The sequence below is a fragment of the Myotis nattereri genome (genome assembly GCF_964212035.1).
Source record: "Myotis nattereri genome assembly, chromosome: 3".
NCBI classification, from domain to species: Eukaryota; Metazoa; Chordata; class Mammalia; order Chiroptera; family Vespertilionidae; genus Myotis; species Myotis nattereri.
In genome coordinates, this window is record NC_138077.1 from 23909892 (window position 1) to 24054070 (window position 144179).

At 44.1% G+C, this 144179-nt stretch overlaps 1 protein-coding gene across 5 annotated transcripts; it reads left to right on the forward strand.

The window, feature by feature from the left end:
* Positions 1–2735: 2735 nt before the first annotated feature.
* Positions 2736–118227, forward strand: SCHIP1 (schwannomin interacting protein 1; the record flags this gene model as incomplete). Of its 5 annotated transcripts, none has more annotated exons than XM_081086765.1 (7): positions 2736–3440; positions 89293–89411; positions 105898–106015; positions 108181–108378; positions 109262–109385; positions 112177–112270; positions 116899–118227. In XM_081086765.1, 7 exons carry the CDS (start codon positions 2751–2753, stop codon positions 116948–116950), a joined length of 1395 nt encoding a protein of 464 aa, XP_080942891.1. In that variant the 3' UTR covers positions 116951–118227. The 5 variants fall into 5 exon arrangements, with proteins under 5 accessions (XP_080942891.1, XP_080942893.1, XP_080942895.1 ...); XM_081086767.1 differs by lacking the exon at positions 2736–3440 and adding an exon at positions 64224–64878; XM_081086769.1 differs by lacking the exon at positions 2736–3440 and adding an exon at positions 64786–64878 and having other exon boundaries at positions 89293–89415.
* Between the last annotated feature and the right edge of the window lie 25952 nt (positions 118228–144179).

Below are 144179 nucleotides of genomic sequence, written 5' to 3' on the forward strand. Positions count from 1 at the left end.
TTGCTGGCCTAGGAGTTGGCAGGCCTTCCTGTTCCAAAGTGGGATGGTTCTTGGCAGGCGATGGAAAGCTGGAAACAGAATGGAGACGGGGCTAGCCAGGCACCTTGCATGAAGGGAAAAGAAGAAAGGAAACCTGGTAGTTTCCCATCTGATTCAGAATATCTGGTCAAAAAATAACTTAAAAGGACAGGTAATTCAAAGATGTTCAAAGTTGGCTTCAAAATGCCATGCATTTTTGGCAGTGAGTTTACCTTGCCAAAAGTTTTCTTAAGGCCTTATTTCTCATTCCCCAAACACAGACCATCTGGGCAGCAGAGGGACGAGCTGAAACCCAGAAGACTGGGTGAATGGCTGAGGAGATCCCAATGTCTGAAAATTGCACGGAGGCCACAAGTCTCTCTTATTGCCACCGTCAATCAATACGTCTCTGTCTACCTGTGTCCTGCCACCGAGCAGGGAGCTTGTTCTGACCTAAGCCTTGCCAAGTGACATGGTGACTTGAAAAGCAGCTATCTGGTTCCCAGCACAAAATGCTTTCTATCCGCATCTCTGAACACTCCTAGGGCCACCTCCATCCCACAGCGGGCAGCCAGCCGACCCAGGGCTCTGCAGCAAACCATATTTGGAGCACCAGGCAGGCTCTTTACAGATCTTACCGTAAAAGACATTCTAAGTTATAATCGGTCCTGTAAAGAGCTCCAGAACACAAGGCCCCCTTTCCTGTTATTCATAAGATTGCTGTTTCCAGAAAAGTCTGAAGATTAGCTTATCTTCCCTGGCTCAGGCCTACCTAGGAGAGGAAAGAGTCTCACTTAAACACAGGGTCTCTGCCCCCAGGCCCTATTAGGACCCGGAAGAAATGGCAGCCACTCCCTACTGAAGAGTCCTAAGCATGCCCCTGGTCCTCTGCCTGGCATCTGGACTGTGCCAAGCCAGGGCAGTGGCCTGGTCCAGGCTACAAGTCACTGGGGATAATGAGCAGCAGGACCAAATCTGGAAGTTTAAGGAAACTAACTGGTTTTCCTCAATCCATTGTGAAATTAAGTGCTGTTTCTCTTTTTAACCCCCACCCCCATAACATTGTAAGATATTTAAAGTGTACACCATGGTGATGTGTATGTACGTGTACACGGTGAAAGGATCCCCCCTTCATCTAGGTGAAAACCCCAGCATAGTGTTCTTGGAGTCAGTTTCCTAAAAATTGAAAGAAGCAAACCATCAAATGTGCCAGAAGCAGGTCACTGGATATCCTCTCTTCTCCTCCTTTAATGCCCCCTTGATTGGAGGTGGCCAAAGGGGGCTTTGGAGGCTCACCCGAACAGATTCCCCACCTCCGTGCGGGGTCTCAGTCCCATCTCACACTGACGCCCGTATTCCCCATACACACACCTCTCCGAGGTCGTCATCCTCAGCGTGCAGCCTGGAGGGAAGGAAACTAAGCTAAAGCAACAGGTCCCACCCACAGTCTGAACTTGGAAGGGGAGGCGGCTGGGCGACTGGAGGAGCTGAGTGGTGGAGAGGAAGCGTGTAGGAAGGTGGGAGGGAAATGATGGTGCCTGACCACCGCTCACACGTCACTCGGGCTCCCACACGGGCTTGTGTATGTGCGCGAGTGGGGGAGGGAGGTCCTTCGCGGGGTCCCTCGGGGGACTTCCGCGTGGGTTAGGAGGCGTCGAGCCCGCGCTTCGGGGGGTCTCCGGAGGCTTAGGCGGGGTAACCAGCCCCGCAGAGAGAGCTTGGGACGCGCCCAGGAAACGCGGGAGTGTCTGGGGGTTAAAATTCACCACCCTTTCCAGGGCGCCGCCCCTTCTAATGGGCCGGCTCTGCGCCCCCAATACCCCGGGTCCCCTTCCTTCGGCCTTTGCCCGGCCTCTCCAACCCCATCCCCAACCGGCCTCCCGCTCGTCTGCCGCCGCGAAAACCGGGAGAGCGGACTGCGCCGCGCCCGGCATCCTCTGGGCATGCTCGGTCGGCGGGACCGGCTCGCCGCCGGGAGGGCGCGTCCTTCCTCCCAGGGCGGCGGCGGCGGCGGCGCCTGCAGCGACGGCGGCCGCGCCCCGGCCGGCACACCCTAGGGGGCGGTGGGAGCCGCCCGGTTCGGCTGGAGCCCAGAGCGCCCACCTACCCCCCGAGTCTTCCGGCGAGCGGAGGAGGGGCCAGCCGGGGAGGCGGGGAGGTGCGGAGGCGGGAGTCAGACCTCCGAGCTGCCGCGGCTCCTTAGAAAGTAAAGCTCAGCCGGAGCGCGGAGTCAGGTCCCCCACCGCCCAGCGGGGCGGGGCGGGGCCGGGTGGGCGGGGGCCTCCGCCCGGAGAGCGAGGTGCGAATTTAGTATCCGCCCACCTCCTTCTCAGTCCCCACCCCCAGGGAATTCTAATTCTCTGGGAAAGTGTCTGCTTCCCCGAGAATCCTCGGGGCGGGGTGCCGGGGCGCGCCTGGCGCAAAATGGTTAAAACAAAGTCCACGCGCCCCCCGCGGCCCCTCTTACGGAAAGTGTGCGCGCCGGTGGCTGGGCACCCCCTTTGCTGATCGGAGGGTTAGTTCCCCGGAGGAAGTCCGGCTGTGTCAGGGGAGGGATGCCGCAGGCTGGTGCCGGCTCCCGCCCCCAGGCCTCCGGCGGGGCGCACCTCCCGCCAGACGGGCGCAGCGCGCCGGGCCGGGGCGTCTGCGGCGGGCGGCGGGCGGCCGGAGCGCGCTCGACCCGGCAGCTCACTCTCTCTGCCTCCTCCCCCCAGGATTACCGAGAGGATGGGATGGATCTAGGCAGTGACGCCGGCAGCAGCAGCAGCAGCAGCAGCCGCGCCAGTTCGCAGTCCAACTCCACCAAAGTGACCCCTTGCTCCGAGTGCAAATCCTCGTCGTCGCCGGGGGGCAGCCTGGACTTGGTGTCTGCCCTGGAGGACTATGAGGAGCCCTTCCCGGGTTACCAGAAGAAGGTGATTGATGAGTGGGCGCCGGAGGAGGACGGGGAGGAGGAGGAAGAGGAGGACGAGCGCGACGGACGAGGGTACCGGGATGACCGCTGTCCCGCCCGGGAGCCGGGGGACGTGAGCGCCAGGACCCGCAGCGGCGGCGGCGGCGGCGGCGGGGGGAAAGGAGCCACCACCGCCATGCCGCCCCCCCTGCCCAACGGCAACCTCCACCCGCACGACCCCCAGGACCTCAGGCACAATGGCAACGTGGTGCTGCCCGGCTGGCCCAGCGGCGCTCGAGTCCCCCGCCGGGCGGTCCAGAAGCCCCAGCTGGCGGGGGGCCTGCGCGGCGGCCGGGGCCCGGCGGCGGGGGGCGTCTGCCTTCAGCCCACGGACAGCGGAACGTGCGTCCCAGAGGAGCCCCCGATGCCCCCAATGGACTGGGAGGCGCTGGAGAAGCATCTGGCTGGACTGCAGTTCCGGGAGCAGGAGGTGCGGAACCAGGGCCAGGGGAGGACCAACTCAACCTCAGTAAGTTGGCCGGGGTGCGTGCCCAGGCGCGCACACGGCCCGCACGCGCCCTCCCGCCAGCCGGCGGCCCCATTCATCCCTCCCCGAGGCTGGGGGCCCGGGCGGGAGAGCCTGACCTCTGCTCCCCTGGGGTACCGTGGCTCAGTCTGCGAACCGTTTGGGTTTGCTGGATGGGCGGAGTGGAGGGAGGGGCAGGCGGAGAGCAGCGGAAAGTCGCGTTAGTGGAACCGGCGACTCATTTTAATGGAATTACTTAGGGAGACGAGGTCGTGAGTCACTTGTCTGAAAATAAATCCGGGGAGATTTGGGCACCGCAGCCGGTGCCTGCGGGTGATATTTGAAGTCGTAATCGCCGTGGCTTTGTCAACCGTGGTGGGTCGCCCTGCGTGGCCACTGATGTCTCGCCCATAGGCAGGCAGGCTGTCCCTGTGCTCACGCACACGCGCGCCTGCCCACACCTCTGGTCTGGCGGCGCGGTGGGTTCCATCTCGCGTTTAAGCGGATGCTCCAGTATTTGAAAGGGTGGCCGCCCTCCTCCAAGACGCTCCCTTTCTGAAACCCCGGCCTGTTGTTGACCTGGGGGAGCCGGGTGAATTGATCTGCTAGGATGCGGGAGGCGTTTGAGCCTCTGTCCCCTGACTCTGATGAATTCTCCTTGCTTTAATAAGGAGCCCCTTGCACTTCCTCACCGGAGGTCACTGCCTCCAAGCTGGAAATCCAGAGGGGGAGGGGTGCTGGAGTGGGGCAGAGGGAGGGAAGGCAGGAGGGCAGGAGGGCTGCATCTAGAAGACGCTCTGGCAGGTTCGGACTTGCCTCAACATCTTTTGTGCCCCTGAGAGGAGAGCAGATACATGATGTAAAAGAAAGCATTATGAATGTAGCTCCCCTATTCATCACTGTTTGGAGAGACAGCAACAGTTGTAATTTGAAATCATTAATGATGTCCCTAAGTGGGGCTGAAGGGCACCGTTGAAATGAGCTGCTTTCTGTGCGTGGCAGCTGTGCGGCAGTGTGGGAAAAGTGCTGGCTTGCAGGTGTAATTTTCCGGCTCCAGGGCCCTGGGGCTACTGGAAATTGGGTGCATGCACTTCTGACTTCAGGGGTGAGGATGGTAACTGCGTTTCACAGAGAAATTGGCTCGGTTTCCATCAGAGAGAGCCCTTCGCTGACAGAGCCCACTGGTTAGTATCCCCTGAGAAATTACCTATTAAATTAACACACTCGTTTTAATCCCAGGTTTACCCTGGCCACTAGCAGATGTGGAATCTTTCTATTATAGCCGGTGTAGCTCCTTGTACCTTGCAATAGAAAACAACCTTTTCCTGCTTGGTGCTTGAGAAAAAAATACCTCATTAAGCTCTCTGGACTTAAACAATGACTTGAAGATAAATAAGTTTTCTTTAGTATTGCGTGACGTTTATATATTCCAGGAGAATGTGATAACTGGGTATACGTGTGAAGTTAGGATTCGATGGTGACAATGAGCTCCATTATTCAAAAGTTATTAGACAACATGTTATTGAGCACCCCTTGTGTTATGTACTAAATTTGAAGTATGATTCTCAGGGCTACAGTTACACATCTGTCCACGTGGAACTGGGATTGTGGTGAAGGGAGGCAGCCAAGCCTCTGGGCACTTACAATTTAATGGCTTGCTGACAGCTTCCCCTCTACCAGCACACACACACACACACACACACACACACACACACACACAAAGTTTCTGTGAAGACTTTGTGAATCTTTCCTTCTTGGGCAATCTTGCAAGCCAAAGGTTATGTCCTCACCTAATGAACAGTTTGTATATTGGGGATCCTCTCCTTCCCCCCCCCCCCACCTTCCAACCCTCCTAAAAAATGTCCCTTCTGGGTTTTTTCTCCACAAGTCACAGAGAAATTTGGGTTCCATTGCCTTAAAGCAAGTATGGGTACAGAAGTAAGGGGGAGGGGAGGTGGCCTTTGAGGTTGTTCAATATTGAAATTTTCATGTTCCTGTTTGTCTTTGAACAAAATTACTAGCTAATGTTAGTTTAGCATAGTGTTTTTCAAAGTGTGAATTACCTTTGAAGTCACCTTATTTATCACTTAAGAAAAATGAAATATAATAGAATGTACAATAATGCCTTGCTCATGGTTAGCTTGGCTTTTTAAAACTTTCGTTTCATTTTTATGTATACATTGGGTCACAGTGTGGGATTTCCTTCTTACTATGCATCGTTACCATGACACTGATTTAAATCCTATTTACTTCTGCCTGGAAGAAGTGGGAAAATTTATAACCATTAGGATGGAAACTTAGAAATAATGAAGGAGTTAGGGAGAAGAGAATGCCCATCTTGAAGGCGTTGTTCTAATAAATGATATTGTAGCTACTCTTTAAAAAGTTGTGTGTAAATGGAATTTCTCTGTGTTACTGGGTGGAGCGGGTATACATGAGAAAGAGAGTGCAGGTTTCTTTTCACCTGTGAAGAGAACCACATAAGTTTATTGCCCATTCTCTTTTGGAATCAGGTGGCTGGTTCCTTCTCATCATTCCTGACTCTGTTCAACTCTGACCTTCTCGGAGCTGCTGTCCTGACCACACTCCCTAAAGTAAGGCACTCCACCCCCACTCAGGCATGCCTGCTGTATTTTCTTAGAGCTTATCACTGCCTGACATTACCTTATCTAGTTCTCCTTCATTTTTAGTCTCTCTGGAGTCCATTGGAGTGCAGGGGTCTTGCCTATCTGCGACAGTGCCTAGTACGCTCTGAAAGTTCAAAGGAAGGAAGGAAGGAAGGACTTATATGACCCACACACCACACACAGAGCTAAACCACCCGTCTCATTTTACAACTGAGAAAGCTGAGGCCCTTGGAGAAATCACTAGATGACCCTGGGCTCAGTTCTCTCGGGTGTGTAAATGCTCAAGGGCAATTGTCGCCCAGTTAAGGAGTAAAGAAGGTTACTGGGTGTTGGTGCTTTTGCTGTCAGATTTAGAACCAGGGAGGCGAGTTTAAGGGAGTTGGGCTCCCAAATGTTTGTATTCATCCTACATTCTCATCTCCCTGCCTGCTCTGATCCTGGTGGACTGACTTGGATAATCCTGAGGGAAACCAGGACTTTCTCTTACTCCTGCTTCTCCAGGACCTCCATTTGTCACATATCACTCCCTGCTAACTCGGGGCTACTGCACACATCACCAAGTGCTGTGGGGGTGCCCGGTGCCTCCGTGGACTGCTTTTCTTAAATGGAGTACAGTTTCTCCTCTCTCTCCTTGATCTTTCCATGCCGTTTTCTCTCTTTCAGGGTCTGTGGGCCTCCATGTTTAACCTGTTCTGTCTCTGGAAACTCACATTTTTCTCCCCCTCCCCCTCCCCCTCCCCCTCCCCCTCCCCTCCCTCCCCCTCCCCTCCTCTCTACTCAGGTCGAATTGACATACAGTGGGGCCCTGACTTACGAGTGTTCTGACTAACGAGTTTTTCGAGATACGAGTCATCTCTCGGCAGATTTTTTGCTTTGAGTTGCGAACTAAATTCGGGTTACGAGCCAGCTTCAGATACCCCACTGCTAGTTGGCGCAGCGAACGTCACAGTGAACACCACAATGAACACCACAATGTCAGCCCAGCCTCACGTGTCTCACTCATTCACTTTTTGATTTGACATACAAGTAATTTGAGTTACGAGCTCCGTCATGGAACGAATTAAACTCGTAAGTCAAGGCCCCACTATATAATCAACTGCACATATTTGAAGTGTACAATCTGATGAGTTTTGAAATATGTGTATGCCTGTGAAACCATCACTAAAATCAAGATAATGAACATAGTTTCTCACCTCCAAAAGTACCCTTGTGCCCCTTTGTAATTGCCCAGTCCTGTCTCTTGGCAGCCACTGGTCTCATTTCCATCACTATAGATTAGCTTGCATTTTCTAAAGTGAATGTAAGTGGAATCATATAATACATACTAAGTTTTCGTTGGGCTTCTTTCACTCAGTGTGTAATTGTTTTGTGATTCATCCATATTACTGTGCATGTTTATAGCTCACTGCTTTCTGTTGTTAGGTAGTCCTCCGTTTTATGGATATACCCTATTCCTCTGTTGATGGGCATTTGAGTTGTTTCTAGTTTTTGTCTATTACAAATAAAAGTGCTTTGAACATTCACATACAAGTCTTTGTAGAGACATAGTCTTTCCTTTCTCTTGGGTAAATATCTGAGAGTAGAATGGCTGGGTCATATGGTAAGTGTGTATCTAAAGACCACTAGGTCATCACTAGTTCTTCTGGTCACATATGCTAGGTGTGTTTAAGAAGTTGCCTGTTTTCCAAAAAAGTTGCACCATTTCACATCGCCATCACCATGATTCTGAATACAATCGCTCTAACCTTGGCTTTCTCTCCCCCTGGTTGCTGTATTCCATCTGGGTCCCTGGGCCCTGCAGGCCATCGCTTTTCGGGTGACTGCCACCCTCTCTCTTAAAAGAATGAGAAAGCACCTGGACCACGTCTTACATTCAGCCCAAGTCATTACACCTATTGTTCAAAAAGTAAAGGACTCGTTTTTAAATTAGAGAAAAGTTCTAGTTGTAGACCCAACTAACACATTTTAATTCCACTTTTATTATATTTTAGTGCCAGCGACAGGTGCATTTCCCCCTGTTTAATGAGAAAATAAGAAAAATTTTAATTGGCATGTTAATTGAAAGCAAATTCTCCTGATGAAGTTATTTCCAAAGTACTTGAAAATAATTTGTCTTTTTATTTGTTTGTACTATTAACTAGTAGCAAACTTTAAATTACCTACATTTCTTCCTAGAATGGTACTAATTACAGGTTATTTTCAATGTATTATTCTGTGAGAATTACAGCCCACTTACTCCCTCCCCGTCAATGACACCACTACAGAAGCTTGAATGGCTAAGTATTTGTTTCCTCAGTTACTTGGGCTATATTTAAATTCCATGAATTCCCATTTTTATAGACTGAGTTAAGAGGCCTTTATTACTACTACAAAATATAGTAAAGTTTATAACTTTAATAAGTGATGTGATTCGGCAGCCAGGGGCACAGCAGTGAAAACATTCTGTGTGGTGTGCAGTTAACACTTATTTCTGTTGGCTAGAGAGCATTACATGACTGGTAAACTCATTTTGGTTTTTTAACCATGACCAGAAATTACCAGGGCTAAGTGTATTGTGTGCTTTGACCTTTTTCCTTGGAATGTTGAGTGCCATCTTTGCCTGCTTTTCTAATTTACGTTGCTTTTTGTTGAAGAGCTACAAAGGTTGCTGTATCCATTTGCATGTACTCAAGACTTTAAAGAAATATGATTGGGTTTAAAAAATAGGTTGCAGGTAAACCCCAGTTCTGGGGCTGCGTGTGTATTTAAGCTACCATCAGATGACTCACCCTATGGTGGAACAGCCTTTGGAAATGTTGTAGTTAGATTCAATGAAATCTTTGCCTACCAATTGGTGTACACGTAGTGGTCCTTTAAAACATCTTAAGGAAAGTTTTCAGGGTGCATCTCTGAAAAGTGGACATAGATATTCTCATCACATATTCTCTGAGCTCTTTGAACATCTCACCACTGACATTGTTCACCGTCCTCCATGCTTCCTGGCTCTGCCTGCATTTGTAACTCCCGGGCCTTTGACCTGGCACTGCTTCCCTTTTCACTCTGGGGAATTCCCAGCATGAGCCCTTTGCTAAGTTGAAGGTCCAGGCGCTGCTGATACTCCCCATCACACCACCCGGCATTTGCTCCTCCAGAGCCTGCTCTGATGCAGAGCCCCACCTCTTTGGGGAAAGCTGAATCTGATCATCTCCGCCTGAACAACCTCTTCTGAACTTGTGTTCCACTGTGTACCCCTTCCTCACACTTAGGTTTTTAAAAGGCTTCCTAGTTTTGAGTATTTTCATGTTCATTATCACATTTGCTCCTCATGACATCTGGAAATTGAGCAAAGCATTTCCATTTTAGAGATGACAAAACCGAGGCCCAGTGAGGTTCAGGGATTCGCCTGAAGTCTCATTCATGTCTGGCGAGACTCAGCTAAACCTGTCAGCTTCTGGCTCTGGTTCCAGGCTCTTGTAGCGGCATTGTCTTATATTCTTGGTCTCTTATCTACCCTCTTCTCCATAAAGACATACATAATGTAGGCTCAGGTGTTCACTGAGGAATAGACATCGGACGAATACCTGGTTAGTTAACCTATTTTATAACACCCTCTAGTTTTAAAATTTACTAGAAACTGCTACACTCTGAAATTGCTTATTAGTGCTAATAATAGTAATTCTAGGTCCTTTCTTAAAAGCGCATCTGTAGCATTACATTTGCATTTTAAAACAGAAATTTGTTTTTACTCCTGGACCTTTGCCCCTGAAGACATGAATGGTTTTGTTTTCTTACATTTGAAATTCAGTCCTAAGTATTTTAACAAAAAGGGCTTTTGCAAATGCTTTTCTTTAGCTGCTTTATTCCCCTTGAGCTGTTAGGACAGATACTGCTTTATGATGCTTTATACTGCCAGTGGCTGGGAGATGATTTTGCACACAACTTTAATAGAAATTCAAGAGTCAATTATGAAATTGAGCATTTTTAGTAGTAAAGTAATAGGATTTTAAAGATAGGAAGGATCAGAGAGGTGATCTCATCCAACCCTCCTCACCATTTTCAAAGGAGGAGACAGGTCTGTGAAGGTTGAACTTCACCCAACTTTCTCAGCCCAGGCCTGGCCCAGCCTCATGTCCCCTGGCTCACTATTCCCACTTTTCATGAGCTTGCCCCTCTTCAGCTAATGCCACATTTCTTAAAATAAGTGTTTCAAAACTTAATTCGTAGAACAGATCCAGTCTCATTTAAGATTTTCAAATCTAGAAGTGTATTCTAATTTTTATCCCTTGGTAGAGCAGTATTTCAATGTGTTGTTTCTCATTTTCTTTTTTAAACCCATGTTGTCCGGCATTTATAAACTTGCTTTCTCCCATTCAGATGTCAGCCCATCACTGTGTGTATTTTCACCAACAGAACAGTGCTCTCTCCGGGATGGCAGGTTTTCTTTCTGTCTTTGCTCCTTCCCCACCTGTAAACAGCTTTTCCTGGCTGCCCACCCTGCTTTCTAGCTCCGGGCAACGCATAGTCCTCTCCTGACACGGGGCCAAGGGATGACCAGTGATGGCTCTTGAGAACTTTGCAAGGAGCCACCTGAATTGTAGGAGGCAGAGAAGGCAGCAGCGAGGGTTCAGGTACCTCTCTGCACATCACTGCCATTTACAAAGTCTGTCCATTGACTGCCAGGGCCATGCGGGGGTGCTGGATTCAGAAAGATAGAGGAGGAAAGATCTCCCTGTTGTTCACCCTGAAGTGGAAACATATCTAGACAGAATTGCAAGTGAATGTTTTATTATACCCCCAAAACCAAGAAGATTAGAAAGATGAGAAAGGTGTTTGTGGAGTCCAGAAACAGCCCATTCAACAGTCTCCATCGGAACCCCTGGCTTCATTAGTATCTGGGTGAGAACTAGGAACAGAAAATGGGCGTCAGGAAAGGGTGATGCTTTGGGTTTTTATGTTCCCTGAGTGATGTTCCTGAGGTTCCCCAGTGAATCTGCAGAGCTAGGTCATCGCTAGTTCTTCTGGTCACGCCAGGACAGTTGTAGTTCTCACTCTCCTCATCAGATCTGTGAGGACCCTCATTGTTCCAGATGCGCTTTGTTTGTTTCCTTTGTTTTGTTTCGGGCTACTCTTGTGAATAATGTTGTTATTGTCCTTAAATATTTGTTAAATAATTATGTCAAGCATGTTCTGTCACAGCCTTTATCACTTGCCTTTCTCTGTTTTCATTCATGCATAAAATCAACCTAATTTTATTCTTGCCACCGGGCCTATTTTTCAGTATTTGTTGCATCATTTTAGGCTATTCTCATTTTTTCCTACTTTTGTAGCATTTTCTATATAACTCAAAAGGTGGTGTTTTAGGTGAGGAAGTGCCCAGGTAAGAGGAATGGACGTGATTAGTGTTTGTCCGGCCCTGGGATGATGCTTTCCAAAAGTGCTCGTACAATATTTTTAGTTACGTCTAACTGACGTGAGGCTGCATTAATGCAAAGCTTATTGGAAGCTAAAAGAGTGATCTGTTTTCTTTAGTCTGGTTTGTATATCTGATTTCCTAATAATTGCCACTTGTATCTGTACATTTTACAGACACCCCTACAACTCCCCCCAAATATTTTATATTTATTTGTAGTTGAATGTCCTTTTTTGGTAGATCCATCATCGGCAATATCATGTTCTTCCCCCCCCCCCCCAGCCCCTTCCATTCCATAGTCTCTTCTTAGTATTTATGGTTCATGAAAGTGATTGTGAATCTTTCTTCCTTGGAATATTCGCATAGTATACCGAAAAAAGAAAAAGCTTTCATTTTTATGGGTTACAAGAAGCAATGCATTAGTGGGCAGCTGATTTCTACAAATTCATCAATTCCAGAGGGTTTTATTGTCCATGTCCTAATAGAGATGATTGATCCTTCAGACTTCTTCCTTGTAGAAATACATGGCTGAGTTATTCATGGACTTGAGTTTTGTTGTTGTTTTTTTTTAAGTCTTACTAAAAGCTTCTAACAAGAAAGTGTGCGGCGGTTGGGCTTTTGCAGGCGATGCTTCTTGCTTCGTTTGGCAGGTGGAGGGGCTTGTTCGCGGCGCCTGAGGGAGGGCAGCGGACAGAGCACAGCTCCACAGCCACTCAGCCAGGCCTCCAGGCAGCCCACTATCTGTCGGCACCTCCCCTGGCCCACGACCTACCGACAGCTGACCTGATCCTGTGGTTATCCCTTCAGAAGCACACACCCACTGTTTCCTCCTCTAGGATCCCCCCAGCTGTGGTCCTCAGCCTGCCTCAGTTTCCCCTTCTACTCCTATGCAGGTTTACCTATGTGCACAGAGAACCAATTCAGAGTCCATAAGAAAGTGATTCATTAGTATCGGGTACCTCTAGTGGTGAAGGCTCCTTGCCAGGATGCCTCATGGACCATGTGGAGAGGAAGAGAGAGAGAGAGAAAGAGAGAGTGTTAGTTGAGGACAGGAACTCTCCCTGGCCAGCTGGCTGTGTCCAGGATCCACTTGCTCAGAAGCAGGTTGTAGGCATGCCCAGAGCTAAACAACAGGTAAGTTGTGGCAGCTACTAATCTAGTGTAACTTGATTCTGCTTCCTTCTTGGTTTGCCATATAGGGAAAGAACTCTGCTGTCTAAAACAGTTTAAAGCGAATGAGGTAATTTCCTCATCATTCCTAAGATCTTCAGCCGTGTTATAAATTTAGATCTGAGGTTAGAGCATTAAAACGTAAAAACAAAACCAAAAAAAGCTGCTGTGTTATGACATGCTATAGCATTTTTAATGTCAAGTCCAGCAGCATAATAGCTTGTAGCCCCTATTCCCCTGCAGAAAAAGATTAGAATTAAACTTATTTCCAAAATAAGAAGGGCCTGGCCCTTGGGAACCTGGCACAGTGTCTTAGAAAAGAACTCAAAGGCTAATCTCCACTCCTATAAAAAGAACATGTTTTCAAATAGTTTCAAAACCAATTGAGCCTTCTGTTTTTCTCCTCATGGCACCAGGAGCTAAAAATTATGCCACTTATGAAAGTTACAATTTTTTTCTTTGTGAATGTCACACAATTTGGGGTCCATTTTGACCTGATCTGACATTGTATTATGAGCCCTTGCATCTTATGCACTCTCCTTTTTATTTCCACTCTAAAATTGGTTCTGTAAGGGGTAAGAGAGAAGGCCGCTGGGATTTTATTTTTGAATACTTAAATTATGTAACCAGTGATCTCCTGTTAGAGTAGTTATCCAGCCTACAGTGGCTCCACAGTCTGACCCAAATAGCCCTTAAAGAAAGACCTCATTCTAGAAGAACAACGTTAGGCTGCAGCAATTTGAAAACTTTTTGAATACCTACTCTACTGTGGTATGGTGGTTTCAGTATTAGGTTTATTGTTCTTGGGTTTCATATGGAAATGCTCAGCAAAGTAAATATACCATTGTTGTGCTTGTACTAACACATGAATAAGGCCCAAGGCACTGGAAGCATAGTTAAAACCTTCTATTACTGGTAAACAATGACCCTGGGAGTCAGAATATTAGAGCTGGAAGGGTGGCAAGGGTGGCAAAGCCAGATGCATGCAGGGGCCATGTAGGTAACTAATGAGAGCAGTGAGCCAGGTAGGAGTAAGACTGTGGGGACCTGGAGGATGGGTCCAGGGGTGAAGGGCTGCTGTTCTTCCATCTTGGCTGACCTTCTATCCATGTCTGAATATCGTCACAGTCCTCTGATGTAAGACCCAGGCCAGGATTTGATGAGAAATATGAAATTTTGGCAAGTAACTTTAAAGAAACACATAATTTGGGGGCTAACAAACATCTGTAGTGCAAAAGATGGCCTCTGGGCTCCCAGTTTCTCATCGCACACCCAACCCAATCTACTCATTTTACAGAGGAGAACGCTGAGACCCAAAGAGGTTAAGTGACTTCACTGAAGTCTGGGTGAGGGGAGGTGGAGCCAGGGGGGGAGGTGGGGGTGGCTTGCTGAGAGCCTGGTGAGATTTAGAAATGAGAGATGTTAGGGAAGAAAACTCCTAAAGGAGTGTTCATATTTACTGACACCAGAGTAGCTTCCTCCCTCCTTTCAAGTGCTTAAAATAATTTGAAACAATAACATCCAGGGGGAAAAGTAAGTACTACCTTATACAACGTACTCTTATTTCACTTAATTCTTATTTACATCCCATTTCTCCGAATTTACTTGTCTCATCTTCAAAGCAGTTAAAAAACTGAGTTGTTATTTGGATTCAAAGTAATGTCTCAACACTTGTTTTTCATTACTTATGAATAATGAAAAGAAACAGGTTATCTTAATCATAAATACACACACACATGCACTGCATGATATGTGCCCTCAGGTCTTTTATATGCTGGAAACTCACCTGGGAACATTTTACTTCCAAGGGGAGGTGGAGGTTAGTTTGATAACATTTCTTGTTATGTGGCATCCAATGAAACTTCAATATTGCTGATTTGTTTCATTGCTGCTGTTACTACATTAATATTGAGTGGGCCTGCTGAAAGTGTAGAGGTTGGGAAGTTATATTTTTTCCTCTTGAAAATTACTGACTCTAAGTACAAAGTCAGCATCGATTTCAAACGAGCGAGACAAGTTTGGTGTGTTTTTTTTCACTTTCCTTTAAAAAATAGGGAACATTATTCACTTTTAAAAAACACTTTTAGCATAACGTTAGATATACCCAGAAGTTACAAAACACATTACAGAGTTTCCAAATATCATTTACCAGCTTCCCCTAATGTTAACATCTCTTCTAACTGTGGTACATTTGTCAAAACCAAAAAATAAATATTGGCACAGGAGTATTACCTAAACTACGGGCTTTATTTGGATTTATATTTGCTTTTAAAATTAAAATGGTTGTATTAAAACTATAGGTAATAAGTAATGTATCCTCATAGACTGTGGCTTGAAGAGAAAGGTGATGGTTTCTCTGTATGCTCCATCATGTCCCCACGAAGTCATGTAAGCAAACGTAAAATGTAAGCAAAATTTCCACTAGTGAGTTTGCTTTATAAATGCATTCGCATTTTGAAGACCAGTCTCCTTGCCCCTCTTCCAGTCAGACTGCTGTCCCTCGGTCCCTCATATGTAGAAAGTGCAGCTGCCTCTGGGGAGAAAGCAGCTGAAAGAAAGGGCTGAAGAGCCCTGGCCTGTGTGGCTCAGTGGTTGAGTGTCGTGCCATGCGCTGAGAGGTCACCCGTTGGATTCCTGGTCAGGGCACATGCCCTGGTTGTGGACTCGATCCCCAGTAGGGGGCCTGCAGGAGGCAGCCAGTGGATGTTTCTCTCATCTCATTGATATTTCTCCCACTCCCTTCCTCTCTCTCTCAAAATAAAAAAATATATATTTTTTTAAAAAAAAAGGAAGGGGAAGGAAAGGAGGGTGCAACTCCTTTACCAGGAAGACTGGCGTGAGGGGCTGCATTGTGGTCCCCCAATTGTAGAAATAAGCTACGTGCCTGCCCACCCTCTGCTTTCACGGACAGCCACACGTTGTCGCCATCCTTTGGAATGCTGTTTGTTTTTTAACTCAGAAGTAGCTTTTCTGCTTAGGAATTTACTTCTTTCAAGTTAGGTCTTTGGTGGGATTACAAAGGCTCTGATTACATGGCATGAAAACTGCACAGAAGGGAGAAAGTTCCAATTGATTGCAGAGAGCTGTCAGTGGCCTGAGGGCCAAATGCTACTCAAGAAATAAAATGAGCCCCAGCCGGGTGACTTGGTTGGTCGGACCATTGTCCCATACACCAGAAGGTGGCAGTTTGATCCTGGGTCAGGGTGGGTGCGGCAGACCAAGCAACAGATCTCTCTCTCTCTCTCTCTCTCTCTCTCTCTCTCTCTCTCTCTCTCTCTCTCTTCTTCCTCTCTTTCTAAAATCAATAAATATATCCTCAGGTGACAGTATTTATGAAAATGAGTGCTAAGTCAATGAGGGACACATTTGGGAGATTTCACGGATTTGAAATCCTGAGGAAGGAGGTTTGAGATTCTTGCAGGAAAAGGAAAGGGTACTGGCGTATCAGGACCTTCACTATTTGTGGGCTTATTGGGTGACCCAAATTTGAAAAACTCAACTACTAATGGACACCAGGGGCAGTTTTGTCAGCAATGGGAGGATGTCTCTGTCTCGTGACTCGGTGAATTCTCGTAGAGAGGGTTTCCCAGTTACTCATCTCTGCCTTTGTGTGTGGCCTGGTTTGTCTGGCAGGATCCGTGATTTCCTCCTAAGGCTGGTTAAAATTTCCCAGAATTTCCTCACTAATTGCATGTTCAATGTATTGTGGATTATGATACTACTATCTAAATACTTCTTTCAGCAAAACCCATATCATCATATTGAAAACTGTGCTTTCTTGACCAAAATGGTTTTTTTGTTTTTTAAAATATATTTTTGTTGATTTCAGACAGGAAGCAGGGGGGGAGAAAGAGATAGAAATATCAATGATGAGAAAGAATCATTGACCGGCTGCCTCCTACATGCCCCACACTGAGGATCGAGCTTGCAACCTGGGCATGTGCTCTGACTGGGAATCGAACTGTGACCTCCTGGTTCATAGATATATGCTCAACCACTGAGCCACACCGGTTGGGCTAGATTAGACCAAAATGTTTTAAATAGCTGCTTCAGTTTATGTAGTTTCTGGATATTCCTTGGAGGCTGTGCTCGAGAACGGGACACACGGGCATCACTGACCTCTGAACTCTTAGGTTCTTCCTTCTCTGGTGGGTGTCCATGGGTTTTGCACCCAGTGTGAGTTACCTTCCTGATGACTCCAGGTTCCTCCTAGGGCATTACCTTCCCTGCTGTGTGTGATTTGGGTGGGAGGGTAATTATAAGTGGCTGACTCTCGTTCTGGGAACCTCAGCCCTGGATTCTCCCTCCCTTGGCTCTGCCACAGCTGGAGAGCCTTGACCTGCTCCCCCCCCCTCCCCCCCCCCCCCCCCCCCGCCCTGTCCTCCCCACAGGACTTGGAGCCTAGAGCACTCGCTGCAAGGCCCAGGAGCAGTCGGGGGCCTCTCAGAACTCTGTGCCCCGAGCTCCAAGGTTTCCCCTTGTTTCTAGTTACTGTTCCATGTTCATCTCCGGTTGATTCTGTGAGTTTAAAACCAGTGTTGATTTTATTGCTTTCAAATCAGGAACCCTAACTGTTAACAGCAGGCACTCTCTTGACTTGTGACTCAAGTTCAAATGTGACAGTTGTGGGGCCCATATCACTATAAATAGAAGTCTAAAGTGTTTTGAGTCTTTCACAGAATCATTGAGCATCAAAGGTGGGATGGAAAAAGTCCGCAAAGTGATGTCTGCCAAGGATTTCTTTAATGTATGTCATTATTTTTCTTCATAGCTCTGTTGAGTCTGTAAATACCTATTGAGTGCCTGCTGCATGAAGGATAGGGATGAGCAGAGGCTCACGGAGGGCTGCTCGTGTCCCAGAGCCTCCTGCCCTCATGGAGCTTTCGGCCAAGTGCAAGAGCGGACAGAAGGCCCACGAGCGCACATGTAGCAGGTGGTGCTGAAGGGCCATGATGCTGTGAGACGAAACCTGTTTTCACGGTTATATAACAATAACCATTACTTATTGAGTGCCTGCTGTGGGCAGGCGCTGAGCTGGCTGCTTTCCCCTGACTGGGTCTAACGCTCACAGTGGGTGAGGTGGATGCTCTCACTCCCATTTCACAGATGAGGAAACTGAAACTCACGGTGGGATCGCAGAGACGGTGTTTTCCACTTTCAGTTAGAAACTACTACCCCAAATATTTGGAATTTAGCTCCTGACTCATCACACAATAACTGCTTATCTTTGCTAATATCTATGGCCATGTGTGAATACCTGTAATCTCTTGATGTGTAATATCCACTTATACCCCATGCAGTTCTATTGGAGAATTTTTGGTAAATGGAAACTTTTCTTTAATTTATCAGAAACTCACTTGAACATAACTATATGGCTTTAATTTTTCTCTCTGCTTCGAAGGTCCCCACTACCACCACTTCTGTGCTTACTTCTAATAGTCAAACCTGTTCAGTCTCTTAAGTCTTAGTCAGAAACTTGCCCTACAAAAAATTTTTTTAATTAAAATAATAAAATGTACTGACTTTTATCAGTGATGCTAATTTTCATTGGTTTTAACAAAAGTACATATTTATCATTTCTACATGTATTTTTTCTTTTATTCAGTAAATATTTATTGAGAACCTGCAAAAATAAAGAAAAAAAGAAACAAGCCAACTCGCCCTACTTGAAGGGGTTCTAATGATCCTCTGGTTGAGTGGAGGCACAGAGATAAAATCATACATTCACTCTCTCTTGACACCCCATTTCCTTGTACCCAGAGAATCAGGGTACTGTGGGAAATGGCACCTTTTCAAAGGAAGAAGCTATTTGAATTCAGTAGTGAATTAGTGTTAAATTTCTCAGGCTCCAGGAAGGATTCCCTTGACTTAGGCTAGATTCGGTTTTGTCTTATAATGACAATAAAATATAAATTTCTTTTAACCCTTTCAGTGTCTGGATTCTCTGAAGCTGTTTCCCATTGAAGGGGAATGCTTTGGAGAGGCACTATAAATGCCATTTTTAAGTTAATCATGTTTACCTTGGGGGGGAAAAAGAACGATTTGTTCTTTGAAGACTAAAATAACGGTATTTTGGGTTAATTGTCATTTTATTTGTTATATTGCAATAGCCATTGGAGCAAAGCTTGTAGTTATTTTGTCAATTGTTCTCTTGTCATTTTATGCCTCTTTGCTTCCTCATTTACATGACCACTTGATGCTCAACAATTGTTCCAAATAAAATGATGAGCTTGGATTTTGAACAGGTGCATTTAACATGAAATGAGTCTGTTCAAACTATGATGCTTTGAAATTAGGATTTTTCTACTGAACTCAACTTCCATTGACTCCAATTAAAAACAAACAAGAAAAAATACACAGGTAGTATATGAACATTGTAGAAATGCAGATAAATAAAAAGGAAAACTTTCATCAAACTTTGCTGTCTACCCCTTTAGACTTTCTCAGAACACGTTTTATATATACAAACACTTCTTCACCCTGATTACACTGTTTTGTAGTCTCCATCTAAGACTTTTTAAAAATTTAAATGGGGAACATCTTTCCACGGCATATATTTCAGCAACATTAATGTGTGCACTGTATTTAATTGAATGGATTTACCATAAGTTGTTTAGCCTGTTCTTATTATTGGCCATAGTAGTCTAACTAAATCTTAGTACATTTTTATTTTTCTTAGAAGAAATTTACAAATGTGTAAGGTCAAAGGGTGTATGTCATCATTGTGGCTACATAGTTTGTCAGCAGTTTTTCATAGTGCAGTTTACATGCTTACCGCCACTGTCATTGTGATAGGCAAAACCTGGTCTGTTTAAAATTTTCTTTCTTTATTTTTTTTTAATATATTTTATTGATTTTTTACAGAGAGGAAGGGAAAGAGAGATAGAGAGTTAGAAACATCGATGGGAGAGAAACATCGATCAGCCGCCTCCTGCACATCTCCCACTGGGGATGTGCCCGCAACCCAGGTACATGCCCTTGACCGGAATCGAACCTGGGACCTTTCAGTCCGCAGGCCGACGCTCTATCCACTGAGCCAAACCGGTTTCGGCTAAAATTTTCTTTATTAATATTATATTTTGTGAATTACTTCCATTGAGATGCTTATCTTGTTTCTTGCTAATTTGTAAGAATTCTTAATAGGTTACTCTCATGTATTTTGCAGGTAAATTCCCCAGTTTGTAGTTTGCCTGTTAGTGGTACATTTTTTGACATAAGTAAAAAACAACAACTATTTTTATGTAAACATAAAAAATTTCTCAGGCTCCAGGAACTTCTTGAGTATTTTGGTTTAAGGGAGTTGGAGAGTCATGAGTTTTCCTGATCGGGTCTCCCGGATGCCGTAGGCTGGGAATATGTTAACACAGAGGCCCACCCAGCCTTTCCCTAATGAGCTATTGGTGCTTTACATGAAGCGTTAGTACCCTAACCCAGGATGGGGCACAGATGTTGAAATGCCAGGTGCTGGCAGGATGAGGGGCAGAAAGCCAGGCATGCTAATGCCAGCCACTTGCGTACCCTTTCGGGCTTCCTTTCGGAATCCCCGACACCCCTCAGACCAGTCCAAGGAGGTTAGAGAAACGCCTTCCTTCCCCCATCCTAGGTTATGATTGGACCAGAGGCCTAGGTTAGGAGCCAGAGGGTAATTACTCTGTCATTGCAGGACGGATGACTGGAACGGGCTGAGGTAAAGGGTAATTCTCTCCTCTACCCACCCACAATGAAAAGCTGTTGAATGTCAAATGTGGTTTACAGCTTTGGAGTGAATAATGTTTCCTGCCACACGTCATCCAGCTGAGCAAGTCCACACCTGCTCACCTGGAGGTTGGTTAGTGTAAGGAATGAAAGAGAAGAACCATGTGCCTTTGCGCTAAGGCGTTTTCAGTGCTTCATGCTCTGATTTGCTTTCCAGCCTCAAGTTCACCGCAGTCCTCCTTTCATCTTGACCCGGTAAGTAATGCCAGAGCCTTTCCTGTGGACCATTGCAGATCTTGTTAAAATGGTGAGACCTTCTCCAGCTCAGGTGATCAGCTTGGTAGGAGAGCCATTTGCTATTCGAGAAACGCAAACTGTTTTTGTTGGGTTGGAGCCTAAGACTCCCTGTCCGGTGGGTGTCTCCCATCAATTTCTACTATTTTCTTTTTTTATATATATTTTTATTGATTTCAGAGACAAAGGGAGAGGGATAGAAAGATAGAAACATCAATGATGAGAGAGAGTCATTGATCAGCTGCCTCCTGCACACCCCACACTGGCAATCAAGCCTGCAACCCGGGCATGTGCCCTGACTGGCAATTGAATCGAGATCTCCTGGTTCATAGGTCAATGTTCAACCATTGAGCCACGCACCCTGTTCGGGCAATTGCTGTTTTCTTTTGACTGATGGCTGGGGCAGAGAAATTACTTATAAATCTCTAACAGCAGCAAAACTTCGAAGTAAACATTTTGAAACAGTCAAAACACCAATTGGAATTTTCTCCTTAGTATGGCTACTTTGCTATGTAACCTAGAGAGTGAACTAGGGCTGGAGATTATGAAATAGACAAGATGTTTTTTCTCTAAACGCCCTTCTCCATTTAACAAAAAAAAAAAAAAAAAAAAAGGGAAAAAAAGCTTTAGGGTGAACCCAAAGGTTTGTAATACTTAAAAAATTATGGTGATGTATTATTCCTTTTTTATACCTACCAATGACAGTGCATTTAAAATGCTATATCAGAACAGTGGTGTAATCTCTCAATTTGATAGCTTTTCTTAAAAAGCATAAGTGTGCTTCCATAAATGTAATGAAAGCTTTTCATTTTTTAAGCCATGTTATCGGGATATGGAATGTTTCCTGCACCCTACACAACTGCACCGTGATTAAATATTGACAAAGAGCCAGGAGCTGACAACCAGCGGCCTCACCCTGGTAAACTCTGAGGTGTGAGGCGGAATGTAAATACAGAGCCATCCCCGCAGGGCCATGGTTTTCTGTTGGGAAGAGGGATTGCACAAGTCCTGAGTTGTCCATGAGCTGTCAGGTTTGAGAGCCACAATAGAAGAATGTAATCTGAAACAGGAATTTCTTAAAAAGCAACCCAACTCTGTGGGAAGAAAAAAACATATTTTCCCAACCAATCTGAATGATAAAGAGGATGCGATAAAGTTCTAACAGCACATCCAGGGGGCCCACTCAGGCTGCTGCTCCCATCCACAAAAGAGCCATCTGTCCCTGGGGCCGTGTCGTCTCTCGAAGACAGTGGTTTATGTGAAACAAACGAGTTGAAATCATCATATTTGTTTCTGTGATACTCATGTGCTTGGGAAGTTTCAATGCATCTTCTATAGTTATGTGTGTATCTTTTGTTGTTGTTGTTGTAAACAGTCTGACCATTTAAAATACAGAATTAGCCCAGCCGTTGTGGTTCAGTGGTTGAGCATCGACCTAGGAACCAGTAGGTCACTGTTTGCTTCCTGGTCAGGACTGTGGACTCCATCCCCAATGTGGGGGTGTGCAGGAGGCAGCCGATCAATGATTCTCTCTCATCATTGATGTTTCTATCTCTCTCTCTCTCTCCCTCTCCTTTCCTTTCTGAAATCAATAAAAATATAAAAAGTAAATAATATAAAATACATAATTAGTTATTTCTCCCTCAAAGGGAGAAAAATGGAATTTTTTTTTTTTTTTGCTTAGTTTCTGGAAGAAAATAGTTTTCATTCCATTTTTCCCTGTTAAGAAGGTTCATTATAGATCTAAATGTTTTTGTACTAAGATCTTTAAACTGCAGCAAATCCTTGGAATTTGTTTCAAAAAATAGCTCCTATCTGGGTTGACGGTAATGAGCCCCTGCTTAGCCTCTAACCCTTCATGTTTGCTTTGTTTGGGGTGTTGATAGTTTTGTAAACACTAGAAGTTGCTGAGGCACCTTGTCTAACTTTCCAGCCCCTCTTTACCCACACACCCTCTCACACACTTAGCTCAGGCTTGTGTTCAGACCCCAGAAGATAAGTGACTGTTAGTGTTGACCTGGCCTGCCCCAGGGTCTACCCTGTGCTAACACTTAGTGAGCTGAACAGATTTATAGTGAGATGGCAAATCCCTTTCCTCAAAAAAAGAAAAAAAAAGAAAGCTTTTTTCAAGTGAATAGAGAGCAAATTCAACAATAAATTCTTAGTGCTTTACTCCTCCCCCGGAATACCTCTGTGGTTTCCCTGGGCTTTCTAAGATTCCACCTCAGACTGACGGCTGTGTTGAAGAGGAATCTGTCAGCCCTGAGCCCCCCTTTCTGCCCGCCTCTGCCTACCTCCTGCTTTGGGCCAGCTCCCTCCGCCAGCCTGGATCAGTCAGCCAGGCTGAGCATCTGGCCTGGTTTTGATGAGACTGGACTTGGGCTTTGGTAGGGGGAATGGAGAAGGTTAGCTGAGGAATGTTTACCTTTTCCGGTTTCATGTGGCTGATAAAATTACCATCAGAGAGGAGTCAGATTGGCTAATCAAGATGACTTTTGACTTGTGTCAGGACAATCCCTTCAGCCTGGAGGCTCAGCCCTGCCTTTGTCCTTCATCAGCTGCCCCCACTCAGTGTCCACCCTGGAAGTGAAGGGGTGTGTCCTTGTCCCCGAATTCTGTTCCCCTCTCTCAAGAAAGCACATCCTTTAATCTTCTGTCCCTAAGCACCCCTTTGAGATACTTTATACAGACAATATTTTGAGACTGTCTTCAATTTCATGCTTTTGAGAAAAACAGTGTACTGATAAGGATCAACTCTGAAAGCGTGCTCTACATACGAGACATAACAGGAACGACATGAGCAGTGACTGCGCTCATGGCATTTAAACAGCGGGTCCAGTGGTAGAGCAACCCTTAAGAAAGACCTGCTGAGTGCTGGGTATTCTTTCACTTGTAAGAAATTAACCTCAGAACCAGCAAACACAATTCCTGGTTGTGACTTCCTGTTGGTTTTATCTCTACTCTCTGGAAGATTCCTGAGGAGTGGTTTATTGCTCACAGGAATTTAGTGGAGGCGATCCCCCGGGTTGACTGTTTTCAAGGCTCTCCTCTCAGGGCCAGCCAAATGATCCACTTCCCTTTCTCAGTGAGTTCCACGCATTCATCAGAGAGAGTCTACTGTGTGCTAAGTACTGAGCACATAGTATTGAAAAAAACAGGTAGAATTCTAGTCCCAGTGTAGATACAGCATTAGCCCTATGAACTCCCCGTATTACTCAGGGTTCTCCAGAGAAACAAAACCGTGAGTGTGTGTGTGTGTGTGTGTGTGTGTGTGTGTGTGTGTATCTGTATATCTATCTATCTGTCTATCGAGAGAGAGAGAGAGAGAGAGAGAGAGAGAGAGAGAGAGAGAAAGAAAAAGGGATGTATTTTAAGGAATTGGCTCTTGTCGGGATTGGCAGGTCTGAAATCGAGAGGGCAGGCTGGAAATCTGGGAAGAGTTGGTGCTGCAGTCTTGAGCCCAAAGGCAGTGTGGAAGCATCAGAACCCCCAGGGTTGCTTGCTAATACAGAATGCTGGCCTCCACACCCTTGATTCAGAAGGTCTGGAGTTGGGCCCAACAATCTGTAGGCCTAAGTCCCAGGTAGCCAGCTGTTGCTGATCCAGGGACCCCACTTTGAGAACCACTGGTCTGTGCAATCCAGGGTCTGCCCCTTAGCCTCCTGGCTCAGGAACTGATGTTGTGATCATAAGCAAGATAATGCTATTTCTCAGGGTGGGTCCAAATAAATCAAGATTACCAAATTGATGTGTAAAATATCAATGCTAATGTATTGATTTATAAGAAGAACTAAACAACCACAGGGAGCAGAATAACCGTATCAGCATGGGAGCGGTAGTCCCTCCCAGGCAGCTCCATGGACCACTGAGCAATAAGCATGCGGAGCTGAGGAGGCAGAGCCGAGGAAAGGGATGATTGACAGCTGCATCCACCCCACCACAGGACAGTCATGTTCTCAGGTCCACTGGCCAAGGCCCTCTCTCCCTGGACTTGGATGTGGAGTCACACAGAGCCATTGTTTGGGGGATGGATGCTTTAAGTGGGAAGCTTCGCTTTTTACTGCAGTAAAAGAATGCTTCTGCCTGCAAACTGCACTCAGCCATGGGGCTCAGAGTCCACAGAGATTGGAAATACTTTTAGTGAATCATTAAAAATTTAGTTTTTATAGTAACTTTTCATTAGATGTAACATATACAGTTTTTATGAGAGAGGAACCTGGGCTGCATTAGAATTTGTTAATGCGAGCCCTTTATACAATGGGTTTCCTCTCTTGGTTGTAATTTGAGTGAAGTTACAATCTCCCTTTAAAAGAGTATTTTCCATCTTTCTTTGAACATTAAGGGGACTTGACTTTGAAAAAACACTTATACGTTTCACTAATTGAAATGTATTTCAGAATGTTCCACGTCCACGTAGAAGCCATTTTTCCCAAGCTTGGGCTTTCGGCCTCTATTGTGCTAATTTTAGATTTTACAGTAAGAATGGGATTCCTTCCTTAACAAAGACCTTTGAACCAAATTGCGTTGCAAAAAACGTTATGTTTATATTACTTGTTTTAGTGTTCTTCTTTGAGAATCCTAAAGTTGCATTCCTCAACATGAAGAATTTGGCCTTTGAATAAGGATAGACCCTTAAAACTGGTTCTGAGGAATCAGAATGTGGGTGGAGTCGGCAAACCCCTCACATCTTGCCTGCTTGACCTTCTTATGAAAGACAATGGAGTAAATTGTCTGGTGGCTCTAGAACTGCCTCTGGGCGGTTGTAAGTGGTCCTCAGTGTGGATGAGAAGTACATCCACACCAGGCTCAGCGACATCCCACGAGGCAGGTTCATTCTCGCATTTAACCTTCCAGTTTCATTGCTGTATTCGTTCAGGGTTCAGTCAACAAACAGAAACCATGCTACAATTTCAGGGAGTAGATTCAATACAGAGAATTGGTTATACAAGTGAAGGAGGGTTGAAAGAGCAAAAAATGGACACCAAGTTAACACAGAAACTAGTAACAAAAGAGAAGAGATGGGGTTACCAGAGTCTGAGAGATGCCTCATGTGGCTGGGTTCAGGGCATGGCGGTGGGGACCATAGTTGTGCTTGGGGAGCACCCTTGGGGACATGTGGCAGCCACAGTCAGTTCGCAGAAGGGTTGCCCTGGGATTGGGGTCTCTGCAGCTGCTGGAGGAATGACCTCGTGAAGCGCATACCCCTGTCCTCTTAGTGGCTACCTCCCCCTGGTGCCACCCATGGGCAGGATCTAACAGAGGCAGGTGGCAAAGGAGTCTGGGATATACAGTTTGCAGAGTGTCAGCCCCAGCATCATAGAGCAGACGCCTGTGGCTTTCCTCACTTCTCTCCCTTCCTGTGTTGGTCTTTACTATGAATTTTGTGCATTTAGTCTATAATAAATTTAGTGATAAAGAAATCTTACTTGTAAGGAACAAGGAAGGGAATCTTTTCATCTATTTAGATTATCCGGCAGATTGTTTGCCCATTGTTATTAGGAAATACTTTTATATTAATGAAGGAAACAAGAATCTCAGTGTATTTTTAATATCACATTTAAGTGTCCCAGAGACTAGAATGGTGTGGCAGATTCTCAGTTCACTTTCACGATTTCATTTGAAGTCATGTTCACATTTGGGTGTAAAAGCGCTTCCTTATAATAACCATTCTTATCTGTGTGAGTCTGTCTTGTGTCCAGAAAAAAATGACTCATTTTCTCCTAAAGATTAGAATTCTATGGGCATCTCTTTTTGCAACAATTCCTTTGTTCACTTCTAGGGATGATAGAATTTATAATGATAATGCCTTCCTTGTATCAGATTCAGCTCAAATCAACAACCCTGTCAAATGTCTCCTCTTTGGGCCTAGGACAGAGTTGGCTTTGATTTCCACCTCCACCACTGAAGTTTCTTAACCCCTCAGTCAGTTTCTTCATCTGATGTGAGGATAAACATCAGTGTTACAGGGTTGTTAAAGGGTTATATATGGTAAAGCATTTGACATCATCTGGGACATAGTAAGTGTTCCAACAATGAATGGTAACATGCTGTTATTGTTTTGATAATCATTTATAGTTTGAGTAGGCCTTTTTAGACATTAGTAATTTTTTAAGTCTTTCTGTTTATTGTTCCACAAATTTGCAATATGTGCTGCATCTAGAGACATTAATGGAGCCCTTCAAGAATGCAAATTTTCATTTTCAAAAGAAAAACTATCAGTGGGTTTAGATTTTTTGTCAAGTTTTATATCAGTTTCTTAACTTATATGTGATTGGTAATAATCTATGTCTTTGTGTTATTTTTAAATTTTTCTTTTTCTTTAAATATATTTTTATTGATTTCAGAGAGGAAAAGGGAGGGAGAGAGAGATAGAAACATCAATGATGAGAGTGAATCATTGATCGGCTGCCTCCTGCACGCCCCACACTGGGGATCAAGCAAACAACTCAGGCATGTGCTCTGACTGGGAATCGAACTGTGACCTCCTGGTTCATAGGTCAATGCTCAATCACTGAACCATCCCAGCTGGGCCACAGTGTTTTTCTTGTAGATGATGTAAATGTACTTAGAACAAAGACTTAAATGAGAAACTACTGAATTACCCATTTTTCTGTGACTACCTGGTTTTTCCTGTTGTGTTTGGTCTTTGGCTTTCTGCTGCTCAGGTAGTCCATAACTACTTGTTCAGCCTCAGACCCTTCAAAATTATTGACATGGAGAGCTACTTTTTACAGTCCTTCAAATTGGTGGGAGGCAATGGTACCACTCTTTTCTGGAGGATGGTATTGATAAGCTGATGAGGTATTCAGCAGGCCATTGCAAAATTTGATTTTATTAGCTGTCCTTACATTTCACTTAGGTTAAAACGTGTAAGACCTGCATCACTGTTTTCTAAGGATCTTCTGTTTTTTTTCCTCTTCCGTTGTTATCTTAAAAGATGTGTGTGTGTGTGTGTGTGTGTGTGTGTTACAAAGTTTCTTATTGCAGGCAATACATTTATAAGCTACAAATTGGTATTGAAATGTTGTTTGACTAACTCTGTACTACATTTTTCTAAAAAATATACATCTATTAGGAAGTATCATGTACAGTAGTACTACACAAACTAGAAAGTTGGCCTTGGATAGTGGGTAAGAACAGGTTTTGGAGCCAACTGGGCTGGGTTCTAATACTTTTGTCCCTTCTAGCTAGGTGACTTGAGCAAAGTACTTGACCTACCTGTGCCTCGACTTCTACATCTGTAAATGGGGGTGTTAATAGTGCCTACTTTACAGGCTTGTTAGAGGATTCAATGGCAATGTGTATACCTGACTCATAATTAATGTTATTTTTCTTTATCCTCAGCATCATCCTTTTTTCCATTTTCTAACAACCAAACAAGGCTCATTTTCCCAGAGGCCTCCTGCAGTTTTCCATACCTGTGTGGCTCTTAAACTAATGAATCTGAACTTTCCAATTAGAATGATTGTGAGCTAAAACAGAAAGTGATTTTAAAAGCCTTCCCTTGATTTCTTGAGCTTTTGTTTTTAATGATAGTTACACAGCTCCTGGAATTTTCCACTTAGTTATCTTTCACTTGTGGCCTCACACATGCAATGGGAAGAGTTGGGTGATAGAGGGAGACGCTGGCCCGGGCAATTTGTTTGACCTACATTCCTTTCCTCTGGTGTTCAGGAGGCTGTATTCATACTTGTGTAAGCAGGCTTGAGTAACCACCAAGAATTCCATCTCCTCAGGCATTCTTTCTTCCTGAGGTAATAGGCAAACACCATCAAGGGCGCCCAGACACAGGTATGTGGCCTGGGTTGCTCTCGCGGAAGAGGAAGGCTCGGGCACCACATGGCCCAGTGGAAAGAGAGCAGACTCTGGGATGCACTGACTCGAATCGTATCCTAACCCAGGGTCAATGACTTCACCTCCCTGGACCTCAGCTTTCTCAGCTATGAGGTCATGAAATGGAAGATTACAAAGAGCCTGGCCCTGAACCTGGCACAAAATAAAACCAGTTTATCCAGTAAAAGAGTCCTCACTGCCGCCTCTGTGCCAGGCCCTCCTGAGTCGGGTGCCAGGGACACAGGTGACCAAGGTGACAAGACGGACAAGCCTGCCAGTGTTGACGGGCCAGCGGGCACAGTGTGGCAGGTGTCACAGGGGCACAGCAAGCACAGTGAGGAATAAAGGGCAGTGATGAGAACACGGGCAAGACCTAGGCTGAGACCTCGTGGATGAGTTAGGAGTTTGCCACCCATTCTGGTGGGCGATGGGAAGGAGGGGTGTGCAGGACAGTGTGGGGCATTTAGAGGCGTTCAGTGAGGCTGGCCAGGGCAGGAGGGATTGATTGGAGCCTCGTGAAAAAATTTGGATTTTATCCTAAGAATAATGAGAAACCTTTTGCAGCATTTTAAGTGGAGATGTGGTTGAGGGGAGAGGTGATATACTGAGGCCTGGGGTTCGATTTAGTTGGGAGGCAGTTGAAGTTTCCCAGTTGAGAGATGATGGAGGCCTGGTCACGGGAAGAGGAGGCTTCTCGGAAGAAAAAGCAGTGTTATCATCCATTCATTCACTCCTTGCACATTAATTGAGCATCAGTTGTGTGTCGTGTACTGTTCTAGCTGCCCAGGGTACAGTCGTGAACAAAGTCTCTACCTCGTGGAGCTACACTCCACATGTGACACAAATGAATAGGCAATGCTCTGATTGTATGACCGCGTTGATGCTCACCTCCCAGATTCTAATTCTAGAAGGAGAGGTCAAACCCAGTGGGCAGGCTTAGCCCAGGCCAGCCTGCCCACTGCACAGGGTCAGTGCATATCTCTGACCACAGTACTGGTAAAGGCTTGCCCGAGTCTCGGGAGCCCTTCTTGCAGCTGTCCCCTCCCCGACTGACAGGGACAAGAAAGGGATGATTCAAAGCTACTCAAAGCCAGGGTCACAAACTCAAACATGCAGAGGGACAGAATATTGTTATCAGCTTTATGCTACACGGATGGTATCTGGAGCTAAAAGGTGAATTTTGCCGAGACCACTGTCCTGAGGGCCACCAACTTCCAAGGGTGACTGTTCCCTGGTGGCTGTGAGGCCATGATGCTCCAGGTGTGGTTTTCCATGACTGGGCCCCAGTGACAGAAGGAGAATTGACCTCCTTTTATTTTGATAGGCGCATCGTCTGCGGTTGCAGGCCTTTTACGCAGGGCAGAGGTGTGTGTGTGCAAACTCAGACACCTTAAATTCATACATTCAAATCTGTATGCCTTAGATACAGGTCAGCACATCTCTAAATAAGGGAAGCCCCTGGCAGTGGGGAGAGATTGTAGACTTAAACCAAGGGGATCTAGAAGGCACTGTGTGTGGCCAACAGAGTGTGGCTGTGCTGAATTGCAGGGTGTGGAATTTTTATGTTAAATGTTGGCAACTAAGTCCTTTTATTTTTAGAGAAGTGTCATTTGTAATCATGTGTGTGTGTGTGTGTGTGTGTGTGTGCGTGTGCGCACAAATATGGCAATAACATTTTTTTTAGTAGCTCCTTTGCACACTAGGACCTACCTGAAAAATTACATCCTTAATGAATCACTAACTCCAGACCTGCAATTATGTACTTGCAGAAACTTGCAACTTCCATTGAAGGTCTGAGCAACCTGACAAGGGGACACGGATTTTGAAGTTCTTGTGACCTGCTCTCACCAGCACACTCACACCCAGAGCATCTTGTCATGGGTGGGAAGCAGACACTATATTCATTGGGAAGAATGTTAGGGAACTGGCTGCTTTTCTGTCATAGTGCTCTTTTACCCCAAGGATATTGAAATAATAATCCTAACAGCTATTTTTTGAACGCCAAACTCATTACATATGTTATTACACTTAAACTTGAGAACAACTGTGGAAGATAGGCTTATTCATTCTCATTTTACATGGAAGCTCAGCCAAAAAGGAAGTGGCTGAGATTTGAACTTAGGTCTGATGGACTCTGAAATTTATACTCTTTTTATAAAAACATATATTTTTATTGCTTTCAGAGAGGAAGGGTGAGGGAGAGAGAGATAGTAACATCAATGATGAGAAAGAATCACTGATTGGCTGCCTCCTGCATGTCCCACACTGGGGATCAAGCCCACATGTGGCCTGACCTCCTGGTTCATAGGTTGATGTCAACCTCTGAGCGACACTGGCAGGGCTGAAATCCATACTGTTTATCATCATAGCCTCTCATCTGTAAAAACTATGAGAAGGTGTAAGGATCCCGTCAGTGTTTTTATATACTAGCCTTAGGAGAATAGACCTGGAGTTATATGAGGGCTCCCGGGACCCTCTCACTGGTTCTTTACTGAACTAATGAACTGTTGGTGAAACCATACAATGAACTGTAGGAAATGCCAAGGTATTCGTGCTGTGAGGATGTAGACTGCTTAGGGCTGAGCAAGCGAGGGAGGTCAGTTACAAAGAACTGAAGCCCTGTGCTCTCCCTAGTTTGTTGTTTTTCATAGATATGCTTTCGCCACTCTGCTGGTGTTTTCTGTTTGTTTGTTTTGTTTTGTTTTTGCAGTCACCTTCATCTTGTAGCTGTCCCTACACACCTGGTGGTTGCCAGATGACTGTCTCTACCTCTAGGGCTTTGGGTTGTTTCATCTTCATGGAGGAAGGGGGAAGGAAAGGGAGAAAGAGAGAGAGAGAGGGAGATATTGTCATAAGAAAAGCTCTCCAAGAAAAGCAAGGAAACTACTTTCCCAGTCATCCTCAGCAAATTTCTCCTCAATCTCTATAGGTCCAAATAGGTTCATGTGTTTGTCCCTGAACCAATACGCAGAGGCAGGGGGTGGGAGAACGCAAATTAACTTAGGCTGAGCCACAAATCCTATCCCCAGATCAGCATCCCCCAAGCACCTGCACTTTCTTTGGGTACCCTCTTAGCTGAGGGTACCCAAATAAGTTAAGGTTGTACTAAAAGAATGGGAGGAGTTGGGGAAAGTAGCCAGAGTGTCTATCAGACGCTTCCTATTGTGAGACTCAGCCCCGCCCTGCTCCTAGCAGCACCCCAGAACTAGGGTTCTTGTCTGGGCTCACGACTTTTGAAAGGCTGCTGACCCCTAGTGTTTGGAGTACAGAATTGGACGGAGAATCCGGAGACTTGGGTTAACCATTGAAATGAAAATCACAAGAGCTGTGTCACCCCCTCACACACAAGGAAAGTGTGAGCAAAATGAAACTTCAAGAAGTGCTTTAATGGTCCCGGCCAGTGTTGCTCAGTGGTTGAAATGTAGGCTTGCCCATTGAAGGGTTCAATTCCTGGGAAGGTCACGTGCCTGGGTTGCAGGTTCCATCCCAGGCCCTGGTTGGGGCTCTTGCAGGAGGCAACCAGTCTCTCTCACATCGACATTCTTCTCCCTCCATACCTCTTTCCCTCCTTTCCTCCCTCCACTCTCTCTAAAAAGCAATGAGGAAAAATCCTTGGATGAGGATTTAAAAAGAAAAAAAAAACAGAAGTGCTTTAATGAATACACAATTTAATTAGAAACCTTTCAAAGACCCTTGGAGATCCCGTACACAGGCCTTCCCTGACCTTGCAGGACAGTGCCCTCAGAGTGATCCTGTAATCCTTGGCACACCTGCAAATAGTCATCCAAAGTGTGTCTTCCTCCTTGGACAGAGGGTGTGCTCTGAGGGCCTGGCCTGTGTGCAAAGCCCCAGCCCCAGCACCTGAGCTCCTGGATGCTTAGTGGATATTTGTAAGAGTAAAGGAAGAGCCCATATGTTGCTCAGCTTTCCTGTCTCCTTCCCTAGCCACTACTTTCCCTTATAAATATCAACTATATCAGCCTAGTTCAGTGGTCGGCAAACTGCGGCTCGCAAGCCACATGAGGCTCTTTGGCCCCTTGAGTGTGGCTCTTCCACAAAATACCGGCTCTTCCACAAAATACCGACTTCTGTGCATGGGCCACGAAGTTTCAATCGCACTGTATGTGCGCCCGTACATGGTTTTTTGTGGAAGAGCCAACCACAGGCCTAGTTGTACTCACAGTAAAAACACAAACAAACAAACAAAAACTATTGTGTTTGGAAAATGTGCATATATATGGTGTCCTAAAATGTGTATGCACACTTTGAATAATTATAAAGGCAGTGTTTACTAAAATACATTTTATTTAAAAAATTGAGATGTTATCTGTGAAAGTATATATACATTTTGGGGGACACCCTAAATATATATATGAAACTAGAGACCCAGTGCACGAATTGGTGCATGGGTGGGTTCTGGCCAGCTTGCCATCGAGGCCAATCAGTCTGGCCTGCGAGGGGGGTGGTGGGGCTGCAGGTGGTTGGCAGGCTAGCCCCGCCCCCTGGTCGAACTCCTGTTCAAACTCCCTGTTGAGAGGACAATTTGCATATTAGCCTTTTATTATATAGGATGACTCCACCAAACCCAAATACAGGTTTTGTGATGCAGAATAGCCACCAGGTGGTGGGACAGCAGAGCAGCACTCGTAGGACAGGGCATTTTGTTATAACCGAGTCAGCCGCACTGCTTCACTGAGCTCTGCTGTGAGTTGTGGGCGAAGCTGTGTTCCAGGGGGCCCTTCTTGGTCTGCGCGTTTGGGGCAACAGGACTTTCCCTGTGTTTCATGCTTGGGGTGGAGAGGAAAGGCAGGAGCATGGTAACTATCATAAAGGATGACTCTCAAGAAAATAGAGAATAAGGTATCTGTTATTTTGCTTTTACTTGACTTCTAACTCAAGTGTAAAGGTGAGAGCTCGCAGGATGAGAGATTTTGCACAAACCCCTAGCAGAAATGCACTGCCATTCTCTGTGGAGGGCATCGAAGGACAGATAGGGTTTCTCAATCTGTCTGGGGAAGAGTTCTGGGAAACGGTGGCAGCCCCAGCTGCAGAAGTCCCCACAGCTGTTCGTTTTGGCAGGCTGAACTGCTGCTCACCAGAGAGGGAGCCAGGAGAGCCGCTTCCCCCTCCCCCACTCCCCCACACCCTAGGGCCCTCGGGACAAGACACTGAGGTTCTTCTCCAGAAATGGGTTGCTCTCTATTTTCTCGTCCCCTTTTCTCAGGGAGGTGGATATCATACTATATTGGTCAGATAGGTCATGGGATGTGACAGAATTAAATCCCTGCTACAGAGTGACTGGAAAACCCAACTGTATCATTGTACCCTAAAGCGTTGCATCGGTTTTCCCAGCCTGCCCTTGTCTCTTAAGGAAAGGAAATGCTGTTTATTTTCTTTAAGTTGTCTATTTATTGTAAAATGCTGTTTACTATCATCATTAATACAATGTTGGTATTTTGCAGATAAGGAAGAGAGACACGGAATAGTTCTTCTAGCGTTCAGTTGACACATTACCCAATTCTGCTTTGGATTCATCCCTTTCATTTGAGATCCATAGTGTTCTTATAGAAATACAGGTCTTATTCCGTCAGTGTTTAACTGAGATTTTAGAAGCTACTAAAGTTGCAAACCAATCCCAATCAGCCAGTCTCCTATTTTAAGCCGTGTTTGTGCTTCGGGAAGAAAGTGCAAGAAGAGGCCCCAGGTGGCTTCATCGAACTGATTTATGAATGATGGGCAAGTAATGGATGACCTGGGGGGTTCGTACCGACAGGTCCACCTGTGCACCTGCTTTCACAAGTACTTGCCCCAACCCCCACCTTTTTAAAATGTGCCGAGTACATACATTCTGTTGGTGTGTTTTTCTGAATGCTCTCTGATTCTGTAAAAGAAGAATGAGCTCTTAGGAAGGTTACAACATTGGGTACCAAAATAAAGGCACTTTGAGAGGTTTGTTCTCCAGAGGTTAACGTTTATCTTCAGTGTGATTTCTTCTGTTTTGCTTTGTTTGCTCCTCCCCTCCCACCCCCCCACCCCCCACCCCCCAGTTTATAATTTGTGTGTGTGTGTGTGTGTGTGTGTTGAATGGATGATATCTAATTAGGAATTCTCCTGAGAAAAGTCTCAACTTGAGCAGTAGGGGGGAACCATGGCTTGAGAACTCTGAGACAGCTGCTTAATTTTGGCAAGAAAAAAATAATAGGATTTCTCCTTCTTCGTTGGTGTCTGAGGCATCTCGGGCCACTCTGCAGTGTGACTGATGAGGGAGGGACGCTCGTTGCAGTTTAGTGCTTTACACCTGCTGTCTTACTAAGTTCTCCCAAATAAGCTTTTGAAGCAGGTATTATTCTCCTTGTACAGGTGAGAAAATTGAGTCTTAGGTAAGTTAAGGATTTTGTCCAAGGCATAGTTACCAAACGGTGAGGCCAGGTTTTGAATCCAGACAGTTCCAAACTCAAGGACCCTTTCTACTGTGCTGACTGGCTCAGCTCTCAAGTTTTTGTCTTAGAAATAAAAATACGAAGAATGAACATTTGTTCAGTTTAGTGTTTCTTAACGGAGTAGTAGACAGTCTCTCTGGAACCCTTATGTTTCATTTCGATAAGAAACCATTAATAATGAGTGTACTCTGGATCATCTGGATTATCACTTGATAACTGAGTACTCCTCTGCTGGTTCTATTTGTGTTCACACTGACACCAAGAAGTATTTCTCCACTGCAGAGATTGCTAGCTGCTCTACTCATCCACTCTTCCTTTCTTCCTTATTAGCAGGACAGTTATTTGACTGCAGGTAGTAGTATTCCTACATTTCCCAGACTCCCTTGAAGTTAAGAGTGGTCATGTGACACTGTTGTAGCCAATGATTTATAAGAGAGTTATTAGGTGGGGCTTCCCAAAAAGATCCTTAAAGGCAGCTGACTTAGCAGGCTGAAGCCTTTTGCACTCTCTGTTCTCCCTTTTCTAGCCTTGAGGCAAAAACACTTGACTGAAGATGGAAAGAGTCTGGTTCCCTAATAACTACAAAAAGCATCATAACAGCCCTGGACTTGGCTATCTATAGATGTCTCATTATATGGGAACAACTAGATGGCCGGTGCACGAAATTCATGCATGGGGGAGGGAGGGTCCCTCAGTCCAGCCTGCACCCTCTCCAATCCGGGACCCCTCAAGGGATGTCCAACTGCCTCTCGCAATCCGCGGACCACTGGCTCCTAACTGCTCGCCTGCCTGCCTGATAGCCCCTAACCCAGGGGTGGGCAAACTTTTTGACTCGAGGGCCACAATGGGTTCTTAAACTGGACCGGAGGGCCGGAACAAAAGCATGGATGGAGTGTTTGTGTGAACTAATATAAATTCAAAGTAAACATCATTACATAAAAGGGTACGGTCTTTTTTTTTTTTAGTTTTATTCATTTCAAACGGGCCGGATCCAGCCCGCAGGCCGTAGTTTGCCCACGGCTGCCCTAACCCCTCTGCCTGCCTGCCTGATCACCCCTAACCACTTCTGCCTGCCAGATCGCCCCTAACCACCTTTGCCTGCCTGCTTGTTCGCCCCTAACTGCCTCTGCCTTGCTCCGGGACCCGGGACCCAGGATTCCCTCCTCCAGCCGGTCGCAGGCCACAGCTGCAGGGGACCATGGGCAGGCGGCTTAGCCCAGGCTGCAGCTGCAGGCTCCCGGGACTGCAGGGCGGGCAGCTTTTCCCTCTCCCCCCTCTCCTGGGCTACAGGCACAGCCCCAGCTGCTGGCACCCTGGACCACGGGGTGAGCGACTTGTCCCTCTCCCAGGCCGCAGCCCCAGCCACTGGTGCCTGGGACCATGGGACAGGCGGCTTGTCCCTCTCCCGGGTCGCAGCCTGGCTGGTCCCCATTCCTCTCTCCCCAGTGTTGAGTGTCTGAACCGTTAAGACATGATGGTGTGAGGGCATGACAACCATTTGCATATTAGCTCTTTATTATATAGGATAAGCTCCCTAACTGTTAAAATAGCTTTATTGAGATATAGTTCACCTTTTCTTAAAATTCACCTGTTTTAAGTGTACAATTCAACGATTTTTTTAGTAAGTTTTCAGAGTTGTGCAAACATCACCACAATGCAAATTTAGAAAATTTTCATCACCCTCAAAAGATCCCACCTGCCCATTGACAGTCAATTCCCATCTCCACTCCCAACCCTAGGCAACTATGATCTACTTTATGCCCCTATAAATTTGCCTTTCCTGGGCATTTCATATAAGTGGGATCATACAATATTTAATCTTTCGCACCTGGCCTTTTTACTTGGCTTATTGTTAGGTTCATTGAGGTTGTAGCATGGATCCTTATTGCTGAATAATATTCCATTTTATGGGTATCCGTGTTTTGTTTATCCGTTCACCAGTTGATGGACATGTGGAGTATTTCCACTATTTTTGATATAAATAATGCTGCTATGAACACATATACATCTTTGTTAGGCATGTGTTTTCACTTCTCATGGGTAAATACTTTGGAGTGGAGTTGCAGGATCATATGGTAAATTTAGGTTTAATTTTTCTTTTTTTTAGGAAACTGCCATGCTGTTTTTCAAGTGGCTGTACCATCTTACGTTCCCATCAGCAATGCATGAGGGTAACAGTTTTTCCATGTTCTCACCAATAATTATTTTGTCTTTTTTATTATACCCATTCTAGTAGAAATAATAATATCTGATTGTTCTTTTAATGGGCATTTCCTTAATGATTAATGATGCTCAACATCTTTTCATGAGCTTATTAGCCCATTTTATTTTTTAAACATTTTTCTTTTTTTAATCTGTATTTTTATTGATTTCAGAGAGGAAGGGAGAGGGAGAGATAGAAACATTAATGATGAGAGAGAATCATTGATTGGCTGCCTCCTGCACGCCCCTTACTAGAGATGAAGTCCGCAACCCGGGCATGTGCCCTTGATCGGAATCAAACCCAGGACCCTTGAGGCTGGAGGGGGGTGCTCTACCCACTGAGAAAAACTGGCTAGGGCTATTAGCCCATTTTACAATTAATTTATCTTATAAGAGACCTTTATATATTCTGAATATAAGCCCATTATCAGAAATAATATTTGCACGTATTTTCTCCCAGACTGTGGTTTATCTTTTCATTTTATTATTGGTGATGTTTAAAGTATAAAAGGTTTAATTTTTATGAAGTCTGTTTTTTAGTTTTTTTTCCTTTGGTGGATCATGCTTTTGATATTGTGTTCAATAACTCTGTCTAACCTAAGGCCAAAAGTTCTATATTTTCTTCTAGAATTTTTACAGTTTTAGCCCTGACATTATCTTGAGTCCATTTTTATATGATATGAGTTAAGTATATAAATTCATCTTTTTACAGGTACCCAGCACCCTTGTAGAAAAGACTGTCCTTTCCCCTGTCAAATTATCTTGGCTCCTTTATTAAAAAAAAAAAAATCAATGGACTATAAATGTAAGGGTTTATTTCTGGATTCTCAATTCGATTCCATTTATCTATATGTCTATCCATATGCCAGTACCACACTCTCTTGATTAATATATCTTCATAGCATGCTTTGGGAAGTGTTAGTTCTTCAACTTTGTTCTTTTTCCAGGTTGTTTTGGCTGTTCTGTGTCCTTTGCATTTTCATATAAAGTTTAAGATCAGCTTGCCAATTTCTGCCAATAGAATTTTGATAGGAATTGTGTTGAATCTGTAGATCAATTTGATGAGAATTGCCATCTTAATAATACTGAGTCTTCCAATCCATGGATATAGCATGTCTCTCCATTTATGCAGATCTTATTTAATTTCTCTCAGCAATATTTTATCATTTTCATGGTATAAGTCTTATACTTCTTTTCTTCCTTAATTTTTGAGGTTACTGTTTTATGGACTTTCTACTAAATTAACATTGTGATATATATTCTAATCGGCACATAAAAAATGTAAAGTTAAAGGAAAGAAGTGTATTTAAGATACATCAATGATATTTTTATGTGAAGTTCAAATGATGTCATGGTGAATTGTATAAATGATCAATTTCATATGGAGAAAATGGAGACAAGGGTTGAAAAAACAGAATTATTGCATAGCACACAGAATATAGGCATATCCAAACCAAATGAACCTTTGCTCTACAGTTAGTACCATATGTATAAAAGCCAAAAAACCAACATCATCTATTACAATAACCCAAGTTTTGTCCATTGAAATTGATGGTATATCATATTTATTTATAAAACTGTTTATGTTTTATATAAGTATTAACAGCATAAAGAATGTATACCTAGTTTTACATTTACCGGCCCAATACTTTTCCTGTTGAATGGGGTGTCTAGTACTCAACATTGAAAAACATTGGTTTTAGTTTATTAGTTTACAAAGCATTTTCAGTTCACCATCTTACTGTTCTCACAGCAACCCTGTAGCTTGGATAAAATAAGGATTTTTATTATTCCCACATTATAAATGACGAAACTAAGATTTGTAGAAATTAAGTGATGTATATAACTTTATCCATTTATATGTGATAATTCTAGGATTTAAAATTAGGATTTCAGGCTCCAAATCCCATACTTTTTTCACTACATATATTATTGATTACTTTCCTATAGCCTGTGGATACAAGAGAAATATAAAACTTGGGGGGGGGGGGGGCTTTGCAATCAAGGTAAGGAGATAAAACCCATGAACCATGCTAAAAGTAAAGTTAGTATAATAAAGCCACTGCACAGACACTCAATTCTGTTGGCATCTGCAGGATGCAGACAAGCGAATGGACCTGAGTGATGGAGTAGGAAGCATGACCTGAACTACGTGGAAGAAGGACACTCACTGCCCGCAGCCCACCCCTGTGACACCACCCATCCCCACTTCAGAAGTAAAGTACTCATTCCCCCCCAGATGCTGGGAGTGTTTGCAGCTGACATTTCTCCTCTGAGACCCACTCTAGGGATGGCCCAAGGTCATGCCCCCTTCTAGGCGCAGCCTATATCCAATGTCTGGCCTGGCGCCTTTCTCCCAGCTGGGGTCAGCTCTGAAAGACCAGCCCAGCTTCAGAGCTCCCTTCCGGGATCTGTGAGGCCTTTGCTGTAGCAGCTTCAGAATTCAGCTTCTCCCTCTGCCCTCAAAGGGATCCCCAGAGCACTTGCCAGTGAGTTCCTGCTGGTAACCGCTGCCTGAGGGACCAGTCTGCACCAAATGATCTCTAAGGTTTCCAGGCAGCAGAAACAGCATGAACAAAGGCCTAGGGGCCAGAATTCCTCTCAAGGGTGTAGCATAGAATAAACAAAGTAGAGTTGTTTTTAAAAGCTTAGAAATAATGGGCTGATAGCAGTGTACTCTGAAAGACAGGGTGAGATATCGGCTTGAAAGAACTCCCTGCTGACCCACATACTGCAGTTGTTGCCCAGCAAGAATATTGGGGCTGAGCCTGACATGCCCTGTGAAGTGAATGTGTGACCCAGATCTGTCAGCCCTGACCTTTGTCACACACTGACCTGTCCATCAGTGATCCTGTGAATTGGCCCCGAAGCTGGAAAGGGAAGATCTGGATTTAAGATCTCCCTCGCCCTGCTGCCTGCGTGATTTTAGAGCTTCTATTCCTTATTTAGAAAGAGAATATATTTTGAGGACTAAAATATTCCTAATTTCAGTGGCATTTCATTGATGTCATGTGGTAGGAGAATTCCAGCACCAAAATAACTCTGGATGATATGGGGCTAAACTCAGTTAAATGGATGTCTTTACTGTAGGATTTCTCAGTCTTTAATACGCTGCTGTGCTTTGATCTCAGAGAGGGGGATATAATCAAAATCGTCTTACCTTAATGCATCAGGAAGACCTTTCCTCACTCCTGACACCTTCCAGGGAGTATCTAATAGGCTTGTGTCCTGCTGAAGTCATATCACCTAGTAGGCAGTTAATAAATGATGAACTGGGTTCTATGGCCCACCCTGTCTTGACCTCGAACTAAGTTGAAAATCTCTCAGAAATATGTTGACTTCCCAATGACTCTGGTCCTCAAGATCTATGTGGTCTTGCTTACTTAAACTTGGTAAGGTATAATTCACTTCAAGGATATCTCCCAATCATGACATGTGTCTTATAAAGAAGGAAACTCACTCAAGCCTTTAGGGGGAAACATGCCTGCGCTCTCCATTGGACTGGTGGTGCCGCCGTGGTGTGCGAAATATATGCTGGCTGCCTTGTGTGGACAGAGCAATGTGTTAAGAAGGATGCAGAAGCTAGGTCTGGGCTGTAGCAAGCATGCTTTAATAGATTAGTGATGTTGTCTACTAACACAGCATTTGCTACCTTTATTTTAGACCAGAGTTAAATTGAACTTACATATTTCTTTACTTTTTTGAAGACAATGGGAGAATAAATAAATTAATTATGGAAATAAATTATATAATCCAACTCAAGTGCAGCATATTCAAAACGAACTCATTGTCATCTTCTCCTCTAACTGAAGTCTATGCCAGTACCTTCATCTCAGATAACAGCAGTGGCTTCCACCAACATTCATGTGACTCCTCCTCACTCTTCATTTCCTGGAACCAATCAGTCACCAAGTCTTGCTAATTTTACCTTTCAAGTGTGTCTCAAATTAGTCCTCCTCCTTATTGCAGCTACCGCCCCAGTTCTACAAATCTTTTCATTCTCACCCCAACCGCTATAGCTTTTCTCACCTGGCCCTTCTGCCTCCAGTCCTGCACCCTTTAAGTTTCTCCCCCAGTTGACCTATCTGTTCAGGTGGGTCTCCTTCTTAAACCCTTTAATGACTTTCTCGGGGTATAGCCTAAACTCCTAAATTTGGCATTAGAGGACTCCCACATCTCGGTCCCACTTAAGACTTGTCTCATTTCTTGCTATTCCCTATGCTCTAGCAAAACCAATCTGCTGAACTGCCTAGTTCACACTAATTCTAGTTCCCCTGCCTTTGATGTTGCTGTATTCTTGGCTTGAAATGTTTTCTCCACCCTGCCCACTCTTGTCCTTTACCTGCCCAGTTAATGCGTCCTCATCACTGAAGCTCAACTCAGCCGTCACCTGCTCCAGAAATCTTTCCTGACCCCTCTCTCCTCCAGACTTGGTTAGTGCTCTAACCAATGTTATAATTATCTCTCTATATAAAAGCCTAAGTGACTGTTACAACCGGTTGACCGAATGACCTGTCAACTGGTCACTATGACATGCACTGACTACCAAGGGGCAGACACCCAATGCAGGAGCTGTCCCCTGGTGGCCAGTACGCTCCCACAGCCAACCCCCACAGCCAGCCAACCTCCAGTGGTCCCTCCCCTTGGCAAGATGGCCCCAATCAGCCCGATCACCGGCCAGGCCAAGGGACCCCACCATGCACGAATTTGTGCACCAGGCCTTTAGTGTTATATATAAATACTATACATCTGTAATGCATCGTATAATTGCCTGTTTATGTGTCTGTCTGCACCTTGAGAGTGGGGATATGTCTTATTTCATTCCTATTCCTTGCACCTACTAACATGCTTGCTTTATCTTAAGCATTCAATGGATATATGTGGGCTAATGGATATGGATAGCTCACTTGGTTGGAGTGTCATCCTGTATACCAAAAGGTTGTGGGTTCAATTCCCAGTCAGGGCACATACCTAGGTTTCAGGTTCAATCCCCGGTTTGGGTGCATAAGAGAGACAGCTGACCAATGTCTCTCTCTCACTCTCATTCTCTCCCCCTTCTTCTCTCTCTAAAATCAATAAACATATCCTCAGGGGAGGGTAAAAAATAATTTTAAAAAATACCTATGATGAATAAAACTAGGCTAACAACAGTCCAAGCACACCAAGAATATAACTCATGCTCAGGTAAAGAATTTTCTTTGCGGATTAAGAATGATTGCCACGCATGGCTGGTGAGGTCTGAAAGGGGAACGCATGCAGCGGGGTATCGTTGGTGAGAGCAGCACCGAGCAGATTCTAATAACCTGCAGTGTCAGACAAAGCAGTGTGGACACTGATCGCGTCTGGTTTCTAGGGAAAGAAAATCACTCTAAGAAGTGCTTAGCTGGGAGTAAAGTGATTTTCCCACTTTTGTGTGGCCATTCTGGGTGTTTGCCCATACCGGTACCTCTCTGGCTGACTTTTTTTAATGCCTACAATTTGGCTTGTTTTCCTCATGGATTACTATAAAAAGAACCTTCTTACTACCGATTAGATCAGATTTAAGTTAACCCATGTGACCCTATGGTGAAGTGCCCACTGGATTAATACAGCTTTTCAACTAAAGCTTTTCTGTGACAACAGAGGAGGCATTGAGTGTGACCTGTCACCTTCCAGTTGAAGTCTTCATGGTCCTTTGTCACTGTACTAGTATTGTTACTGTGTGCAGGACTCCAGCCAGTCACAGCCTCCAAGCCTTGGTTTCGAATGTCCTCAGAAATACAGTCTTCCAGGCTCTCTCTAGTGCCTTCATTGTTTTGATTTTCCTGTTTATACACAGCACCCACAATGTGCTACAGTCTGAGAACCCCATTTTAAAATAAAGGTGCAGTCCCCTCTTGCTCTTCTGGTGGTGAGATCTTTAACTGTAGTCTACTGAAGCCTAGAGATACACCCTAAAGTCAGACAACCCACTCAGTAGTAATCAGCAAAAGAGCATTTAAGAAGTCCATGTACATTACCCTCAAGTGGGACAGGAGTGTGCATAAAGGAGTAAGCTGCAGTTGTGTGGAAATTTCACTCATTTATACTAATAAAAGGGTAATGTGCTAATTAGACCGGGTCTACCGGCCATCTTTCAGACATCCGACTTCCTTCCGGACAAAGCCATCTTGGTGGGGGTTGAGGCAGAGGCCATTAGGGGTGATCAGGCCAGCAGGGGAGGGCAGTTAGCAGCAATAAGGCAGGCAGAGGCAGTTAGGGGCAATCACATTGGCAGGGGAGGGTTGTTGGGGGCCAGATCAGGCTAGCAGGGGAGGGCAGTTGGGGCGAGACCAGGCCTGCAGGGGAGGACAGTTAGGGGCAATGAGGCAGACAGAGGCAGTTAGGGGTGATCAGGCTGGCAGGGGAGGGCAGTTAGGGGTGAGATCAGGCCGGCAGGGGAGGGCTGTTGGGGATGAGATCAGGCCGGCAGGAGAGGGCAGTTGGGAGCAATCAGGTCGGCAGGGGAGCAGTTAGGCATTGATCAGGCTGGCAGTAGAGTGGTTAGGGGGTGATCAGGCTGGCAGGCAGAAGTGGTTAGGGGCAATTAGGCAGGCAGGCAGGCGAGTGGTTGGGAGCCAGCAGTCCTGGATTGTGAGAGGGATGTCTGACTGCCAGTTTAGGCCTGATTCCTGTGGGACATCCCCTGAGGGGTCCCAGATTGGAGAGGGTGCAGGCTGGGCTGAGGGACACTCCCCCCCCCCCCAAATTTTGTGCACTGGGGCTCTAGTCCTCAAATAATGCTACATGAAGAAAGCATCATATACCAAGGCTGTCCCTTCAATGCTCTTACCTTGAAGCCCCCAATCAAAGTGCCCTGTCTAACACAAAAGTTCTAGAAATAACAAGCAGTTGAAAAGCTGTAAACCGTAGCTGTAAAGTGGAAATGGTAGCAGTCTGAGATTCCAAAACAAAGTGGAAAAGAATGTTCACGTAGTGTGGCAAGTCCGGTCACTTATAAACCCGAACGTCACATCATCAGCTTCCCTTATTTCCCAATTACAGAAGCTTCGTACCCTCTTCCCCAGGAAGGGGCAGTGTTGCACCGGGGCCAGAGCATGGTTTGGGAGTCTGCAGGGCCTTTGAATCTCAGTAGGGCAGCCTGAGGTGGGGAGTCACTGCCACTGACATCAGCCTTCTCAGTGCCAGGAACAAGACGTTGCCAAGGGCTTGGCTCTCATGATCTTATGCAGCCCCTGTAACACACTGTGAGGGTATGTGTGTGTGTGGGGGGGGGGGGGTGCGGGGGGCACTGAGGCTTGTCCTGCCCAAGGTCACAGAGTGAGGGTTAGGGGTGGCCACCTAGAGACCCTGCCCTAAACATAATAGGCACCTTTCCTTTCTGGCAACTTAGGACTCTTTTACATTAATAAAATTATGTATTTCATGTAAATCAATAAGTTTAACTGCGTGGTCCTTATACCCTCTATCTTAGTTACCAATTACTATGTAACGTCTTACTATATAACTTAACAGCTTAAAACAATACTCATTTATTATCTCACAGTTTCTGGTGGTCAGGATTCTGGGAGCTGCTTAGCTGAGTGGTCTGGCTAAGGGTCTCTCAGGAGGTTCAGTGAGAATGTCCATTGGGGCTGCAGTCATCCAAAGGCTCAAGTGGGGCCGGAGAGTCTTCTTCCAAGATGGGTCATTCATGGGCTGGAGAGGCCTCAGTTCCTGACCACAGGGCCCTCTCCATAGGCTGCTTGAGTTCTTGTAATTTGGTGGCTAACTTCCCCCAGTGCAAGTGACTGCGGGGAGAGAGAGTTTTTTTTATTAACCTAGTCTCCAAAGTAGCCATTGTGTCACTTCTCTTTTTTTCTCTATTCTGTAGAAGAAAGTTACTAAGTTCAGCCTGCACTTAAGGAGAAGAGAATTAGGCTCCACCTCTTCCTGGGAAGAGTATCGAAGAATTTGTGGATGTATTCTAAAACCACTTACTGTCTCTAACCCATATCCATGTAAACAAAACAAAACAGGGGAAAAAACCTACCATCACCAAACTGCTTTGCTCTTCCTCTGTGTGACTGTCACTTTCATGTTCTGGCCACCCAGTGGCTCCAGTGAAGAAAACATTTCCCCATCCCTGAACTGTTTCCTAAGGAAATGGTTGCTTGTATTACAGAGAAATCTTTACTTTTCCAAGGAATGTACAGGGACTAGAAAATGTAGAGATAATATACTTTGTCTTCTTGATTAAGCCCTGATTTTGGACCAGGTAATCAGTGTATCTCGAATCTGCCTCCTGCTCTTTGTCTTGTAGGCCAGTGGCATAAAGGAGGCCACCAGGAGGCTGAGATGGTGCCTGGGTCACCCCCTAGATCTCTCCCCACATGCTTTTCTCTTGCTGTCTCCTAGGTGGAGCCTGGGCCACAGGGTGTGGCGTAGCCCCCACCTAGTAGCCCCAACCTCGGGGCCAACGCTCCGGTGATCAGGTCCTGGGAGCTATCTCTCCCTGGGCCAGGTGGTCTGGTCCAGAGATTGGTCAGTTATTTCCAGGTTTGAATGAAGGTTGTAACCAATGTTAAACACCTGGCAACCTGAAGACCTCTACTGGTGGCCTCTCCCAGCTCGCTGACCAGATTCCAGATGGACATTATAGAAAGATTTCTAGGGCTCCAGGGGGGCAACCCTGAGGGGAATTCTATAATGTAAAGTGATTTCCTCAGAATAATTAATCAGTTTTAGAATCATGGTGTTTTTACTTTTTCCTCTACACCTACCTTAATCAGTAGGTATTAGGAACTTCTGCCACTTGAAGATAAATCAGACACCAATAGTAAATACTTGAAATTATGATTTTTTTTCCTGTGAGAGGAATGATTAAAATTCCTAAAAATTATAATTACAGATAAGTTATTTTTAAAGAAAAATATATATGTATAAATTTTCAAATGAGTTTATCAGTATAGAATATTTAAAAGCCTTTAGCTTTCATTCTGTCTGAAATTAAATGAATTTTACCATCAAGAGCTGGAGGTAGTTACTAGAGCAAAGTAACTGAAACCTGAAGAAAAGTAAGAAAAGAAGGAAAACATGCATCTCTGATCATTCGTTCAAGAAATGTTTATTGAGGTGAGTGCTGTGTCTTAGTTTGGTAGATGCTGGAGGCAGCTGAAAACAAAATACAGCCCCTGACATCCTAAAGCTGATATGATACTGGAAGGTAAGCCATAAACAAAAAGTATATATGTAGTATTTTTTTTTAGTTTATTTTTCAATTATAGTTGAAATTATTTTTATTAGTTTCAGGAATATTGCACAGTGGTTAAATAATCATATACAGACAGTACTTTACAAAGGGGTCCCCCCGATATTTCCAGTACCCACCCATCTGTAATAATAACAGTGTAATATGCTAATTAGACCAGACAGCTGGACAACCTTCCAGATGAAGCCAGGGCTGCGAGGGCCGAGGCAAGCTGCCGCAGCTGCAAGGGTCGAGCCCCTTGCACTAATTTTGTGCATCGGGTCCCTATTAATATTATAATATTTTTGACCATATCCCCTATGCTGTACTTTACATTCCTGGGACTATTTTGTATCTACCAATCTGTAGTTCTTAACCTTCACCTTTTTCACCCAGCCCTCCACCCATCTCTTGTCTGGCAACCTTCAGTTTTCTGTATCTTTGAGTCTCTTTCTATGTTGTTTGTTCATTTATTTTGTTCTTTAGATTCCACATATAAGTGAAATTGTATGTCATTTGTCTTTCTCTGACTTTTTTCACTTAGCATAATACCCTTTAGGTCCATCCATGCTATTGCCAATGGTAAGATTTCATCATTTTTTATGGCTGAGTAATATTTCATTATAGATATACACCACAGCTTTGTTATCCACCTGTGTATTGATGGGCATTTGGGTTGCTTCCATATGTTGGCAATTATAAATAACACTGCAATGAACATAGGGATGCATACATCCTTTCTAATTAATGTTTTGGGTTTCCTTGGATAAATAGCCAAAAGTGGAATCACTGGGTCACAAGGCAGCTCCATTTTCAATTTTTTGAAGAACTTTCTTACTGATTTTCATAGTGGCTGCACCAATCTGCATTCCCACCAACAGTGCACGAGGATTCTCTTTTTTCCACATCCTCACCAATAGTTTTTGTTTGTTGATTTATTGATGGTAGCCATTCTGACAGGTGTGAAGTGATATCTCCTTGTGGTTTTGATTTGCATTTCTCTGATGATTAGTGATGTTGAGCATCTTTTCATATTTCTGTTGGCCATCTGTATGCCCTCTTTGGAGAACTGTCTATTCATATCCTCTTCTCATTTTTTAATTGAATTGTGGGGTATTTTTTTCGTGTTGAGTTGTGTGAGTTCTTTATAAAATTTATGTATTAGGTGAGTGGGGGTAAAGGAGGCCAAATATATGGTGATGGAAGATGATTTGGCTTTGGGTGGTTGGCACACAATACAATATACAGATCATTTATCATAGAGGTGTATATAATCTTGAAACCAAATATCTTATTAACCAATATCATCCAAATAAATTTAATTTTAAAAAATTGGATATTTACCACTTATTGGGTGTATCATTGGAGAATATCTTCTTCCATTCAGTAGGTTGTCTTTTTGTTTTGTTGTTGGTTTTATTTGCTGTGCAAAAACATTTTAGTTTGATGTAGTTCCCTTTATTTTTTCTGGTTGTCTTTACTCAAGGAGATATGTCAGAAAAAATATTACAAAGGTAAATGTCAGAGATTTTACTGTCTATGTTTTCTTATAGGAGTTTTATGATTTCGAGTATTATATTTAAGTCTGTAATCCATTTTGGAGTTTTTTTCTTTATTTTGTTTTGTTTGTTTGTTTGTTTTTGTTAATCCTCACCCAATGATACTTTTTCCATTGATTTTTAGACTAAAAGGGAGGAAGGACAGAGGGGGAGAAAGCAGGGAGAGAAACATCGATGTGAGAGAGACACATCGATTGCTTGCCTCCCACTGCATGCTCCCAACCAGGCCAGTGATAAAATCTGCAAATCAGGTACATGCCCTTGACCAGGAATCAAACCTGAGACCCTTCAGTGTACAGGCTGGCACTCCAGCTACTGAGCAACACTGGCCAGAGCTGAATGTTATTCTTTTTTTTTTTTTTTTTTTTTTTTTTAAATATATTTTATTGATTTTTTACAGAGAGGAAGGGAGAGAGATAGAGAGCTAGAAACATCGATGGGAGAGAAACATCGATCAGTCGCCTCCTGCACATCTCCTACTGGGGATGTGCCCGCAACCCAGGTACATGCCCTTGACCGGAATCGAACCTGGGACCTTTCAGTCCGCAGGCCAACGCTCTATCCACTGGGCCAAACCGGTTTCGGCATGAATGTTATTCTTAACTGCAAATGAAGCATGACATCAGTCTTGCTAAACAGAGCATTGACTCCTTCCTCAAGAGCATTCCCTACCTGCTTGTAGGAACTCTCGTGTTGTCTTTGCAGGAGCCACCCACTTCCTGTAGTGTGTACATCCAAGAGCGGTAGCCATGGGGTAGAAGGGACCACACGGGCAGGACAGGGCAGGGATGCATTCCAGACTGAATCGTCATCCATCTGGGGATAGATGGCATACCTGCCTCACGCGACCCATGGTGTAGGAGAAGCAAAGTCCCTGCAGAGATTAACTATCAAACCCGGATTACGTGGCTGGTGCTAAATGAGGCATCCTCGTGGGCTTTCCGGATTCAGCAGTGTCAGACCTCTACCCTGTGCGCTTGACCCAGGTTCAGGATTAATTAATTTATCATGGAAACAGGGCAAGTGAGAACTGAAACTTCAGTAATTCTCTTACTGTGGAAATATAATCAGTGAGGATGCTATATTATAGAACAGCAAATGGTTTCTACAGAGAGGAGCACTTGGATTAGAGACTCAAAGTCACATCCAGCATTTCTTCTTCAAACATGAGGATACTTTTTGGAAAGCCACAGCCTAAATTGTAGGTCGGTGGTTGGTTCTAGCTGTCATTTTCATTTGCTTGATTTCCTCTGTCTAAGAGAGAAAACATGCTAAATTTTTCCTTTTTTTTTTTTTTTTTTCCTAGCCTAAACCTCCAGGGTAGGCAGGCAAATTTAAAAGCATGTCTCAAACCCCACTCACCTTTCTACCAGTTATTTTGCATCCTATTCTTTTGATTAGAAAATAAGGTGGAACACTTGATCATCCCTTAAATATAAGAATTCTGACTTTGCGTACTTACCAATATCCTCTTTTATGGAGTGCACGAGTTGACAGTATCAAATTGTTTTCTCTTTTGCCAGGCTAGCCTCTGGACCAACAGTCTATCTCACAAGGTAGCAAATTGAGAAGGGGAAACAAACACTGGGCTGTTTTTTTCTTTTTAATTAATTTTGTATGCAGTTGGGGGCAGTGGTCTAGTGGACGCAGGTTAGAAAGGGCTAAGTGTCCATGGGGAGCTGTAAATGAGTGCTTGGCCCTCAGGTTCAGCTGGCACAGCTGGTCATGCCCCGGGGAAGTCTGGGGGGACAGGGGCCCCTCTGAGCCTGCCAACACACAGTTCATTGCGAGGAGGGAGATAAAGCCCGAGGCCTCGCTACCTGGCTCACCAGCCGGCATTCAGCCTCCCAGGGGTCCAGGTGAGGCTTCCCCGCTGTCTTGAGGTGAGGATATCTCACTTGGCCAATTTGGCCGCGGTGGTGAATTGAACTAACAACAGCTGGCTGTGGGCACACTCCTGCTCTGGATCCCAAGGCCCTGATGTTAGAAAACTTCATGATTTCATTCATTTATTTAAATATTTACTCAACACCTACTCTATGCTCAGCACCAGGCTAGATGCTGGACAGACAACGGTAGACATGTCAGATATGGCCCTTGCTCTCTCATGGAGTGTACAGCCTCATGGAACAAACTGCTGCTTAACTGGCCCGGCCAGAGTGACTCAGTTGGTTGAGTGTTCCTTGAACTGCCAGTAAAGGCTGCCAGTTCAACTCCTGGTCAGGGCACATGCCCAGGTTGTGGGCTCTATCCTGGGTGGGGGACCTACAAGGAGGCAGTCAATCAGTGTTTCTCATGTCTATGTCTCTCTCTCTCTCTCTCTCTCTCTCTCTCTCTCTCTCTCTCTCTCTCTCTCTCTCTCTCTCCTTTCCTCTTCCTTTCTCTCTAAAATCAATATTAAAAAACCACAAATTAACTGATAGTTACAAATTGTGCTAAGTATTAAGAAGACACTGTGTGTGCTAAGTGGATTTGAGGCAGGACATTATTTAGACTGCAGGTTAAGGAAAGGGCTGTAAACACGGTAATTTACTGGGCAGAAAAGGGAGGGACGTTCTGATTGAGAACCAACTCATGTGAAGGCCCAGAGGAGGGGCAGGCTTGGCCTTTCTAGGAATCTGATCGGCAGCCAGTGCGCCCAGAGCTAAGTGAGCAAGAATTTTCAAGGAGCAAAAGAAGCCTGGAGGGTAGAGCAGGGCCTGTGGGGATTTAGGATTTTATCCTAAATGTTGTGGGAAACCAGCAAGGAGTCTTAAACCAAGATCTGACATAGTCTGATTTATGATTTCAGTAGACGTATTTCTCACTCACAAAGAATAACTAAGGCTGCAAGTGCTTAATTTTTTTGGCAACAGTTTGGGAAGTAATTAAAGGAGCATGCAACTACCCAAACTATCAAATCAGGGGCGGCTGGGTGAGTGAATGAGTCTAAAATTCGTTTTAAATGATGTTTTATAAATTTATGCCATCCAAAGTTAGGGCCGGAGGCCTGATTGCCTCAGCTGCAGCGACAACTCTGCTGAAATAATCACTTCTGTCCTTTGGAAATTTGATTTTAAAAACCTCAAAACAAAACACAAGTAGTTTACCCATCATTGTAGGTTCCCACTGCTGCCTGCAGAGCAGATGTGTGCCCTTTCCGCTGGCTACCATTCCTCCCAGTCACGCCGCCGGGGGTCAGGCCGTGAGCGCAAGAGTGGGAGCATTGGCGCAGAGGCAAAACGGATCGGGTTTACTTTTCTAGTTTTTTCTTTTACTTTGAATGTCAGGAATGGAAACAAGCCAGGTCTGCGATCCCTTATCGTCATCTCTGATGCGGAGAGAGGCGAGGTGCTAGGAGGTGCTCTGCAAGGTGCAAGACCTCAAAGGGACTGCTGATTTCCGTCTCCACTTCTCAATAAATGATGATTAAAAGTCTGAGCACTTACAATAAATGAACACTTTGTTGGCCCAGCTTGTGTCTGAAAGAGGCTGTCTTTGCCCTTCACCGAGGAAAACTGGTTCGTTACGGGGTTTTTAGAAGAGTTGCTATTAACCTGCAGATTAATGTTACTGCTCATGAATTATCCGTAACCGATTTTAACCCTCCCCTCTGAGAATGAGTGCACCTGTTAGGAGTAGAGTCACTTCCTAGCCTGTGGCTTTACATTCTGAAAGAATTCATTTTTAAAAGGCGAGAAGCTTTCTTGACTCAATAGCTTTAAGATCAAGGGAGTTAAGGAAATTTTTTAAGGATAGGCTGGCATTTTTATTACACTTCAGAAAACCTTTTATTAAACCAGTGTTTGCTTTCCTACCCTTCAGCAACTAAAATCATTGGACACCTCTTTTGAGGCTGAGAACGAGAAAGATTATAAAATCGTCCAGGAAAAGCTGGTTTGAGAATCTACCTGAGAAAGCTCTTAAGTACTAAATCCCATTATAACTAATAGCATTTCAACACTACTCTTATATTGAGGGTGGGAAAAAAGATTTAAGGACCACTAAAGAATTTTAATAGTTTCTTAGAGATTATGTTGAGTTGTTAGAGATTATGTTGAGTTGAGTCATAAATTATTCTGCCTTGTCCAGAGTTCAGTGGTGAACTAGGAAAATACATGAGTTGATGAGCAGATAGTTTTCAGAAGAAATGGACTACATAGATTATTACGCATCCCTTCTTTTCATTATTATTTTGTTTTATTCTGTAAATAAATCTGTCAAAAATAGTAGCTATTTTATAATAAAATTAGCTTTCATGATAAACTGGTGATCCAGTGGGTTTAGTTTTGGAAACATATTTTTTCACAGTCAATATAAAAAGAAAGGAAATCAGTACCTTTACATTCATATGTTTATGTCAGGAAGACCTTAAATGGAAATCTAATCATTTTTTGCTGACTCACTCAGTGGCAGTATGTGATGGTATTGATTTTCCTTGTTTTGTTTTCTTTTGGTTGTTGTTGCTTATTTGGAAAACTTATATAAAATAAACCTGATTTAAAAAATTTTTAAAAAATCAACAGCATGAAAAAAGGGGGTAGGGAAGCACAGGAAGATGGCTGTCTATGAGTCAGCCCATTTTTTAGATAAGGAAGTACAGGCTCTGAGATATGAAGTTGCCCAATGCACCTAGTAAGAGGCACAGTCCAGCCCAGAATCCAGATCTGGGACTTCTGGTCCACGGCTCTATCACCTTCAGAACCATCAAAGATGGCCTAGGTTATAATGTTGGATGTGTTAGCGTTAGAGGAACCTTTATACTCTTTTTTAAATGTAACTTAAGACATATATTTATATTTATAACTGATATTAAAATATCATTGTCCTATGCGTAGTTTGAACTGGTTGAAAAACACAGTTGTCCACTAGAGGTCACCTTCCTTCAAGATGAGGGTCAGTCTCCTTTCCTAATTCTCTCTTGATCTGGTTTTATTTAAATTAAGCCATCACCACCTCAGAGAAATGAACATAATTTTTTTGTCGTCAGAGATTCCAAATATTGCTTGAGCTAAATGCCCTCATATTGTAGGTAAGGCTACCTGAGCTACTAAAAAGCTGGGAGGGATGGAGGGATGAAGGGAAGGTCTGCCCCCTTCTTTACACACACACACACACACACACACACACACACACACACACTTTGTGCTAGTTCTAGCTTCGCCTCTCTTGACAAATAAACTTATTTTTATTTGGAAAGACTTGTGTTCACCCTGGCAGGTTGTACTACCCTCACTTTTTCTGCCATTTCTCTCTGTGACTCCAAAGTCAGAACTAAATGTAGACTAAAAGAAATGATCTTTAAACATTGACATAAATTTGAGGTGAAACCATGTAGACGTGACCCAAGCTTATCTTTGAGTCAGTTACTATTTTTCCACAGTGTGCGCATTTCAGTCAGCATTGGCCAGAAAATACTATGGGGAGAGGACTAGGACGGTGTCCAATAAACAAGCACTTTGGCAGATTCTATTGAAATATAAACCATCTCATTATTCTAGAGGGAGAGGGAGGCTGCCCGCTATAGCACTGCCTGACACATCAGGTTTCAAACTGTGTCTGCAGAAACCCAGGGTTGCGGGGCGGTAATTTTAGAGGCTCATTTTCACCTATTTATATGAACTGCTAAACATCTCGGCCCCAACCCCCACCCCCCAAAATCAAATTGGAAATCAAAATCAAAAGTTCTGAGACGTGAAAATCATTGAGAACAGAGATATCATTGAGATTGTCTGGGCTTTTGGAGAAACGTTGTCCTGCCAAGCTGTGGTAAGAAGATACCACTTCAGTCCAATTTGTAGTGATGTCGTCCCTCATATCCAGGCAGAGTATTTTTCTTCACACCCCGCCCCCGCCCCCCCCACTCCCTTGATATCAGCCTATTAATTTGCCAGGTTAAGAAGTTTTTTACAGTCTTCAAAATTGAGCTTGTGAATGTGTCATGGGCCATGAGAGCTCTGTAGTGGTCTTGCTGAAAACTCTTGCATGTCCAAGCAGGAAGAATTATTTGAGTGGTCCAAGAACCCCAGCTTGGCGCCATGGCAGGTTAGGGTAGTGCACATCTGTTTGGCAAATTCTCTCATCAAGCCAAATAGGTGAGTGGTGCAATGACTAACAAATGCCCAATATATCAAATGAAAACGTCTGGTCCGAGGTTGATGACCTGTTATGGGTTGGGCTACTCTGTCTTAATCTTGTTGACAATAAGAAATGTGAGCAACTGATGTGTAATGTTAGTACGTCAGTTTTGAAATAAATGTCTTATTACTTTGTTTTCAAGCTTCTGGATATAGTTAATGAAGAATATCCAGAGATTGCCACATGAGCTATTAAAAAGGACTATTACCATTTCCAAACTACTTACCTGTGTGAAACAGAATTCTCTTGATGTGGCACAAATAAAATAAAGAAAGAAAGGTAAAAATACAGCTGGAATAAGGCTAGAATAGACTTCGAGTTCTATTTTTAACTGTTTGTGTTTAACAAAACAGCCTAATGTTCTCATTGGAGGATATATAATCTACATATATAAAAGCCTAATATGCAAAGTGTCCCCTTGGGAATTTGACCGACCGAGAGTTCGATTGCTCGCTATGACATTGCACTGACCACCAGGGGGCAGGATGGAATGAAGGGAGGCCCCAGCTGGCAGCCGGCACCTGCTAGGGACCCTACCTGTGCACAAATTTCGTGCGCTGGGCCTCTAGTAAGTAAATAATATAAAATTGAACTAACAATAATTTTATCTTCATTAAAAACACTTTGATTGTTTTGCATATTGGTTTTCATTTTCAAAGCAGATTCTAATACTTAAAGAAAAATAAAAGAAAGATAACCATTGATTCACACTAATAATTTGCTTCAGAAACTATTTTTTAATATCTGAATTAATAAACATAAATGTAGCCAGGATTAGAATAGTCAATTTACATAATTTACAAGACTCTCAGATAAGTTTCTTATTTACAATTATTAAGATAAAATATTACAACTTCTCTTATTTTTATCTTTCTCTCACTTCCCATTTTTTGGGCTCAGAGTATGTGGGAAGAAGTTGTGGGAATATCATGACACCAAGCATCATTTGCTGTGGGAAATGACCTTGATGCAATAATGAAACCAAAATGTGCGGTGTTGAGTTCGAGATCATTGTCTCGTGAAATCGAAGAATGAAGTCGCGGACAAAAATGGTTAAGGGAGGCAAAGTTTATTGAGAGAAGCCAGTCCTGGAAAAGGTGCGCCTGGGGTTCCAGAAGCAGGCCAGTGTCCAGGGCTTCCTTTCCATGTTGCAGCTGGGTGTTAAAGTCTACAAGACCGCATGTAGAGCCCTACATGGCCATAAGCCACATGGGTGCAGGGGAGCTTATCTCCTGCCATAGGAGCGCCCAGTGCACTGAGGGGAGAGAGAGAAGAGGAAGCACACCGCTTTTTTGTATATATATGCTTGGTAGTCCCTGATTGGTCCTTCCAAAGAATTTTGCCTTAGCAACATCCTTGGGATTGGTTTATACGCCTTACTATCTTGTGATTGGTTATCTGCAAGCTGCCTGTCTTAGCAACATTCATACATTTTAAAGTTCATGTCTCCAATAGTCACCCTTTCCTTCCCCGCCCAGTTGGAGTACCTTAGTAACTACGCCAGCCAGTTGGGTTCCCCGTTTCATTCTTTCCTCCCTTCCCCTTCCTCACCCCCCTCCACCCCTTCCCCCACCCCCCCACCCCACCCCCAACCCCACCAAAGGTCCCAGTCCCTGTCTATCTAGTTTCCCTCTGTCTCCACAATAGTAGCTTCCAAGTTCACTGCCAGGCACTCTCCCAGAAGTCTCAGACCAGATTAAGATGCTCAAATCATAGTTCATTAAATCAGTGCATATCAAGCAGCAAGGGCTCCAGATGGAATGAGCTGATATACTTAGTGTGATATTCTGATTTGGTCTTCATCCCCATTCTGGCACTGAGCTCCTAAAACCCTTGGAATTTCCTAAGTGAAGGTATCTCTTGTTATGTTAACGAGGTGGCTTTTAGAAGGCACCACAGTTTGGGGACTGATTGCCAGGGGCTGCCAACCACAGGATCAGAGGATGGGAACTTTCATTCCCCACCCTGAGGCCCCTGGGGAGGGGAGAGGGCCTGCAGATGGCGTCTATCACCAATGGCCAGTGATTTAATCAACAGTGCCTATAAAATGAAGTCTCCATAAAAACTCTAAACAGTGGGGTTCAGAAAGCATCTGGGTGGGTAAACATGTGGAGATTTGGGAAGGGTGGCATGCAGGGAGAGAAAGGTATGCCCTTTCCCCCATACCTTGCCCTACACATCTCTTACATCTGGCTTTTCCTGAGTTGCAGAAGCGCAGGTGACAACCTGGACTTGCAATTGGCATCTAAAATGGGGAGGAAGGGCAGTCATATGGACTAAACCCTTAACCAGGTAGATAGTGTCAGAAATGAGTTGAATTGGAGGACACGCAGCTAGTGTCCAAGAGTTGCTTGGTGGTGTAGGAAAACCCGCACCTCCTCATGAATTGGAGTTGGTCCCAGTGTCACCGGGCCAGTTCCATGCCCGGGGATGGCCCTACCCCAGCACGGTCCAGACCAGGGGTCCTCAAACTTTTTAAACAGGGAGCCAGTTCACTGTCCCTCAGACCACTGGAGGGCTGGACTATAGTTAAAAAAAAAAAAAAAACTATGAACAAATTCCTATGCACACTGCACATATCTTATTTTGAAGTAAAAAAAACATTAACGGGAACAAATACAATATTTGTATTTGCATGTGGCCTGCGGGCCGTAGTTTGAGGACCCCTGGTCCAGACCTTTCGCATGTCACCCAGCCTCCAGACTCTTGACTCGTGTGAGTAAAAGTGAGAATGAGAGCAAGTTTTATTCAGGTAGAGAAAAAGAGGCCAGGACACACATGCGCCTGAAAGAAGTGGAGGTACATCTCCAAATGGACTCGGGCCAGTGTGAGTGGATTGCACACTGTGGTTAGTAGTTGGGATTTTATGTGTTTCTGAGGGTGGGATGTTTCTAAGCTTTGTGGTGCCAAATTCTGACTGCACCTTCTGGTTGAGAGGGGACCTTATTCCTAACATGATCCATTCTGGAAATGTCATGGTATCCGCCCCCCTGGACTCTACTTATGTCAGTTTTCATGATAATGATGGTATGATGAGCTTTGGAGTTGCTCTCTGGTCCGTTTTTCCTCCATCTTGGAATGATCTGGTTTTAGCCTTGTGGTTGTGACTTCTGTGACCACTGCAGGGGTGTCCTGCCACAACCTGTTTCCCTCTGATCATGTGTGGGGGTGGGAGCTCAGGTGAGAGGACCTAGCACCTTAGGGTCCTGTGATGTGGACTCCTGCTTCTTTGTTCCACTTGTTGGGATTTTTCCCTAACTTCTTCCTCACCAGAATCATACTGAGGATATGATGCAGGAGTGTGGAAGGACCACACTACCTGAATCTTGGGTCATGCAGTATTTGTATGCCCAGCCTTTCCGCCACAGCCACCTTCCCTGTTGACAATATGGTTACAAACCAGAGTTGAGGTTTGAGAAAGGAGGCCCAATTAGACAGAAGGTGTCTGCTAATGACACACAACTTGCTTTAGCAGAGACACGGGGGCGAGTCCCCTGGCTCCCTCTGCAGCTTGCCCCCTCACCTGATGAGCAGCTGTAGATTGTATTATTTGGGCAAATGACACAGAGGACCAGAATGGGTGTCTCAAATGGGCAGCCGCTGTACCGTCCAATGAATATTGAGTGCCTCGTGTGCTTCGGGTTATTTAGTGTGCCGTGAATATTAGAGGATTCTTCAGTCTTTCTATCACTTTCTGTGCTCTATGCTCGGCAGACATGCTCGATCTAGTCTAAGACATCCAGCATCCAGGTGACTAACTTTGCAATACTTAGTACATCTCATGAATTCTGCCTCTGTGTACTTGCTTATTCGTTGTCTAAATCTAACACAGTTACCCATTTTACCTCTGTGTGACAAGCTACTACATATTCATTACCTATACTTAACACATCTTATAAGCTTTATCCATTCCATTTGTTTATCTTGTTCTCCTATAGCATTAGTTGAATATTCTCAAATAATACAGCAACATCCCCTACAACATCTCTTGGGAAAGCTGGTCCAGCCTCTCTGGTCCCACCACCCTAGCCAGCCTCCCTGTCCTTGCAGTTTATAGCATCGCTGTTCCTTGAAAGACCCAATCAAGGGTACTTACCCATCCGTGCTCCTGCGTCTTCCCCATCTCCCCTGCAACCTCCTCCTTCCTTAACATTGGTGGGTAACTTTACTCACCATATCCTCAGTTCCAAGGCTGAATGAACTCCTGTCATGTGCTCCTGATCTCACTCTGCCAGGACCTGGCCCTTTCAGTTATCATCCACTTACCATGGTCGGTTTCTCGCTACTCCTTGGCTCCCTCCCTTCTGCCCACCTATATGTTTAGATCTCCCCCGTCTTAAAAATCAGCCATAATGACAAACTCTCTAATTCTATTACATACTCAAGCTACTACCCTAAAGCTCTAATTCAGTGGTTCTCAACCTTCCTAATGCCATGACCCTTTAATACAGTTCCTCATGTTGTGGTGATCACCAACCATAAAATTATTTTCGTTGCTACTTCATAACTGTAATTTTGCTACTGTTATGAATTGTAATGTAAATATCTGATAGGCAGGATGTATTTTCATTGTTACAAATTGAACATAATTAAAGCATAGTGATTAATCACAAAAACAATATGTAATTATATATGTGTTTGCCGATGGTCTTAGGCGACCCCTGTGAAAGGGTCGTTCGACCCCCAAAGGGGTCGTGACCCACAGGTTGGCGACCCACAGGTTGAGAACCGCTGCTCTAATTTATCCACAAACTTTACAAACTACTCTCTACTCAGTCCCGCAACTTCTTAACCACTTATAGCCTGGCATCCACCCCTAAAACACTACTACCAAAATTATTCTTTTAAGGGAAACTGATGACTTTCCAATAGTCAAAACTAATGGCTTTCGGTTGGGTTTCCCATTTAACTATTAGTCTTTTCAGTTTCCCAGCAGAATTTGAAACCGTTGAGCTCTGTCAGCCTCCTCTCCCTCTCCTTGACCTCTCATTACATTGCCTTGCCTTTCCTGTCTTCTATAGGCCTCTCACATTCATTGGCTTATGCTCTCTTCCTCTGTCTTCAAAGCCAACCAACCCTAGTGTTTCCTACACTGCCATCTCTCTGGTTCTTCCTCTTCTGCCTCCTCCTTTTACCTTATCAGGATTCTTGTGATACATTGGACCAGTCAGAATAACTCAGGATAATGTCTCCATCTCAAGGTCAGTTGATTAACAACCTTGATTGCCCTTTCCCAGGTGGGGATTAGGATATAGATATTTGGGGGTGTCCTTATTTTGTTTACCATGGAGATGTCATTGTTTCTCATTAGTTCTTTGTAATCGCTTCCTTAATCTAATCCATTTCTATAGCTTCAACTATTCTCTCCTTGAAAAAGACCCCCAAATTCTATCTGTTGGCCTGACTTCTCTTGTGAGCCTCCTGCACCTCCAACTCATAACTTTATGGTGAAAAATAAAAGACCTCATTACTGCAACCCAATCCCTCAGAATTAGTTCCTTCTTCTAACTTCCTTATATCTTTTCACAGCACCAGTGTTACTTGTCAGCGGTCTCAGAACCTTATGATGCCTTGTCTTGTTTACTCCCCCATGTCTCATCATTGCCTAGGTGCCTACAGATCATTTTTCATGGTGTTTCAGGGAATGCATCCCCCCTGTCTTTTCCTTCCCATTCCCACTATCACCTCCATCCTTCAGGCCTCCCTTTATTCCTTGGACTGTTGTTGTTGCCTTTAATTAGGAGAGGACAAAAAAATCTATTTCTGATCCTTTCCCGAGCAACTAAGGGCTATTTTACATGTTATTCTCATAGAAATGAAGAAACTGAGGCTAAGAACAATGAGGTAACTTTCTGAAGGTCATACTCATTCATTCATTCAAAAATATTTATCAAGAGCCTATTATATTCAAGGTACTAGTTTAGATTCTGAGGATAAGAACACTGAATAAACCAAGACCCAAGTGCTGAGGAAATTGACATTAATCTAGAAATAGACATTTAAGAAGAGAATAATCAAACAAACAAGATTATTGCCGACTCCTGGTTTGCCCTAGCTAAGAATTTTCTTCCTCTTCTGAATTCTACTGAGTAAACAACAAAATTTCTTTGGATGCACTTAATTCATTCACTCATCATTATATGCAGCTATTTGTGTATAACCTTATTTCTCTTACCAAAGTCTTTGAGGGCAGAAACACTTCTTCACATGGCACATAAAAGAAATTTGTTTCAACTACAGGGTTGTATGAATCAAGGGAGACATTGGGAAAAGAACTTTGTAAACTGCAAAGCCATTTTCTCGGCTTCGTTGTCTCGGGTGATGCCAGCTGTATTCTTCTTTGGGTGGCTCACTCAAAGACCTGTTTCTCTCTGAAGTGAACAGGATTAATTTCTCCTACCATTCCTTTTCTTCCATTGCCCTATAAAAAAGCAAAACTTAAAAGCTATATAAAATTTCTTCCTGCCTTTCCAAAATTTCTAAGGAAAGTTTAAAAGGTTAATACTGAGAACAATGACTTTCTTTTTCATCTTCTGTAGCCCGCAGTAACTTATTTTTCCCCCCAACATTTCTTTAATAGTATTTTCAAACTGAAAAATGTTTAGGTGAATACCCATTTATGCACCATTCAGACTGAAGAATTCATCTTTTACTAAACTTGCTTTGTCACAGCTTTCCGTCAATCCATCCCTCCATCCATCAGTTCATCTCATTTATTTGATTAGTTTCAAAGTAAGTTACAGACATCAGTAAGTCTCCACCTACATACTTCAGTCTGCATATCATTAAGTAGTTGAAATTTGTTAACAGAACCTTTTTTATTATTTTAAGATACGTTTTATATACAATGAAACGCACAAATCTTAAATATACTATTCAGTATGTTTTTGACAAATGTATACCTGAGTAAGCCAAGTCTTTATCAAGTCATACAGCTTGTGCCAGAAAGTTCCCTGTGTCCCTTCCAGGTCAGTCCATAACCCCAATAATTCACTTTTGAAACTGTAGGCCCAGATGACCTGTGGGTGTGACTTTTTATCACTATATTTACTGTCAAAAAAAAACAAACCCTCATTCTGTTGCTATTAATTGTTCTGATTAAAAAATATTTTTTGGATTTAATTACACAATAGTTTGCTTGGTGGCAGAAATAGGAATAATGGTAATTTTTTCCCTTTTAAAACATAACTTGGGTTGAGATTTAAGTAGTACTACACTGCAACCTCACTTTTACTTGATGATAAATTTTTATTTCAAGGCCAGACTACATTGGCTCAGTCAACGGGGGTTCATTTCTCCAAATCTACTCTACTGAGTCCTTTTTAAAAAAATTGATTTTAAGGAGAAAGAAGAGGGGGAGAGAGAAACATCAATTTGTTGTTCCACTTATTTATGCATTTAATGGTTGATTCTTGTATGTGCCTGACCAGGGATCAAACCTGGAACCTTGGTGTATTGAGACCACACTCTAACCAACTGAGCTACCCAGCCAGGACTCCTGCATCCTCATTTAGCATTGTTTCATTTGAACACACTCATAAGGTATAAACCAGAATATCTGGGCTTTTTTCCCCCTCTTATTTCGGTACCTTTTTGTTGTTGAAGGAGGATTTATAGTCTTGAACCACTTTCTTAGGCCTACTTAGAAAGTAACAGCGTATCTCTTGAAGTCCTGCCTAAATTTGAAACCCAATACTTCTTATGGGAAGGAAAGTTGTGAGGACTTGGGAAAAAGAACTGAATCTCTTTGTTATATAACCCGTACTTAAACAGTTCATCAATATTTTTAGTTCAAAAATAACAAACATTACTGTAGTTCGATAAATTATTCTAGCTTAAATGTTCTTGGAACAGCTGGTTTCTGTTTAAAGATTTTTGTACAAGCAAATCATAATTTAAATTGTAACATAAAGTCCTTTCCAGTGAATGACTACAAAGGGAAACTGGCTTAATATATTTCTTTCTTTTTTTCTTTTTCAACTTGTTTATGCGACTTGAGAGGTTTTTTGTGGGTTTTTTTTTGGTCAGGATTTGGGATACAATTGTCAGAAATCTGTTCTGCCCAGAGCCACCTCTGAGTCACTTCCACTATTTATGGAATAGCAACTGTGAAGAGTGGGATCATGTTTAGGTTTTTTTTTTTTTTTTTTTTTTTTTTTTTAACAACAGATGATAAATGTCTTCAGGAGCTTATGTAATATGTCGCAGAGCTTCCAGTTTTCAGAAGAGAACAGAGTCCAGGAAGTGGCCTGGTACAGCTTTGGAAAGCATGTTCCCGAGTCTTAAGGTCACAGACTGTCAAAGTAGTAACTTGAGTCAAGCCTTTGAAGTTAAAACTGTTCTGTCTTGGGAAGTTGGGATTATGCCTTTTACTGTAGGCTTAAGATTTCCATTTCATCTTATTTGCTACCTTGCAAAAGAAGCCTTTGCCTTGGCCTGCTTGTCCTTGCACATACCTGGGATTCCAGAGCCTGCATCTAGGTGGTTGTGTAACAAACACGGCACTCCACACAGACGGCCGTCTCTGCCCCTCTCTGTCCTGCGTGGAGTGCTCAGTAGGAAAGCATGGAGGTTGGGGTGGGGGTATGCTGCACACTGTTTCCTTTCCCTGAAAAGTTTCTGTCCTCTTTTCTTCGTCTGAGAAGACTCACAATCTAGTTCAGGCTTCTGCTTCATCGTGCCACCTGCCAACCAGGAGGCCTAAAACGTCCTGCACGTGTTACGTGCCCTGTCTTTCTGCTGTGTTCCAGGGAGAGGAGCTGTGAGGGTGCGTCTCCAGAATACTTTCCTTTAACCCATGAACCCAGTGCTGAAATGTGAGCCTGTGCGATCGCCATGTGGGCCCTCCCTGCCACCTTTTCACTCCCCTGACCCGGAAGGCTGAAGCCATGCATGTGAGTGTGTCAGTGGCCTTGAATTGAGGTAGCCAACTTTTCTCCTGTTTGAATCTCAAAAAGCAAAAATGAAGAATATTTCAAAAAATGGGTTTTTCTCTTTCCAGGTAACAGAGATGTTTGTTATACAATTAAAAATATGTCACCAGCTATTCCATGTGGAAACTCTCACCATTCCTTAAGATAGAGCGTGATATGAACACTTATCAAACATGTTGATTTCATTCCTTGGGCAAAAAGTACTTGTTTTTCTTTCTCAGCAGCACAATGAAGGCTGCAGTTATTAATAAGAGTTTTGGGGAAGATAAATTGATAGATAGATATTAAATATAATATCCCTATTGATTTTTTTTTAATCGATGGTTTAAATTCAGTCAAGTTTTTATTGAGTACTGTTATGTGCTCAGGGCCATTTTATTAGGAAACAACAAAACAAATTTCCTATGGCAACTGAGGAAAATAGATAAGAAAATTTTTATTTATTGTGTTTCTTTTCTTAATCTTCCATCATTAAACTAGCTTCAAAAATTTACAGGCCTGGGTGATCCTTTTTATAAATCCTAAAATCCTAGAAAGGCCCTGAAGCAGGTCAGAAATTGGATCCTTTGATCCCTAGAGACATGTATGGTCCAACTTGTATTTCCTTTGCTTACCATCTGCAAGTGCAGACTTCTTTGCATTGCTGCCTGTTAAGCACAATGGTTGGTTTTGTTAAGTACTCAGAGGCCTGGTGCATGAATTCGTGCATGGGTGGGGTCTGGCCAGCCTGCCCTGATCAGGCCAATCAGCTGGGCTGGCTGGGCGGAAGGGCCTCAGGCGGTTGGCCCGCCAGCCTGCCCCCTGGTCGAACTCCTGATGGAGGGGACAATTTGCATATAACCTTTTATTATATAGGATTGGAGATGTCTACATAGTCGAGTCACAGCATTGGATCTATATAAAGATAGATAGGTAGATAGATAGATAGATAGATAGATAGATAGATAGATAGATGGATGGATGATAGGTAAACACGCACACAAAGCCTATAAAAAACTTGCAATTTAGGTTCATTTTTATGAAATGAATTAAACTGACTTTAATAAGCTCTGTCCCTAAAAAACAAGCAAACCAAAACTATAGGAATAATTATTTCACCTGATTTCTGGTGGACTTAAAAAGCAGGTGAGAGCCAAAAATCAGTGGGGTATCAAAAGAATTACAAAACAATATTTTTTTTAAAGAACGAAGATCCTTCATTTCGTGATAAAGTTGACACACACTTCATAAACTCAGCGCAGAAAACATCCTTTCCGTGTCTGTGTTCAGAGGGGGTCGGTTTCCCTCTCGCACGTTAAAAGTTCTGAACTGAGCCCTCAGGCCTCTCTGTCTATAAGCACCATCCAGGCAGCCTCTGTGGGAAGGCAGGGTGATGCCGGCGGGGAGGGAGGTGGGGTGATGGGGATGGGGGGAGCGGGGCGGGGGGAGAAATCTAGTTCAGCTGCAGCCTTGATTTGCGCCCATCTCTCTCCCTCGCGGGCCTTTCCCCTTTAATGAGGACTAGAATGTTTCCACGCCCGTTAACCGCCTGCCTACAGCCCGTTAACCGCCTGCCCACAGCACCAGAAGGTCACCCCAGCCCCAGCCCCAGCCCCAGCCTGATCCCTTTCTTTGTGCCGCTAATATAATTGGCTGATTGTGCCAGTGATGAGCGCCCCCTCCCCCAGCCCGGTCCTCGCTCCCTGTTTGTGAGCCTCACTGCTGGTTTCCGCGGAGAGAGGAGAGCAGCTCCGCTCGGCTCAGCTCAGCTCGGCTCAGCCCAGCTCGCTGCGCGCCTCCCGCACAGGCGGTGCCACTGCGCAGGTTGATCGGGAAACAGCATCCATTTTCCTCTGCGGGGAGCCCTGCCTGCCCAGGGCGTGCTCTCCGCCGCGGGTGCCCCGCGCGCTCCCGCAGCCTCGCAGAGCCGTCCTGCTTGGGGTCTGCGCCCTAGGATGCACTGAGATGGTGCATCAGGAGAACTGTTCGTACCAGGTAAGATTTACAGCCTGGCTGCGAGGCCGGCATCCTCTGGGAGGGGAGGCCTTCCTCTCGACAAGCAGCAGGTTGCCTCTCCGGATTTTCCAAGGGTTTGCCATCCTCCACTCCTGGCCTCCATCGCATCCAGTATCTGAATTGTAATTAGGTTTTCTGGGACTAATGGGGCAGAAAACACTGTTTCCTTGGCCTTGAAGGCATATGTGAAATCCACCGAGGTGATCTGTGCTTTGCGTGTTCTGTATGCCTGCGAATAAGAGGAACTATTTCAACTGTAATTGAATTTAAGGGGCTTGGGGTGGGGGGGGGTCTAGTCCGGAGAATATGGTGTTTGCTCATTGCATAGGATGTGAGTTGCTTCACGTCCAGTTTTTAGGATTGTCTTTAAGGAAATGATGTAAATAGGAAGTAATCGATGATCTTAGAAATTTTCAAAGATCAGCCAGCGTATCTGTGATATTTAAAGTTGCACTTGTGTTTCCAAACTTATTTTTACAAATAGATTGTTTTTACGTGGTTAGTGAATAAGAATGAAGGTACCAACCCGCATGCATAAAAAACTCCCAAGTAGAAAATGTTTTACAATGCATATTCATCTATGTGCTAATTTGCTGTCTGGAGTTTATGAATTAAACACTTAGATGCCTTCCAAAGACCAGTTCTAGAGTGTTAATAACTCCTTCCTGTGTGGAGACAACATGGCAAGTATCCTCCTTGTAAACAGACAGCGAGAATGTCCTCAGAGAAATTGCTCTTTGCACCTCTGGCATGGCTCATCTAAGTCCTGGATAGGTAATATCGGGCTTTACTCAGCTGACCGAGTTTAGAAGCTCTGAGAGACCAGCTCTCTCACTCAACAATGCCTCTTCCTTGTGTGAGGTAGGTTACCTGAGACGAGCAGGTGTTTCTCCCCAGGTCAGATTTCACAGGGGTAAATGTATGCAGGCGGAATAGGACATTTCACAAGACTTCAGGCAGTGGTTTCTCGGGTAAGTAAAGTGTGCCTGTAGAATATATTTATCCACCTCTTTCTCTGCTTCATAATTGCAATTTTGTAATTATAGTAGAGTATTTCCCTTTATGGTACATTTAGGTCCATATAGAGCCTACGTATCAAGATGTGTGCTTCACAGAAATTCTTCCCAAGAGAAAGGGGTCAAGATGCTGAGGAAACAACAAAGTCCTCATTCGCACATGAGACAGAGCTCGGGAGTGGAGAGTGTCAACATCTCTGCAGACCCGGCCTACTTCTGGCACGGCTCCAGATGATTAAATGACTATCATAATTAAGATAATTTTTCTCCTCTCTTTTTAGAGAAACTCTGTAATTTAATTTTTGAAAGGCAAGCTACTCCAGGATGATTCCCTATATCTTTTCATTAGGTTGAACACGAAATCACTGTTTTTCTAGGTCAAACATTGGTCAAATGTCAGCAGTTTCATCTGGAAAGGAGGGATGTTGTTAGCCTACTGCCTTTTCCAGAGGAGGACAAACTGACTTTATTCTATATGATCTACAACATGTAACACTGTCATTGTGTGTTTGATAGTTTTGAAGTGTTTATGGCTCGTTTTCACAATGCAGTTAAGGGTATCAGGCACATAGTCATAGTCGATAGATCTTGCACCTCCATGGATTCTCTGGTAGAACCACCTTCATTTGTTTGTTCTTTTGAAACCCCTCCCTTTATCCGTAGCTCAGCAAAGACAAAAACGGTAAGCTGGAAGCAAAGTCTCGATCCCACTTAGACACCTGAATCTTAGAACCCAGCTGGCACCGCTGAGATTGGATTCAGAAAGGGCGGTTTCTCCAAGTCCTTGGCCTGATGTTATCACAGTCACTCGTGATGCCAATATCGACAGTCTGATGTGTTTCAGAAACTTCCCCCCTTGGGGATGATGGCGTATTCAGTTATTTATCTTTAAGAATGATAATGTCGTGGGTTAAAGCAACTTCCTGAGCTTAGCATTGCTACTGACTAGATAGAATTTATTTCTAGGACTGATTCCTTTCCTACCATAAATGTATACCAATGTTTCTTAATGGAGAGTTCATGAATGCGGCTTCAGGGGCCATCCCCTCCCCTCCCCCCAAATTCCATGCTCATTTTGGTGCCTATGTCTAGATGTATATTATCATTATATTATCATCGTCGTCATTATCATTGCAGCAGTAATGGCCTCCTAACTGTTCTTGCTGCTCCTGCCTTGAATGATCTTTTAAAACCTAAGTCAGAGCATGTCACCCCTCTCAAAATCCTGCTCAGAATAAAACTCTGGGCCACCCAGGGCCCTGTTTCCTCTTAGAGTCCCCTCCCACATTCCCCCTTCCCATCATCCCCCCCTCCCTCCTACCTGGCATATGCTGCTCCACTTAGGGCTGCCAGATTTAGCAAATCTCCTACAGTGTTTGAGACATGCGTATTCTAAAAAAAATCGTTCACTGTTTATGAGGAATTCATATTCAGCTGGCCATCCTGTGTTTTTCCTGTCAGTATCCCCCATAGCTTATTCAGGTCTTTGCTCAAATGTTACCTTCTCTAGACTTATTATGTCAGCTTCCAACTTTCCAAATCTATCCCAACATCTCTGTTACACTTATGTAACTTATTTGTATACTTGGCATTCATTACCATCTATCAGAGTACATATTGATTTGTGTATTTTCTGTCTCCCTCACACCATGTAAGCTCCATGAGGGCAGGGATTTTCATATTTGTATCCATATGCTTTCCCAGTGCTTAGAACAAGCCCTCAAGTAATATGGATGGATATGCCTACTATATATAAAGTACCATAGCATCATGGTTTCTTTTTATAAAATTTCCTTTATTGACGAGAGAGAGACAGAGAGAGAGAGAGAGAGAGAGAGAGAGAGAGAGAGAGAGAGAGAGAGAGAAGAACATAGATTTGCAGCTCCAACCATTGATGCAGTCACTGGTTGATTCTTGTGTGTCCCCCAACCGGAGATGGAACCGGAAACCTTGGTGTATCAGGCGGATGCTCTAATGAACTGAGCTACCAGGCCAGGATATATAGCACCCTGGTTTCTTATGTTTTGATATTGTCCTCCCTCCCCCAACACCTGCCGTTAACCTGAAAGTTCTCATTGAGGGTGAAATGATCCCCATAGTTCCTGTTGCTTTTCTCACCTGGGAAATGGGATTTTTCCTACTTATCACCCTGGCATGGAAGTTGGCAGGTCCCCTGTGGGAGGCCACCTTTCTGCATAACCAGGTCTGTTACCAGAAATTAAGAGCGCGCTCCTTCTCTGGTGCACAGCAGGGACCCCGTGAAGGCTGGGAAGCAGCCAGGGAGAACCATGCCCCACTCCCGCTCTCAGTTGTTTGTTGCTAATATAGGAATCTGTAATTGATTCTCGTATATTGCTTTTCCAAGTAGATGATTGCTTTGAAAGAGAGTTTCACTGCTACCAGGAGCCCGAAAACCTCGGTTGCAGGCGTTTTACAAGCACTGTGCATAGAGCAACTTCGCCCAAGGAGGGACCATCAGAGAGAAACGCTGGGGCGGGATTTTCTGTGGTGGTTGTGTTTCTAAAGGCTCTCACGTCATCGCCATGTACTTTTCTCCCTCTGATTTACATTAGCGAAGAGGTTGCGGAGGCATGTGTTGTCATTTTCCGTAGTAGCCGTGTTTAGATGAAGCTGTGGAGCTCCATCTTCCAGACTTGGGAGGAAGCCAGCCTCTTCAGGAAAGAGCCTCGCCCACAGCTCCGGGCCTGGCAGCCTTCTTAGGCCACATTCTTCTAAACAGCCCCTGGTAGAAAGCCTAGCGATATTGTTAATATGACAGCTCAAGTTGGGGTCAGAGGGCCCGTTTTGCTTCAAAGCTCCCAAATATTTTCTCCTCTTTCCCAGCAGTTGGTTTTTGGGGACTTGTGTGTGTATATATACAAACAATGACGTGCTTTCATCCCTTTCCTTCCATCGCCCCAATTGTCCTGGACCACCTCAGATACAGATCATGCCCTCACATTCTTTGCTACTGTGGGAATCTAGCCTTGAAAGAAAAGAAAGTAAGGTGATATGTCAATGACTCTCATCTCCTTTCTCCCTGGAGAGCTTAAAGAGGCTCTTCCTCAAACACACGCCTGGTCTTGAGGAAGCCCGGTAGAAACCTAGAATGCCTCCCCATTTTCCGTGGGATTCAGCCCACACCCTTTTGCGTGGCCTTTAAGGCCTAACCATGACCTGAACCCCCAGCTGGACACACACAGTCCTCCCTCCAGATCCCACCCTCCTGCCCCTCATTGCCATCACTGCTTTGCTTTGGTTCCTCAGCCTGGTACAGTGGTCGGCAGACTGCGGCTCGGCAAACCGCGGCTCGCGAGGCACATGCGGCTCCTTGGCCCCTTGAGTGTGGCTCTTCCACAAAATACCGACTTCTGCACATGGGCCACGAAGTTTCAATCGCACTGTACATGCACGCCCGCACATGGTATTTTGTGGAAGAGCCACACTCAAGGGGCCAAAGAGCCGCATGTGCCTCGCGAGCCGCGGTTTGCCAACCACAGGCCTGGTATGTCTCCTGCTCACACTGCACCTGCTTCGACCTGTTGTAGGCTGATGCAACTGTCAAGGCTCAAAGGGCACCTTCCCCTCGGGTCCCCAGACAGAAGTTCTCAGTGCACTTTGGTTTTACCTCTGAGAATCCATTTGCAGCTAGTGACATATAAGTCTGTCTCCCCCATTAGACAGCAGTCTTCTTGGGGGCCAGAGCCTTATTTTCCTTTCCTGCCCTACACCCAGAGTGTGTGTTCGATGCATGTCTGTTGGGTTGAATTGCATTTTCTGCGGTTGGTGATGTTCTGAGTTCTCAGGATCAGGATTTCCCATCACAATACCAGGGAGAAGCTCGGATCTCCGCATTGCAACAGGGAGTTGGTGAAGCTGACCCCAGCAGTCCAGGCACCTGGCTTGTGAGCCTCTTGGCCAGTTGCCAGCATTTCTGACATCCCATCTGCCAAAATGGGGGGCAGGGGAAGACAAAATGAATGAGACAAACATCCCAGCATTCCCAGAGGCAATGCATTAAGAATATACCTCCGTACCTACCAATCCTTCACCCATGAATTTTCCCAAGGTGAACCTCATGGTCTGTCCCAAGCGCTTTTTCAAAACACCTGTGATAGGTTGAGGCAAGCACTCATATCCAAGCTGCCTTTCTTAATATGTTGAATTTTGCAAAGTTATAATAAATATTTTTACCATATGGAGGGATAACTTAACTGCCTCCTGTTAAACACCAAATTTTTCTTGGGCAAAATGTTTCGGCCCAGTGAAAGTGCTATACCCAGCACATAAAATAAAAGATTACCTATATTGGTCTGAAATGATAAAGCTAGGGAGTATATCAGTTTAAGTAGTACACCCAGATGTGAAAATTCTTACTAGAGAGAGTAATAAACAGCCTTCACACTCAAATTCTAGTGGGTTATTTAATGGTTAACAAAGGAAAGGAAATATATTCTATCCCTACTGACACCAGGCCAAGCGAGGGTTCATTTCCCAATCCCTTGTTCCTGTGAATGAGAAAACAAAGGTATCAGATTTGAATTCATTTAAGATTCCACCCAATTTAAGCCTGTTTCATCCACAGCAGGGAAAAATATATTGACCTAATGGAAAAGGGAATTTCAAAGCATTGTAGTGCACTATTTGATGCAGGCGTTTACAGCTAAGTTCATTGGAACAGTTTTCTGTCTGATTCTATAAATGTTTTTACTGGAAACATTTTCCCTATAGTCAATGGTGTTGGATAATACTTTGTTTTCATTGTTTTGCCTGGGTATAGTTGTGTTTTGCCTTGCTGAGATACAGTGTGTTTTTCTGAGGAGGCAGTAACATATCTATCACCTTAGAAATTAAGAATTCTGGATATATAATTCTGCACTTGTTTTTAGCCAAGAAAGATATCTGAAAATCTAGTTTATATGTCTTAACACAGAGGGAACAAAACAATAAGTGTCCAAATGAAAACAAACAAAAAAATCACCTCAACAGAGCTACATTACACACCTGATCTGAAATAGAAATTTAGTAGAACCTCAGACATTGCCATTTAAAATAGCACTTGGTGCCTCAAACATCAGGATTCAGACATCCAGTGATTTTAAGAAATGAACATGCAACACCTATTTAAGCCAAACATCTAGTATTTTCTCTTGGAAAGAGGGTGGTGATGGGGGAGGACAGGAAATGGGAACATCTCTCTGGTACATGTCAGCGCATTCATCATTTTTGAAGAGTAGAGACCCCATGTCCACACACACACACACACACACACACACACACACAACCTTGGGTAACTAACTACAACTTCACATGAAGAAGCTCAGCATTAATACAGCCATCTCCTATTATTTATTTATATCCACTCTGCCAAGGGAAGATTTGAAATCTTGGTGCACTTAGTATTCTCCTTTGCACTATCTAAAAGCATCAGAAATTACCAAGCTTCCTGAAATAGAAACCACTTTGACAGAACTGCTTGAATTCAGAAGAAAACAACTCTCAGAAAGGCATGCTGACAGCATAGGAGAGCCAGTAATGGGGAAAGAATGCTCACAACACAGAGAAACGTAATGAGGACATGAATCCTGGTTCCGTTTGGACGCCGTGCTGTGGCCCACAGAGCGACCGCAGCTGAGTTCCTTGTGCTCAGGTTTTCAGTTGGGCACAGAGATTTATGTCTGTGGTCCTCAGCATTTTAATGCAGGTGACTGTTTGGCACTCTCTGTACTCCCAACACCTCCCAACACCTCCTCTGCCCCACACTCCCAATGCCATTATTTTAATTTTGGAACATACACTGAAAAGTCCATTTAAAAATTTCCCTGCATATTTTCATGGCTCATCTAGCTATCAGAGTGCCTTAATTGAAAAGCAAAGCAAAGGAGGTGGGTAGGTGGGTGGAAAGAGATCAACCAAAGAACTCATATGCATATATGCATAACCCATGGACACAGACAATAGGGTAGGGAGAGCCTGGGTGGGGGGTGGGAGCAGGATAGAAGGAGTCAATGGGGGGAAGAGGATCTATGTAATACTTCCAACAGCAAAGATTTAAAGCAAAGCAAATTTAAATGAACTTTGCACAGAAGAAAAACAAATAATTTGAAAAAAAGATGACAACTCAAGTATCACTTTGTATAGCAGGTGGAATTTGGATGTTCAGGCTGAAGGGCAGGCAGTGGATGCTGCAGGCTTAGTCGGGATGAATTAGAGTTCCCATCTGTGAACTGGAAAATCTTTTGGCAATGCCTAAGTGATTTCCCAGTAATGTGGTCAGTGTTCTCAGAGTCAATAATTTCCACCAGGGCCCGATAATGATCATTTAAAAGCATTAGCTCACGTGATCAATGCACCTTGCAGTCGAGGGCATGGCTTGACAGGAAACTGAAGCTCTCCGGTCCAGTCCTTGAATTTCAGGGCAGGGGAGGGGGTGAGAAAAAAGCCCTTTAAACCTCAGGGATTGTCAGTGGCTGTGTGTATGTTTTCTAAGGGATAGCGTCAGTGTCTGGGCCCGTGTTAAGCCAGCACCGTTCATTTTGGAGAAGGTGGCAGTGGAGAAGGAACTAGAGAAAAGTCTCTGTAGAAGGGACACGAGAGGCTTTATCCCCTTGTTTGCATAACTACTGCAAAACCACCACGCATTGCATACGGCTCATCTCCCAGTGAAGTGGTTTGTTTTTTCCTTTCCTGTATTCATTTGGACCTCTTGGGAGTGAAATTAATTACAGTGTTGACCCCAAACATCTAAAGTCAGAGTCTTGCCACCAAGCACAGAAATATGATCTAACGTAAAAGAATAATGGCTGTATAATAAATTTTTGCAGGGTCTGGATCTAGGCTTCTAAAATGTAAGATGCATTCACAAATCCAAGAGCTCTTTTTAAAAATGTGTTTTCTGATTCAGTAGGTCTGGGTTTGGACCTCAGAGTGTTCATTTCCAGTCAGCTCCCAGGAAATGTCAGAGGACACACTTTGAGTAGCAAAGCTGTAGAATACATCACAGGTCAGTCCACATGATAGGGAATCACCAGATATTTTAAGCTGATACAAGCCACCCAGACAGCGGTGGTACAGCTCCTTCTGTGAGCGTGTCTGTGCTGAGCACCTTCTGGGGGAGGGTGCAGAGAAAATTCATCACCACCGGGGGCCACCCTGCAAGCTCTTGCATCGTGTTTCAGGAGGGATGTTCTGTCGCTTGCTGCTGGGTAGTGCTTATTAGAGAGTCACTTATGGCCTGAAAAGGCGTAGTGGGTGGAGGAGCAGAATGGTGTTCATCCTTCACTTAGTGCAAATCCTCGTTGCTGTTGTTTGGCTGGGAAATTTCATCTTGGATTTTGAGGTGCCTTCTCCAAAAGAGAATATATTATTTGTGTGTGTGTGTGTGTGTGTGTGTATAGTCAGTATATTATTACTGTATATTAATTTGAATATGTATATACATATACATAGTTAATAATGAGTTCAAGAGTTCGGTCATTTTAACTGTATATTTAAGCCCACCCTGTTAAAATGAAAGGAAAACGACATCAGTGATGAGGCTTATAGTGTTATGTATCTTACTGAGTCTTACAGTCTCTACATTTTTATAATTTCATCCATGTTAGCTCTTGGTTGTCGACTGCTAAGTGGACTAGGATGCTAACCAAGATCAGAGACTGAAGTTCATGGTAGCCCCCCTCTTTCAACCAAAGCAGACCCATATTTAACTTTGAACATATGTGGTTTCCACAGACAATCTCGGTTGAAAAGCAGTAATGTGAACTATTAATATTTCCTACCATGGACAGCATTTAGAGGAAACATTTTAAGCAACACTTACATTTCTCCTGCGTTCGTCTATTTATGCAACAGCTCTTCACTGTTCCCTTAACATGTGTGAGGCCGTGTCTGGGTGCTGTGGGGGAAATAAGGTGAATTAGCACGCCCTGTCCCCTTAGAAGCAGCCTTGAAACCCTGTGGCTGACGGGAAGGAGCCGAAGTGGCACCAGAAGCACCGTGTTGAACCGGAAAAGATCCACTCTACCGCGTGTTAGGTCACGGTCCTCAGTGGAGGCGCTCTCACTTTATTTCTTGAGGTCTAATTGGCAGGGGATAGTGGTGATACGTCCTGGGTGTTCCTGAAGTGCGATTGATAGTCAATATGTGATATTGTTATAGAAGTGCTGCCGGAATCCTCTCTGTACTGAATCTTAGCTTTTAAAAGCTGTGCCTGATTATTTTAGTGTGGGCATTTGTTTCTTACCAAGTCAGTCAGTGGGAGGCGGTCTGGCACGCCCACTTAGAATGTGGGCCACAAAAGCAGAGGGCCCAGGTTCACCCTCTGGCCTGCCCATTCACAAGCAGCCTCACTGTGGGCAGGTTACTTCCCTCACTGAGCTCTCACTCAGCTATAAAATGCAAATGATAATAGCATCTACTCCATAGTGTGACTGTGAGGATCGAAGATGTGTAAGACACACATGGAAAGTGCCTGGCCCATAGAAACCCCTCAGGAAAGGTAACTATTGTTATGTTAATGTATGTCCTGTAATAAGATGCATGCTTCCTTCATTTCAGGTGACCTCCTTTGACAGGATTTAATATACACAGATCCTTTACGTTTCAGATTCTTCATTGTAACCCCAAAGCCTTAGCCTTGACAAATGCTCCGGTGTTGGGAACATGCACATTGGGGCAGCACCCAGCATTGCCTCACAGCCCTGGGAGGTGTTTTGGGGCCCTTGTGTGCAGATAGCGGGAGCCTTGTTTGGCATGAGGGTCCTGGGGTCTGGAAGAGAATAAGACATGGGAGGTCTCTGCTAGGGAGAAGCCCTGCCCAAATGCAAGTGGGGCTCCTGAGACACGTGCAGGTCACTCTCTTGGGGACTGAGGGGCGGGGGCCCGAGGGTGGAGTGCAGGGAGGATTTGGATTTGGGTCAGGGGCTGCAGAGGAAGGTATTTGCTTTGCAAAAGTTGGACTACACTCAACTACATCGAGACACATCCATGCCACCAGTCTTGAGCAAACAGAATTTTTAAAAATTTGTGGAAATAGACAATAGAATTCCAGCATTTCAGCAGAGGATCAGATGCCAAAAGGCTACCTTATGGCATTTTTTGGTTGATTAGGGTGTTCTTCACAGCATGGAACTTGGTCAAGAATTCATCTTGGAAAAGGTATGAGCTAGTACATCTGCTGCTTTCTGTCTACACTTGTCAGAGGAGATGGTGTTGTTAGAAGGAGCTTGCCCTTGGAGCTCTTTGGCCCACTTCTGCAAACAGTAACGTCGTGTTTGGTTTTTTTTAATGAGCAGTGGGTATATATTTTAGTCTCTGGCGCTAGTCATTCAGCATTGATGAATGTGTGTGTGTGTGTGTGTGTGTGTTGTTTGTCTGCCTCTTGCACCCAAACATCCTCCAGCTGTGGGTCTTTTCCTTCTCTGTATGTAAAGCCAGTAAACGAAACCAAAAGCCCTGGGGAAAGGGTGCGGAGAGCAACAGAAAGGAACCTTCTCTTTTGTGAAAAAGCCCGCCAATGGCTGAATCTTAACGAAAAGCTGATGGCCCTTTTTCTCTTGACCGTGTTGATAGAGCAAAGTGCCGATCCTCGGGCGGAGAGGTCCTTCTCGGGGTTGGAAATAAGTTTCATCTTTGTGCTGGGGCTGCTGCCACAAGATGAGACATTTACATCTGACGCTAAGAAATGATTGGTTGTGGGGAAAAGAAAAAAGGAAAAAGCAAACATCTGTCTTACAGGTTAGCCTTTAAATTATACTGTTTTCGTTCTGTCATGGGACACCCGGCTTTTAACTCGCTGGTGAAGTCTGCGAGGCTGGGTTGTTTGCATCTATTTTTATCTCATCCACTCTGCCCCGGGTTCAGAATAAGGTTGCTGGTTTCCTCCCAGAGCTCCCAGCCACAGCCAGCCCTGACCTGGGCAGCCGGGGAGTGGAGTCAGCTTCTGCTTGGCTGGGAAGAGGAAAGGTGCTGTGGAGAGGAGCCCAGCCGGGATCATCCAGGGGAAGGCCACGGCAGATGGTGGGAAGACTGGGCTTTCCGCAGGCCGAGCGTCGGTGCCGGGGGAGCCTCAGAAAACGGCAGCTGCCCCTGTGCCAGCGCACAGGGCAGGCCAGGCCGGGCGGGCGGTGTCTCCGAGCCAGCGCAGGACAAGGACACGCACAGCCAGGCACAGACTCTTAGCTGGCTCCCCACGTCAGCATGAGCAGTGAGCAGGGTCCTGAGCAATTGGCACATCCGCCTATCAGAATTCAGGAGAGGTTCTTTCTCAAGTAAAATTCTAAAGAGTCAAAGGATGAATTTGGACAGTGATGGAATGGATGACATCATCAGTCAAGAATCCCCATTGGATATGGAGGGGAATTATAAAAAGGTAAGGGGGGCGGGGAGAGTTCTTTTGTTTGTGAACAATTGGACCATTTTTCTAACTGGGAGAAAGATCACCCTTGAGAAGTGGCCAAATTCCACAGTCAGTGGCCATGGCCATAATATATTCAGGAAAGCTGAAATGCACAGAATTGAATACATTAAACTGGGAAAGCCCTTCTTTCTGCTTTTCCCAGCTTGTATTCATTACTATATTTTAGCAGTAACTGGAATACACATGTTCTTATTCTGAAGTTGAAAAATTTACATTATACATTTAGTTGCTAGGCAGGCTTTTTATATAAAGGAAGAATTTTTAAAATCACTGACATGTTAAAAATTCACCTGCAATTAAAAATTACTAGAATGTTTAACCTATCTTTCTAATTTTGGCCTTTTTTTAAATATTAAGTTTTACTAAGAGAAGATGTGGGGTTTTCAAAATTTGATATGGTATCTACTAATTCTTTGCTTGCCTTTTCTTTTGAAAGCCGGTGAATATATTTTTGGAATGTTTTATATGGTAATTGTCTGGTAGTAAGAGGCCCAAGTAAAAATAGCTTTAGTTATATGGGCGAGGCCATGAAATTAAACTACAAGTGTGTGCTTGTCCGTCCACAGAAGGCTAAACACATGCTCCGTCCTTCTCCCTTATTATTTTCCCTAAGTCAGATGTAGGTCATGGCATAGCACAGGATGAAAGAGAAGGGCCCTCCCATCATGGAACTAACACAGGAAGACTTGCTGCTAAACTTCTAATTTGATCAAGTATGTCACGAACTTTTTTCCCCAGAGTGAGAGACAGAAAGAAGCTTCTGTCTTGATAATAATGCAAAATATGGCAGTTTGCATCTTATATGCATAATTGTGTGTGAGAATAGGGGCTGTTTTGAGTATATGCTTTCTTTCTTAGAGCAGCCCAGAATAATTTATGCTCTTTCTCCAGAAGCTGAAACTTAAATATGTGAGAGAGATTTAAATGACCTGCCAGGTTGCCCTGCGTGGGTTTTGTCCCTTGCGATCCCCAAGGAGGGAATGAATGCCCGAGGTGGTAAGTGCACAGAGTCCTGAAATCCTAACACCTCTCAGCGTCCCCTCCTGCCGGAAGTGGGTGCAGCAATCAGAGTCCGTCACTTACCCAGCCCAGGAGAGCGAGTGCACGCCTCTCACCCTGCCTCTCACGTTCAGGGCCAAAAGACGGCTCTCGGTTTTCTTTGTTAAAACGTCTCAGATAGAAAAGTGTAGGTCAGTTTGCACTTAGGAAAACATGAAAAACATGCCATTGCTCACGCAATAACAATACAAGAATGGCCCCTGTAGTTCCATGCTCCTTAGAACCTGAGAGCCCAGATGCCTGGGATGAGTGAGCGATGATAGGAGGCAACCTGATACAGCACGGACTAAAGCCACAAGCTTGAAAGGCTCGAGTCGCTTTAAAATAACAACAACAATACAGAGTTGCAGTGTGAAGCCCATTGTCTAACTGAGGCGGTGGGATGCCACGTGAGCTTGCAGGAGACCTGGTGTCTGATAGGTCAAGTACGAAGCACCCCTAGATGAAACCCCTCGATGAGGAGGATGCCAGAGGTCAGGCGATGTTGTTCTGGACCCTAAACATGAGAGTTGTTCTCTTGTCGGTTCAGCTTTCTAACTGCCTTGCTCAGGCAAATGCTTTCAAATTTATGCATATCGTGTTTACTATGAAGGCTTCATTATGCTAAAAAAAAACACCTAGTCTTAATTTCATTAAGAACGTCTAGCAAAACAAGGCAACATATGTTTTCTTTAAAATACAAAGAGCAGGAAAAGAATTAGGTAGTATAAAAGTCACTTTTCCTAATTGGAATCTTCTTTTTCTAAGTTTTCCCCCCAAAATGTTTTGTTTTTGCTGTTTGGTTGACTAAGTAGAAAATTAAATTAGGTGCCATAAAGCAGGGGTCTGCAGGTTTTTTTGACCTTGTACCCATCAGTAAAATGTTTTTGAGCCCATGCCTCTAATATACATATATTTTATTCATAAGTTACATGCACATATCGTTGTAAAAATATATTACGTACATATAAAACATACACAAATAGATATTTTTAAATAAATGTTTAAATATAAATTCAAGTTTTCATAATTTCTCTTTTCCCTCCTGTGACTATGAGGTCAGTTGTCAAAAACAGTTGGAAAATTGATATACCCCGGCCTAGATATGACAGAACTTCCTATACCAGTTGCACTAATAAATACCACATGGGTACAGGGATTATTTTACAAGATTGTAATAAAGTCAGGCAAACAGCCTTCAGGGGGAAAGGTCACTTTCCGATACTAAAATTAGATTCCACCAGGCGGGGGAAGGAAGAGAGTAGGCATCTGTTCCCTTTCCTGGGGGAAGGTCCGGCGGTAAGCAAGATGTCTCGTTAGGATCTCTGGTTTGCTCAGTAGCGGTGAAGCTGTACTCAGCAGAACACAGATCTCAGTATTTAGGAAGAAGGCCTGCACCCTGGCAGAATCCAAGGTGTGTATGTTCAGTCGTCATTGCCCTGCCTTGCTCTGCGCAACCCCCCACCCCCACCCCCACCCCCCAGCCCTCTGGTAAAGCCCATACAGCTGATTGTCTTTAGGAGCAAGCACGGAGCAAGTGGAAGGCCAGGATCACAGAAGAGAGAATGGGCTTTCCCTCAAGGAGTTTACAGTGTGTGTGGGGGGGGGGGGGGGGGAGGGGGGTGCGGGGGCGGAAGGAGGGAGCACACAAACAAGCTGATGTGGATGATGCTGCCTGGATGTTCGGATAGCTAGTGTGGACCGAAAAAACACGCAGCTTGTGTCCTCTCAGAGCCTGGAAAGATCCAAGTTACACTGACGGAGAGAGAGGGAATCAAGAAAATGTAACATAGACGGCAGAAGGCTGGCTCCCACTGTGTCCGGGAGCAGAGCAGACCCAGGGAAGCCGTCCGGCCTTCTGCCCGCAGGCTGCCCCTCGCAGAGAGGAGCGGGACAGGCCTGTGCAGTCGAGGACAGGACGGGGAGGCCTGCTCGCCCCGCTTTGTTCCTACGAGGAGCCGTCTCTAGTGTTGTGCATCCAATTACAGTGAAAGATTAGGGAGGAGCCCGTGAAAACATTAAGAGGCTGGAAGGAACAATATTTAAAGTGAAGCCACAGCTGCGCCTCATGTTTTTTTTAAAAGGTGAATGGGAATGACTGCTGGAGATAAACTGCAATAAACAGGAACACAGGATGCCAGCTGCCATCCCAGACAAGAGCTCTGCCCTCCCCACTCAATTACGGAGGAAAAGCAGCCGTCGACCCCCATTAACCCTCCCGTCTTCCTGTCTGCGAGGGCTGAATGCGCTGGAAGGACTGCTCAGTTGCTGAACCCGGAGCCTGGGCCCACCTCGCCACCTGGGGACAATCGCTCCCGCTCTCTGAGCCAGGGTCTCCCTTCCTTTGAAGGGAGGAACTGGCCTGGAGGGTCTTAGATGATGTAAATATGAGGCCTCGGCTCCTACTTCAGGGTTCTTCCCCGGATATCACCCTGTTCACCAGCATCGTCAGGGAACGGTTGTTTCAAGTAACTAGATTTTCTGGGCATGTGGTATGTGAATTATAGCTCAATAAAATTAATAAACCACACACATGTAACAAAAACAATGAGTATGGTTTATTTTTCAATTGAGGTATAATTTATATACCATAATGTATGAGGCACAACTCACATACCATTTCAAATTTTGATGGGTTTTAATATATTTATAAGGTTATGCAAACCACTAGTGTCTAATTCCAGAATAATTTCACCACCCACAAAGAAACACTGTATCCATCTGCAATTACTCCCAATTCTTTCCTCCCCATACATTAATCTGTTTGCTGTCTTTTTATTTTAATTTATTTATTTTAGAGAGACAGGGAGAGAGAGAGAAACATCAATGATGAGAATCATTGATCAGCTGCCTCCTGTATGCCCCCTACTGGGGATTGAGCCCACAATCTGGGCTTATGCCCTTGACCAGAATCAAACCTGGGACCTTTTAGTCTGCAGGCTGACACTCTACCCACTTAGCCAACCGGCTAGGGCTGTTTGCTGTCTTTGTGGATTTGTCTGTTCTGGCTATTTCTGGCTCTCTTTAGTCCCTTCTTTATATATATGTGTGTGTGTGTGTGTGTGTGTGTGTGTATATATATATATATATATATATATATATATATATATATTTCTGATAGTACTACAGATGTCTCCCATTTTCCCCCCTTTTACCACTTCCTCCCAGCCCCTACTCCCCCCCACACAGGTCTTTACTACCTTATTGCCTGTGTCCATGGGCTGTGCATATAAGTATATAAGTTCTTTGGTTTATCTCTTTTCGTCCCCCCAACCCCACATTGAGGTATGGCAGTCTGTTCATCTCTCCCTTTAATATTCACAGCTACCATTTAATATGTTTCTCTCTGGGCCAGGCACCATGCCAACTACTTTCTATATAGCATTTCATTTGATCCTTAACACAGCCTAAAAGATAGTAGTATTATCTCTTTTTTTCAGAAAAAGAAATGGGGCTTAAAGAGTTTCTGTAATCTGCACTAGGAGGTGTCAGAGTCAAGATGTGAACTTGGGTCTTCTTGACCCCAGCTTCCCTGCCCTGGCCTCCTGCTCTCCTTCCTGGTCACGTGCCTGTGTCTGGCTCCCCCAGACCCTGAGTCCACCGTGAGGTGGGGAATTGGGGACACTGGCTTCCTGGCAGCTGTTTCATAACCATCCAGTAGGTGTTTCAGACTGTTGTGTCCTGACAGTGACACTGAATGACTGCGATGGGTTTGCAGGCCTCTGAAATGCACCTGATAAAAATAGAGCTCCCAGATAACAGTGTGCTCGGTCATCTGAGGACCAGAAAGAGCCCAGGATGCTCCCAGCAGCTCATGTTTGGGACACGCTGCTCATAAGGGAGGAAAACTTGAGTTTTCAGCGGCGTCCCCCTAGGGCTGAACGTGGAAACACTTGTACTACAGCAGTCAACTTTGTGGGCTGCGTCTTGGGCTCCGAAGTTCCCATTCAGCCAGTGAGTGGCTCCTGAAACTTCAGCCCTAGATTAGATGTTTGTTAAGTCCCTTTGCTCTGGTCCTTAACAGTGAGAGTATTCAGGTCTTCGGGAGTCTGTACAACAGCACCTCTATCTGCCTGCCTCTGTGTATGCCATCCCTGTAGCGTGGGGACAAGCAGTGCAGTCAACAGGCAACACCGTCCTCGGGGCTAACAAGTAATTGCAAGCATCTCCGTTCTGCACTGGCTCCCAGCACTATGGTTGCCTGCCCGTTCTCAGGTAAAGCATGTCCTGGAGTCCTTCCCCGTGGGTGCCCTCCTGGACTTTGGGTGTCCCAGGCCAGGTCCCAGCACTGACCAGCAGTCCAGCCTGACACCTCATCCAGAGGTGCAAAGTTAAAAGATTTCAATAGCCTTTCAGGAAACCTTTCTGGACTGTTTAGTGTAAGTGTCAAATGGAAACCATGAGAAATGCAAACTGAAAAGAAAGTGTCCAGACTTAGTATCCATTCAGCCCCACCCCAGATCTTCTGAATCAGAAAAATAGTCCATGTTTTTGTACAAGCCCTCCAGGGATTCTCATGAAGATCCTAGGGTTATTCGACTTACGTTTCCACTAGTCATCAGAATCTTCCCCGGGGATAAAACAAGGCGCAAGAACTTGACATAACCCACAGAGTGCAAATAATAATGCATGTGCCATTTAAAAGTGTAAGATGTATTTTCTCATTAAATGCTCTTTTTATATTTTGATCTTGTGACAAAACCCATGGTTGTTTCAGAGAGAAAATAATTAGGAAATGCCACCAGTATATTTGGGTGTTTGTTTGTGTGGTTGTTGTTTTTTTAGTTTCTATTTTAAAGAAAATCTGCCTAATGAACAAATAAGTTGTGTACCTCTGCTTCCTAATGTTTAAAAGGACTCCACACTGCAGTGCTGCCCCTACATGTTAGAGGAAAGCCGCCCTTCTTAACGAGCTGTGGAGAGAAGAGTGACTGTCATTTTTTCTAAAGGAAGAGCACTTCTCCACGGGGGGCTCCGGAATAGAATCCCAGTGCATTCCCAGCGGGATGCTGCTAATGGCGATGATGCCAGATATCACTAGGCAATGGATTGCACTGAAGCCAGGGGATCATTAATTGCTTCAGAACAGGCATCCTGGCAAGGCCTGGGCAGGGGCCAGACGGCCACAAATGAGATCCACCTGGATGCAGAGCCTGGCCATTCCTCATGGAACAGATTCGTGCTCAGATAAAGAAGGACCAACCCTGTTTCATCCAGCTACTTGATCTGTTCCATTGGTGGAAGCCGTGGTTCTCAAAGTGTCTGGACTAGCAGCATGAGCAGCATCTGGGACTTGTTTGAAATGCGCTCTCTCAGCTCCACCCCAGATCTCCTGAATCAGAAAAATTGTCTGTTTGTACAAGCCCTCCAGTGATTCTCACGCATAACCAAGTTGGAGAACTACTGGTATAAGAAATGTGTGACAGGCAGAGGGCCACCTGTGTCACAGCCACCTCCTGGCATCCTGGGTTCCTTGATGGGCTGTGGACGACCAGGGTATTCATCAACTTCTGGCACAATGCAGCCCAGTCCTGAGGAAGATTTTCCTTAATGGCGCATTGTTTTCCTCTTCCCCTTGGTGGACAGTGTTGCCCTGGTCATTTATATGCACCCTGATGTGTGAGAAGCACTGACCAGATAACAGTTATGCAATGCAGAAAGGAGGACTCTAGAGGCGGTATCTTCCAGGGCCAGTAGTGAATTGAGTACTGTCGGCATTATAGAGCAAGCACACCCAATAACCAGTAAAAGTAAGAAACCTATCAAGCTGGAAAGGAGGGGAAGATCAACCCAGGGAGGGGATGGGAGACAGGGCATTTGGGGGAAACCGTTCCTGTACACCTCTCCCCTTTCCCACCACCGAGTCCCGTGTGGGAGTGTTGTGGCTCCAAAGCTTCCACCCGCCGTTAGTCCCACAGCACCCCTGTGCCATTTGCATCAGTCGGGTCCCCCAGTGATTCTCCAGACCAATCATCTTCACGCATCTTCCTCCTTTGGGGAGTTTAAGGACCTCCTTCCTCCTGGTCAGACGGGCCCTTTCTGGCTACGCGGGCTTCATCATCTGCACAAGGAGCCAGAAGGAAGCAGCTGTTGGCAGCTCCTGAGCACCAGCTGGCTTTAGTTTAGGGTTAGGATGTTATTTCCTAAAGTGTGTTCCTGAGAACCCCAGTGGCCCTGCAGCTGTCCCCACAAATATACTGTTTGTCCATTAAGTAAAATTTAGAATGCAGAAGATACTCAATATTTCGCCTGTAAATGTCTGTGCAGATTAGCAGGTGAAAGCCTAGGTGGCTCTGCCCCAGAGACCAGCGGCACCAGATACTGCTGGTGAGGTGGGCTGGGCCAGAGGGATGAAGGCAGGACCGGAGGAGGGGACTTGGGACGGTACACACCACATCCTGAAGAAAGAATGGAAGGGACTTGGGGACGAACTAGATGTGGGGACCGACGATATCTACCCAGGCAGAACCCCCTGTGCCTGGGCAGAACCAAACACCTCTCTTGGTTCTTGTCAAGTTTGGGGGAATCGCCGCGGAAGAATGATGCCATGGGAAAGGCTGAGCAGCACCCTGCGGGGGTCTGAACGGGCTCCCCAGTCTGTGTTCTGAGATAGTGGCTCACAGGGCGCCCCCGAAAGCTATTGTGAGCCTTATCTGCCCAGGCACAGGGGGTGGCAGGAGGGAATTCAGCGACAGGCGAAGACAAAAAGTGCCTTTCCAAGCACATTGTTGCTCTCATCTTGGTCTTGAATAGCTTTTCTGTCTCCTAGTGATGAACCACTATTCCTCAGTTGCCCTTGCGCTTTTGCCGGCAATATCAATTTTAGATGTTTTACTTTTGTTTAATGTGGGTGTTTCCCAAGGCCGTTTTAGGAGTGGATGGGGGCTCCCCTTGTCATACACACAAACTGTAGTTTTGAGTCAGCCTCTCCCGTTCCTGTACACCTCGCTACTCTTCCTCTGGGGTATCTTTGGGCTTTGGGAGGAGGGGGTTGGAGGACATACTTGCTCTGCAGGTGTAATTCCTTAGAAAACAAAAGGGCTTTGAGACCACACACACACACACACACACACACACACACACACTTTGCACATATGGGCAACCAAAAGGAAATTGAGTTCCAGTGTGTGAATTTTAAAAGAAAAAGTATTTGCTAGTCAGTTGCATCATAATTACTTGAAACATTGGGAATCACATTTGTTCCCAAAGGGAGAGTGAGCAGTGATGTCAAGGAGACTGGCTCTGATGAGAGGGTGTTTGTGTTGTAAATATCTGTGGTTGTGATTAGGCCTTGGTATATGCTTTGCAGCCCAGGGCTTTCTCCTTCCCTGAGAAAGCATCACATCCATCTCAGGAAAGTCGTGGATCTCTAGCTCTTTAATTCTCACCTTGTGTCCCCAGCGCAGTGTCCAGCTGGGCGCCTTACTCATCAGTGTGAAGGAGCAGAAAGACGGAGCGCTGGGAGGATGGGCTGGAGTCCTAACTCCTGGATATCAGTGGGTAACCTTCCACCCCCTCCTTTCCTCACCTTCACAGCAGGAATTGTTGGAGGATTAGCCACAACAGCTACCATTGATGGTAAATTTACATGAGCAGGGACCAGGTATAGCTGCTAAAGAGGTTACTCAAATTCTCTCATTTAATCCTCCAATGTCAAGTGAGATCCTTTACCTCTGGACTGGGAAGGGCTGTGCGAGCACAAAGACATCAAAGACAGGACAGAGGAAGCAAGCTATAGACTTAAACTGCAGAGTAGTTAGACTTAAAATTCAAAAGGACGAAGACCCTTGATATAAAAATTTCAATACTCTCAGATCTTTATAGAAAAATAAGCAAAGCTAGGAGTAAATAAATTCAGAGGAAAGCAAGTACTATAACTAAAAATATTTAAATATTTAATCTCACTGGTAAAGAAATTAAAATAAAAAGAATGCCTTTGACCGACCTATCAAATTTAAAGTGACAGCAGTTTTTTAAGCGAAAATCCTCAGTGTTAGCCAGGATGTAAGAGAAAGCTGTACCCTCTGCGTGGCTTGTGGGCATGTAAATTGGAGCAGCTTTCTGTGTAGTCATGTGGCAGAATGTGTCCAGAGCCTCAACAAATGTTCACACCGAGCTGATCTGGTAATTCCACTTCCAGGAATTTATCCGGAGGGAATAATCCGACATGTGCGCAGCGTTTATGTAAAAATGCTAACTTAGGTTGCTTTTCATTGGATGTAGCCTAAATGGTTAACATAGGGTAGAGCGATGGACAGCCCTTAAAAAAATTGTTTTTAAAGAATTTTAAATGAAATGAGGGACATTCTCAAAATACAATAAACACCATAACCTCAATTTTATAAGAAGAAGAAAAAATGCACACATTAAGATTTAAAAACTACAGAGAAATATACTGAAATGTTAGCAGTGGTCTGTGTCTAAGTGGTGGGATTGTGCGTGACATTTATATTCTTTATGCTTTTCTTGATTTGTTGGATCCAGAGAGAGAGAAGGGGGGAAAGATGGTGTATTATGGAACAGTCCCCTTCACACTGTTAATGAAGTATTTGGGTAGAGAGAATTGTAATTCGTGTAAATAGAATTCGTTTTAAGGCCTTCTCCTGCATCTATAGCTCAAGTAGATCAGAAAAGGCAGACATGGAATCTAGGGCACGTTCACACATTCACACCTGGAGCAGGTGTCCTCTTCAAATAAACCTCTTCCAGACCCCAGGCTAAAGCTGGACGCCAGCGAGTTGTTGAGCATAAGATGTTAGGAGCTGTTGCTATCTACTGTTTTTGTGTTTGGGTACTCAGTTCCATTCAACAGTTGTCTGATTAGAGGTCATTGAGTGAGACTCTCTTTTGTCTATTGTATGGACTGAGAAACAGGCTCACTGACTACAGTCAATCTTCATGGCAGATTTGGGGATTTGGAAATGAATTTATTTTAAATAACGATTGATAGGGTTCTATTTTGGCAGGGCCATCACCAGTTCCAGCCCTGCTTGTTTGGAAGGGCGGGTTTCTTTAGTTAAGGCTCCCAGCAGTGCACTCACAAGTATTTATGAAATTAAAGGCATTCTGGCTTCCCTTACAACCTCGTGGCTATTTTCTCGGAGCTCAGTGCTGTGCTAGCCCAATAAACCACATGAAATCAGCTGTAACTGTGTAAAAGCAGACTTTTGCTTTGTGGCTGTATTATACACTAAATTAGGGTTCCCAGACCCAATTCCAACGTGGGGGAATTCCCTGCACCCACACCAACAAATGGTTCTGGACACCAGCAGGGTGCCCAAGAATTCAACTAAATTATGACGCTGTCTGCCCAGAGGGTTCAGTCCCAGAAGACTGCCTGCCCCCTGACACAGACACACTTGAGATGCCAGTTGCAAGTCAAAGATTCCCACAACCCCCTCTTTGGGTTCAATTAATTTCTAGAATGGCTCACAGGACTCAGAGGATCATGTCACCTACCAGAACACTGGGTTACTAGAAAAGGCTATGACTCAGGATCAGCCAGATGAAGAGAGACATGGGGCAAGGAGTGTGGGAAGGGGCACAGAGCTTCAGTGCCCTGTCCACGTGCCCCACTCTCCCCACATCTCCATGTGTTCACTAAGTTCTTCAAACCCCGTCCCCAGAGGTGGGGAGAGAGGCAGAGACTGCAAGTTCCAACACTCTAGTCACATGGTGGGTTCTCCTGACAACCAGCCTCCACCTTAGGTACTTTCCAAAAGTCACCTCATTCACATAACAAGACACCTGTGTCCTCATCACTTAGGAAATTGCAAGAGTTTTAGGAGCTGTGGGTCAGGGGTATGGGCAAAGTCCACATATATGTATCATATACATGATAAGATGTCTCTCCCTGCTTCTCTCTCTCCTTCTCCTCCCTCCTCCTCCTCCTCCTCCTCCTCCTCCTCCTTCTTCTTCTTCTTCTTTTTCTTCTCTCTCTCTCTCTCCCTCCCTCTCTCTCACACACACACAGTATCTACTGACACACTTCCCTTAGTATATGCCAAAATGGGGGGATGGATGGATAGATAGATAGATATGCCATTGATAACTATGATAGTTGAAAGAATGCTTACAGTGTCCAAGAACTTAAAAATGTTAGAGGAAAGGAGAATAGAGATGAGCTTTCCTTGAATTAGAAGCTCTCAAATCTGTTGAAACAAAATATCTGGTCCTAGAACCGAGGGAATGTATATTTTACACATGATCTTAGCCAAAAGGCTGAGAAGCACTGGGAATGTCTAAAGTCTCTACAGGAAATTCTGACGCAGCTGTTCAAGTACTGGCTCAGCGGTACTGCTCTGACATATATTTATTCTGTGCTGTCCACCTGTGGCTATGGAGTTCTTCAAATGCAGCTCATAAAATAAAAATGGAACTTTTATTTTAATCAATTTTAATTAGAATGTAAACAGCCACGTGTGAAGAATTTCTACCATGTGAGAGCAGCCTTGACCTAGGTGCACTGCCCTCCACTTGTGGGTGAAATGAAGCCATTTTCAGCCCATCCTTCCAGCAGGTGTGCGTTTCGTCACAGTGATGCTCAGATGATGGCTCAGACCTTTCACGGTTAACTTCTGGGTTCTGGTGGCAGCAGATGTGGCTCCAGAACCTCCTACTGGAAGGATCAAGGGGCCACTGTGCCTTCTGTAGCCACCCCCAGACACGTGAGCTGGGTTTTGTAATCTAGTTTGCTCAGCACAGTCTTTAGCCTCCTTGCTCAGAACGTACAGCGATGCTGCTCACAGCCTTCATCATCCCACAGAACAAAACCAGGGCCTCTTTCTCACCCAGGATTTCTAACTCATGATGTTCGTTTTCGTAGTTGTTTTATTTTTAACTAAGGAAATCATTCCTAATCTTCTCTCCTGTTGTTTAAAGGGTTTAAAAGTTCAGCATGGTGAGTTTTTATGGGACTTTGATGGGAAGCCGAGTGTTGTAAACATACCCAAATTATCTCCGTAGTGCCGTTTGCCAGATCCTTTCCTGTGCACACCGGCCTGACTTCCCTTCAAAATATGAACCAGATGGGTTCAGTTAGAATTCTCCAGCTCTTCCACACAGTATGTTAGGGCATCTCATATTCTGAGCCTGGTGAGATCAGGATGAGTCTTGAACAGAAACGAGACAGAGCGTGGTGGCAGCAGAGGCTGTGTCCACCCATCCAGGACCCTGTCCCTGCACCAGAGTGTGGCACCCCCTTCTCATAGAGGTTCAGTGCATCCTGGTTGAATGAATGAGTGAAAATGTTCTTGCTGTAGACAAAGTGGGCTGAAGGGATGATCAAAGGAAGAGAGAAGACAGGAATCAGGGAGAGGCCCCGTTTGGGATAAAAGCAATTTGATTTAGGACGAAATGCTTGCCCTCCACAGCGTTACTCTGTGGAGGTAAGAAGAAAGATCACAGCTCCAGGAAATCTAGCTCAATGCTGGTGAAGATCTTTAGCGCCACAATGGTGATTCCCTAGACCAGTGGTCCTCAACCTTCCTAATGCTGCGACCCTTTAATACAGTTCCTCATGTTGTGGTGACCCCCAATTTCATTGTTACAAATTGAACATAATTAAAGCATAGTGATTAATCACAAAAACAATATGTAATGATATATGTGTTTTCCGATGGTCTTAGGCGACCCCTGTGAAAGGGTCGTTCGACCCCCAAAGGGGTTGCGACCCACAGGTTGAGAACCGCTACCCTAGACTAACGATCGGAAAGGCTCCAAAGAACTGAAATTGCTCGCAGAGGTGGAACCAGGAGAGGCTGGTTTAATTCCAACTCTTAATAATTCAAATGCTCTTGGCTGTGGCCTATGTATTTATTTTTCATCTACTGTTACAGTTCTAAGAAACTTAGCAGTTAGACCGCCTATGGTTGTGATGTATCTGCCCGCTTATCGGCATTTTTTATTTTCCTGAAATTTTAGGCACAGAAAAATGAGAGAGAATCTATCCGACAGAAGTTGGCACTTGGGAGCTTCTTTGATGATGGCCCAGGAATTTATACCAGCTGCAGCAAAAGTGGGAAGCCAAGCCTTTCCTCTCGGTGAGTGTTCCTTTGAATTGATTCTCTGATATGTGTACCTAATGGGTTTTGTCATCTGACCACTTGTCTAATAAAAGATATCCTTTAAGTCCTTGAGTATTTTTTTTCATAATACTATCAACTTTATTTGGATTCTGGACAGACTTCTCCCATTTGTTGGGTTTGTTTATTGGGGTTTCGTTTTGGGGCTTTTTTTTTTGGCCAGTTTGCCAAGCCACCTGAGGTCAGATTTCTATATTTCTTTTTTTTTTTTTCAAGACACAGTACTGTTTTTGCACTGTGATGGGGGAATCAGGGCACACTCCAAAGCAGCTGATGCATGGCAGATCACCAGATTTCCCATTAAGCAGTCCCAAAGCACCCAGCATTGCGCCCCTCTTCCATTTGATTGTAGTAAATACCATAGCTGAGAAATACAGTTCCCACTGTGAGCATTTGATGTTTATTACAGAGCTTAGCTTGTCCTCCAGGCGGTTTTATATATATATATATATATTTAATTGATTTCAGAGAGGAAGGGAGAGGGAGAGACAGAAACATCAGTGATGAGAGAGAATCATTGATTGGCTGCCTCCTGCATGCCCCACACTGGGGATCGAGCCTGTAACCTGGGTATGTGCCCCTACCGGGATTCGAACCATAACCTGATTCATAGGTTGACATCCAACCACTGAACTACACCAGCCAGGCCAGGCAGTTTTTGTTGATCTTAATTTATTTCAAGATATCATTGCTTATTTATCACAATTTCAGGATATCTTTGATTATTTGCATAGCTTCCAACTCCAATTAAAATTATAATTTTACCTGGAACATAAGGCTATCTGCCAGAACTTCTCAAACTGTAATGTGCATGTGAAAACCCTGGGGATTTTGTTAAATTCTGAGTCACTCGGTCTGAGTGGGGCTCAAGATGCTGTATTTCTAACAAGCTCCCAGCTGATGTCCAGATTGTCCATCCACCAGTGACACTTTGCTATGCGAGGATATAGACAATTTCAAAAATTAACTGTTATAAATATGGTATTCCAAGTGGTTAAAACACATAGAACTTTGTTTTAATAAAGGTGATAGTAACTGAAGACCCATCAGTGTTCTCTTGATGACTCCTCAAATGGCTATTTCTGGTTGGAATGCCTGCGTCTTCCTCTGGGCTCTCTAAGAGTAAATACTCCCCGGATAAATACTAGCTAATTTCGCCATGTTAGGCCAGGGGTGGGAGACACATGATGGCATTTACACTCTCATTCAGCCAATAGATGTCCACTCTGTCCTTCATCTGAAGCCTGGAATTAGGCACCTTCATATCTATTTACATTTCTCTGGCTCTCATTACTCCTTGTACTTCAGTCTGATCCTTAGACTCATCTAAATCAGCAAGAATCAGAAAGCACACGCATGCTCACATATATGCATGTTTAGGGTCACTGCAGGTGAGTTAGCCTGTGCAGAGCTGAGGCACCTCTTCCTCATTCCCACGCTTTTCATGTGCCATTTCAGAGCTGGGGGGTCAGCCTTCCCTTTGCTGCAGAGCCACCTGTTCCCCCCACAGTGGGGTGCGGCAGGAAGAGCTCAAGCCTGGGCACCTGGGCACCTGAGGATTAGTCTTAGTTGAGCTTCTAATTTTGAAACTTGGTGTTATCACACCTTAGTTTCATTTTCGTAAAATGAGGGGGTTGGACCATAAGTTTTCATAGATTTCTGCTACTGCCCTCTAATGTTCCCCAAAATGCCAAAAAGTTTTCTTCTAGAAACTTTATTTCTCTGCTCAGCAATGTCAGATCTATCGGGTCCAAATGGAAGATTCTTGTTTTTTAAATGAAAGTTAGTTCAATAGATATAGATATAGATATAGATATAGATATAGATATAGATATAGATATAGATATATACATGCACACACATGCATACATATATATGGCTGTGAAAGTGAAGTAGAATCAATGAAAACTGCAAGGCATATAATAACACAAAATAAAAATAACAGCCTTCTCTATCCTTATTCCCTCTCCAGAAACTTTTAACTCTTCGTTTTTCTGGTATTTGCCTGCATATCTCTAAGTAAAATGCTTATCTTCTTAGTGATTGCTTTTAAATAACCATCTTTTGACCACCTTCTGTGGAAATTTGGGATTTAACTCTCTTTTACTGCCCCCTCACAGATATATCTATAGTATATTCCAAACTCTGTTCTCTTCATGGCCATTTCACAACTTGAGGTCAAATAACTATTCAATGTTGACTATATTAAGCTCCTGTATTATTCATATGAGCCATATGCTAATCTATGATTACTTGAGAAATTATGTTGTTTGTCCTGAATTTAAAATTGTCCCGTTTTTCTTTTTGCTGGTCTGTGATTTTGATTTCTATATCATATTCCACTGTGTGAATATAATCAGTTTCTTCTGCCACTTTTGTGATGATGGGCATCGGGTTGTTGCAAAGGTTTCGCTCTTGTAAACAGTGCTGCTTATAAACGTGCTTGTACGTGTCTTTTCCTCTCTGTGTGCAAGAGCTTCTCTTTGGTGTATACCTAAGGGTGGAATTGCTAGGAAACTGCATGAATGCTCACATTTAGAGGATAATGCCGATCTGATTTCCAAAATGGTTGCAACAAGTTTCATGCCTACCAGCAATGTCTCAGAGGTCCTGTGGACCCATAACTTTTCTAACACTTGATATTGCCAATGTCTTTTAAACTTTTGTTAATTCAATGGATATAATACGGTGTTTCATTGTGTTTATTAGACATCCTGTTTCCTCTTCTGCAAAGTTTCTATTCGGGTCTTACCGGATTCTCTGTGGTTTTTAAAGTTAATTTATCAAAGTTGTGTAGTCATAATACTAATCCTTAATACGTTGTCGGTATTGCAAGAATATCCTCCCAGCTTGTAGCTTATTTTTTCAATTCTTCAATGTATCTTTTATGACCACAAGTTCTTAATTTCAATACAGTAAATTTTTATCAAACTTTTCTTGTAGAGTCAAGCTTTTCTGTGTCTAAAATAAAAAAAAATTTTCTTCTATACCAGTGTCCAAAAGTCACTAACCTAGATGTCAATCCAAGAGTTGAAAGTGTTGATTTTTTAAAAAGCCTTTAGTAAATTAGGAGTTGGTTTCTGAATATGGTACAAACAGAGCAAGGTGAGGGTCTAGGTCTGGGGTCCTCAAACTTTTTAAACGGGGGGCCAGTTCACTGTCCCTCAGACCGTTGGAGAACTGGACTATAGTTTTTTAAAAAAAAAAAAACTATGAACAAATTCCTATGCACACTGCACATATCTTATTTTGAAGTAGAAAAACAAAACGGGAACAAATACGATATTTGTATTTGCATGTGGCCCGCGGGCCGTAGTTTGAGGACCTCTGGTCTAGGTAGCCCCATCAGGTGTTGTCAGATACCTCTCATCCATCTACATTTTATCTCCCAAATTTTTTCAAACTCTTTTGTGTGCTATTATCAACTCTTCCGTTTTCTTTGTGTAGGTTTACATCTTTTTTCTTCCTTTATCATTATAGTAGTAGGGTTTCAGAGGAGAGATTCAATAGCTGTGTTCAGTATGCCATGTTTAAATAGAAGTCTCATGAAGGTTTTTATTTTATTTTTTAACTATGGTTTATATTCAGTATTATCAATATTATTCTGCATCAGTTTCAGATGTACAGCATAGTGGTTAGTCAATCCTATACTTTACAGAGTGGTCCCCCAAAATATTTCCAGTACCCACCTAATCCCACACATAATTATATGATATGATTTACTATATTCCCTATGCTGTGGTTTACATCTTTGTGACTATTCTGTAACTACCAATTTGTACTTCTTAATTCCTTCACCTTTTTCACCCAGTCTCCCAGCCCTCCTTCCTTCTGTCAACTGTCAGTCTGTTCTCTGTATCTCTTGAGTCTGTTTCTATTTTATTTTCTTTAGATTCCGCATATAAGTGAAATGATAAAAGAAATATCTTCTCCAATAAAACCCTGCGCAGAAACCCTGTGTGTAAAACAAAGCAGTCCTCCTCTGGCTCAGGAGGACTGAAGGAGAGGGACTGGAGAACCCAGCCCGGAAGGTGCCCCACCCCCCCATCCTTTCCCTTCAATGCCCCCCCCCCCCCGCCCCTGCAATCCCCCAGAGCCCACCTGAAACCCTTCTGGCAGAGCAAACCTTGGAAATCACTGAGTCATCTACCCCCTTTGGAGACACAGATATCGAAACACATGTATTTCACAGCAGCTCAGAACAAGCTACACTTGTTGACTCGCCATAAGGAAGATTATTTTTATCCTGTTCTTTAGATGTTTTTATCTGCACACGCTGGGATGAGCTCATCCTCTGTGAGAACAGGATGACTTCTTGGATACCCCTTAGGATGATGATTAATAATGACACTTAATGTTTCTAAGAAATATCTCTTTATTGCTGTAAGTTTAAAGTCTGCAAAGACTGACTGTCATTCCCCCTCATCGGTAATAATGTAGGAGAAAAGCCGTAGGAAATGTTCGGTTGCATTTGTGTAACCCATATTCCCCATCCCTGTTAGAATTAATTTTTTCCTAATGTATTGCAGTCCCCGAAGTTCTTCATTGAGCTAGAAATACCTCACCTCTTACTTAACAAGAGTACTTGAGGGATGTTAGACCTTTGAGGTCACCGGAGTGCTCACATGTGTTGAGTTGGTTAAATAATCAGAGCTAGGTAAACCTTATATGAATGTACTACTCTGAAGAGCTCAGAACTCAATTTTAAATGAGGCTGAGGACTAAAAATTAATTGGCCAAACAATTAAAAAATGCTGCACTTACTTTTAAGGCGGGGACTGGCTACCCAAATATGTGGGATATCTGGCAGAGTAATAGAGTACTGTCTATTTTAAAAGATGTGCACTTACCTGTAAAAATTAACTTTGTACACACATTATGTGAGCAATTATGAAGTAGCTTGAGGTCTTCCGGGAAGGTGTGTTTAAGCTGCTCCTGTGAGGATAAGTCCTTCTCAGTTGTCCCCACTGAATTTTTCTAATTGGTGTATCTCCTAAAGCACTTTTTTAAAGAGTGACACGCTGTTAGATGTAAGCTTGGCTTGCAGTAATCCCATAAAGATATTTCATGCCTAATACTGTAGCAAAAGAATTTTTTATACTGATTCATAACTCAACTAATTAAATTTGACTTATACTGAAATGTGACAAATATAGGAAGCGCCATTTTTTTCTTCAAAATTTGCTCATCCACACATAATCAGCCTTTCACACTGAGACTGTCTGACCTTTGTCATTTTTTTTCTATTTAAAAATGTTCCAGCAAAAAGCTTTTAAAAGCTTAAAAGGAATGAAAAAAATGAATTACCTATTTTGGGAAAAAAAAAAACGGTTTCTAAGAAATATTAGGTATAATTATGTTCTTAAAAATAAATATTCTTTTTATTAGGAGTATAATAATGTCCTATAAAATATTTTTATTGACCACATTAATCTTGATCAGCATTGTAATTTGGATTCTGAGTTTATCAAGCTCCGTGTTATAAAAGGAATGGAACCTGGCTTGGCTGCTGGGGGACACAAGGCAGAGTGGTCGTTAGTGGTAGACGTCCAGGAGATCCTTCATTGTTCAGGCATTACAACCTGATCGACATTGTGGAGGAAACTCTCCGCCTTCCTCCTGCTCCTTTTCTCAGAGGAGCTGCACAGTAACCTGGCTCCCCCCTCTCTTCTTACCTTACCCCAAGATAGGTTTCATTTACATGCATATAAACATAAATGCAATCTCGCACAGTCTTTTTCATAAAGCATATGGTGTGGCCTAGAATAGGTCATACTCTTCGCTGCAAATATTGTGAATGTTGTGAAAAGCAGAAATTCCCCAGAGAGCTTTTGAGCAGCTGGTTTGAATAATGATTACTGTTTCTTTATTTCAGCCATTCCAACGTCCCCAAATCAAAATGCATTCCATTCCTGTTGTTACAGGTTTATTGGTGAATGGCTGAGACAAGACCAGCAGTAGATACCCACCATCTCCTTTGGTGTTTGGATTAGGGGATGGGGTGGGGGGTGGGGGCGGGGAAGGGCACCATAGCCTAGGGAGTGGTATCCATTGGACAGGTAGCATTGATCTAGAGAGCCTTTAAGGAAATTAGATTCACAGGAGCCTTGACTATGAGGAACTGGGAATCTGTATAATCTGCCACGGAATCACAGGTCGAACCAGCATCATTTTGCCAGGAAAGCGAATCATCCTTCTGTCTCAAATGGTAATAATGTTTGCATAGCTTCCTGGAAGAAGTGAGCAGAATGGTCATACATACCCAACATGGGTGAGGAAAGAGGTTGTCCTCTTTCATGGCAATGACATTTGCTTTCTGTGACATGCAGTAATAAGTGCATACTATGGCAACCTATTTACTACATGCAGCCTATGTTTTAAATTTCCTATTGATCTCATACATATGTACTAATAATTAGCTCAGAAACCCTTTGTGTTAGTAATTCCAAGGTATGCATCTTTGCAAATGGAAGTTTATAAATTCTTAAATATTATTTGAAAAGTCATCGGGTAATCTACAGAAAGCCTGTCATTTTTTTATGTCCTCCTCTAAGTATTACCTCTAGTATTTTAAAATGTTACAGTTTTATAAGTGAAGCAAGATTTGAAGTGGATCTTTTGAAAATCAGTAAGATTAAAATGGCAAAACAAATTTAATTATGTCAGCAATTCTTCTCTTTCACAAACCTGAAAGAAAAGCAAATTGGTATTTGAGAAATTTTCTTTGTCTAATAAATAGCCTCGCTTTATAATAATGCCAATGACCCCAGTTTAATTAGGTGCAATTAATTTTGTGCAAGCGAAATTTGACATCTTGCTAGAGGCACAACCAGCTGTACCCTGTCTTATGAATTTTTTTTTTTTTTTGATCACCAATGAGAAGTCACTGTCGGAGCTATTGCGAAAGGGTGGGAAGCAGGAAGAAAAAGGCCACAGGGCTGGGGTTTATATTTAAAAATGGCTCCAGCGGACAGCCAAACGTTTAATTAAAAGAGCTTCTGGGGATAATTTTTCATTGGTGCATCAACTTTGACAAGTTGTCACGACTTTATTACTGCAGTTCACGCTCCCCTTGGACACGTGTCGGGACACACGCTGCTCATGTGAAGCTTGGGCTCCTTTGAGAGCTTCCAAGAGCATTCACTGCCACTAGAAAACACTCTCACTGCCTTAGGGTGAGCGGTCCTCCAGGGGTTGAACACAATCTCTTTGTTCGACCCTATCGAATGTTCTGTGCCCCTCAGATTACTCTCATTCAGATTGTCACAGGCATTAAAGACCCATGGAAGCTATTTCAGAAAACCACTGCCAATTAAATGATGACATGCCTCCTCACACTTAGAATTTTTATTTTAGTTGTTGCAAGAGTCCTTTCAGGCTTATTTGGGTATACGCTTCTATCACACATGTCTTTGTGCATGCAAAAAGAAAAAAAGAAGAAAAAGTGAAATCTGTTGGTTGGGTTTTTCCATAACCCTTTTCATATTCAGAGTCCAATTGTCTGTGTAAGCACGTTCCCTCCGAGTTGTCCGCCTTTGCCTCTCGCCTGGCTGTCACCTGTGGTGGTGAGGACGCTGCGCATCACCTTCTGAGCCACTGTCCCCGGTCGGCAGGTTGTGGTGCTGGGTCTTTGTTGTTCTCATCAGAGGACAGGACTGGTCAACTCCCAGGGCCGCCTCCGCCTCACTGGTCCTTAACTGGCTTGTTGGCCGACGGGGTTACAGTTCAGTCGAGCAGAACTGCCACCAGCTGCCTGGGTGGCCAAGATCGTGAGGCGCATTCTGATTTTAAAGATGGCAAGATGCACATAGCCACGCTTCACAGAGCCCAGCTGGTTCAGCACATCTACTGCATTCTGTGCCATGACTGCATAGAATCCGAATGACCATGAATTAAATCATGAAAGAGAACGCCTATGAGATAAAGCTTACTGTGCAACCAAGCCTAAATGGCAGCCCCAACACTTTCTTAAACGTGAACATAAAAAGTGGTGAAGGCAGGCAGTGATTCAGCATTCACCAGATTAAGAGACTTGGCCATTTTCACAAAATCCAGGCGCTGACTCTCCAGCTGCCATAATGTTGCTCCAACCACAGGAATGTTACCCAGGTCTGGAAGGGGGGAGCAGCTGAAAGTCAGCAGCAGGTCAGGAAGATACAAGTTTAAACTCTGTCTGGGTCTGGGCTGAGCGGGATAAATAGGCAGGCTGGCTTTCACAATACAGATGGCTCAATGCATGTCTATTGTTCTAGAGCAGTGGTTCTGAACCTTCCTAATGCCACGACCCTTTAATACAGTTCCTCATGTTGTGGTGACCCCCAATTTCATTGTTACAAATTGAACATAATTAAAGCATAGTGATTAATCACAAAAACAATATGTAATTATATATGTGTTTTCCGATGGTCTTAGGCGACCCCTGTGAAAGGGTCATTCAACCCCCAAAGGGGTCGCGACCCACAGGTTGAGAACCACTGCTCTAGAGGCTGTTATCTACTGCGGGTCCAAGGAGAGAATGGGGTTGAGACTGGTTAAATCAAAGAGCCCATCCTTCCTCCAAGATGATCTCCTACCACCCAGCACACTGTCGAAAACAACATCCCAGCCTGACTCATCTGTGAGTCATGGTCCCTGCAAAGGCACTGTCTGAGTCAGACTCCCTGCCATCCTCTCCCAGCTGTCAAACATTTAATCCCACTCACCTTTTCTCCAACACATAAGCGCTAATCAACTTGCCCATTTTCTCTCCTTTTCCTTTTTTAATTCCTGCGAAATGCCCACATGGCAACTCAGAAGCACTCAAAAGAGAAAAACATAAAGTCAGTTCAATTACTCTGACCAAAAAATGCCTAGGTATATTTACTTTTTGGTGCATATATCTCCATATTTTTGTTTACAAGGTTGAAATCCTACTATACCTACTGTTTAGGCTGTTTTTCAATATATCATGAACATTTGCCCATATTCACAACTTTCTATCATATAGATTTCATCAAAATATACTTAATTCATCTCTTAGACATTGGAGTTGGTTTCAGTTTTTTGTTTCATTTTCATTTTGCTTTATTGTTTCATCTTCTCGTTTTTCCTTCCATTCGTGAATTTATTCTATTCTTCTTGAAGTGACCCTGTATGATTTAACCTCTGGGCCTAAGTTTTCTCGTATGTAAAATGGAGGTCAGAATACTTACTTTATGTATGTCTGAGGATCAGCGGTAACTCTAAAATACCTAGCACGCAGTAGATGCTCAAAAATGGTCACTCTTTTTGTTTCGAATGCAGATTGCTTAGGAGTCATTAGGCTTTCATTAGGATGAGAGAAGACCACATTTAGTGCCTAGGAGAAGCCTCGTTCTGCGTCTTCAGCCAATGCTAAAGAACAGTTGTGGTGAATTGCATTTTCCTAGCATTAAGATCCTGTAATTCCGAATTTATTCACGTGGAAGTGGGCATTAGTGAAGGCACCAGACACTGGTGTGGAATCAGGTCCCGCAGCTGCCTGAGAAATGCGGTATTTATAGTTCTCTGGAGAACAGGTTAGGGGCGGGTGCTCCACCAGAAAAGCCAGGGACACCCGGAGAGGGCCTTTCACACGTCCGCACCTTTGCAGCTGCTCTCAGCTTCTGCTGAGGAAGCCTGGGCCCTGTAAGATGTGGGTCAGGACAGGCCACAAAGAGGGAAACGTTCCCCTTCCCCCCAGTCCTCTTTAGCACATGGTTTGAAACTACCCTTCATATCTCTGGGCTCATAACTGCTGGAGGGTCGGCTTTCCATCCCTCCCCTGCATTTAACCCCTCCAACCCCCTTCACCAGGCCCTCCTTTCTTCTGCACTTTCCTGCTTGCTCACTCTTCTTGGTTAACAACTTATTAATGCATTCCAGGTTACTAAAGTATGTTTTTTTCTCATATATAAGACTAGAGGCCCTAGTCTCGGCCTGCGGGAATCGAGTGAAACTGGCCCGGTACACGGATTTGTGTACCAGTGGGGTCCCTTGGCCTGGCCTGTGGGGATCGGGCTGAAACCGGCTCTCCAACATCCTCCACAGGGTCCCAGATTGCAAGAGGGCGCAGACCAAGCTGAGGGACCCCACCCGTGCACAATCGGGGCGGGGAGGGACCGCAGGAGGGCTCCAGGGCATGTCCACCCAGTCTCTCCAAGTCCCCATCCATCGGCCAGACCCCAGCAGCAAGCTAATCTACCAGTCAGAGAGTCTGCCCCCTGGTGGTCAGTGCATGTCATATCGACAACGAACAAATGGTCGGACACTTAGCATATTAGGCTTTTATATGTATAGATAGGGTTTGGTTTTTTGTTGTTTTTAGTCCTCTTCCAATGCCCTGTATATTCCACACTTGCAGTTGTACATCATGATGTAATGATCCAACCACCAGTACCTGTTAGAAGACCTAGTTTCTATTGTTCAACTACTACTGTACATGCACTTACTATAGGGGTCGTGAACTATAAAATGCCTTCAGGGGCCAGCAATAAATATAAATGAGTTGAGTAGCCTAGACAAAAGGCCATGGGTGGGACTGGAGCAAACTAGGAAGTGTATGTGTGCCCTGGGCAAAAGGGACAGCAGCTATGCTATGCTATTGGCACCATGGCGCTTGCAGAGCTGTCATTACCTGATCATCAAATGAATGAGTGGATGAACAGTTAAACACCCCTTTCTCTCTAACATAGTTATAAAAAATCACTGACAGGCCTTTTGTGTAAGATGGTATGTGTTGGACCAGCAATATTCTCACCGGTTATATGAGTACCATTCCTTTTCTAAAAGTCATAGTATCATCTTATGCATCACACAGTCTGTAGCAAAGAAAGTTCACACAATCCCACTAAAGTAAAATAAGAAATACTGTATTTTGACAATAACAAATGTCAGGAAGCAAAATCTTTGCTTTTTTTTAAAGAAATAGTAGTAGGTATGTCTATTACTGTAATGATAAAAAATCAACATGGAACAGTCAGTAGAGAAAAGAAGAGGAAGATGCAGGGTTTGGGGGATGGGAAAAGTATTTTATAATTTATCAACCCACCTCAGCACAGTCCACAAAGATACCATCACACGTGGTACATCCAGAACTTGTCCAGAGCTCAATTGTTCTCACGTTCTTTCTTCACAAATCCTTAGAAAAATGAAATGTGTTGCCGAACCGGTTTGGCTCAGTGGATAGAGCATCGGCCTGCGGACTCAGGGGTCCCAGGTTCGATTCCGGTCAAGGGCATGTACCTTGGTTGCGGGCACATCCCCACTGGGGGGCGTGCAGGAGGCAGCTGATCGATCTCTCTCATCGATGTTTCTGGCTCTCTATCCCTCTCCCTTCTTCTCTGTAAAAAAACAAAATATATTTAAAAAAAATGAAATGTGTTTACAGCTACCCTTGGGTAATTACAACCTACATTTTATGTGCCTTCCCTTTTGAAATTCTCATCAAAGAGAGAAAGATAGGGTATTATAATAATATGGGTGATTATTCATTATGGGTAAAGTCTTTGAATAATGCATCAGAGATCCATTAAACTAAATGGAAATAATATATTTTAACTGCCCATCCACAAACCAGTTGAGGATATTGAGTAATGGATGGCACAGCAGGGCCCGTGGTTCTTAGTCACTCTGGTTGTCGACAGATAATGAGCAAGGCATGTTTGAGATCCATAGGCACATGGGAAGTTCCCTCTCACTCTGTTCTTAAGGAAACTGTACAATTGCCTTAAAAGTATTAGCAACTACAGGAGGTATCTGCCCTTTAAAATTATATGGCCATCACAGTCAGGATCTAATAAATCCAAACCTAAGGTCAAGTGTAGTATGGAGGAAAGGACATTGGATTCCAAAACCAGAGATCCAGCCTGTAGTCTCTTGCTTTGTGACCTTGTACCAGTTATCTGTTGCCACAGCCATGGTGTGTAATAAACCACCCACATCAGTGGCTTGCAACAGTAAGCATTGGTTTCGGCTTGGGAGCCTGTGTAGGTCAGCTGAGCAGCTCGTATGTCTGCGGAGACTGTGGGTTGGTGAGGTGCCTCTACTGCTCTTAGCTGAGCTCTGTCATGTGTCCCCAGGCTCAGTTGTGACAGCTGCTGATTGAACTCTGTGCTGCAAAATCACTCATCTACCAGCAGGCTAGCCTGGACGTGGGGCAGGGTCCCCTGAGAAGGGAGGCTTGGACCCGTAATGAAGTCCCTTCCTCTGCATTCTGTGGGCCAACACAAGTCAGGAGGCCAGCCTGGAGGGAGCCGCAGAGTCCTATTACAGAGGGGAGGAATGGGGACCATGTTTATAATCAGGCTGTCACGGTTCCAGGGCAGGTAGTTTGACTTCTCTGAGCAGGTGTTACCTTGTCTGTAATCCACAGGTGGTTGGTTGTCCAGTTAACAAAGAAGTGGTGTAGGGGGTAAAGCCAATGAATTTTAAATATATGAAAATGCTGGTGGCCGTGCTGGTCCTGGGAGATTCCTATTTCTAAAATCAGAAAACACCAAATAGTTCTGGGGTTCAGAGCTGCCTGCAGACGCCCAGTCCTAATCACCACACCCAAGGGCAGGGACTGAGGCCCCATTCAGGAGACTTTAGGACCATTCATTGTATTGTTTGTTGCAGGAAATAAATCGGTCTTGTCTTTGCATTTTGAGGAAAAGGTATCATCTTTATTCCAGTGACCACTGACTAAGTTTTTGAAGCATTCTCTTCTCATCTCTACCACCCTCTCAGTTTTGTGCATATTTTTGTAATATCCCTGGTAGCAGTGGTTGGAAGTCAGCACAAGCGTTTTCCAAGTAGCCATCTTCCTCTCTGGAACTGCCAAGCAGACGTGGGTGCTGAACATCCTCTCCACTAAATAAATGCCTTCGCGCTCCTGGCCGATAGGCACGGTTGCTCGGAAAGCCACTTCTGCGCACAGTCTTTATCTCTTCGTCTTTGAGAGCATTCCCCGTCCAGAACACCCTCTCTCCAGATGCTCTCGGCTCCCTGTCAGCAGCTCTGGTCAGCGGTGTGGCTTTCCGTTGCCTCGTGGTGCATAAGGAGAAGAGGTTTCTGGGAGAACCAGGACGCAGACCCTTCAGGAGGAAAATCCACAGGCGAGGCAGAAATCAGGCAGCCCTTGCAGGCACTGCTCTGCCAAGTGCCACTCGAAACATCAAGCAGCCTTGGCGTGGATACCTTAAATCATATCCCTAACTAACAGGATGAGCGGTGTGTTTTGTTCCCACCGCAGACTGTGCTTGGGAGATCGACAGGTTAGACCCCTCGCAGCTTGGATTTTGAAGACTGTGTAGCCTGGTTGTGAGTGAGGCTGGATGGATGCCCTGCAGTGTGAGGGATGGAGACCGGGCCAGCAGGGGCCAGGACGGGTTACCTAACTTGACCCTGGACACAGAGGCCTTCAGCAGCACCGGGTGGCCCTGCTCACCCACAGCCAGGCCGCTGCTTGGGACTGTGGGTGAATTTCCTCCAAACCACCTCCATCTTAAAACCTGCTTAAAGGCTAAAGGCAAACAAATCCTTTTTGAAACTTGAGTCCGTTTTAAGACATCTTTACAAAAATCCCCTCTGAACCATTAGCTGTTATGTCACATAATTTCCTTTTCCTGAGAGGAACATTCCTGGTGATTACCGCTATGAGGAATTATAAGTCTCACCCTGTAAGAAGCTCTGTTCGGTTTCCCACGGAGATAATGTGGGACTAAGGCGATTTTCTGAATTTCTACCTGAGGTGCTTTTTCATTTTGCTCTGACTGCTAAATCCTTTCCCCTCCCCCTCCCCGTTCTCCCGTGCCTTTCTTGAGTTAGAAATGCGGTGTGGGATGGTTGATTTAGGACTGAGTTGATCCTAGCACAAAGTTCAGTTTGGGGCAGAACAATAGACTTTACAATCAACTTTTCTTCAGAATATATATCTTTAGATGTTTTCAATATTATTTTGTAATTGTATCCTGGGTTATTTTATATTGTTATAATCTGTGTATCCCGTGGCCAGCTGCTTCTTTTCAAAACTTTAGCTATTCAATAAATACAAAGTGTTACCTAATCTTAGATTCTCATTAGGTTTAATTTAAAATGCCTTTTTATTTTTAAATGTTTGTTTTTAATTTGCAATTTTATTTCCCATTATCTTCCAATCCATACGTCTTGGGTTTTATTATTAAAAATGGGTTGATATTTGGGTGTGTGTTTTGCTTGTTTTTTACCAACTACAGACAATAAATTTTAAAACTTAATTTATATGGGATCCAAGGGTAACCTGTACATATCAGATTTCTCCAGAAAAAAAAAAATTTTTTTCTAGAAGAAAGTTAAAGGAGACAAATTCCAGGCCCATAGAAGTGCAGCTGCCTAACAGCTGCGTGTCCACAAGGGAACTGCTGTGACCGGGCGAGGGCCCTTTGCAAAGTCACCCCACTTTTAAAATTCTGTGTTCCTCTGGGCTTTCAGACAGAACAGAAAGGAGGGTAGTTAACATGCACAGAGCGCCTGCCTTGTGCCCGGCTCTCAGCTAACTCATGTCATTCTTCCTACAAAACACTGACTTACCCCATTTTACAGATGAGGAAACCGAGGGTCATAGAGTAATCTGCCTAGGCATAGAAGTGAGGAATCAGAACCCAAGTCCAACAGAACCCAAGCACCCTGAGCTGATCACACAGCACCTGCCAGCTCCTGGGCCCAGCCCTGGGCCTGGCTCTCCTTGCAGCACATGAGGGCAGGGAGGGAACAGACCCCGCCTACTGGGGAAATAAGCTGGGACTTTCACTAATGATGGCAGCGAACAGTAGGTGGCAGTATATACACATAACAAGGGCGGTGCCGAGTTAAACCAGTAGATTTCTTTTTCTGGATCCTGTATCATTTTCAAAGAAGCGCTTTAGAGAGTCATCTGAGCAGTTTGGACTAAGCATCTCTACCCATTGGAGTTTTTTAAAAATCAAATACAAATGTCCACCGTCAGGCCGGTGGTTCTTTGCCTTGTCCCTGTGAACCAGTGATGCTGGTTTAGACAAGCCTGCGATCCTGGCAACCCAGGGCCCCGTTTGCCTTTTCTTTCTCTTCTCTTACACACAGTCCTGGCTACTAGGGATGCTAAGAAAATTACTTCTTTAAAAACTCCCCATCGCCAGACAGCAGTGAAATGTGTTCCACTTCGAGAGAGGTTAGGACGAAGGACTGGATTCCCTGTCTGGCCTGGTGGGCAGCAGACCCACAGCTGGGTGACCCTCTGTGACCCCACCTCCAGCACCATCACGCCTGGAGCCCAGGAGCTCCCGAAAGCGCCCCCTGCGGCACTGACTGGACGAGGCAGGCGGCTGCGGAGCCCACTGGGTCACAGTTGTGCTTCTGCCTGGGTTGGGGGTTTCCTTGCATTCCTCTAGGCCAGCGGTTCTCAACCTGTGGGTCGCGACCCCTTTGGGGGTCGAACGACCCTTTCACAGGGGTCGCCTAAGACGAATCGGAATTCAAAGTAAACAACATTACACGTATATCGGAATCGGAAAACACGTATATCATTACATATTGTTTTTGTGATTAATCACTATGCTTTAATTATGTTCAATTTATAATAATGAAAATACATCCTGCATATATGATATCTACATTACGATTCATAACAGTAGCAACATTACAGTTATGAAGTAGCAACGAAAACAATTTTATGGTTGGGGGTCACCACAACATGAGGAACTGTATTAAAGGGTCGCGGCATCAGGAAGGTTGAGAACCACTGCTCTAGGGTGAACCGTGGTGGGTGAGGTTTTTTGTTTTTGTTTTTTAAATCTTTATTGCTAAAAGTATTACATAGGTCCTCCTTTTCCCCCATTGACCTCTAGGGGGAACTGCGGTGTGTGTTTTTCTTAATGACAGAAGTGAGCTCCCTTGGTTGGCTTTTGGCAACTGCCTTAACTAAAACTTTCCTTCAGTTGACCCTATTCTGTCTGTTTGAGGGAGAAAGGAGTCTTCAGAGAACTGTGGCCGGGGTACTGGCTCAGAGAGCGTCCTTGGACTGTCCCCAGGAGATGGGACACTAGACTACACCATGCGGCTTCATTTGGCCGAGGACCCCCCATCGTCTTCGTCGACAGGAATATAAACTCAGTGACTCACACATTTTTATTGGGCACCAACTGCTGTGTGTTTGACATTGTGCTGGGGGCAAAATATGTGGCCTAAATTATTTTTCACCTAATGGGAAATGAGTGTGGAAAAAAGTAATACAACATTAGTAAAAGTTGTGATGTTATCACCAAGTTATCAAGTGATCATTAGTATCCTCTGGTATGTTACTGCTGATGAATTAGGAGTCATATTGGTCACCCACTTCTCCATGTGAAGAATACATAAAACTGCTTTTTATTAGCAAAGCCAGACAGTTCTATTGGGTGCGCCCAGATCTCAAATAGCTGAGTGGATTGGTGTCCTGTCTGCTTCTGCCCAGCCTGCAGAGTGGGATGAACCTGCAGATCTGCTTTGTCAACGACAGCGGCAGTGACAAGGACAGCGATGCGGATGACAGCAAGACGGAAACCAGCCTGGACACCCCCTTGTCGCCCATGGTGAGTCAAAGCTGCCGCCGACGCTCAGTGGGTGTGCTTTGCTGGCCATGCAGCCTCTTTGCATTTCCTGACGTGGCGTGCTCCTAAGACAGCCGTGGGCAAACTACGGCCCACGGGCCGGATCCGGCCCATTTGAAATGAATAAAACTAAAAAAAAAAAAAAAGACCGTACCCTTTTATGTAATGTTGTTTACTTTGAATTTATATTAGTTCACACAAACACTCCATCCATGCTTTTGTTCCAGCCCTCCGGTCCAGTTTAAGAACCCATTGTGGCCCTCTAGTCAAAAAGTTTGCCCACCCCTGTCCTAAGATGTGACAATGATTGGAAACCCAAACCTGTGACACAGCAGTGCTACATAAGCTCTGTTAAAGTTAGCAACTACTTTCATATTAGACCATAAGAGAAATTGCACGTGTCCTAAAAAATTTTTAAGGACCATATGCTACACACCAATCCTTCCCTACTGGGTGTAGAAATATGAGTACAGACCAGCAGTAGGACACGTTTTAAAAGGATGGGCGGCAGGGCTCAGGGGAAAGCTCATGCACAGAGGTGATGTTCAGGGAAACCAGCAGGATGAAGTGCGTATAGTATTTCTTACTCATTCCTTGCCCACATGCTATAACAGACTGCCTTCTGATCATGGGAGCCTGTTGCCGGAATTCTTACCACTCAGTGAGGTCTGTTCATCTCTTTTCTCACCAACCAATCGTGTTTTCTTACCAAGGATCCCATGTTGGTCACTGGGTACCTTAGGTCCTGTCCACTCCAGAGAGCAACACACTGCCTTAGCTCTGGGTTAAATACGTTGTTGTGTCTTTTGAGACCAAATCAAAGAAATGTCTCAAGTGTGTCATAAATCTGTTTCTCCTATTATTTATTTACTTAGAGGCCCAGTGCACAAAAATTTGTGCACTTAAGGGGGGGGTCCCTCAGCCCGGCCTGTGCCCTCTTGCAGTCTGGGACCCCTCAGAGGATTTCCACCTACTGGCTTAGGCCCGCTCCCCCGGGGATTGAGCCTAAGCTGGCAGACAGACATCCCTCTGGCAGCCCAGCAGCCCTCGGGGGATGTCCACTTGCCAGTGGGGAGCAGGCCTAAGCTGCAGTCGGACATCCTTAGTACTCTGAGGAGGCGGGAGAGGCTCCCGCCACCACCACTGTGCTGGCAGCCGTCAGCCTGGTTTGTGAGCAGGCTCCCTGTGGGAGCACACTGACCACCAGGGGGCATCTCCTGCATTGAGCGTCTGCCCCTGGTGGTCAGTGTGTGTCATAATGACCAGTCATTCCCAGTCATTCTGCTGTTAGGGTCAATTTGCACATTACCCTTTTATTATACAGGATAGAGGCCTGGTGCATGGGTGGGGGCCGGCTGGTTTGCCCTGAAGAGTGTCCCAGATCAGGGTAGGGGTCCTTCTGGGGTGCCTGGCCAGCCTGGCTGAGAGGCTGATGGCTGTTTGCAGGCTGGTCACACCCCCTTCAGGGTGGGGGTCCCCGCTGGGGTGCCTAGCCAGCCTGGGTGAGGGGCTGATGGCTGTTTGCAGTTGGTCACACCCCCTTCAGGGTGGGGGTCCCCACTGGGGTGCCTGGCTAGCCTGGGTGAGGGACTGATGGCTGTTTGCAAGCTGGCCACAGCCCCTTCAGGGTGAGGGTTGAGGGGTCCCACTGGGGTGCCTGGCCAGCCTGGGTGAGGGGCTGATGGCCGTTTTCAGGCTGGACACAGCAGCGGGCTGGAAGCAGGTATCTGGGATTTATTTATCTTCTATAATTGAAACTTTGTATCCTTGAGCAGAGCTCAGGGCCAGCCAGGGCAGGCGGGAAGCTTGGCTTCCTCCGTCGCCGGGGCAACCAAACCTCCTGCTGGCTCCAGCTCTGTGGCCGCCACCATCTTTGTGACAGAGTGATGGAGTGAGGGTGTGACGGTTAATTTGCATATTACTCTTTTATTAGCTAGGATTCTGCTACTCTTTATGCTAAAAATCACAGTCTGGTATTGACACTGAGCCAATAAACTACCTTTTTAGTTGAGAGTGGTACAGATAACATTATGCAGCGAGCTGAGTGGACAGAAGGGAGTCTCAGGAGGGCTCGGGGATGCTCTGGCCCCTCTCCCCAGATGCTACCCGGCATGCAATGCTCAAGGCTGCTCTTTTTCCCTTCGCAGAGCAAACAGAGCTCTTCCTATTCTGATAGAGACACTACTGAAGAGGAATCTGAATCCCTAGATGATATGGATTTCCTCACCAGGCAAAAGAAATTGCAAGCTGAAGCCAAAATGGCCCTCGCCATGGCCAAACCCATGGCCAAAATGCAAGTAGAAGTGGAAAAACAGAACAGGAAAAAGTCTCCCGTCGCTGACCTAGTAAGTAGCAGACACTGAAACGCAAGCGAGTTCCTGGTGGCTGCAAAGGGTTGGCACTGTCCCGCTCCTTTGCCTGAGTTATGCAAACTTGGGTTTCTCCGAGGCAGTTTGTAAGAAATACTGTCATTGAGAAATGTTTGTTTCCTTTTCCTTTCTGCTGCATCACTGAAAGATACATAAGCAGCAGATTTTCACAAAAGTAAACTTTGTTCTTGATTCAGGTCTACTTTGTTTGTTAGGGACAATATTAACTGTCATGGGACTATTTAAATTCCTTTAAAGCAATTTCAGTTTAAGAACCTATTGGTTGTGGCAGACTCACTACTGCTATGCTCTCAGTCCCACCTTCCAACAAAGACAGTGTAGCATAGTGGATAAGAGCCCGGCACTTTGGAGTTTAAATCTGTCTCTGCCACTGCCCTACTGTGGGGCTCTGGTCAGGTTACATAACTCTCAGCTTTCTCATCTATAAAATGGGTATAAACAATAACACCCGTGTCAGAGCACATAGCACAGTGCTTGTAGCGTGCTATGAATTAATACATAGCTGATATTATTAATTTCATCCATGTCATCGATATTATTTGAGCTCACCGGTAATTCATTTATGTATAGAATAATGGACTCACGGTTGTCACAGACTATGTAAGAGCCAGTCTGAAAGCTTTTGGTTTGAGTAGGGTAGCATTTTGATGCTGATAGTGTTCCAGACATTGTAGTACGTAGGGCCTCGCGTTGAGAAAGTTAGACTGGGAAAGCTTTTAAGCCCAGAACTTGAAAGTGGGTGAATGAGAGGGGCGGTCTTTATGGGGGAAACTGGGTCTTGGGTTCAATGTACTTGCTGCTCTGTTCACACGTCCATCCCATCCCTCTGTCTCCGCAGCTGCCACACATGCCTCATATAAGCGAATGCTTGATGAAGAGGAGTTTAAAGCCCGCTGACCTGAGGGACATGACTATTGGGCAGCTACAAGTCATAGTCAATGATCTCCATTCTCAGATAGAAAGTAAGTGTCAGGTGTGCTTGAAAATGGAGTAATAAGTGGGAAATGCAATGGGACAGCACCACTTCCTCAATTTAGACCCTTTGTACAGCATTTCATTGGGCTCCTCCTGTGTGTGTGCCTGCAAGTTCGTTCTCTGTCTCTCTCTCTCTCTCTCTCTCTCTCTCTCTCTCTCTCTCTCTCTCTCCCTCTCCCTCTCCCTCTCCCTTTCCCTCTCCCTCTCCTTAGAAATATTCAGAAACTTTAAGAATTTTTCAAGGTTAGGTCCTTATTATTTATTTTAAATAGCAAGCACTTGGCAAGCATCTGGCTTGCAACACCTGTTTCTAGAATACAATTTAGTAGTTACAGGTCATTTGTTTTACAATGATATCCTCAACTTTACTGGTACATACATTCATTTTGGGTCATCAAATGAAACTCGACTTATTTGTGGTGCTCCAGGTGGTGATAATAGATAGGACCAATATGTGAAAATTACAGGGTGATGAAATGTGGGCCTGTTTCCCCCAGAATAACTGCAGTGGGGAGGGGTAGTGAGTGAGTAGCACTCTCTCGCACTGATTAGAGGTGCAGAGAAGGTCCGTTGCTTGGCCCGATGAAGGAGAGAGCATGCCCACCTGGGCAGAGTGTTTAGGCCAGATGGGCTCACAAATCCTCTGGAACATATGGTGGCACTTACAGATAAAGCCACCTAAGAGATATGCTAACCAAATGCATTCAGACAAACTAACTATAAAAAGCATTTTTAGGAGCTAAGTGGGGAAATTGAACACTGACTAAATGTTTTATTAAATATTTATTTATTCAGATATGATGAAGATATTGTGGTTGTGGTCATTTTTTTTAAAAAGAGCCCCATAATTTTTTAGAAATATATACTGAAGCACCAATAGATGAAATAATATGATGTTTGGAATTTGCTTTAAAATAGTCCACTAGGAGAAAGGGAGAGAGCTGCGTCAAGATTGGCTAGTTGAAGCTAGATGGATGCATGGGGCATTCTTAAACTATGCTCTTTGCTTTTGTATCAGTTTGGAATTTCCCATAATAAAAAGTTAAAAACTTCATATGGGGAAAAAATTCCTATGCACGATGCAGGCACTATACTGGGTACCAGCATAAAAGCCTACCCCAAGAACACATTGGAAAAATTAGAATTGGACATCTTCAGTGTCAAGTTAATATATTCAGTATTGTTTTAAAATCAAGAAGAGATAAAGAATTCTTTCATCTGCAAAATAAGCCAGTCAGAGAAAGACAAATACCATTGATCTCACTAATATGTGGAATCTAATGAACAAATGGAACTGGAAGCATGGATAATAGATACATGGCACAGGCTGGCAGGAGCCAGAGGGGAGGGCGGCAGAGTGGCTGGATAAAGCAGGCGAAGGGATTAGTAAAGAACATATATGCATGCCCCGTGGACAGGGACAATAGTGTGGTGATGGCCAAGGGAGAGGGAGGCTAATAGAGGGGGGTGGAGGCTGAGGGAAGTGAGGGTGGGCAAAGGGGGTGATGGGGGAGTCAGCAATAATGTCAACATAAAAAATTTTTAATCGTAAAAATATTTTTAATAAAATAAAATTGAGAGAAAGAGTTTCACATTTTAATTAAGAAACCATAGATTCGGTGGATTTCTAAAAATTCTGCATTTTAATTTAGTTGAGTAAATTACTGGGAGTGTTACTCTGTCAAGTGCTATTTTACGACTGAAGCATCTTCCTTGGATTTTTAAATACTAATAAGTTGCCATCTCGTCCTTTTCAGGGGCTGATGATGTGTCAGGCCTCTTTGTATGGTTCTTTCCCTCCCTTTCTTTTTAAAATTGGAAACTAGTCTGAACTAAAGGCAGACAAATACATCATTTGAAGTCAGGATCTCTAAAAGCATTTCCCAGGGGGACCTGGCTGAGTACCCACTTCCTTTCTTTGGTTTCCGGGCCCAGGGCTCTCGCTAAACGGGTGTTCTCCCCTTGTGTCCATGTGTCCAGACTCAAAAGCTTTGATTCTTAGCTGAACTGAGGGGAAAACGCAAGAGAGAGCCCTTGCTTGTTCATCCCCTTCAGAGGCAGAAGCCAGATTGACCCGTTCACTGATTTCAGGAAGATGAGAAATGTGTCCTTGCATTTTTTTCCCCAGCATAAGCCCTGAGGAATATTTCCCTTGGCACCTGTTGTCCACAGACTTCGGGGCTGATTTCCTCAGGCCTTACACCCTGGCTTTCCGATCGCTTGAGCTAATACTTTCCCCAGAGCAACCTGCACACGGGGCTGCTCCTTCCTGGGCCGTGGGAAGCCCGGAGCATCCCTGAGGCGCCTGAGTCAGGCCCGGCGGCCCCTCCGACTCTCAGTGTGGCAGGTGCAGTGGAAAACTTAATAAACCCCAGACATTTTTGCTCACATTTTTGTTTTTTGTTTTTCAAACAAAACGCCACTTTTACTAACAAGCTATTTCCCTAATAGTGAACAATTTTTCACACTCTAATGTTAATGTATTTGGAAATCCTTTGTACTTTACTCCTTTCCTTCCAACACTCTTATAATTATGCAGATTAGTCATGTTCTCAAATTGATGGCTTCCCCTGAGCTTATGAGAAGCTCATATAAAAATTCTAAATTTTAACAGAAATGATATAGATAGATGATAGATAGATAGATAGATAGATAGATAGATAGATAGATAGATCTGTGATACATGCACCCAGAAATAGTTACCCATTCTGACCTGGATGCAGTCTTACCTGGATACAGTCCTGCCTGTTTTTAAGTGCTCTCGTCTCTCTGCCCCAGGCTTGAATGAAGAGCTGGTCCAGCTGCTGCTCATCCGAGATGAGCTGCACACGGAACAGGACGCCATGCTGGTAGACATTGAAGACTTGACCAGGTTGGTGATCTTTCGCCCTTTCTAGAGAAGCCCTGGTCTGAAGTTTAAGAGTTAGGGCAAGAGCGAGCTCTGGAGAACTCTCTCCCTCCCTCCCATGGGTTCCTCACCTAATCCCTGCTGGTGTCAGCTGTTAAGATGGAGGGGAAGTGGCCAAAGCTGCTCCTTTCCAAATGCATTGCTTGTCACAGCCATCCTCCTGGTGTGATAGGCGCCAGGGCACTGGACCGTCATAGAGCGCACCCAGGTTGGTCAGCGGTTCTGGCCCAGGAAGACTGCGTGGCCCCGGGGAGTAGGCTCTAAGCCCTTCAAGGCTGGCGAGTTTCCAGCGGATGAGCCGCAACGGGGTGGGTGCCACAAAATGGCACTTGCTGGTTTGTGACCTGACTCTTGATCGCATCTGCTATGCCCAGAAGGCAGGGGCACTGGCATCTTTCCACAGTACCAGTGCCACCAGATTGCTCTCACCGGGTGGGAGACGCTAAGACTTGAGTCTCTAGCCGGGCCTGGCTCCAAGCGCCTCTCTGTGAAGCGGTAACGAGTGCCTCCTTCCCCAGGGGACAAGGAAACAAGGCTAATGCTGGCCAAGGTCTTGCATTTGTTAGTTTTCCTTGTAGAAAAGCTCGTCACCAGAAGTGTAGAAAGTACACAAAATACTGCGAGCATTCCTGGTATCTCACATTTACTTAGGCACCTTTTTCTAGACAGTTTATCTGAAGTCTTTAAGCCAGGAGGCAACGGTTACTATTAATCCCTGAAATGGTATTCAGAGAGCAGAAGGCTCTCTGAGCAAAGAAAGAACATTGCTTGTCACAATAACATCAGGCATTGGCCACGTGACCCACCACCATCCTAAAGGAGTTTGAAAACGTATGTGGTGAAATTGCTCCTGAGGACCCCTTCTCGGTGTGGAACACTGGGAAAAATATTTTTCTAAATGCAGATGTTATAAAGGTAGTCTGGGTGGCAAAATAAATGCCATGGAACTCTGTTTAGGCTTTTTTTTTTTTTTTTAAGACCTATCCAGGGGCAGCACGCTGTTTTGTATGCTTTGAATATTATACTGCCCCATCCCTAACAAAAAGACAAAAACAAAAACCAAAAAAACCAGAAGGCCTTCCCGTACCTTCTTAGCATATTTGCCTGCATCTGAAATAACACTCAAATTGCAGTAACACTCAATAATATTATTGCCATCTACAGATGTATTCAGGCACTGCACCAATAGCTATAAGATACAGCCCTTTTTGTCAATCTAAGAAGTTTGCATGCATGTATTAAGATTATGGGAAACCGCTATTGAAGTATACACCCGGAACCTGCATCTTTGAAAAATATGTGAAGTCTTTGATAAATTTATGATCTGCCTGTGGGAGCAGAGGCTTTTCTCTGCCCCTCAAAGCAGCATTGACCTCCCTCGTTGCAAGGAGGACATTGAGAGGCTCCTCTTCTCTCAATGGGTTAAGTTATTGGGATTGCAGTGTGGTGTTTTGTGTCTACTTTCAGATGGTGCGATCCTGGGAAGCAGGTCAGGCAAAACCAGGGGGTTAAAAGAAGAGCAGCCGCTAATTTAAAGGTGTTGGAGGCATCCTTTAAATTGGAGTCAGTAGGGAGAAGTTTTTATGTCCATTCCCGACTGGTGGGTTTTAACTGTGCTTATGGGGGAAAAGGAGGGTACTTGAACACCCCTCGCGGTAGCAGTCCCAGAGCTTTGCAGCCAGGTCTGAACTGGCGAAGAGCTTGGCTGTGGGGCTTTCAGATTTGGCTGCACACTGGAACCCCAGGGACCGTTATAAAGTGTGGATGCCTGGGTCTGACCCCCAGCGATCCTGATTTAATTATCATGTGCCGTGGCCTGGGCATTAGGAGGTTTTAGAGCTCCCCAGATGATTTCAGTGCACAGCCGAATGAGGACAACTGGTTTGTATGAAGCCTCTTTGGAGACGTGCTCCCTGGCTCCCCGAGACTGGGGTAGGACACTCCCATGTGGAGCCTAATCATCCGTGCTACATAGTCTGCTGTCTGTCCCTGCCTGACTGTAAACCCCCTGAAAGCAGAGATGGTGCCATTCTCATTCATTGCTGCATCCCCATAGCTGAGGACAAGGACTGCCAGGTACATAGTAGGTCCTCAATAACGATTGTTGATAAAAAGGAGTCCTTTAGGGCTTTCCTATAAATAACTGATGAGTACCTTTTAATTGTATGGACTGAAACTCTTTTCCCTCCTTTGTTGAAGATGTTAATGAAATACACCATTTTTAAAACTTATTATTATTATTAAGCATAGTTGTTATACAATCTTATATTGGTTATATTAGTTTCTGTACAATATAGTGATTCGACATTTTTATACCTTACAATGTGATCACTCCACTAATTCTAGTAATCATTTGTCACTGTGCAAACTTATCACAATATTATTGACTATATTCCCCTCCCCCTTTTCACCCATCCACCTAACCCATCCCTTTTGGTAATCATCTCTTTGGTCTCTGTTTCTATGCATCTATTTTTGTTTTATTTATTTGTTTTGTTTTTAGATTCTACATATAAGTGAGACCATATGGTGTTTGTATTTCTCTGTCTGGCTTATTTCACTTAGCCTAATGACCTCTATCAGTGATGGCGAACCTTTTGAGCTCGGCGTGTCAGCATTTTGAAAAACCCTAACTTAACTCTGGTGCCGTGTCACATATAGAAATTTTTTGATATCTGCAACCATAGTAAAACAAAGACTTATATTTTTGATATTTATTTTATATATTTAAATGCCATTTAACAAAGAAAAATCAACCAAAAAAATGAGTTCACATGTCACCTCTGACACGCGTGTCATAGGTTCGTCATCACTGCTCTAGATCCATCCATGTTGTCACAGATGGCAAGATTTTATTCTTTTTTATTGCTGCATAATATTTCTGTGGTGTGTGTGTATGTGTGTGTGTGCCACATCCTTATCCATTCATCTATTGATGGACACCTAGGTTGCTTCCATATCTTGGCTGTTGTAAATAATGCTGCAATGAACATATGGGTGTTCACTGAATTAGTGTTCTCATTTTCCTTGGGGAAGTATTCATAAGTGGAATTGTTGGGTTGTATGGTATATCTGTTTTCAACCTTGTAAATAATACCCAATTTTAAATATTTCCCAAAGCAATATCCTATCTGTTCTTTTCTTCTTTCTCAGAAAAAAACCCTTACTCTGTGTGTGCATATACATGTGTGTGTGCACATGCACTCATAGATACATATTTTAAAACTGCCATAAGAACTAGAATTCAGTTAGCAATAGTGGAATCTTAGCTCACTGTGCATCAAAATATTTCTTGAACTGAATTTGTTAAGGGGGGCCCAGGAGCTACTTTATGAATATGATCAAGATTCTTTTATACATAGAATTAGGGCCATGAGTTGGTTTGTTAAAGAGCATTTTTTTTTTTTTTTTTTTAGGAAAAGAGTGTATCTTTTTCTTGAGTTTCTTTATTCTTAAATGAATATCACCAATTATTTGTGGGCTGTTGACTGTGGCAAGGACTCTATTGTGACTTCCCTGTTTCTGAACGTATTTGTGGTTTCTGTACCATAGATATGAGACATTCTGCATAGAACAGCGAGTTAAACTTGACGTCATTGGCCGCCCAGATGAGGGCAGCACACAAAACTGCCTGATCCTTTGGGTACAGCTGGGAGCCACACCCGGAGATGCTTTTCTCTTGCCAAATTTACAATTTCCTAATATCCTTATCTTTCTTCAAAACATGTGTTTTTTCAGCCTTCAGACCCCACCATTCTCTGAGAAGACGGTTAATTAGCGCCCATGTAAGTGATAGAAGCAGCTTAGCCATTCCTCCCACCGTCTCCACCGACCACACGCCGGGTGGACCACACTTTGGGCTCAAAGGCCTTAGTAGGCCTGGATGAATAAGAAGATTCACCCCATCCTACCCCTACCCTCACTGACACGATCATGCCCTTTGGACTATTTGAGGGGGGAAAAGTATACAAACATGGACATTCTTGACATCTACAAAAGCCTACCATTTGCTAGGAAGACATTAGCTTTGTAAGAATGGCGTTATATTGCTGGCTTCCGATTCCTGTCAGGAGCCTTGCCAATGCGTGTATCTGTGTGCACGTGTTCAGATAAAGTAGTCACGAAGTTACTTTCTGTCACCCCCCCCCCCCCTTGTTTTGACTCTCTGCTTAGCACTTATTTTCTGACTGCTCACTCCTTGTTTGCTACTTGTTCCTTTCTTGTCTCTCTCCTTTGGAATATTCACTCCGTGAGAACAAAGACCTCGTTGTCTACTCACCACCAAACCCCTCATGTCAGCAGCCGTGCCGGGCACATAGGGAACATTTGTTGAATAAATGATCCCAGAGACTTATCTCTCCTCGTTTTTAAACACAGCACTTTAACCGGTCTGAGGTTAATCCAATGGCTCATTAAATAAAAGAACTTGCGCATAGAAAACTGAAGAGGGAAAATCCATTTGAATTAAGATCTCTTTCATGATTTCACTATGAGTAACTAAACCTCAGTTTGGAGGATGTTTTAGTTGTTGATTGGAAAGCAGCTTGGATCTTCCCCCTTCACACTAACCAGTTGATTTATTAATTTTGCAGACATGCCGAAAGTCAGCAAAAGCACATGGCAGAGAAAATGCCTGCGAAGTGAAGAGGAGCCATCCCATCAGAGGACAAGCTAGACGTCTTTTTGCTTCTGTGGTTGTAAAAATGCTGTTGTGCAAGGTGGCGCAGAAACAAACAAACATCAGTGTTAGTCATTGATAATGTCTGAAGCTTCATGTCCAGTGATTGGCCTTTGCTTCTTTTTCTTTCTTTTTTTTTTCCACATTTTACCAGATGAATTTAATTGACATTTTCAGATCATTACACCCCAAAACTGCAGGGCACACGTTCCCCTCAACTCACATGGAACACCCTCTAGGACAGACCACATATTAAGCCACAAAACAAGCTTAAATGAACTTAAAAAGATTTAAATCATTCCACACACCTCCCACCCCACCCCCAGCCACAATGGCATGAAAGTAGAAACCAATTTTAAAAAAAAACCTGAAAAACACACAAACACATGGAGGCTAAATAACACGCTACCAAACAGTGAATGGGCTAACAATGAGACCAAGGAAGAAATCAAAAGATACCTTGATCCCTGGCTGGTGTGGCTCAGTTGAGTGCCGTCCAGTTCAATTCCGGGTGAGGGCACATGCCCGGGTTGTGGGCTCAATCCCCAGTAGAAGGCGTGCAAGAGGCAGCCAATCTATGTTTCTCTCTCATATTGATGTTTCTCTCTCTCTCTCTTTCTTCCTCTCCTTCCTCTCTCTCTAAAATCAATAAAAACATTTTTTTTAAAAAAAAGATACCTCAAGACAAGTAAAATAAGAACACAACCCCAAATCTATGAGACACAGGGAAAGCAGTCCCAAGAGGGAAAGCAGCAACAACACGGGCCCACCTCAAGAAACAAGAAAGTCTCAAATCAGCAATGGAACCTTTCACCAGAAGGCAGGTTTTGAATGAGCCCATTGGATTATTTTAAAATGTGTACCGTGATCTTCATTGGATTGATTGATTGTTATTATGGAAGTATTCTTTTTTTTTAAGTGAGTAAAGTTCACCAAACGTAAAAACTATTTTAAAATGAAAAATCCAGTAGCATTTGATACATTTACAATGTTGTGTGATGATCACTTCTATCTAGTTCCAAAACATTTCATCACCCCAAAAGGCGACCACATACCCATGAAATGGTCATTCCCCATGCCCACCCACAGTCACTGTCAGCCACTTGTCTGATTTCTGTCTCTATGGATTCGCTTATTCTGGAAATTTCATATAAAAGGAATCACACAATAGAAAAGACAAGTTTTCCCTTAAAAACATAATGATAGGCAGACCCCTACTAAAATTGAAGAGTAGGTGGCACACAAAATTAAATTCAGAAAAGGAAAATCAATTTCACAAGAGAGCACTTCATCTTGAAGTCTTCATCATCTGATGTAGGCCAGGAGTTGATTAATTCCAGGTTTGCTGAAAGCCCAGAAACAGCGTCCACAAGCTGGAGTTTTATGCAGCCTGTTCTGCTCCTTAGTCTCCAGAACTCTCATTCGCTGTCCTTGAATTTGTTTTTCCTGATACTTGGATAGATTCCTGTAGACCAAGATTGATACTTTCAGCACACTTTTTAGATCTTCTTCTAAGTTAGTTGGGCTTTGCTTCCCATCTGATCGACTTTTGTGCCTCTATTTAATAAAAATTGAACCATTTGCTCTTTGCTTTCCTTTAGAGTAAGTGAAAGTGGTCCGAGGTCATCCTTGTGTCTTTCTTCCATATTTGCCTTGTGTGAAAGCAGCTCTTCTACTATTGCTGTATTTTGACCAGTGGCAGCACAGTGGAGAGCAGTGTTGCCGTCGATGCCCACTGCATTTGGACCAGCACCATGGTCTAACAGAATAGTTGCCCAGGCCTCTTCCTGGCATCGTATGGCCTTAATCAGAGCTGTTCTGTTTTCATTGTTACGGGGGTGCAACAGGCATTTTCTGTCTGCTAGGAGGGAGAGTAGCCATTCCCAGATGGCCATTGGCGCAGGCCGGATGTAGAGCAGCCCTGTTCTTCTTGTCTCTATCATTCAAGCCACTTCACCTGTTCTGCTCCTTAGTCTCCAGAACTCTCATTCGCTGTCCTTGAATTTGTTTTTCTTGATACTTGGATAGATTCCTGTAGACCAAGATTGATACTTTCAGCACACTTTTTAGGTCTTCTTCATTCTAAGTTAGCTGGTCTTTGCTTTCCATCTGATCGACTTTTGTGCCTCTATTTAATAAAAGTTCCACCATTTGCTCTTTGCTTTCCTTTAGAATCTAAAGGAAATTTGCTCTTTGCTTTCCTTTAGACTCCTTATGTGAAAGTGGTCTGAGGTCATCCTTGTGTCTTTCTTCCATATTTGCCTTGTGTGAAAGCAGCTCTTCTACTATTGCTGTATTTTGACCAGTGGCAGCACAGTGGAGAGCAGTGTTGCCGTCGATGCCCACTGCATTTGGACCAGCACCATGGTCTAACAGAATAGTTGCCCAGGCCTCTTCCTGGCATCGTATGGCCTTAATCAGAGCTGTTCTGTTTTCATTGTTACGGGGGTGCAACAGGCATTTTCTGTCTGCTAGGAGGGAGAGTAGCCATTCCCAGATGGCCATTGGCGCAGGCCGGATGTAGAGCAGCCCTGTTCTTCTTGTCTCTATCATTCAAGCCACTTCACCTGAACAAGAAAATTTTTCACTTTCCATATGTTGCCTGGGCCAGCAGCTTTGTGGATCTTCCCCAGATTTTTGTCTGGAATGTGGTAGCGTGCCCTCTGTCTCCCACGCCACTCCTCCCGGGCTGGCGGAGGAGCCCAAGGGCAACACGTCCAGCCTCCTCCGAAAGGTAAACCTCTCTCTCACACGAGAGCCCACGAGCTTCAGAGAAGCCTCGCCTTCCCTCCGCTTTTCTCGACTCCTGAGCCCAATACTCTCTCCAGATAAGCCGACCACCTCACGCCACAACATTCAAGCAGGGCAGTTTCCTGGCCTTTGCTTCTTAATTTATTTTAATTTTTTTTACTGTGCCACTAAATATCAGGCATTTTAATAAAATATTGTTACAGAAATGTACAGTGCTTACACCATCACAAAATCCAAAAGGGTGGTTTTTATTTGTTTAGAGATTTTCAGTTGAAGCAGTATTTTACCATTGACTACTTTCATTCTTCACTGTAGTTTTAAAGAACTGTAAATGACGGTGCTATACAAGTCAAAAATCCATGCCTGCCTCGTAGTGAAGTTGTAGCTCTCCGTAATATGTATATTTGAATCAGTTTTCAACATTTTGTGAATGTTGACTACCTGAAGTTCATTTTTAGATGTGCTATTAACATTCTGTTGGATTCAGAGGGTTCCTTGAAAGTTTTATGTATAAATATGTAAAATAAAAATTAAAACTTTGTTTCATATGATTATGTCTTTTTGCTCTCTAGCAAGCCCTACCCTGGCTATATTTCTTCCCTTTTCACTCTTCCTCAACCATATTCCCCACCAGGAATTTTTTTGTAGTTTTAACCACTTCTATTGGTCTCATGAAGAAAATTGCCAAGTCTAAAGAAGTAGGTTACAGGTTATTTTATCAGTGAATAAATGAAGTGCTCTCCAGAGGACAAGCAATACAGTGATTTGCCAACAAAATGGGGAAGGGGGGGGGGCTGCGTAAGAGTATGTGAGGGTATGTGTGAATGAGTGTGTGTGAGTGTAAATGTATGTTTGTGAGGGTATGTATGAATCAGAATGTATGTGTGTGTGTGTGGTGCTTCTGTTATTGCTCAGAGTTACTAATCTGGAATTCCAGCACTGCACCATTTCACAGCTGCTGGTCTTGTTAGAGCCCATGACTGCATCAAAACTCCTTTTACCAAATTTGCCACATGAATGCACAATGTTTGCACTCATGCTTTTCTTCAGGCCAACTGTGGTCATTTTTCCAATTTTAATCACTTCCACTGGTCTCATGAAGAAAAATGCCAAGTCTAGCCCAGCGTGGCTCAGTGGTTGAGCGTTGACCTATGAACCAGAAAGTCACGGTTCAATTCCTGGTCAGGCACATATCTGGATTGCAGGCTCAATCCCCAATGTACAGTGTGTAGGAGGCAGCCGATCAATGATTCTCATTGATGTTTCTATCTCTCCCTCTTCCTTTCTGAAATCAATAAAAATATATTTTTTAAAAAGGAAAGAAAAATGCCAAGTCTAATAAGTAGAGAGCTTCAGAAAATCAAAATGATTAGCTAGCATCCATGTAGGTGTTAGGGAACCATAAACTAAAGCAGAGATGAACAATCAACATTCCAGAACCACCCACAGACCACCTGGTTTCACTCGAAGGTCCATGATGTAACCTGAAAATAGTTTAGACAACTGTCTACACTTTCCTTTCTTAAAAATATCCAGCTAGATAGTGCCCTCGATGGTCCTGGATCTGTCTCTTGCTTCAACAGTGTTTGCATGGAACAGACCCCTCTTTTAGCGTCTTAGTCACCACCTTCCGAACCACCTCAGAGACCAGCCAATATGTTTTTTTCCTACCTTAGCTCCTTATTGCCGAACAACGATAAGCTCCCAAATTCGTCAGAATTATTCCAACTGGGTGGAGGCTGCGGTCAACCACCCGGCCAGCCTGCATCTGCGGGCTTCCCACACCTATCTCCCTCTGGACGATGTGGCTCTGTAGGCCTGGGGCCACTTCTTCCTTGAGTTGGTGGAGAAGAAGCATGAGGCCTCCGAAAATATCTTAAAGTTGCAAAACCAGAACGGTGGCTGCATTCATCTGGGTTGATCCCAGCCCTGAGAATCCAGGCCTGGCGGCTGGGTGAGAATATTGGTCAGTAAGCAGTGACTCCCATCTTTAGCTGCACAGGGAATCACCTGGGCAACTTAGCAAGGACCAGGGCCTGGGTTCCACCCCCAAAGGTACTGATTTAATTGGTCCAGCATGTGGCCTGTGTATCAGGATTTTTTTTTAAGGTCCCTAGGTAATACTGATGCTACCTTGGACTTTCTTCCTTTTTAGCTTTTCTTTAAGCAATTTTTTAGTATCTAGTTTTTTCAGTTTTCAATTTATTGGGGTGACATTGGTCAACATGAACATATAGGTTTCAGGTGTGGGTTTCTATGTTACAACATCTGTATATTGCCCCGTGAGCCCATCACCCAAAGACAAATTCTAATTTTTTCTAATTAAAATGTATTACTATTAATTTGGACTCCTGGGGAGAGCCCGTCTGGAAGAGTGTCAGTGCCAACTAAGAGCGGTAGTGTGACCTAAAAACTTCCTTGAGTGACATCCGCAGCCTGGGGTCCTGATGCTGGAACTCAACCCACCAATTCTTGCTAGAATTGCCCATTTTAATAAAAATTTAGAAATGAGTTTTCTCTTTGTCTTAAGCAATGTAAACTCTCTGGCTAGAAATATGTTCTGAAGAAACCCGTGGACTCTAAACTCTCCAGTTGTTTGAAGCCCACAATCATAACTAGAGCCCCCACTTGGAGAAGGAAGAAAGTGAAGTCACATCACCAGGGCCCCTGGAAACACCTCCGGGGTCAAAGCCAGCCAAAAGTAGAAGAGAGTTCTCCCCACACCTGAGACCCTCAAAGGAGATTACACTTGGTGTCCCACTGTTATGGGTTTACTCAGCGAGATAGACCACCGACTCAGAATTTAAATTTAAGAGCCTTTATTGAGCTGGCCAGCTGACTATAGTTACAGCATCCTGCCAAAGCAGAGGCTGAACTGCAGCACTGACTACAAGAGTTAAATTTTATTATTAAATTCTGTGGAGGCCCAGAGAGAAATGTGTCTTTCAAATTCTGGGCCCCCCATATGGAGGAAACTCTCTTTATTTATACTTTTTCCAGTCCTTTGTCTCCCAAATTTGGAATGAGACTTCCGGGCCTTCTGAGAAAGAAGGCCTGCATGCTGGGAAGGGGCCATGAGACCGTATCTCAAGGCCTGGCCTGATGTCAGTGCCTTCCTATCTATGTGTTTTAGGAACAGACAGCACAGCATGACCCGTCTAGCCAAAGCACCAGATATGCAGCCCAGCACACCACGTTCCTTCCACACTTCTCTGCCCCTGGCAGAACTGTCACCACATGACTCACCTCCAAGGGGATTCTTTCAATCTTGAGTCTTTCTATCACTGGACACTTTGGTTGTTTCCATGTCTTGGCCACCGTGAATAATGCTGCAATGAACATAGGGGTGCTAAATTTAATTTTTAATTTTATTTTTTAATTGGGTCTTTCTAGTCCTATTGCTTAGGGCAGTGGTTCTCAACCTTCTGGCCCTTTAAATACAGTTCCTCCTGTTGTGCCCCAACCATAAAATTATTTTCGTTGCTACTTCGTAACTGTAATGTTGCTACTGTTATGAATCGTAATGTAAATATCTGATATGCTGGATGGTCTTAGGCGACCCCTGTGAAAGGGTCGTTCGACCGCCAAAGGGGTTGCGACCCACAGGTTGAGAACCCCTGGCTTAGGGGTTTTTGGAAGGACTGGGATTATTCACAACAGGATTCCCATCTGCACTGTTTTATGTGACCCCATCTCTGTAAAAACAAAATCAAACACAAAACCTATTGGTTGTTATCTATTTGTATCGGCATGGAGAAAGGTGTGTGAGAGCATACATTCCAAGTTTTAACGTTGATATCTGGAGGAGTGATGGGGCTTGAAGAGTGACATTATTTTTTCCATAAGCATCTGTTTTGTAAATTATATAACAAAACTAGGACCCTTAACCAGGCTTAATTGGAATGCTAGACTACGTGACCTAAGAAATAGGCCCTCCTTGCCTCCCAGTTTTAAGAAAATAAGGAGTGAGAGTGCACCAGCTCTGGGGTCGGATGGGGTAGGACACCAAAGCTGACTCACCATCTTCCTAGTGATTTGACTTCGAGCAAGTTACTACAACTCGATCTTATCTTACTTTACCACCTGAAAATAAGCTGTTTGGGGATTATTCTAAAGATTGAATAAAATAGTATCTATGAAAGCACCTGGCACCCAGTAGGTTCTCACTAAATAATTGTTGCAAGAAGTGAATGATCAGGATTTGGGTGAAGGAGGAATTCTGTATTTTATCAGTTTCTGATTTAACACATCCTTATGGGATTTTTTTCTTGTTTATTAATCATTAATTTACAAAACAGATGCATAAGGAAAAAATAATATCAATCTTCAAGACCCATCTCTCCTCCAGATATTAACGTTAAAATTTGGAATGTATGCTCTCACACACCTTTCTCCGTGCTGATACAAGCAGATACAACCAATTAAGTTTTGTGTTTCAGTTTGTTTATAAAAGGTAGGATCATATAAAACATAGTGCCTTGAGAAAGATAAATATCACATGATCTCACTTATTCATGAAATATAATGAACAACATAAACTGATGAACAAAAACAGATCCAGAAACAGAGAAGCATCGATCAGACCATCAAACCTCAAAGAGAAGGTAGGGGAAGGTGGGGGTAAGGGGGAGAGATCAACCGAAGGACTTGTATGCATGCATATAAGCCTAATCAATGGACACAGACACCAGGGGGGTGAGGGCATGAGTGGCGGGGGGGGTGAGGGGGCAATGGGGGGATAAGGACACATATGTAATACCTTAATCAATAAAGAAAAAAATAAAATAAAGAAAGCATAGGGCTTTGCAACCTGCTTTGTCCATGGACACCTCTCCAGGTGAGCCTTTACAGATCTAAGTCATTTTTAACTGCTGTATAATCACCCCATATGATGGGACATAGTTTATGCAGCTATTCCCTTTAATTATGGGCATTAAGATCTTCCCAGATTTCTTACACTAAACACAGTGATGCAATAAATATGCTGTGATAATCTTTCTTCTTTAACCCTCACTTAGTATTGTTTAGACTAGAGGCCCAATGCATGACATTTGTGCACTGGGAGGGGGCGGTCCCTCAGCTCGGCCTGCACCCTCTCGCAGTCCGGGACCTCTCGGGGGATGTCAAACTGCCGACTTAGGCCCGCTCCCCATGAGGGGCCCTTAGTGCTGCTGTGGAGACAGGAGAGTCTCCCTCCACCACTGCTGCACTAGCCAGCCATGAGCCCAGCTTCTGGCTGAGTAGCGCTCCCCCTGTGGGAGCACACTGACCACCAGGGGGCAACTCCTGTGTTGAGCATCTACCCCCTGGTGGTCAGTGCATGTCATAGCAACCAGTCATTCAGCCATTCGGTTGATTTGCATATTAGCCTTTTATTATATAGGATACTGCAGAGTATAGAGAGCAAATTAAGATAAGGAAGACCAGATGAAGCCATTGCAGGAAAGTTCGATTTCTTGCAACAAAATTGGACCAATCCCCTTGCCTGACAAACACAAACTCATTTTCATCTTTAAAGAGTATGGGTATCACTTCCTTGATGCAAATGTTTCTCTCTCTCTCTCTCTCTCTCTCTCTCTCTCTCTCTCTCTCACACACACACACACACACACACACAAACACACACACACACACACACACAGCCTCCAAGGACTGTCATCTGACTTCTGAATGCAGATTTTCCTCTATTTCCTGTTTGAGAGGGGAGGCAAACCTGTCACCTTTGTAACTATAGCCCTCAGCACAGAAGCAGGCAGTCTTCCAAAGAGAAACTCTGTGATCATTGGGATCTGCCTTTTCGTCACTTCCATTAACAGGTGGCCCTCTTTATGCTGTTCCTTGAAGTTGAGGGCGGAGCCTCTCTGCCTGACTTCCCCGCAGGTTTAGTCTTTCTGTTCTCAAGCTTGATGCCCCATGACTTGTTGACTCTTCCTTAGGTCCCTGATCTCTCCAAAGTTTTGATTATAGTCCAGAGACTTTCTTTTCACTCTCTCTCTAATTAAACTGCCCTATGGCAGGTACAGCTACCAGCCGTGGGCAAACTACGGCCCGCGGGCCAGATCTGGCCCGTTTGAAATGAATAAAACTATTGAAAAAAAAGACCGTACCCTTTTATGTAATGGTGTTTACTTTGAATTTATATTAGTTCACACAAACACTCCATCCATGCTTTTGTTCTGGCCCTCCGGTCCAGTTTAAGAACCCATTGTAGCCCTCGAGTCAAAAAGTTTGCCCACCCCTGGGCTAGCCATTTGCTAAAATTTATGCCTCCCATTATGTTCACAGTTATAGAGTTGTCCCTGGGAAGTGGCTAAATAGGAACTACATTTCTCTCCCACCACCCCCTTGTGTTTAGATGTGACCCATAACTGATTTTCATCAAGAGAATGTGAGTGGGTGTGATGTGTCTTAATTCCAGCCAAGCCTTTGAAGAAGGGATTTGCCTTCTCCATGTTTTCTCCTTGTTTTATCAGCTGCAATAACAAGAACCTAGGGTATGGCAGAGCCACAATATGGAAGGAGTCTGCATTGGGTCCTTGAGCCCACCGCATGGGGACAACTGTCTGCTGTCCAGCAAGATTTGACTCAGACATTTACAGGCATGATTATGTTAGAGTCATTATACGGCATCACATCTTTTTTTACAACAGCTGGCACTACCATAACTGATGCAGGTCCTTAACAAGGAAAACCATAGTCCTCTATAAAAGAGCTAGAACCCAAATCCAGGTCTCTGAATACAAACCCTCAGGTCTGTGTTCTTCACCATCATGCCACAATGCTTCTAGAGGTCCCACCTCTTTCCTCTGAAACATCTTCTCTAGGCCAGTGACTTAGCCTTTTTCAGTTTATGGACCTCTTTAGGTTAGTTCAAATCCTGTCCCCTCTGCTATCTTTTCCTTTAGTCATTGGGTCAGAAAGAGATTTGTCATAAACAAACAATTCACATCAGAAATGGATTTTATTATGATGCCAGAAACACAAATATTTATCAAGTGGCTACAGGAGACTTTTGTTGGTGTCCCACAATCCTCAAGACCACGCTTTGATTGTTTAGTCCCACAGCTGAATTCTGATGCTTAGAAAAAGCAATTACCTTTTGTACTGATGTTCATTTATTTTTTTCTAAATAAGATATGACACATTCATTATAAGATAGGTTGATGGGTAATGAGTTTTTCAGGATATTTTAATTGAGGCTTATAGTTCATTGTTGGTATAAATTAATATTATATTAAATAATTTATGAATTAATAGTCTGGCTATGCAAAATGAAAATTTCTGAGTGAGAATCCAAAAGGTCTTTCATTTAGTAGGACATAATTTACCAGGATGAATTAATTGGTTGTAAGAAATTCTTTCCCATCGCATTTTCTCTTCATACATTTCTCTGTTCTAAAGCAATGCTCTGCCTATGGTTGTAACACTGCCCATGTTTTAAAAACCATTGAATGACCAGATGATTGAGAAGACAAGTGAAAACTAGTCTTGTGAACTTGATACATATTTGTGAATAAAAACCAGGTGAAAAAATATATATAAAAATAGAAACCATTGAATGAACTACCTTGCACCAATATACAAAAGCACAGGGTAGAAAGCGACAGTTATGGGAAAAGAGATTTTATTTCCACCCTCCAGACTAGGGCAGTTCAAACTTTCTTGGTGATTATTTACAACCACAGTCTCTTTTCTCTTATATTCAATCGATACCTTATTTGCTTTTTGACTCTGCAGGAAATAGTGGCATAGAACCTGGCTCTGGTAAAGTGTAGACAAGGCTGGAAATAAGTTCTTTAATTTTCTGGCTCATAAAGTGACTTCCTTCCAGATGTCTGTTAGTTCTCGGTAGAAATTAGTCTGTAATGACATGTCATCTCACCCTGTGGGGTTGTTTTAGGTCCAGGAGCATCCTTGCGTATTAGCAACGGCATTTGAAAGACAGAGGAAGCCTATTCTTCACCTGAGAACAATTTAGATGTGAGGGTTAAAGACGCCGTGTTGACTCTTACAGGCAAAGGGAAGAAAGGACTTGACTAAATTCTCACAGAGTGTCCCATTCCTCTTTCCAGTGATGTGAAGGACTCTTGTCCATGTGGCTTTAAAAGGCTGGTTTTAAGATGAGTCATTGTCTCAGATGCAAATCAGACTGAGAATCAAGCACCAGGCAACTCCGGTTGAGCTAACTAATTTGTTAAGGGAAGTAATAAATGCCTTGGGAAGAATAATTAGGTATGGGGATGTTTTGTATGGGACTAATGAATCCATCTCCCCGCAGTTCTGGCTAAATCAAGAGTGGGAGTGAAACAGTACAGTACCTGGGCCTTTTCCGAGTTCCCAAACCAGTCTCACCCACGCTGCCAGTGGGGGTGCTGGGTCTCTAGGGAGACAGCAGCTCTCACCTCCTGGACCAGAGGCCCAGAGCAGGAGAGTGTGAGGACTGGAGAATGGAAGTGCGGTTCACTAAGAGGCCCTGAGAACCAGGACAGCATCTGATGCTCCACCTTTGGCCCTGCCACAGCACTTCCAATGCATTTTGGTGCCTGGAACCCCTGTATCAAGGAGCCACCTGGTGGGTGTTGCCTCTGTGAGAGTCAGAGCTAGAGAACTGCCCGGAGGCAGTGAGGGAGCCTGCCTTCTAGGGACCTGCACTTTCCTATGAGAACATTCTTCATCGCTGCAGTGGGACCCCTCAGGGCCAGGCCCACCCCCAGGAGGCCTGAGGCCTACAGGAGAATTGCCAAAGGCAGCCTTGATAGGGCTGAAGAGGCTGAATAATCTAGGTTTTATAAATTTTGTAGGTAATATGTAAACAATTAAATACCTCTTTTGAGTTTCCTCTACTTCTCAAACTGCTTTTGAAGCTACCTCTCCCAAACACTTAGGCAACAATCAGGAAATATAAATTAATGGGGTTGAGACATAAGGGGCAAATCCAACAATAAAAAGATAAATCATAAAAGTTTTAAATTATGCCCTTTTGGGCCACACTTAAAATGTGTTGTCTATTTGCTCCTTATAAGAAAGAGTCCTAGATAAATTGTCATGGTTTTTATATCTATGTTGTATTTCAAGTCTTATTTTTTTTTCTCTCTCTCTCTCTCTTTTTTTTTAATATTAGCCCAACCCCCTGATTTGCATAGCTGGTGAGCCAATATTGTACTAACAATGCCCTCCCCAGCCCACTAAAATAAAAAGTCTAAATGCCCACTTCCTCTTTTTTCAAAGTACACACATGTGTGTCACTTCCTAAATTATACTCATTGTCAAGAATTTCGAACTATAAAATTATCCAAGTGTTTGATTTTATCTGAGGCAGTAACTGCTCCTTTAAAACATCACAGTTGCCTTCATTTCATATCTTAGGAGTCTCATACTTACTAGCTTGGGCAAAATACACTTTCTCATTCTCAGAATTTTGAATTTTAAAGAAAACAGGATTCTGCTGTATACCTGCAATTAATACAAAATAATACTGAATGTAAACTGTAATTGACAATTAAAAAAAAAAAAAAAAGCAGCAAGTTCACATACAAATGACTCTCATTTCAGGAGCATGCGTGGATCTTCCTTTACTGCCAACTAACTGGGCCAGCAGCACTGTTTTCACATCACACCAGAAAGTGAAAGCCAAATCTTAGGGCTACCTCATATTTCTGAGATTCCCGACCCACAGTTATCCCCGGCTTCTTGGCTCAAGATGAAAGCATTTTCATCAGGAATTCCTTGGCTTCAGTTTCCAACCCAGTCATGCAAACTGTCCAAAAACATGGACCAGTCTCACCACACTGCAAGTGGGGGTGCTGGGTCTTGAGGAAGGGGGTAGCTTTACCTTCCAGTCCTGAAGCCCAGAGCAGGAGAAGGGAGAATGTGAGGACTTGCCCAGGGCATACTGGAGGAGAATGGAAGGGGTATTTGATAAAGCCAGTATTAGAGGCAGCTGGGATGGAGAAAAGAAGACACACGGCAGGCAGTATGCTAATAGGTAGGTTGAGATGTGTAGAGGGGAAAGGAGTTGGACCACTGGTTATATGCATCTCTTCCAGAGGTCACATATACAAATGCACTTAGGGGCCACACTGGTAATACCAGTAACAGAAACAAGTTGGGTGTAAGACAATGAGAGGCACATGACCTGACTAAAGGGATTCACAGTCAAGGAAATGCTATCTAACTGCTGGGCAGAACTGGCTTCTGAAGGACTTTTCTAAGATTTCAAAATATTCTACATTTGTTACAGAGCTCATTACTTCTGTTAACTAATGTTTCAGCCATATGACATTAGCCAGCACTTAAAGTCATTCTAAAAAGAGCCCCACAAAATGTATTATGTTTACAGACAATATTACTACCGCACTGCAGAATGACAAGTTTATGAGTGTCTGGGGGAGAGATTCCTTTCAGATGTCAGTACCAATACTAGTCAAGTTTCTATTGTAAATTTTTTTACACATAATGTTGCCTCTTCGCATTGGCTTCTAGAAAGCAAAGAACTAAATTTGCAGCCCACCTATGACAAGTTGAAGAAGAGCTTGGAGTAATGTGATTCCTAGTTTACTGTATTATCCCTTTAAGTTGCTACACACCTTTTGGGAAAACAAAACAAAAAAAAAGGCATCATAAGAAAGTAAATATCTCTATGTATTTATTTATCTTTATATGTATCTGTATTTTTATTTACATATTTATCCTTATACTAGAGGCCTGGTGCCTGAAATTTGTGCATGGACAGGGGAGAGAGGGGTCCTCAGCCTGGCCTGCACCCTCTCCAATCAGGGCCCCCTCAGGGAATGTCCGACTGCCAGTTTAGGCCCGATCCCTCTCGCAACCCCGGACCGCTGGATCCTAACTGCTCGCCTGCCTGCCTGCCTGATTGCCCCCCACTGCCCCCCTGCTGGCCTGGTCCCCCCCTAACTACACCCCTGCCAACCTGGTTGCCCCCTGACTGTCTGGAATGAAGTTGGACATCCAGAAGATGTCCAGTTACCTGGTCTAATTAGCATATTACCCTTTTATTAGTATAGATATTTACTTAGCCCTCTCTGGCTATCAACACCTGGAATCTTCTAACTACAGCAACCAGGTACCTTCCAGAGGCAGACTCTATTTTGTTTTAGATGATCAAGTGAATAAAAACCAAGTTCTGATGCCAATTATATGCCCCAACCCTCTTTTGTCTGTCCTCTTTTCCATAGTTCCACTCTTATATTGTAATCAAATTCTATTCTTATGGTCAGTGGTAGCTACAGTCTTTATAACCCCAGTGCATGTTCCCATTCTTCTTCTGGTTTCTTTGGAGATCTCTTTCTTTATGTGGTTCTGCTGAGGCTGTCAGACTTGTGACTGCCCCTTCTTTCACAGAAAGGAATGACCCAGGCAGTCACCCAGAATGAAATACCTAACCCCTATCCTCCATCAATAATTGGTTCATTAATGTACATATGTCCCCAGAAGAACCAATCAGAAGCTTCCCGGGATTGGTTTATGAATACTGGATTTGCTAAACTGAGACAATTAGAGCCTGGCAGCCAGCTTGTCTACTATGTAGAGGGAAAGTTTGCATCAGAAGCTAAAAGGGCAGCAGAGGTGAGAGACGGCCAGAGGGAAGGAGAGAAGCCCTGATGACATCCTACAAGTTCTTGGATTTAGTCTGAAGCCAGATCCTCCCCTTGACATTTGTTACAGCAGCCAATAATATCCCATTTTGCTTATGCTGATTTAAGTTGGGTTTTTGTCAGGACTGAAAGAGTCCTACTGATGATACTCTTATCTCTAGTCTTGTGGCCCTGGCCCTATCACCTCAATCCACCCTCCACAGAGCTAAGTGACCTTGTAATGTTTCTAACAAACATTGGATCTTGACATGTCCTTGCTCAGTGTCCTGAAAGACTATCACCCACAAGATAAAATACAAACTCTCTGCACGATATTCAAGACATGTTGTGATCTCTCTGTATGATATTCAAGACTTCTCATCGGGCCTAACTCTTGCCACCCCTCTCTCAGATTTTGAGCAGGTGACATTTGAGCTCCTTATTGATCCCAATTTCTCCCTGGCCTCCAGGCCTTCGTACATGGCATTAGTTTATCTCTGAAATTCCCTCCCCCTGCTTTGAGCTCAAATGCCATCTTCTCTAGAAAGTCTTTCTTTGCCTCCTTAGATAGAATTTGCTGTTTATTCTCCTCTGCTCCCACCATATCACCATATCCTCATAGCTCCTTGAGAACAAGGAAGGGCATTTATCTGTGTTTCTTAATGTCCAGCTAAGCAAATGGCACTCAATAGGAGCGAAATAAATATATGTTAAATGAGTGAATGAATAAATGTTCAATGCCACCTCATAGAGAAAGCCTACTCCTAATTTCTCTTCTTATCTATAGTTCTTCACCGACCAATTTCCCCACAAGTTCTTAGGCTTAAGCAACAACTTAAGACCCCATGTCTTTTCAAAACTGCGGTTGTCTTAAAAGTCTTCGAGATTCACTGTACTCATAAGCCCTGTGAGGAAAAACCAATTCTGAAGCCCATTCGATCTGCGTTATGAACTTGGATGAGAGGCTCAGGTCTAACTTTCCATTCATTGTTTACAAAATTATAAGCATCTTTAAGAGGAAAGGAATTTAATACACGATATGTCAGATGATCCACCACACTAAAGGGGGGCATGTGGTGAGCATGGACCACCCACAGTTACCTGAAGAGGTGTTAATAGTGGCGATACTCACAAGCTCAGTCACTATTCTTTGGGCTAAGTCACATGTGCTCTCACAGCCATTTCTGTGGTTTCTCTTGCCAACCATCAAAGTAGAATCTTGGACAGAGACCAGAACTAAAGTTAGATCCTTCTTGATAATCCTATGATGCAGAGATGCAGAAACTAACTTTACAGTGTTAGATGGCTTTCGTGACGTTCCAAAGGCTGAATCAAAACTAGGGGAAATGGGAGGCCACGGTAAAGTAGAGGTAGTAATAAGAATACCTTTCATTTATACTTTCTGGGGAACTAACCAGTATCCTGCTAGCCTCAAAAAGTCATTGAAACTTCCCAGAGGTGTCCAACTTACCGTCCAGGAAATAAGCTAGACCTTTTCCCATTGTTTCATTATCTTGTATGATCTCAGAATTTTCCTGAGAATAAGGAAAAGCGGGCAGGTGTGCTTTTCATTTTGCAGAAAGAGAAATGGGCACAGAGGGATTAAGAAGGGCATTTCCCAAGGCTTGATAGCAACCATGCAGCCAGGATTAGAATGCCACACTTGTTTAATTAGCCCCGGGGTCTTCAAAGTTGGCTGCCTACATAGCTATGTTTGAAACTACCTACTCCTCATATGTTTCTAAACTGACTTCAGAATTTGCCCATTATATTTTTAAAGGATTGCAAAAAATTATTATCTCCAGAACTTTCTAAATAAAAAGATTTAAAAATATATCTGGAATATCCAATTAAACATATCTTTTCTTTGTATCCAGTGGAATTTAAATACCAAAGCAATTTGACTATCATATCCATTTTTTTAAAAATAAATGAACAAGCTCTTCTTTAACTGTTGGAAATTTTGTGTCATTTATTTATTTTTGTTGTTGTTGTTGTTGTTAATCCTCACCCAAGAATGTTTCTTCCTTTGATTTTTTTAAAGAGTAGAAGAAAGGGGCAGAGACTGAGAAAGAAAAATATCATTGTGTGTGTGTGTGTGAGAGAGAGAGAGAGAGAGAGAGAGAGAGAGAGAGAGAGAAGGGTTGTTTCCCACACTCACCCCAACCGGGGTGAAAATCGAACCTGCAACTGAGGTACATGCCCTGCTGGCTAAATGAGCCAGTTAGGGCTCATTTATTTATACTTGAACTTATATTTTCATTCCAATTTCCCCTCAGAATTTAGTCCTTATGTAATTTTTAAAAACATTTTATTGATAACCCTATCAAACTTCCTTATACAAAAAAGGTATATAAATATGAATTTAAATTTTTAAGTTTCCTGTGACCATAAGTTTCTAAGTAACAGAATTCTTTAATACTGAGTTTCTGTTACAAATACTATTAATAAATTGATTTTAAAAAAACAACATAAATATATTATAAGGTTTGATGAATAATTATAGAAGAAAAAGGAAATTGTATTGGAAATACATATTTTATTGAGAGGAGGTTGATTTCTTTTACAATTCAATCATGTAGCTGCTGATGAATATTACTTATTGACAGAATGAGATATAGATTCTCTATCATTTCTATTCCCACTATTTGTATATGTGTAGATGTAAACCTTGAGGAAATGTGTTCATAAATAAGTAAGTGGAAATGGAGGGAGTCTTGTTATAACAATGTTAATTAATTATTTGAGTTCCCTTTGAATGATATGCCAAAATTTACATTTGATCTATTATCAAAAATCATTTTAATGATGTATCAAATGACAGCTCCATTAGGTTCTACTTGAATTTTGTTGACAGCAATCACTTGATCTGCAAACATTTATTAGCCCATCGTTAGAGCAGTTTACCTTCTCAATCCTGTCCCTCTACCTTCTCAAGTGTTTCTTTACCAGCTGGGGGAATGCATCTCAGTGAGACTGGAGAGAAAAACCATTCATGGCTAAGTAAGAAAACACTGTGAAAGGGAAGATGGGAAAGAAGCCAGCAGGACAACTTTCTCAGTGGCTCTCAGGCAGATGGTTCCTACCTAAGTTGAGCATCTGGAAATTGTTTCCCCCAAAGCTATCCATGACCACCTACCCCTTGGAAAGTTTGTGAATTGTTTGGGGATAAGCATACTTCAGTTTATTTTAGCTCGGGCTTCCACCATTTTTGAATAAATCCTCCAACTGTGTACCCCATCTTTACACATTGTACATCAATCACCAACAATGTGTTGGGCATTTTTCTAAGTACCGGAGATACAACAACAAAGAAAATATATTAAATTCACACTACTGGACAAGAGAGAAAATAACTTATCAGAATTTGACTCCATTTTTATATTGAGCACACTGGGACATGACAAGTCAGAAATAGAAAGCTCGGGCCATTGTGACCCTGAAACATGGCTGGCTTGTCTCCCCTGTAGCTGCAAGGGCAGGATGCCATGCCCCTGTCCTAAGTTTCCCTACACCAAACAGAATGCCAGGCACCTTATAGGCTGTCCATACATATTTGTCCAATTAATTGAGTGAAGTTGGAAGTCAAAGAAAATTGTATTTATCTTTCTAAAGCAAGCATATGACACTCGTGGCCCATGGGGCACATGTGGCCCACAATAAATATTTTTGCATCCCAGCCAATATAATGGTATGTAAGAAACATTTAATAAAAATTTCATAACTTATTTTTTACAATATCCTGTTATACATAATCTACACTAATAAAAGAGAAACATACAAATTAACCATCACTCCATCACTCTGCCACTCCACTACACCCACAAGCCATGCCCATCAGCCAATCAGGAGTGTGTATGCAAATTAACCCAACTAAGATGGTGGTTAATTTGCATATGTAGGCGCCCAGCGGCCTGGATCCCAGGAACATCATTGGGCACCCAGGTCACTCCAAGGTAGACCCGGTGTGGGCCCTGAGCAGCCTAGGAAGGGCCTGAGCCAGGGGGCTCCTGGGCCAGAGGCTTTAGGCCTGGGCAGGGGCAGAGCCAGCGATTGAAGGGGGTAGGATATCCCCTGAGGGCTCCCAGTATGTGAGAGGGGGCAGGCTGGTCCCAAATTTTGTGCACCGGGCCCCTAGTTATTAATAACAAACCAAAATGTTCACTAATTATCGATTACTATAATCATATTGCATTCATTTCCCTTACACACCTTATGCACAGATGCACCATTTTTCTCCACTAATACTAGCAGCAAATATTTTAGCAGCCAATTACCACATCATTAGTTTTGGACTGACTTGTTTGGTGTGTGCAACAGGAAATATTTCACTTTTGGAGAACAAGAAAAATAGCTATATTTGCATTAGGCTTATTAATTTGTGCAGTTATTCAGTGTCTGGTAAGTTAATGTTCAAGAAAAAATATGAATTTTTATTAAAATGTTCTATTATTTTATGTTAACGATTATTCATTTATTTCAACCCTTTGTATTCAGCATGTCTCTATTGAAATAAACCTACGTTTCTATGAAAATTGAAGCTTTTGGTTTTTTGCGGCCCACATAAACTTAAACCTTGTTTATTTGGCCCGTGTTAGCCTTTGAGTTTGACATGCTTATTCTTAAGTGTCTGATACAGTTGTCTTTTAAATGAGGAGTACTGCAAAGTTGTTCATAAAACTATAGCAGTTTTAGATCCTGAAAGAAACTTAGTGACCACATGATCCCATTTCCCCTTTTCTTTCTTTTTTCTTTTTTTAAATATTTTATTGATTTTTTACAGAGAGGAAGGGAGAGGGATCGAGAGTTAGAAACATCGATGAGAGAGAAACATCGATCAGCCGCCTCATGCACACCCCTCACTGGGGATGTGCCTGCAACCAAGATACATGCCCTTGACCAGAATCGAACCTGGGACCCTTCAGTCCGCAGGCCAACGCTCTATCCACTGAGCCAAACTGGTCAGGGCCATTTCCCCTTTTCTTGAGGAAAAAGAAATGAGGCCTGGAAAGGTGAAGTAATTTATCAGAATCATGAATCTATGGAAAATTTTTAGATACCTTCAATCCAGGCAAGTTCTGCCTCCTTTAAAATAGCCCCAGCTTGATAGCCGCCACTAAGGAATGTCCCTGACCCATACCTATGTAAACTCACAACAAAGCTTTAGACATCTATATAAAAAGTGAAATAAGAAAACACTTCTCTCTCCCTCTATTTAATGAATTTTCTTGGAATTCACAGGGCACATCTATAATAATAAAAATGTAATATGCTAATTAGACCGGACAGCCAAACGACCTTCTGGACGTCCTTCCAAATGAAGCCGCGGTGGCGGGGGATGAGGCAGAGGCGGTTAGGGGCGATCAGGCAGGCAGGCAGAGGAGTTTAGGGGTGATCAGGCAGGCAGGCAAGCGGTTATGAGCCAGCGGTCCCGGATTGCAAGAGGGTGCAGGCCGGGCTGAGGGTCACTCCCCTCCCCCTGCACAAATTTCATGCACCAGACCTCTAGTATAACATAAAAGAAAAAGTTGTTGTTCAGTTGTGTTATTTAGGGTGGCTACTCCTACACCCTAATAAGTGGTTTTGTGTTTTCAAGTTGGAGAGTATGAATGGAATTTTTAATGAATGGGAGTCTTCCATTGTTTCGTTATGAATTTAATATCTGTGGTGCCCAGAGGTCAAATTTCCCATCATCGGTTAGCAGGATTATTGGTCAGGAAGATTCCTTAGGCAGAGAAATAATAGTGCAAGTGGAAATGGAGCTGCTTCTGTTCTGAGATCCCTGGGGTAAGTCCTTGGAGTGGCTGCTGGCCGACCAGAGGGAAGTCCCCGGTGGCCAAATAAAAGGTTCCAAGTAAAAGAAAATGTTGTTTAATTACACTGGCACAAATGGAAACCAAATGAGTAAATAAAGAGCTTCTGAGAGGAGAATTTGTTGGTTTGGTTTCTGAGTCAGTTCCCAATGGTTTCACTTTGTACTTCTGTTGCATTTGGTGGAGGTGGTGAGTCGTGAGAAGTTTCTGCTGATGGCCTTCGAATAAGAAACCCTGGAAACCACACTCGGTCGGTGAGGACCAAAGGAGCCCAGAAGAATCATTTTATAGCTGTCTGTCCACCTCCACAGATGACCCCCAGGTCACCCTAGATCAGCCGTGGGCAAACTACGGCCCGCGGGCTGGATCCGGCCCATTTGAAATGAATAAAACTATTGAAAAAAAAGACCGTACCCTTTTATGTACTGATGTTTACTTTGAATTTATATTAGTTCACACAAACACTCCATCCATGCTTTTGTTCCGGCCTCCGGTCCAGTTTAAGAACCCATTGTGGCCCTCGAGTCAGAAAGTTTGCCCACCCCTGCCCTAGATCATCAGCTCAGTCCGAGTGCTGTTTTTCATTTTCAACTGGCTTTTCTGGAAGTGTCTACTATAAAGTTCCAAAGCCATCTCACATCTATTCTTTTATTATTATTATTACTAGAGGCCTGGTGCACAAAATTCATGCATGGGGGGAGGGGGATATTCCTCAGCCCAGCCTGCACCCTCTCCAATCTGGGACCCCTCAAGGGATGTCCAACTGCCCGTTTAGGCCCGATCCCAGTGGAATCGGGCCTAAACGGGCAGTTGGACATCCCTCTCACAATCCAGGACTGCTGGCTCCCAACCCCTCGCCTGCCTGCCTGCCTGATTGCCCCTAACCACTTCTGCCTACCAGCCTGATCACCCCCTAACCATTCCCCTGCCAGCCTGCTCAACACCTAACTGCTATCCTGCCGGCCCGATTGCCCCTAACTGCCCTCCCCTGCAGGCCTGGTCGCTCCTAACTGCCCTCCCCTGAAGGCCTGGTTGCCCTCAACTGCCCTACCCTGCAGGCCTGGTCCCCCCAACTACCCTCTCTTTCAAGCCTGGTCCCTCCCAACTGCCCTCCCCTGCTGGCCTGATCGCCCACAACTACCCGCCCCTGTCGGCCATCTTGTGTCCACATGGGGGCAGCCATCTTGTGTTGGAGTGATGGTCAACTTGCAAATTACTCTTTTATTAGATAGGATTACTATTATTATTACTACTAGAGGTCCAGTGCATGAAATTCATGCATGGAGGGATGGGGATTCTCTCAGCCCGACCTGCACCCTGTCTCAATCCAGAACCTCTGGCTCCTAATCACTCTGCCTGCTGGCCGGATCCCCCTAATTGCCCTCCCCTGCTGACCTGGTTGCCCCTATTAACTTTTTTTTTAATCTTCTTCCTTATTGGCTTATCCCTCCCACACAATTTTTCTCTCCTTTATGTAACACTTTTTCCTACTGACTCATCATTTATAAACTTTTCTTTCCTCCTTATTTCCTACTTCTGTTCCATCATCCTTCTTCCCATCTTTCTCCTACCCACCCTCCCTCCCCACATTCCTTTTTTCCTTTATCTTTACTTCTGCCCTCCCTCCCCTTTTCCTTCCTTCCCACCTTAATTTTTTTCTTCACTTCTTCCCTTGGACCTGTTTTGCTCCCTTCCCCATTTCTTCCTTCTTCCCATTCTCCTTTTAAGCTCTACTGGCTCCCCTTTAAAACTTTTCTTCCCTCCCTCTTTCTCTCTCATCCTACCTTTCCCATACATTCTTCTCTATTTACTTTCACTGTTTTAATATCTATCTACCTGCCTAATTATTCACTATCATTTATCTTTTTTCTTTTCTGATTCCTACTTTTAAAATCTGTCCCCAGTACACAACTATACTTGATTTTCATTATAGCTCCTACAGTTCACTCACACATCCTCTTTTCTTCTTTAACTCTGCTCTCTACTGACTCCTTTATAAAGTTCTTCCCTCCCTCCTTCCCTTCTTAAAGCTTCCATTGGGGGAGGGGGGTGTTAATACCCAGCCCAGGGCTCAGCCCCAGCCAGGTGTTCACCGCCCCCCTTCCCTGGCCTCCCCACTGCTGTCCTGCTCCCATTCTCTGCCCAGGACGCCCAGCCCAGCAAGGGTGGCCGAGGCTCACGTGGCACAGGTGCTGCTGCTACTAGGAAGAAGGAGCGCCTCCACCGAGAAGGCCTCGGGCCGTCCACCAATCCATCCCGGACTCGTGGGCGCCTCCCACCAACAGCCCACGCTGGGGGCCACCACCCTCCTCCCGTGTCTGGGCGGGGCTCCTGCCCCGCCTCTCGCCAGGTGCACCTGCTCCCTCCTCCCGCGGTTACCATCCCCTCCCACATTTCCTTCCCTTTTCCATTCCTGTGTCTTTTTCTTGTTCCCTTTCTGTATTTCTGTTTCTCCCCTCAACCTGTCTGCATGTAGGTCTGCCTTCCTCTCCCTCTCCTTTCTTATCCCCTCCTATCGTAACCTACCCTACCCTGGGTCTTGCAGCTGCCTGAGAAGAGGGCGGGGACGCAGCCTGCTGATCCGGTTGTGACGTGACGCTGTAATGGATAATTTGCATATTTCTTTATTATTAGTATAGATTATTATTATTATTGATTTCAGAGAGGAAGGGAAAGGGAGACATCAATAGAAACATCAATGATGAGAGAGAATCATTGATCAGATGCCTCCTGCCTGCCTCACATTGGGGATTGAACCCGCAACCTAGATATATGCCTTGAAAGGGAATTGAACCAGGGACCTCCTGGTTCATAGGTCAATGCTCAACCACTGAGCCAAGCCAACTGGGTTCACATCTATTCTTGTTGTCTTTGTCCCTGCAACTGCTCCTTCTCCCATTTTCTCTTGTTCAGCAAACAGCCCTACCATATATCCAGGCACCTATGTCTGTAACTTTGGACATATTCTTGACTCCTTTTAGAGTACCACTTCAAATTTGGTCATCACCAGGTCCTGTCATTTCTGCCTTTAAGTAAATTTCACACCTTTCTCCTCTGCAGGCCTAGGGCCAATGCCTTAGTGGAGTCATCAATTCTCACCAGGGCTGATATAAACACCTCTGACCAGAGTCCAATGTAGTCCATCCTCTACATTGTTTCTCAGGGTCTTTCAAAAATGAAAATCCAATTACCTACCTTTCCACTCCTGCATGCCCTTAAGGCTCTGGCAGCAGAGGCATCTATGAAATAGGATAAAACCTGTAAGTCCAGACACATGGGTAGAAATTCTAATTTTGCTCTTCATCTTGGGGAAGTCACTTTGCCTGTCTGAGCCTCCATTTCCTTATCCATAAAGTAAGGTATTTTGAACTAGGACAATGAATTTAAAACTTTTTAGTCCTGGACCAACAGTAAGAAATACATTTAAACCACAAAACACACATACGTATGCATAAACACACAACACATACAAAAAAGCACACACACAAAGCACACTTATGCATATATAGACCACACACGTATAGGAACACACACTACACAGAGACACAAATCATATTGTAAAACATAGTTTCCCAATAGGAAATGTATAACCTTTCTATGTACAATGAACTCTGATACTTTCTGTTTTCGTATATCTTACTCAATTTTTAAATTTTTAATGAATAAAATAATGCTTTTGTGACCCACAAAATTGATTTCAGGACTCACTGGGAGGCTGTGGCTTGGTGTTGAGAAATCCTGAATTACATGATTTATTAGATTCCTTCTACTATTTAAAAGTAATAAATGTAGGATCTATGTTTAGAAATCAAGCAACAACTTTCTATAGTATACATTTCTATATTTTATGTTTTTTGAATGTGTATTGATTATTTTTACATGGGAAGATATTTTTTAAATATGTAAACTAATTTTTAATTGTTAAAAGAGAACACATGGTCATTAAGAAATTATTGGAGAGAGTGCCCTCGGCAGTCCTGGATCTGTCTCTTGCTTCAATAGTGTTTGAATGGAACAGACCCAGGGGCGCCCCTTCTTCCAGCCTCCAGCCACTCTCCTTTGTCTTATCCAGTCACCACCTTCAGAACCACCTCCAGGACCAGCCAACACACTGGGTTGGTTGTTTTTTTTTTTACCTTTACTCCTTATTGCCAAACAACCGTGAGCTCTCAAGTTCGTCAGAATTATTCCACCGAGGTGGAGACTTCAGCCAACCACCCGACCTGCATCTGCCGGCCTCCTGTACCTACTTCTCTCTGGGCTTCTATTTCAACCTTCAGTGTGTGGCTCTGGAGGGCGGGGGCTACTTCTTCCTTGAGTTGGTGGAGAAGACGCATGAGGCCTCCCAGTGTCTCCCAGCATGGTGGCCACATTCTCTCCAGGACGTGCTGAAGCCTCCCAAGATGAGTGGGCAAAACTCAGGGCCCATGGAAGCCGCCCTGGCCTTGGAGAGGAACCTGAACCAGGCCCTCTGGGAGCTGCAGGCCCTGGGTTCTTCCCACAGACCCTCAGCTCTGTGACCTAGAGATCCACTTGCAGGGCGAGCAGGTGAAACTCATCAAGAAGATGGGCGACACCTGACTCACCTCTGCAGGCTGGCCGGGGCCCAGGCTGGCCTGGACGAGTATCTCTTCAAAAGGCCCACCCTCAAGCATGACTAGGAACCTTTGGAGCCCAGAGGCCTTTGAGGGGCCCCTCTACATTCCCCTGGTGTCTGGCTTTTGCCTGAGCCTCTTCCTAAAACTACTAGCCATTCTTCTAACCACCCTGAAGCCCTCTCCCATGCATTGGACCAAATGGAAACAATAAAGCTTTTTGCAGGAAAAAAAAATTGTTTTGGAAATTTCAGAAATAAAATGATCAAACACACACACACACACACACACACACACAACTTCCATAATAGCCTTTCACTTTGGTGATAATATTTAGCAGATAAATATTTCGGCTTGTTTCCTTTCATCTTTTCTCCCTGCAGGCATGCACACACTTTTCTCTTCAATGAGATATATTTGAACATAATGATGTTTTCTCTCAACAATATGTCATGAGCTTCTTTCCAGATCAATAAAAGAAACATCAACTACTCTAAAAGAATAGATTTAATATTCTCTTCACAGAGCAATAAAATCGGAAATCAATATAAGAAGGTAGGAAAAAATACATTTGGAATTTTAAGGACAGACATCATTCTAACAATGTGTGGATTCAAGAAGGAATCACAATAAAAATGTCAAAATGTGGGAAACCAAAAAATAACCAAAGGACTACAAATCCAGAATTGTAAGATACAATGAATGTTGTATTTATATGAAAATTTGTAGCCTTATTAATAAATAAATCTTTAATAAATAAGAAAGATTAAAAATTAATTTGATTTTTCAAAGCTGGGTAATAGTTACATGGGTGTTTATTGCATTCTAGTGGCCCAGTGCATGGGATTCATGCACGGGTGGGGGGCATGGCCTATAGGGATCCGGCCTGCTGTGGAAGCTCTGCTCATCCTGGTCAGCCGAGCGGCTGTGGACATGCCCTCTGAGTGGCTGCTCCCTGGTCCGGCATCTTCCATGAAGCCGAAGCACTCGCCTCTCTAGGGGACCCAGTTGGGGCCGGGCCCAGGGACAATAGCACTGAGAGGTGGTGGAGTAGGCCTCAGTCCCGCCTCCCAGCCTCCAGGGTCAGCTCTGCGAGCCCAGCGGCAGTGCTGCGTGACCTGCAGGCATCCAGAGGAGGCGGCAGGGAGTGAGGAGGAGGAGCCTGAGGCGAGGAGGCGATGATCACAGCCCAGGTTCCTGCCTGTGGGCCTGGGTTTCGCAGTGGGAGCAACTGCTCATCCTAGTCAGCCAAGTGGCACTCCCACTGTGGTAGTGCACTGACCACCAGGGGTCAGCTCCTCCATTGAGCGTCTACCCCCTGTTGGTCAGTGCACATTATAGCAACTGGTCGACTGGTCGTTCTGCCATTCAGGGCTTTTATTATATAGGAGATATGGGTTTGTTTGTTTTTGCTTTTATGGGTGTTTAAGATATCTCATAATTAAAACTTTATATATATATAAGTTTCAAGGGCACAGCATTATGCTTTGATATTTGTATACACTACAAAGTTATCAAAACTTTTTAAGAAAAATAAATGAGCTAATTCAGGAAGCATTTGACTCAAAGTAAACTCAAAGAAAAAATAAGTAAGTTTGAAATCAGAAATTAATGACCATCAACAAAACTAAAATCTACTTCTTTGAAAAGACAATAAATAAATAAATCATGACCAATAAACAAACACTTACCAAGAAGCCACGAGGCTTTAACAAACATTCAACAGATTATTCTTATTCAATGCAACTATCATAGAAAAAAGCATTTTTTAAATAAGGAAAGCTACCAACTTATTTTCTGAGACAAACCTGTCTTGGATTGAGTTCCCCAGAAAACAGAGCCTGCGACACAGGCTTGTGTGGATGTCGGTAGTTTATTTGGAGTGTGGTCCTCAGGAGCAGAACTGAGGGGCAGAGGTTGAAACAAGGGAGAGGGAAAGCTAAGATAAGGATGCATCACTGAGCTGACCTCCACTAAGGGAGACTGGGACCTTCTGCGAAGTCTTATTAATCTTATCTCAGGACTGTCAACCTGGGGAAAGAAAGGAAGGTGCATAGGTTCTCCTGAGTGCCGTGGGCAAGGTCCCCCACAGGTGAAGGGCAGCCTCTCTCCCCAGCACTTCCAGGGGCACTTGTGTGAGTGTGAGCAAGTTTTGCAGGCATCTCATACCTGTGCACTGGGGAAGCCCTAGGAAGGATATGAGAGGAACATGAGACAGTTAGGTTGTACCTGCCCAAAGTCAGAGTCAAAGCCGGCATGGGAAGCCAGACACAAAGCAGGAAAGGCTGGAAAGATTTTTAAAACATGCTCAGAAGATGTCAGATAATTTAAAAAAAAACAACAAAAAAAACCCTGGCTGGTTTGGCTCAGTGGATAAAGCGTCAGCCTGCGGACTGAAGGGTCCCGGGTTCAATTCCAGTCAAGGGCATATGCCTGGGTTAT